The sequence below is a fragment of the Colossoma macropomum genome, unplaced genomic scaffold, assembly GCF_904425465.1.
Source record: "Colossoma macropomum unplaced genomic scaffold, Colossoma_macropomum, whole genome shotgun sequence".
NCBI classification, from domain to species: domain Eukaryota; kingdom Metazoa; phylum Chordata; class Actinopteri; order Characiformes; family Serrasalmidae; genus Colossoma; species Colossoma macropomum.
Window position 1 is genome coordinate 10,037,831 of NW_023494789.1, and position 144,179 is coordinate 10,182,009.

At 38.8% G+C, this 144,179-nt stretch overlaps 5 protein-coding genes across 8 annotated transcripts; 2 read left to right on the forward strand and 3 right to left on the reverse strand.

Moving 5' to 3' along the window:
- Window positions 1–22,438: 22,438 nt before the first annotated feature.
- Window positions 22,439–38,548, reverse strand: kynu (kynureninase). 4 transcript variants are annotated; one of them, XM_036570025.1, is made up of 14 exons: window positions 38,331–38,548; window positions 36,007–36,177; window positions 33,978–34,098; window positions 33,664–33,746; window positions 33,388–33,449; window positions 33,209–33,280; window positions 31,591–31,665; window positions 31,128–31,274; window positions 29,584–29,682; window positions 29,125–29,198; window positions 28,963–29,015; window positions 28,585–28,670; window positions 27,132–27,362; window positions 22,439–26,862 (listed from the first exon to the last, which is right to left on the reverse strand). In XM_036570025.1, exons 2-14 carry the CDS (start codon window positions 36,173–36,175, stop codon window positions 26,734–26,736), a joined length of 1,401 nt encoding a protein of 466 aa, XP_036425918.1. In that variant the 5' UTR covers window positions 36,176–36,177; window positions 38,331–38,548; the 3' UTR covers window positions 22,439–26,733. The 4 variants fall into 4 exon arrangements, with proteins under 4 accessions (XP_036425918.1, XP_036425917.1, XP_036425915.1 ...); XM_036570024.1 differs by having other exon boundaries at window positions 38,324–38,548; XM_036570022.1 differs by lacking the exon at window positions 38,331–38,548 and adding an exon at window positions 36,671–36,773.
- Window positions 38,549–41,433: 2,885 nt separating this feature from the next.
- On the forward strand, window positions 41,434–47,787 carry LOC118807871 (beta-galactoside-binding lectin-like). Its single transcript, XM_036570026.1, has 4 exons — window positions 41,434–41,558; window positions 43,272–43,351; window positions 44,607–44,778; window positions 47,314–47,787. Exons 1-4 carry the CDS (start codon window positions 41,556–41,558, stop codon window positions 47,458–47,460), a joined length of 402 nt encoding a protein of 133 aa, XP_036425919.1. The 5' UTR covers window positions 41,434–41,555; the 3' UTR covers window positions 47,461–47,787.
- Window positions 47,788–49,354: 1,567 nt separating this feature from the next.
- On the forward strand, window positions 49,355–58,166 carry LOC118807872 (congerin-2-like). Its single transcript, XM_036570027.1, has 4 exons — window positions 49,355–49,410; window positions 51,859–51,938; window positions 52,695–52,863; window positions 57,826–58,166. Exons 1-4 carry the CDS (start codon window positions 49,408–49,410, stop codon window positions 57,970–57,972), a joined length of 399 nt encoding a protein of 132 aa, XP_036425920.1. The 5' UTR covers window positions 49,355–49,407; the 3' UTR covers window positions 57,973–58,166.
- A 5,214-nt stretch (window positions 58,167–63,380) lies between these two features.
- Window positions 63,381–64,433, reverse strand: LOC118807492 (urotensin-2 receptor). Its single transcript, XM_036569513.1, has one exon. The coding sequence runs from the start codon at window positions 64,431–64,433 to the stop codon at window positions 63,381–63,383; it is 1,053 nt and encodes a 350-aa protein (XP_036425406.1).
- A 3,213-nt stretch (window positions 64,434–67,646) lies between these two features.
- zgc:92360 (uncharacterized protein LOC436988 homolog) lies at window positions 67,647–100,655 on the reverse strand. The gene is made up of 11 exons (XM_036570028.1): window positions 100,568–100,655; window positions 91,429–91,559; window positions 89,758–89,849; window positions 87,383–87,471; window positions 87,088–87,200; window positions 80,098–80,244; window positions 78,349–78,432; window positions 78,009–78,071; window positions 70,413–70,484; window positions 69,028–69,259; window positions 67,647–68,213 (listed from the first exon to the last, which is right to left on the reverse strand). Exons 1-11 carry the CDS (start codon window positions 100,653–100,655, stop codon window positions 68,185–68,187), a joined length of 1,140 nt encoding a protein of 379 aa, XP_036425921.1. The 3' UTR covers window positions 67,647–68,184.
- Window positions 100,656–144,179: the final 43,524 nt, after the last annotated feature.

The following is a 144,179-nucleotide window of genomic DNA, read 5'->3' on the forward strand; positions in this document are numbered from 1 at the left end:
CCAATGGTTGAGCCAGTACTAAATGTAAAGAGTGAAAATGAGACACACAAATGTGAAAACATCATTTGAAAATACTCAGAAAAATCTATCAAACTACTTGAATACATATATCTGATCTTTAGGTAGCAGCTACTGCCGACCTCTGTAGAACACAAAGATCGCAGTGTGTGGGACGAGCAAAGATCAATTGAACTCTCTATCCAAAGATAATCTGAACATTACGGTCCGTTCAGAAACTGAAACTGGGGCTGCGAGTTTTTATCTGCTCAATATCACAAGCTCAGCACCGTTTGTTTGACATCCACCTTGATTGGACCATCTGTAAGGCCACACTTGCGTCCAAGAGAAACGTGATGTATAAATAAATAAAATCAGCCATAGATGTACTGTATCTATCTGCATAAACATTTATAAACAATTCGGGCGTGGTTAGCCAAAGGCTATGGCTCCAGTAAGTCTGAATACTGGAAGTAAACTGTAATATGATTGTAATGCAATAGTTCAAAATGGCAAACAGTGGGAGCAAATAACCTGACATAAGGACTTTCAGGGGGCTCCCCTTGAGTTTAACCTCAGGACTTTAAGACAGTATGTCAGCACTGCTGTAACAAAACCTCATGTTCAAAACAACGACTTTATAGGAGAAATCATTTCATTTAATTAGTTGGCTTGTTTTAAGAAATATGTCTGAAAGAAGCAAAATGATCTGCCAATACAGTGAGATAATTTGGTACAGAGTAACCAGTAAAGTAATGTAATCTCATTACAGTTTAAGAGAATTAATAGGTAATTTCTAATAAATTACTTTTTCTGAGTAATTACCACAACATTAACACTAGCATTATATACAGTCTGCTGAGCCGGTGATGCTCTCTTTTCTGACTGAGAAAAAAAAAAAAAAAGTTTTGTAAGTGTAGCAGCAAACTTGTTGCTTTCCTCCCTCTTTTTGTGTTTCTCAGCTGCACTTGATGTTTTCATTTGACTTCCACCCCTAAAGATGGAGCAGATGATTTTAGTGAAACTAGGTAGTGTAAGCTTATGTTAAGTTTATGAAAAAATCAAAATCAGCCCTCCTTCCAAAGCCATTCTCCCAAAACACATGAATGTGCACGGCCTACGAACATATGCACATACACAGTAGAGGTCTGCACTATACAATACCTTGCGGTGCGGGACTATTTTTCAGTGTTGCGTGCGAGAGTGGGTGGGAAATCAGAGCGGGACTAAGCATGCATGAAGAGAAATCCTGCAAATTAATGAATAGCCTAAATAAGGTAGAATACCACTAAATCACATGTATAAACAACATAAATGAAAACAGTAAAACAATTAAAATTAAGTCATTCTAAAGAGAGATCTTGTGAACAACTTGTAGCTAAAAGAGACAGTAGAGCCTTCAGGCCACAACTGCCCAGCCCAGCAAAATGCCAAAAATAATCATTCTGTGATTTGATTCCTGCTTTGTGTTTACTGGAAATAAATGGCGTTTGGAGAAGTTACATCACAGTGAGCCTGATGACCGTGACTGCCTATGTCAGAAATTGGATGTCAGTTCGCCTTAACGGGACCTCAGGGGCGGAAGTGGGCCAAAGCGCTTCGGTTGCAGGTGGGAGCGGGACAAATGATTTCGATTTTCTGCGGGAAGAAATGTTTCTTTAGCAGTGCAAGGTGGGTAATTTTCTGTACCATTTTTGTGAACCTAGCTTACTACCTTTCAGCTGTGTGTGTATGTGTGTGCGCGCACATGCGCAAATGAGTATACATGCAGAGCATGCAATGTTTGCAGGTTGTGACGTAGGTAGACAGAAAGGCAGGCATCCAATCATTTAGTTTAGTCCAAAGGAAATGAATAGATAGGCTTTGCACAATCCTGTGGTCTCCACAGATATATTTTTTTGCTTTTATTGTCAGAGCATTTGATTTATGGATTGTTATTGGGAATGTGAAAGTATTTTAAGAAATATAAAAACTCCAATAGATCACAAGAATCTGCTGTCCATACTATAGATTTGCCTTGTAATGTGTGTTCAAACCTGTCCATCTTACAATCATATGAGTTTGTGTCATCACGTAGTTTATTAGCATGACTGGACGGTCTGCATTGATATTACTCAACATGATCACTACAATCACAAATTACAGCTATTTTTAAATTGTTTATATGTATTCAGGGATTGATAATTTGACATTACATGTACATTTCATTTTCATAGGGGCCCTAGGCTCATGGGGGCCATACCCGTTCCTAGTTCAAAGGCTCCCCTGTGTAATGTTAAATGTTTTTGTTTTTCGCATTCTTTTTTTGTTTCTAACACTCTGCATGTACCTCTCCACTATGAATGAATGTATGTGTCACAATATGTTATAAATAATGTTTCAGGCATCTGGCAGCATATTCTTAACTATTTTATGTCAGATTCTTTTCAGGGAGTTTAGGAGGTATTAAATGCTTCTGATATTTGGCTCCTTTCACCACTTGTGAACAATTCTTAGCAAGTATTTAAGAGAAAAAAACATTTAAAATGAAAAACGACTCTCAGTGACTTCATTACGCCTTATAAAGAAAATAAGAGGAATTCGCCTGTAATACAGCTTACTTAACCACTAACAATCCCAGGCTTATTACACATCAAGGCTTATTGTTCAGTAACCACAGGAACTTCAATACAAACTGGTTGAGCTATTCTTAGGTGGTAGAAGCGTGTATTAAAACTTTGGCCCTGCCAGCGGGCCCTGGCTTTTTAGGGAGTTAACCTAAAATTTACATGAACATAAAGAGATTTTATTTCAAATGATATTGGTCTATTGTTTTGGTCCATTTTTATAAATGTTGTAAAAAATTTAAACCTCAAAAATGGCACTGGGCATAACTTAATCATTGGTCATATTTCTGAATTTGAATGCCCTAACCATTAAAAATCAGTTTTAGCAAATGTGACCTTTTTGACCTTCATTTTTGCAGTGTCTGACCAACTTTCCTACCTCACTGCCCTTAAGCGCCATCATCTTCCCACCTTCATTTATTCAACTGCGTTAAATCATTATCATATAATAAATCAAGCTGCAGCTACTGTAAATGCCTCGCATAGAGTAAGACCAGAGCCACGGCCATTCGCAACAGAGGCATTAACTGGAGCCATGCAAATCAAGGCAGGAAAATGAATATTAATCTGTGATTGTGATGCAGATGTGCTTTGGATATGCAGATGATGATACACCGGAGCCTCTGGGACACGGGCGTGCGTTTATTATTTTAACTGGAGGTACTGGCTGTGACCCGCGCGTGAACCCCGGGCTCAGAAAACAAGGACAAACACAGTTTTTCACTCGCAGCTTTCAGACCCAACACACAGACCAAACAAAGGCACAAATGCCAGCCCCAAACAACTGGAAGAGCACCAAGAATATCATTACGCTCCAGCTCGGATTTGAGTAAACAAATAGCAGAAGAAGAAGAAGTGAATTCTTGAACGAGAGAGACAAAATCTAGCAAACATTATGGCTTCCAGCAGCCAGAGTCAGAGGGTTTTAGGGGAGGGAAAAAAAAAAAAGAGTGGGGAAAAAAAAATCTACCTAACCTAATACCATCAGGGTGCAGATGGATCCGCACCACAATGCAAATGGAGGCTCCTCACAGCGTGAGAAAGAATAGAGCAAATCAAGATGAAACAGACAGAAGGAAAATGCGGGCAAACACTTATCAGGAGAGGCTAATGTGCTCTTTTAGAGCGCTAATACACTCATGCATTCATCTAAATATCATTCCACCCCAACGTCCTGGCTCTAAACATTAGCCGTCTCTGACTTTATGTCACATACCAGCAGGCCCCGAGCACTCTGTAGTGGCGCGTATGTGCGTGTGTGGAAGTGCAAGTGTGCTCGGTTGGAGGTTCGTAACCTGAATAATGTGCGCTTCTCCATGCCATCCACGTCTTCCTCCCCAGACTTTGAAAAGACGCTTAATTTCATACTTGTTTACGCCTCTTTGCCGAGATGAGAGGGAAGGGAAAGCGCATGTATTTTTAATTCCAAATTAAGCCAGGAGAAAAGGCATGTGCGCTCGCGTTTCGTCTTGACAGTCGTGACCTCTTCTGGCGGAGAGCACGGATTATGATGAACAAAAAGTTAACGCACTCCAGATACTCGGCTTACGCCCATTCATCACAGCTTAGGCCATCTTAACCTCCTGCTTCACATTAAATTCAGCATCCTACCGCCGCAAAATAGCCACTCGCTAGCTAATGGGCTCTTTCAACCCATAGGAGGAAAAAGACATTTGGAATATTTACAGCTCCTTCTCTTAAAAGTTTAATTGCAAGATACATAGATTCTTTAAGATGATGATGATGATGATGTTGGTGGCCAAATTAGAGGTGTAAAACGACACCACTACATGTCTCTGCATCTTGTGCTCACAAAATCTGCATCTGTATTGGTATTTCAGATGGAGGTGGGCAAGGTTTATCTCTAGGTAAACAAATTAACCTCTTAAAATCCCACAAACCAACAAAACCTTCGGGCCTGCCGGTAGACCCTGGCCAATTAATGGGTTAAATAGTGCTGGACAACAATATTGTCCATTCCAAATATGCTATTCCATAAAATATCCATACATAATACGGACCTGATACTCTCTGTACTAAGAGAGTTAGATGCTTCCTTTTCACAAGTTATATGCTTAGTAAAAATGTCCTCTTCCACATGCATTTGGCTGTGAAATGAAGCTTTTTAAGAAAGTTTCATTTATTGACTCGGCTATATCTTCATCACTGAACATTCTCAAGCTTGTTGACGGCTCCGTTATTTCACTGCACCTCACGAGTGAGCAGTTTGTGGGAGGACCTACACACAATTTGCATCATAAGCTGAGGTCTTAGTGAATAAACCAGGAAATTCAGGTGCATTATGGGTGCATATTGTGCTCTTACGTACATACAATTGTATATATATATGTCGAAACACAGGTGCTCAACTGTGTACAAACAGCTAGTATAATCTCCATAATAAAGAAGATTGAGACTCTGGATAGGCCAAATATGAATTCACCATGCCCAATGCATTGGCTACAGGGTCCCATTCCCAAAAGCTCTATCCTCTGGAGTCAAGGAGCTCCATCCAATACTTGTAGCATGAGTTGGAGTGATAGAGAACTAATCCTGCAACATCAGTACCTGACCTCACTAAGGCTCTTGTGGCTGAATTCAGTCAAATCCCCACAGCAATGTTCCAACATCTAGTGTAAAGCCTCCCCAAAAGAGTAGAGGCTGTTACTGCAACCGATTTCCTATTGATACCCTTAACTTCAGAATGAACTTTGGATAAGAAAGTGTCTGCAAACATATGGTGTATGTTTCTACATTGTAGTGGTGAATTATATCAATGCAAATGCTGCTTTTTTCTGCTGAGCTGAGACCCCACAGGGATCTGCTGCCCTATCCACAGTGCATGTTCTGCTGCATAGAGCCCTGCCCTGCCAGGAAGAGCAACGACAGTTTCCTTGGACAAAGAAATGATAGACTAAAATTGTATCGCAGTCAATACATCTGCAAATAAAAACAGTTCTTTAAGCCAGTAGCTCATTCAATCAGATCAATCACATCAATTTATCTACACTTTGCACATGTATGTGCATGTATGCACATGCTAAATCAATGTGATGCATAACATACTATTTTGCATTCTGTTGACTTTTAGTCGAGTTGGTTTAGGACTGAATATATTTTAGAGATTAATAATGTTTAGATCTGGTGAGCAAGACAAAAAAAAACTTTTTGAAACATTTGAAGCTTGTGAGAGACATTCTATGTTTAATTTGAAGCTCGTAACAGATATATTAACAAATATGTTCCCCAGTTTTACAATGAATCCTTCGGAGGAATTTTCCTTCACAGGAAAATTCACATACCTAGGACTTCCTGAAGGCCTGAAGTGACTTTTTTTTCTCGCAAAATTCTATTTATTGGACAACAGAATGTGACTGGTTGACTCTACTGTCAGTTTCTAATTATGTTGGTGGTTAATCTGACACGTTAGGACTTCAGTTCACCTCCTGAAGTCCTGACCAATGGGAGAGCTTAATTGGCAGTATTTACCAGATTCCACAAAGAAAATAAAGCTTCCATTGCGTATTTAATCCAAAATTTAAATACAACAAGCATGAATATTATACTATTCTCTGAAGGTCCAAAGGGCCTTAAAGGTTCTCTACTGGACAGACACACAAGAAGAAGTTTGTGGTGTATCTTCTATTATTTTCTGTGTCGTGGGACTGAAAAACCTTACTGGGTCTAAAGTGATTTTTATATTGTTTCCTAACAGAGATGAGAGTTTAAGTGAAATTTCAACATGGAGAAAATAATAAAGTATTATTTTTAGTCATTAATAATATTAATATTAATAATTATGTTTGAATTTCTTCCAACTTTACACATTTCTTTATGTGTCATTACTGGGATGCTATTCTCCTTCACCTCATGAGCCTTTTATTCTAGAAAAACATGCATGCAATAGATGCTGTGTTTAAAGTAGAGAGGCAATTTGAAATGATAGCCTAGCATGAAATTTGGATAGAATGTATGCCATATAGCACAATAGCTACAACCTATGTAACCTATGTAAATAGCATTCTCCAAATAATGCTTTTATATTCAGTTAAATGCCTGGTCCAAGAGAAAATTATGCAAATTTGCAGTAAACAAACAGTGTTTGGGCCAATGTGTGGAGGCAATGGATATTAATGTGCATAAACTGATATGTTAAGCTGGCGTCCACCTCTATATCATCTAAAAAGCAAAATACAGTCCCCACCATCTATCTTTCATTTTATCAGATGGGAGCGTTATTAGCCAATAAGCGGAGCGCTATGCGGAGAGCGATACGGGGTGGCAGGGACAGGGAGGTTTCGGGCCGGTGGCAGGATGATGCATGGGGCTGGAGCCGGCCTGAATTGGGTCGGTGTGGGTGGGTGGAAGAGAAGTGCTGATGATAGGGGAAGTGTGAGCTTGGAAAGAGAGAGCTGAGGGTGTAATGGGGTTTAAAAGGCCAAGCGCAGGCTTATCTCCTGACTGACACGGTGGGCCAGAAATGAATCCACTAATCCAGGGCCCTCTTTTTATAAACTTACCCACAATTCCACAGCAAGGGTGCTTTCTTTCTTTTTCTCTTTCTATCGCTCTCTTTCTTTTTTCTGTCTCCCTGTGCAGTTTATGGAAACAGCGATGCTGGTTTGCACTTGTCCAGGTTTGATTTGTGGCAGAACTGCGATGATCTTCACTTTTAACTGCAGTGAATTGTTGGTATGTATTATTAGTTATTATTATATCAAAACAATAAGTGAAAGTTATTTTAGCATTTTGAGCTTGTTAACAATGTCTTTGCTAATGTAGTTAATCCTTAGAGTCATTACGGTCTGTTTGCTTTATTATTTTAATGTAACTGTGTAATTACACAGGTAATCACATAGTTACTTATACAGTCAATTACATTTACACTCTGTACAAACAGGTTCAAGTTTTTGATTTGGACCTGTTTTCTATGTATGAACACAAATTGCAATATGCAATTAATGATGTTCTACCACTTTTAAAGAAAAGTGATGTGACGCTTGACATTTTCTTCACAATGTACTAAAGGAAGCAGAATATAAATTCATTAAAAATCTAATCTAATAAAAAATATTTATGTGATTCTGCTTATTTACTATTCTTAAATATTATTTTGGGAGATTTGTACTTGAGTACTTCAGTATACACACACACACACACACACACACACACACACACACACACACACACACACACACACATCATCTAAACCGCGTATCCTTCTGGGTCACGGTGGAGTGCTGAAGCCTATCCCAGCTGTCATTAAGGCGGAAGGCAGGATACATCCTGGACGGGTCGCCAGTCCATCGCAGGGCTACTTCAGTATAGTTGGAATTAAATACTCTTCTTACTCAATTACAAAGTACAGCACTAAGTACTTACTACTAAAGGCCTCAGGACTTCACTCTATTTATTTATTTTTCTCTTCTAAGCTGTGCTTATTCAGAACTAGTTCATAACTGTGCTTACTATGCTAATTAATCTTTGTGCAGCAATCGGTACAATAAACATTTCAGACGTCTGGTTCCCTTCACCACCACTATGAACTTGGACTTGGTGAGCATCTGCATGACTTTGTTTACGCCTAAAGATGTGCATTATGCAGAAATAAAAGTGGAATTTGGTGGAACTCCCCTTTAAGATGAGGCAGATTAATCAGTCTGGACTGTGACCAGGTCATGCCTAGCATTTTCACTTTTTTATATATACTTGAGTATATAAAACACAGTATCTGTACTTTCACTCTTTGTGAACTTTTTTCATCTCTGTTAAAAAAAAAATAATCATTATAGTTTCTGTGTTTTGGTTCAACTCATTTGAGAACATAATAGGCACATTAACAAACCCGTGTCTCGCGTAAACATGACCCCAATTTCTGATCTAGTGTATCTAGTCAACAGGAAAGGCCCTGACCTTGGACAAATTAGGCTCCAGATCCTCTGACCACCACCTACTTCTGGGTCACTGACTTGCCAGCACGTGCTGAAGCAGAGCGGTTCTAGAGTCAGTGAGGCAGAAGAGGCCACGTAACACTACACGGAGGCACCGGCTTTGCTCATTTTACCTGCCCGAATAAATAAATAAATAAATAAATAAACAAATAAATAAATAAATATCGTGCAAACCATACAATTATCTGAACTGTCTAAGTGGGCAGTTGCTGTTCTGTTGTTTGTTCTTGCGATTCAGAAATGCGTTATTCTTATGGGGTACATTTTCTTCCATAAACCCCTTAAACTGCTGCATGTGAACCCAGACTTGCTCTATTAAAGGAACACTTTAGTGTTTTTCAATTTCATCTCTATCTGCCACATTAGTAGCATTCAGTCGATTACCATGGACAATCATCTCAGCATGTTTTCCTGTACTTAGAATGAAACAGAATGCATATTGACTCAAAACGCTTGTAATAGTAACCAGTGGCCAGTTGCTTCAGATAATAAGCCATATGCCATATATATATATATATATATATATATATATATATATATACATATGTATATATATATATATATATATATATATATATATATATATATATATATGTGAAAAATGTTGGAGTATTACTTTAACTTACAGTCAAGTCCATAAATATTTAGACATCCACAAAGCTATTGTTATTCTAGTTGTCTACCAGAATTGGAGTTGAAATTAAATAATGAATATGAGCTCAAAGTGCAGATTGACATCCAAGTCAGCCGAATAATGAAGTAATTGCAGCCATTTTTAATAGTTCCCTATTTCTAGTTTCTAAGGGCTCAAAAGTAACTGGACAAACTAGCATACTAATTATTAAAATGTCATTGCCTATGCCATAACACTACCTCCACCATGCTTCACACATGAGGTGATCACAAGCAGTTCCTTCCTTCGTTGTCATTTTGTGCATAAAATGTTTTTTCCAGCTGTATAGGTACTGTATTGTACCTTTTTAGACTTTTTTTGGCAAACTCTAATCTGGTCTTCCTGTTTTTGAGGCTTACCAATGGCTTACACCTTGTAGCAAACCCTCTGCAATTAATCTAATGAAGGCTACTCTTGATTGTTGACTTTGACACAGATACACCTTCTTTTTGGATGTTTTTGCTACTTTTCTTCTATTCTGAGTAAATAGCTTTCAATTATTTGTATTATTTTAATTTGCTACTACCGTTTTTAGAATATGTCAGGTTGAAAATGACATAACAATGGCCTATTATGAAGTTCCACCATGAAATAGAGATTTCACAAGAACAATCGCCTAAAAATTATATATTCACATTTCTGATGTATTTTCTTGGCTGTAGAGACCAAAGAGCTCATCTATTGGCCAGACGTTCTGAGCGTTGGTGTTGGGTTGGTTAGACGACCTCAGGGCCTGCCATGTTTTTTTTTCGGCACCAGCCATCGCCTACAGACCTCTCCTCTTTCTCTCCCTCTTCCCTCTCTCTCTCTTTCTCTCCTCCTCCTCTCTGACTATCTCTTCTCCATCCCTGGCTCAGTGAGTAAGAGCATGTTTACAGAAGTGTTTAAGGCAAGGTGACAGAATCATACACAAGAAAAATTTAGTAATTTCCAACAGAGCTTTAGGTGGAATTCTTCTGGACGGCAGCCCGCTCTACCTCAGCGCATGTGTATGTGTGTGCGGGGGCAGGCTGGGTGGGTGTCTCTCCTGGGGAAGCGCTCGGGAGGAGGGGAAAAATGCACTCTGACAATCTTGCCTTCCCTTAAGGAGCCCATGCCAAAAAGTACAATATTTCTTGTGAAAGCTCTTTTACAGCAGATAGTGGGGGGATTAGGAAGGAGAAAGCACTGCAGGATACTGCTCTGTCACCTACTATTAAACAGACTTAATACTTCTGTTAAGAGATACTTCCACAAAATAGGTCAGAGGATAAGAAGCTGGGGAGGAGAAATGAGTTTGTTTGTGTGTCCGGGTGCACACTCATGGACTGTATGTGTGCACGTACGGTTGAGCGGAAAGGGTTGTGGGGTCACCGATTGGCTGCCAGGCTTGGCCATGTGACAGGACGGAGGCTGTTGTCGTGGATACGGCCGAGCAGGCCGAGTGAGTTTGGCCACCTGTCCTGGGAGGAGAGAGGAGGAGAGGGGAGGAGAAGAGGGGCTAGCAGGCTAGAAGCCTAGGAGGCATTCAGCAGAAACTGAAACTGAAGGCCAGTTTGTTCCCATAGAGAAAAGGGAACAACGTGGAGTAAAGCTCTGTTTGAATAGGATTAGGGATTTTTGTACTGTCTTATTTCACTTAGTTCTCACGAAATCCTTGATTGTGAACCAGATTCTAAAATCTGATTGGCTGAGCCACATTTGAAACCATTATAAAGTAAAACAATAAGCTACAATAGGCTTGTGATTTTTACCATAGGACCCAAAACCAATACAAATTGGCGTTTTTGTGTTTTACAGAAATAATTCCAGAGTAAATGACCTTTTCCATTTGGCAAAAACTCAGAGATCCTTTAGTGAGAGTAGTCTTATTTCAATCCGCCTCACACTAAAAGAATTACAAAACCTGCCATGCTCTGTGTTGTTATTGTTATTGAATGTGGTTTCTGTAATACTGACATGACAATCTTGGTCTTCGTATCAAGAGGTGATCATTCCAAAAAATACTCAGGATACTCAAAAATACTCATGATTTCAAACCACCAGCCTAAGACTAGTTTGTGTTCTTGGAGAATAGAAGAGAAGAGAAGAGAAGAGAAGAGTAGAGAAGAGAAGAGAAGAGAAGAGAAGAGAAGAGAAGAGAAGAGAAGAGAAGAGAAGAGAGCTGAAAAGAGGAAAGAAAAGATGTAAAGAGAAAAAGAGAAGACAAAACATGTGAAGGGATGAAAAGATAAAAGAGGAGAAGAGAAAAAGCAGAAAAGTAGAAAGAAGAAGTGAAGAGAAGTTGAGGGGAACATAAAATAGTGGAAGAGAAGAGAAGAGAAGAGAAGAGAAGAGAAGAGAAGAGAAGAGAAGAGAAGAGAAGAAAGTGGTTCACCCTACAATCCTTTTTTTATCTCATACCTACGAAACATGTTATTGTAGTTACTGATTAATAACTAGATTTAAGAGTAATAACTAAATAATAATCTCACAGGGTCAAAAGCACAATACAAAAACTGAGGACTGTACTGTGTTAATATGTAGTGGAGAAATACACATAAAAACAAAATGATCAACAAAGCACAAATCATTTTAAACTGTAGCCCCAGAAGATAATTCCTAGTTTAATTTGAATAATTTTGCAGATTTTATGTGACGCCAATTGAATATTGCAAAAATTCTACATTTGTAAATGAGTTGTAATTATATTCATGTCTCAGTGGACACAAGTTGTGTATTCTTTATGTGCTCTCTCTCTCTCTCTCTCCCTCTCTCTCTCTCTCTCTCTCTCTCTCTCTCTCTCTCTCTCTCTCTCTCTCTCTGTTTCCAGAGATATCAGATCATTCTCTGTTCTACAAAGTGTTCACCATGCGTTCCGTCTCTCCATCCAAAAAAAGAAAAGAAGAAAAAAACAGCAGTGGGGAGAGAAGAACAATAGCGCTGTTTTTCAGAAGCCGCAAATTCCACTTGGCCGCTGCAAACTCACCCCTGTTCATTATTTATGAGCTTCTTCTCCAAAATGCGCTCCGGTCTCTCAGCTCGTGTAAAAATATTAGAGTCCGTAAAGAGCTGAGGAGCGAACAAAAGATCAGATCTCCCTCAATTCTATTACCACAGTGGAGAAAAAGCAGCAGGAACACATTCGCTCTTCCCAATGCTTTCAGAATAGAAGGAAAAGTCTCTCAGAATTTGTATAGAAAAAACATGGTATTTTTTACTGTTGAGAGTCCACTATAGATATTTTGTAGATGCTTTGCTTGTATTGAAAAAGCATTTAACTAAATATCTTAACTAAATATGGCTTGTCTTGAGATATCTAAAATATCTCAAGACAAGCCATTCATAAAGTTATGTATCATTGATGTTGTTGGACAAATGTGTAATTTAGAAATGGTACATTTATAGTTGGGTAAAAACTTCTCAACTTTAATATATATTGATTTAGCAATATTTCATTTTCAGTCATTTCAGACCATTTCTATTGGCCCATTCATCACAAATTATTCACATTATAATATATAATAACTACTAATTGTTCACAATTTCTGCAAAATTCATTATTATTATTCAGTAGCCATGGTGAATTGAGAACAAACTATCCGGTAGTTTGTTCTCAATTCACCATGGCTACTGAATAATAAGTCTTAAAGTTTCTGAATTTCTGCATAATTCATCATTCAGTCGTTGAGATGTAAGCAAAGTCATTCAGAGAGATTTGATGTGAAATTGTTCATTGTTTGTAAACTTACCGACTCTGATTTCTTTACGATGGTGGTAATAGGAACCAGGGATCACAACGCCTGGTATGCAAATGTAGCCATTTTATTTACTGTCCAAAATGTCCAAAATGACCAGTGAACCTACACTTGTCTTCCACATGTGATTTTTAAAATATTTTTGCTGATATTGCATAAATAGTGCTAAATCTGGAAAATAAAATAGTTTTAGAGTTCTATTTTTCCTTACAATATAAAAAAAAAAGTTTTCGGCTGAAACCTTTTCTAAAGCAATCATCATCAGTGTGTCAGGAATTAGGCAGTATATTCATGAACACTTTGTTGGACAACTTTCTGTGAGATTAAACACTTCAGCCGTCTGGTTCCTATCACCACCACTGTGAGTGATTCTGACTAGTTTCTCTAGAACGTCACATTTTATATCAAACTACTCTGAATGATTTTGCTCACATATTTAAAAAAGTTTTTTTTTCCAAAACTCGGTGAAGAATCTGTTTTCTTTAGCCTGAAAATGATTGGTTAGTATGTTCTTCTTAAAGTGGAAATGATCTTGAAGTGCATAGCAGTGCAGTCTGTTGATGCAGTCTGATAGTCTGATACTATGTCTCAGTGTTGTCCATCTAACAGTGAAACTGAACTGTTTTAACTCTTTTAACTGTTTTTCTCTTTTCCACAGTGCTGGCCTGCCCTCTACTGTCCTACAGCTGCAATGACCTCCTGTCCCTTCATATATATATATATATATATATATATATATATATATATATATGTGTGTGTGTGTGTGTGTGTGTGTGGTTGATGTGTGTGTGTGTGGCCCTGTCAGTCGGCTTGTCTCCGGTGTGAACTCAAGGTCAGGGTTGGGTTTATTTCCAGCATGTCTGGTTTTTGATCCGTGTTGCAGGATGACAAGGTAACGCTCGCCGCGGCCATCTGGATTACGGGAACACACGCACACGCACACGTACACACACACACACACACACACACACAAGCGCACAGACACACACAAGCGCACAGACACTTAAACACACATCAGCACTGAGGAAATCAATCCAGCATGACAGTCACTTCAGGACAGACAGACCTGAGTCTGCACCGGCTGTCAACTGTCTCTCTCACACACACGCGCACACACACACAAATCAAAGTAACACACACATACAGTACAGTGCAAAAAAGCGAGGCCGCCATTCATTTATTTAATTCATTTCCAGTCAAAACAAGAAGGAAAAAAGGAGATATTTCACTTGCAGAAATGAAGGGAAGCGGTTTAGAAAAATGTGTGTGTGAAATGAAGGGAAATGTCAAAAGAAAAAGAAGTGAAAAAACAGGAGCTTTCAAAACTAGAGTTCTAAGAAATTGGTGCTTTTAACAGCTCGTCATCGTCTGGTAGACCACCAAACCCATCACTGTCACAGAAACAGCACTTAAAGCCTTCGTCTTTGAGAGAGAGGAGAAAATCAAGCTGATGCAGATCTGAAAGCGTCCACAAGTGTTTCTGTCCATCCTGCCATTGTCAGAAGACATGGATGTGTAGCTGCCAAGAAGAACATTTTTGGCTGGTGGTGTTCTCAGAACAATGGACTGACCAGCCCAGAGTCCAGACCTCAACATCACTGAGACTGAACTTTGGAGTTGTGGAAAAGCTAGTCTTCCAAAAAGAATGGTGAACACACTAAATATTGAAAAAATAACACAAACAAACTTGTATGTCTACACGTCTTCTATGTTTTATATATAATGATAGCATTTAGCTACACTCTCAGAAAACTGGTATGAGGCTGTCACTGGGGCAGTACCCCTCTTGTCACTGGGGTGGTACTCTCAAGAGCCAGGCAACATAATTGTACCATAATCCATAGAAATTATATTTTCTAAGGGGTATTAACTCCACACACCCCGTCTCGTCTTCAGGCTTTTTATTTTATTGTTCTGTTTTAAATCATTAGGTTATGAAAAGTATAAATATGCACTGTTCATCTGGAAACACTTATTTAAGGTACAAAAGTGGACCTTAAATCCACTGTAGTACCTTTGAGGTACATTTACATAGTTTGTACTTTGATGAGAAAAAAATGTGCCTGCACAGAACCTTTATTTCTAACAGTGTACGGTTGTAGAAGTGTGTAATAAAGCTTTGGGCCAACTGGTGAACTCTGGCCATTTAAAGGCTTAAAGAACTATTAAACAGCTTTTCATTAACTATTATTTACAAACAACTATTTTGCATTACAACACCCATCTCACATAATAGCTTTCTGTGATACAGCTTTTAGATGCATTGGACGCTCAGATGTCTGGTTCCTTTCACCACCACAGTGAACAATTCTGACCCATTCTAACTTCTCTGCAGTGACACATTTTTAATCGATCCACCCAGAACGACTGTTTACCAACAATGTTATGATTTCATTATGTAGAAATTTAAATCTGCCTTCAAGTATATGTTCACTTTTCAGTTTCAGCAGAAAAGCAGAAAATATATGTATCAGGAAACTACACAGAAGCTTTGACAACTATATATCGCTGCTTTAGGAACAAAACCTCGTATCTCCAAAATGATAACTTTACAGGAGAAGGAAAAAACATGCTTTAGTTTTAATGTAAGTCAATAGAACCAGACTTTTTTCCAAGTAATTCTGGGCTGTTCCTTTTGGTGCTTTCATTGTGAAATTCACACACAATGTAAAGGGCAACAGCCTTTTTCAAATTATGTAAAAAACTGAAAAACGTCAAAAATGGAGATGCAAGGTTTTGCAACATAATTTTTCTTTTATTATTACAGCTTCTAGTCTTTTCAGACGACTTGCTTTCAGTCTTTCAAAGAAACCTGCAGGGATATTTTTCCACACTTCCAAAAGTTCAGGCTTAGAAGTTGGTTGCATTTTGTGTTTCTCTCAATCCATATAATCCCAAACACATTCAGTGATGTTGAGGTCTGGACTGTTGTGGTCAGTACACTGTTCTGAGATCAGCAGTAGCTTATTTGTTTGATTTCTTCTCTTTTTTGTCTCTTTCCATTTCTCAGTAAGGGCTTCTTGGCAGCTACACTTCCCTTCAGACTCATAGTGCTGAGTTGTCTTCTCACAGTGGAAGGATGGACAGAATCACCTGTGGATTATTTTCGGATCTGAAGCAGCTTGATTTTCTCCCATTTTCTTAGGAATATCTCCTGAAAAATGAATAACTTGTCCTTAATGGCTGTTTTGACTGTACGGTAAATAAATGAAGGGTGGTCTCTGACTTTTGCTTGATGCTGCACATGAGGAAACAAATATATAAATAAATACACACTCACACGCTGAGGTTTTGACACCCAGACACACACACACACACACACACACACACCTTCGGCCCAGCAGGAGTGCTAAGGACGGCTGCTGTTGCTTCATATCAGTCAGTCTCCAGTCCCTGCAAGGTAAAAGAATAAACAGATAAAAATAAATCTGCGTCTAGTCGATGTCAGTGTCAGATGTTCTGTCAGCGTGTCAGAGCGCTGTGTACCTGAGTGTGATCGCCATCAAAAAGCATAATTACAGCTCAGACAGTGTCTGCGAGCACAGCTACAGGAGGGAAGACCAGACCTCCTCATCGTCATTACTAGACGTCAAGGGGACAGGCTCTTTTCCTTTCTCCATCCCTCTTTCTTTCTCTCTTTGTTAAATTTCACTCCATCTCTCTCTTTCTCTCTCCTTTTTTTTTTTGTAAACAGCATCTTTCATTCTGTCTATCCTTTCTATCCTTTCTGTTTTTCTCTTTTCCCTATTTCTTTCCCTTTCCATCTACTTCTTTAATCACTCAATTTAACTCTCTCTCTCTCTTCCATTTTCTTTCACCCCATAACTTTCTCGTTCTTTGACTCCATCTCTTCCTCTTTCGCTGTACCTTTCTTCTTTTCTTTCTTTCTCTCTATGTCTCTCTTTTTTCTTTCTTTTCACTTTTCTATCGACCAATCTGTCTTTCTTTATTCCTCTCCATTTTTCAGTCACCCCATATGTCTGCATCTTTCTCTCTCTCCGTCTCTGTTTTTTATCTTCGTTTGTTCTCTCTGTCTACTTTTTAATCACTTCGATTCTCTCTCTCTCTCTTGTTCTCTCTCTCTCTCTTTCTATGTCAGTCTTTTTTTAGAGACTCTCTCCAACTCTTTCTCTCATATTTTTGTAAACCATATCTTTTATTCTGACTGTGTCTTTCTCTCTTTTATATCTTTCTCTTTTCCTCTTTCCCTTTTTCTTCCTCTCTCTATCTACTTTTCAGTCACTCCATCTCTCACTCTCTCCATTTTTCTCTCACCTCATAACTCTTTCATTCTTTGACTCCATCTCTCTCTTGCTGTATCTCTGTCTTTCTTTCTTTCTTTCTTTCTTTCTCTCTTTCTTTCTTTTTTTTTCTTTCTTTCCCTCTTTTTGTTCTGTTTGTCCACTTTTCTATTACTCCATCTGTCTTTCCTTATTCTTCTCCATTTTTTAATCACTCCATATGTGTGCATCCCTCTCTCTCTCTCTCTCTCTCTCTCTCTCTCTCTCTCTCTCTCTCTCTCTCCCTCTCTCTGTTTTCCTCTCCATTTTATCTCTCCACATGTCTTGTTCTTTGACTCCATCTCATTCTCTCTCTCCTGTCTACTTTTTAATCATTTTATATCTCTCTCAATCTCTGTCTCTCATTCGCTCTTTTTCTATCTCCTTTTCTCCTCTCCTATTCTCCCTTTTCTCCATTATCTCTGTCTTCCTCTTTGCTGTTCTCTATCCCTCTTTCTTTTTTTCTCTTTTTCTCTCTCCAGTTTCCTATCATTCATATCCCTCATTCTTTGTTTTTGTCAATCCCCCTCCTTTTTGCTCTCTTTATTTCTCTCTGTCCTCCCTGTGTGTCTTGTTATTATCATTATCAGACATGTTGTGGTCAGACAAAAACAGCCCCTTTCATACGCACACACACGCGACCTGCTCGGTGTCGTTGGTGGGCTCTGGCTGTGGTTCATCTTGCCTCAGGTTAAGCCCACCCACAGAGACACAATAACACCACTGTTGACAATAACAACATCAACAACAACAACAACAACAAGTAAAAAGTCACTGAAGCTGCTGCAGCAGTTCAGTGCTCCTTTCTGGCCTTCAGTCTCTCTGAGATTCACGCTGTGGAGGTTTCTGAACTGAACACTCTGAGTCTTCATCAGCGGTCAGATTCCTGCAAGCCTGGACAGACAGTGACCCAGCATTCTGTTCACCCACATCACTGAGCTTCAACACACGCTTCATCACTGACCTCTCTACATTCTGCCTCTCTCTCTCTCTCTCTCTCTCTCTCTCACCTATCTCCATTTCTTTCTCTCATACTATTTTTCCTCTCTCTGTCTACTTTTTATCACTCCATCTGTCTCTCTTTTATTCTCTGTCCATTTTTCTATCCTTCCATCTGCTTCTCTCGCTCTCGCTCTCCATTTTCCTTTTGATCTCTCTATTTCTCTCTCTTGCTATTTGTCTTTTTCTTCCTTTCTCCACTATCCACTTTTTTTATCACTCCATCTGCCTCTCTCTCTCTGACAACTTTTCTGTCACTCTGTCACACTCTGTCCATTTTTCTGTCCTTCCATCTGCTTCTTTCACTTTCATCTTTCCTTTCACTTGGTCTTTCTCTCTTTTCTCTCTCTCTCCATGTCTCTTTTTCTCCCTCTCTCTCTCTTTCTCTCTTTGTGTCCACTTTTCTATCACTCGGTCTGTCTCTCTATTCGTTCTCTGTCCAACTGCTTCTTTCATTCTCCACTTTTCTTTTGATCTCTCTCTGTCCCTGCTTTCTATGTCATTTTCTCTTGCTATGTGTCTCTTCCTCTTTCTTCCTCTCTCTGTCCACTTTTCCATCACTTCATCTGTCTCTCTGTCATTCTCTGTCCATTTTTTATTACTTTCATCTGCTTCTCTCTCTCTCTCTCTCTCTCTCTCTCTCTCTCTCTCTCTCTCTCTCTCTCTCTCTCTCTCGCTCTCTCTCTCTCTCTCCCCATACCTCTGGATACACACACCCCAGCCCAGGACACACACTCTGCGAGTACGCGTCGTCTGCACAATTAGCCAGGAAGCAACGTATAAAACATTAAACATGCTTTGTGCCGACGACAATCAAAACATTTCATTTGTTGTCAATTATTCATTACTTTGAAGGTTCAGAAGGGGTCATTAATATGGAAATCAGCGCAGATGCTAACAAGGTTAGAGTATCTGATTTGGGAGAGAGATCATTGAAGCACATTAAAAGCTGTTTCTGTTCTGACGCACTTCTTTCTTTCTTTTTTCTTTTTTTATTTCTTATTTTTCTCTCGTTTTTCCACTCACTGTTCCATCTCACAATAGTGCTTTTTCGCTCTTTCTTCTTCGCTCTCTGGTATTCATGAAGCGTTTAATAAGTGTTTAATAAATGGTTGAAAACAGCTCTTTCATCCTCTGCTCTGTGAATGTCAAAAGGCTTTGATGGAATTCTTTGATAAGTGGAAGCTGCAGTCTATTGTCCATTCAGGCCAGTGTGAAAGAGGACCTGAGAGACACACAGGAGGGACGCGGGGCTGTTTTTCTGACCATGCTGTGGATGTAAAGGACTTATATAGCTTGTACAAGATGCAGCTTAGGCTTTAAGTACTTATTGAGAGTTAGTCAACAATGTCAATGATTTAAGAACAAACATGTTTTATAACAACTACAATGTTCAGATGATACAATATGGTACACATGGTCATACATCAGTGCACTACGGCTAATGGCTATGTCTATGGCTAATGTATTATCACTGTCCAAAAGAATGAGTATCCTCATATTATTCGATTTTTATTTCTCACCTACACTGGAGCACAGAGGCTGTCCTTGATGTTGTGTGAAAATTTCCTGATGAATAGACTAACAGAAATGCAGCAAACTTGCCAGGAAAAAGATGTCTTTACATTAGCTCTCATTAAAGGTAAGACTCGCCTCACAGCAAGAAGGGCCTGGGTTTGATTCCCCAGCTGGGCGACCAGGGTCCTTTCTGTGTGGAGTCTGCATGTCCTCCTTGTGTCTGCATGGGTTTCCTCCAGGTTCTCCAGTTTCCTTCCACTCCAAAGTGGAATGCAGTCAGGCCAACTGGACACGCTAAATTGCCCCTAGGTGTGAGTATATATGTCTGTCTGTATGCCCTGCAATGGACTGGTGACCTGTCCAGGGTGTATCCTTCCTTCCACCCAATGACTGCTCCAGCTCCCCCATGACCCGGAAGGATAAGCGGCTTAGAAGGGATGTGTGTGTGATACTGGGACCTAATTTCTTCTTTTGAATACACAAACAGTGATGCTTTGTTGTTTAATCTAAAATAAAATTGATTTTAATTTGTTTTTAATTTCCTTTTTACAGTTACAGTGATTGATTTTTTTTTTTAACCACAACCATTTTTTCACAACTTTTATTTTTACAACATTTATACCATTGTCAGCCTAATATTAACATTTTATTTTGACAAATGAAAAAAATCTTATGAAAATATTTACAGAGACATAAGTTTAGCTAGTTTTAGGTAGTGTTTTTTTTTTTTTAAACAAAAAGTTCTGCCCCACCACTTTTGAAGGTGTTCGTGAAGCTTGCTTGCTTCTTTAGCTTTGCACTGGAGCTATGAAGCTAATGTAGCTAACAAGTAATGGAAGCATATAGCCATCGGTTTAGCGCTGCGAGAAACTGCCTAACTATATCATCAACTACTTGCTTTAAACTGCATTGAACATTTAAGTAATCTCAAATAAAACGTATGCCCTCCCTGCCAAAACACTATGATTATTCACCATCATTGTTATTATGCTGATGGTTACATGCAGTGTAAAAGCAGCTTAAGTTGTGAGGTGGAGCCACTGAGGTTCAGACTTGTTGTTCCAGCACATCCCACAGATGCTTGCTCGGATTGAGATCTAGGGAGTTTGAAAGCCAAGGGAATACCTTGAACTCTGGATCATGTTCCTCAAAACCTTCCCGAACAGTGTGTGCAGTGTGGCAGGACACATTATCCTAATGAAAGAGGCCACTGCCATCATGGAATACCTTTGCCATGAAGCGGTGTATGGTCCGCAACCATGTGTGGGTAGGAGGCATGTGCCAAAGCACTGCCCAGAATGCCTGGACCCAAGGCCCTTGTGCACCCATTGTAGGCACTTCTGATGGTGAACAGGGGTTAGCATGGGCACTCTGATTGGTCTGTAGCTACACAGGTCCAAACACAGCAGAGTGTGATGCACCTCCTGTAAACATCATTAAAAATTTCTGTGACTTGTGCTACAGTAGCCCTTCTATAGGTTGGGACTGGACGGGATAACATTTGTTGCCCAACACCCTGTCGCCGGTTTGTGGTTTGTCCCTCCTCGGACCACTGTCTGTAGGTACTCACCACTGCTGACCAGTAGCACCCTACCATCCTTTTCTGAGATGCTCTGACCCAGTCGTTTGCCCGTAGAATTTGACCCTTGTTAAAGTCACTCGGGTCTCCACGCCTGCCTATTTCTCCTACACTCAACACGCTGACTGTGAGAACTGACTGTCCGCTTAATGTGTAGTATATTCCAGAACTTGACACATGCTGTTGTTAGAAGATAATCAATGTTATTCACTTCGTCTGTGAGTAGTCACAATGTTTTGGGTCATCAGTGAACTTTTCTCTAAAAAAATGGACAAAGTTCAGGCACCCAGATGGCTACTACTGTATCAATACACTACCTTATCAATGCATTTTATCATATGTAATACCAAAATGTTCCTTTAAGGTGGTTCTTTGTGTCGGTTTAAATTACTACAGAGTAATGAACTATGAACAAAAACACAATCCCTCCTGATACCTTATGGACAAATCTACTAGTCTCCCTTCATATCTTATTGACATAGCAAAGTCTCTCACCATTAGATATCAGTTTGTTTGACATTCTTAAATTCGGCAGCAAAAATGTTCAGGGAGCATGAATTCCATCTCTCATTTATTTAAAGTAAATTATTTATTTCTGTACACCACCCCACCTTCCCCTCCATAAAAAAGATGAATGTAAATTTTCCTCCCCAGCTGAGGCAAGAGGTCCTCATTACTTTTAAAGAAGGTTAATCCATTTAGCTTCTGCATATTGATATGCCAATTATATCTAATTGTAGAGAAGGCATCAGTCAAGGTAATAGTGCATAAACAGTGAGGGCCGCATTAAGAGCGGGGCATCGTGGGTAACGCCGGCGGTGTTAATTGGGGGAGAGGCACTCGGGGCAGTGAGGTGTGCAGTACCGACGGCGAGACATCACTCATCAGCGCTACCCACAATGCCGTTCATCACCCCATGCTGGGCCGTCTCCGAGGCAGCCAAGAAATGAGAGGAGGGGACAGTGTGACTGATTTATGATGACACCCTGATATCAGTGCTCTTCAATACTGACCTGTCCCTATGAGAATAAAGAACACAAGTGTTATACTGGACACCTACCATTTTCCTTAACTGGTCAGAGAATGGACCAGGTGATGTTTTAGTATGAGTCACTTTTGTTAGACAGTAAGAAGTTTAATAATGATGACAGTTTAATAGAATAAGAACTGATTCAAAAAATAGACTAAATTTCTTGCTGATAGTTCATTGTTGTCCCAAATATCTAAATATCTCAAATAGTCAGCTCATTTTAGCAATAGTGCATCAGTTGTCCTTTTGGGAGATGTTGTCATTTTGTAGTTCTTCTACACAAAGTGTGAAAATCACCTGTAAGTACTAAAGTTTATACATTTATACATTTTATACATTTTCCATCAAGGAAAACTGTCACTAAAACAAAAAAGCACTGAAAAAATGTATTTGTTAACTGAAAAAAACAGCTAAATCATATCTAGAATGTTCAGTGCCATCTATCGTCTACTGTTGTGCTAATGAAGCATTGCCAGTCCCTTCAGAAGGAAACATCAGGGTCCAGTTTGAAATTACATCCTGGTTTCTGACCAAATATTCACCATAATACTAAAAATCCACCAGAGAAAAAGTTGATGAAATAGAAAAATTGATACATATACAGTCATTAAATATGCTTTCATTACATTCTGCTATCACCCATCCACTGTGGTGTTTGCTTCATTGTTAATTAAATTAATCAAGCGCTCTGTGTTGATAGAATCTGTGCCTAAAGGTCTCATTTCAACACCCTCATCATATCTAATGTGCTTATGTTTCACATGAAAATTTGTTCTACAAAAAGAAGATTTCAGATCTGACAGTGTTGTACAATATTAGGCGCTACATCCATGAAATAAAGAGCATACTGTTACTGTCGGACCAAAACCGTGTATCTCTGAAATGGTAACTTCACAGGAGAAGGAAAAATGTTCTTACCCTTCAATGTAAGTTAAGATAAAAATACCTCATTCCAAGTCATTCTGGACTGTTTCTACTGGCCCGTTCATCATGTAATTTTGACACAATGTAAACAGCAGCATTAAAAAAAATAATAATACAAATAATTAAGATACAAGGTTTTGTTCTGACAGTGATGATAGTTATTCTCTTCAGGCTAATAACCTTCATATACCCAGTGAATATTTTTGAAATTCAGTACTTACCATATGAATGCACACTGTAATTTCTCATCATTAATTATACTTTATTGTGATTAGCTTACTTTTCTAACAGGTGTACATCAACCTTATTCCATCATTAATGATATTGTGGAGTTCTTGTAACTTGCTTATGATGAATACCTTCATAGATATGGATGGAAATCCCATATGTAGTTGTAGGCAAAAGTTTGAACACTCCTAGTGAAATACACGTTTGTTCCCTTTTGTAAGTTACAATAAGTTAACACATCCTCTGCAGAGAACACACTTCAATATGCCATTTTTCTGCAAATTTTAGTGCACAAATTCCTAAATTTGATTTATTTGCCTAGTATAACATAAAATACTGCCTTTTGCACAGGATATATTTTATAGTCTTTTTTTTTTGTTTTTGTTAATTTCTGGAAATAAACTGCAACTATGCGTTAAAGTTTGCAGAAGCTCCCTGTTGAGGATGTGTTAACTAATTTGACCAGGGATCGACAAACTTTTGCATACAACGGTATGACATGTAAACTGGACTGTCTGGAGGTATTGTAGGGATACAGTAGCTTAACTGAAATACACAAAGTCTAATATATTGTATATATTAATAATATAATATACTGTGTATAAAATTACACAGTGTAACCAATCCATTGTCATTCATAATTTGCCCTGTACTCCATTAATCGTTGGTCAGTTTCTCTCCACAGGACCAGTGTTGACCGGATATTATTTGAGTAGAGGACAAAGTGTGTGATGCTAATACTGGTGTATGAGTGTTTCTGGGGGCTTTGCACACATCAGTGTCACTACTAGGTTGGTCCACCACCCAAAAAAGTCCAGCAATGAGTGCCTCTGTGGTCAGAAACATACTATTGATAAAGAGCTAAAGAATAGAGAATTAGTGCATCAAAAAAATGGGCTAAAGCTTCTAACTGTACACCAGCATGATGGAGCAACTTGTTACATTCATCACTATCTGAACTTCAGTAGGTCAATCTACAAACAGTGGACAGTTTGCACCCCCACACATTTTGGAATTGTCAACTATTATTTTGCCTATTGGTTGGCATTAAGGCTGATGGTAATAAGGTTGAGGTCTGCAGCTTAAATCAGCCATATGGTGCCCATGTGGTCATGAACAAAGAATATCCCATCATTGTGCATAAATTAATACTTCATCCATGGCTTCCTTTTAAGCTTGGCATTCAATACAAGGCCTTCGTTATGACATTTAAAGCCCTTAATGGCCTGGCTCCCACATATTTTAATGATCTTGTGAGATGTTTAGCCCGTCCAGACTACTTTGCTGAGCTGAGGCAGGCTTACTGCAAGCTAGGATCTCTCACAGCTGAGTTGGTGGAGGCTCATTTTCTTAATGGCACCTAAAACTCTGAAAATGCATGCCATTTTAAAATCCAGATTCAAAACGTATAGCCAGAACTGTAACTATTTGGGCAGTTACTGTTATTTTACCTGTCAACCACAGCATATTGAAGATGAAGTTCTGGAACAACATCTCATGGACAGATGAGACAAAGATCAGCTTGTATCAGAATAATGGGAATTGAAGAGCAGGGAGAAGGGAAACAACTGCTTATGATCCAATGCCTGTCACCTCTTCTTTCAAGCATTCTGGAGGCAGTGTTATGATGTGGGCATGTATATCTGCCAATAGAACTGTTTCCCTTGTATTTGATGATAATGTAGCTGCTGACAAAGGTCAGCAAAATGAATTCTGACGTGTATGGCTATGTTACTGGCTCAGATTCAGCCGAATTCTTCAAAACTCTGGACGGCACTTCACAGCGCAGATGGACAATGAACCAACGCATACTGCAAAAGCAACCCAAGACTTTCTAAGTGGAATATTCTGTAGCTGTCACTTGACCTCAATCCAATCAAACTGAAGGCAAAACTGAAGGTAAAACACCCCAAGAACAAGGAGGAGCTGAAGACAGCTGCAGTAAAGGCCTGGCAGAGCATCACCAGGGAGGCGTCTGGGCGTCTGGTGAGCACCTAAAATGGGGATGATGTAAAAAGTATTATATCAGCAAATATTTAATAAAGCTACAGGGCTCCAGTTTTATGGACATGCCTATCTATAACGAAGAAAAAATTAAAATGGACAAAAAATCTTACAAACTTCTTATTTTACATTCTGCCATGTTCTTTAGCAGATCAACCATTGTTGTTTCCTGAGTCAATCTAATTTTATTATTGTGTGGATTTTATAAATATGCTGACATATTTACTGTAACAAGGCTGACCTAGGGTCTGGGGATGCAAAGAAAGTTTTTTTTACATAAAAAATTTACTCAGTTATTACTGTTGAGTTAAACTTTTCATGGCAAGGAAACTTTAGTGCACTTAAACAGCGCTAATAGGTTTTGAATTTGAAATTTTTCAACAGCAGCATAAACAGACCTGAGGGCCAAAACAATGAGTGTGTTCACATGCACTTAATAATCCGATCACTGCAGAAAATCAGATTTTGTCAGTAATTCGATTAGTGTGTCTATGTGCACTTAATAATCCGATCACTGCAGAAAATCAGATTTTGTCAGTAATTCGATTAGTGTGTTTACATGCATTTGAGTAATCAGATAATGTGAAACTCCAGGTCTACATGAGTCAGGCAGTAATTAGATTTCTGCTTTGCAACCAGCCAATTAACTCACAGAAGACTATTTAAATCCGTTATTTTCTCAAGCATGTATTTGGTTTCAGCGCCGCTCCAAAAGTGTTTTGTTGCGTCTCGCGGCAACACTGCTGGCTTATTTTCGGTACCGCCGTCTGTTTTCGCACATGCGCAGACTGAGAAATCAGAAAGAAATCAGAGTAAGAGTTTACATGCACTGAGAAATCTGATAACTGAGCTAAAATCCGACTCTTCTTATCGGATTTCTTGATCGGATTTCTAGACCTTACTCCAATCTAAGAAATTGGACCATGCTGTTTACACGACCATGTGATTGATCAGATAACTGCAGAAATGTGATTATGATCAGATTATTGACTGCCTGTAAACGCACTCAGTGATCATCAATGTAAATGATCCCTAAATGTATTTATAAAGAAAAAGTTTCTCAGATCTGTAATGATTTTACTATTTAAAATATATGTAAGGGATGCAAATTGTCCTGTTTCCGTTGAATGACTGTAGTGTTATTATGTTTTTGTAAAAATCCTTCAACCAATGCCCAGTGCAGGTCAGTGTGTTACTGGACAGCTCCTTGGTCAGTGGATTGCAGAGTTCAGCCGTGCTGGACATTGTTTGCAGCCAGGGCAGATTCCAGCACAGTGATAAAACGGTGGACGTCGGTGAAGGAGTTGTAGAGAGGAACAGGAGCTACACGCAGCACGCTGGGCTCCCTCATATCACACTGCAACAGGCAACAGATAAACAATCTCATTTCAGTATTTCAGCACAGATATAGTGTTAGTTTGGTTTAGTCTGATTCTAACTATACATTTTGTTTCAAATAACAGCTGATTATTGTCCTTTAGGATAACTTACACGTGGTTCCATGATGCCCTGATTGCTATTCAATCCTGAGTCATGTATAATCACAGGAAACACTATGCAAGTATGTGTGAATGTAAGTGTTTGCGACAGACAGTCAGACAGAGAGTTTGCCGTAAAAGCACTCACAGTGACTCCTCTCTTCTCCAGCTCCTTAAAGACAGCTCGGATGGGCAGGGAGAAAGAGAGGGACAGCTGGCAGCCTCTCTCAGCTGGGTTACTGGGAGTGATGATATGGACGTGGGGCTTATGAGGGTCTGACTTATCCCTGCTGTAGTAGTGCTTGAGAAGGTATTCCAGATAGCCAGTCAATAGGATGGACTTCTTCCTCAGATCCTTCATGGAGGTCTGGTTAAAGATCTAGTGAAGTAAAAGAATGATGCTGTTATTTTTTCAAAATAAATAAAAAAGTCTATAGGAAACATTATAATATAAGTATTGCTATTACTGTTATTAAGTTGGCTGACGTGGGGCCTGTACAGGAATAGTGCGCATGTGCAGGCCTGTAGGAAATTAATGGCAGAAAAGGCAAAACTCTGAAATTCAAAACCAAGAAACACATTAGCAACTGCTTAGGATTGTAAAGCTGTGGCCTATCAACACCTTAGCAACCACCTCAGATTCCATAGCAATAGCCTAGCAACACTTTAGCAACCACTGGGGATTCCATAAGAATGACCTAGCAATACCTTAGCAACCGCCTCATATACCATAGCAGTGGCCTAGCAACACCTTGGCAACCACCTTTAGATAACATAGCAATGACCTAGCAACACTTTAGCAACCACCTGGGATTTCATAGGAATGACCTAGCAATGACCTAGCAACACCTTAACAACAGCCTGGGATTCCAGAGCAGTGGCCTAGCAACACTTTAGCAACCACCTCAGATACCATAGCAATGACCTAGCAACACTTTAGCAACCACCTGGGATTCCATAGGAATGACTTAGCAAAGATCTAGCAACACCTTAACAACAGCCTGGGATTCCAGAGCAGTGGCCTATCAACACCTTAGCAACCACCTGAGACTCCATAGCAATGGCTTAGCAACACCTTAGCAACCACCGGGGATTCCATAGGAATGATCTAGCAATACCTTAGCAATCACCTTGGACACCATAGCAGTGGCCTAGCAACACCTTGGCAACCATCTCAGATACCATAGCAATGACCTAGCAACACCTACGCAACCACCTGGAATTCCTTTGGAATGACCTAGCAACTCCTTAGCAACCACCTCAGATACTGTAATAATAATAATAATAATAAGAAGAAGAAGAAGAAGAAGAAGAAGAAGAAGAGAATAATAATAATAATAATAATTATTATTATTATTATTATTATTATTATTATTATTATTATTGTTGTTGTTGTTGTTGTTATTATAATACTCAAGGTAATATAATAATAATAATAATAATAATAATAATAAGAAAAAGAAGAAGAAGAAGAAGAAGAAGAATTTTAACCAATATTACAGCTGTTTAAAAATTGATTTATTGTCTGTCTTATTAATCTTATTCATCTATGGTTTGGTAAATACATTGAGTAATGTGCATGCATTATACAATTTCCTCACCTCTAGACTGGCCTGTAGGGGGCACACCAGCAAAATGGGTTGATTAGAAAGTCTGTATCCATTCACTCCAGGCTGCAGGTCCATTTCTGTAGAAACATGTGTGCCATCGCAGCCTGCATTAGCAAGGTACTCAGCCAAATGAAGAATATTACTTTGTAATACCATGTTTAACCACATGAGGCCAGCACTACACAAGTTATGTTCCCTGTTGATATGGAGTCTCAGTAGACACTGCCATGAAAACTCAGCTGATGCTTGAAAACTCATTAAGAAGCTGCTCTTGTTATTCAGACTCAATGAAATAAGATTTTGAACAGTAAGCAGCAGAATGCAGAAACATGGAGGTGAACAGAGATAGTGTGTAATGTGTTGTTGTACCATTGGTCATTTGGAATCTAGTGCTCAGTTTGTGCCCCCACCAACCCAACAGACTGAAAGACATAGAGAGAGAGAGAGAGGTTGAATAATTTGTCTCTTTAACACAATGTAGAGCCTTTGAACCATAAGCAGTCTATGAAATTGGCTGTGATTACCACTCACATGGGTTTGACCGTGTCCGTATGTTTCTCATGTACAAACGCTCCTGCCAAACCACCAGCTCCAGAGTTCACATACTGACCACAACACAGAGAAATGACCATACTGAACAGGGATATTAATGAACTGCAGGTAAAACAGCACTGAAAACAATAACAAGATATGATCATACTGAACACATTATGATCTATGCATGTGGGTTCTTGTTACTGTTGTGTTGTTGGACAAGATTTACAGAATGTTTTCTCAGAAATCTTATTGAACATAATGAGAAGCTGAAGTGCACAGTTCAGTTTTTTGTCAAAATACCGGCATGTAAATCAAGATAAATTTCAAATTATATGCAGTGTGTATGTGAGCTGCATTGATTAGCAGTCTTATTATTTGTTTAATGTCCTGTAAGGCTTGCCCAACCTCTACAGTTGACAGAGGAGCACCCTGAAGCATAGCTAGTATACTGACCTTATATGTGCACCAGCAAGCGAAGTCTACTCCCCAGTCATGCAGTCGCAGTTCAGCATTACCCACTGCATGCGCACAATCAAATCCCACATAACAGCCCTAAACACACACACACACGCACACACACACACACACACACACACACACACACACACACACACACACACGCACATGTTAAGGAATAGAAAACACAAAGAGGAAATAAAACACTTCCTAAAAATCATGTTTCCATTGCATTTTTATAGTATTTATAGTGATACAGTCTGCCAGCTCAGCCACTAGAGGGAAACGCTCAAAGGGAAAGTCCACTGATTTTTCAACATTTCTGTATAATTAACTGTATAATTAACTGCTTGAGAGGTAAACAGTCATTCAGAGTGATTCGATGTGAAATAGTTCACTGTAGAGGAACTTTAACCACCCAGGTTTCTTTACAGTGGTGGTGAGTCATGATGTCTACAATGAAAATACAGCCATTTTATTTACTATCCAAAAAAATCAGTGACAAGTAGTTTTATAAATAATATTAATAATAGTAAAATTGTTGTAAATCTGGGAATTTCTTTGACGATGAATGTACATTAAATTAGGACATAAAACATTAACCTCTTTAGATGTCTGGTTCCTGTCACCACCACTGTGCACAATTCTGACTTCTCTATATTGAAGCATTTCACACCAAACCACTCTGAATGACTGTTTAGAATTTAACCATTTAATTATGCAGAAGTAAAAAAATCAGGTGGAGTTCCCCTTTAATGAACTTCATTATCATAGATCGTTATCAGTCAGATAGTATCTCACTATTAGATAAATTAGTATTAGTTGCATTCAGTCAGTTAGGAAAGTTACTCATTTCCGTTTTGATCCTTCCCATTTAGTTACTGGATCCTTTTTAAGGTTTAGTTTCATTCTGTTTTGTTGGCTCAGCTCCTGGCTTTCTGATCTGTTCTTCACATCTGTCACTTTGGAGCTTTAGCATTTTATTTTAGACCAAAAAGATCCCAAAAAGAGAAAACAAACTTCCTGATGCTGATAGATGCTGTATGTATTAGGAGGTTCCTCTGCAGTTTTTTATTCGGGTTGTTTTTTGGTCACTACCTTTACTTTAACTTCAATCATTACTGAGGTAACAACACTTAGACCCCCGCCACCCACCCATTCACCTGCAATCATGTGCAAATGTTTGGGAGACTCCGGTCAAATGGCATGTTCTTTCAAGTTTCTACAGAAAACACACTTTGGCACATTTTAATGCACAAATATTCTTTACACTTTGAAAAAGTAATAGCACATTTCATATTTGATTATATATATATATATATATATGTTATATATATATATATATGTTAAATTCAGCAAATAAATAAAAGATTGTGTTGCTATGGAAAAATGTGATGTTTATTCTCACTCACAAAATCAACAAATCATGTAGCGCTAGGGATCATCAGACTTTTGCATGCAACTGAAAGTCCATATGAGGAAACAGATGGGAGAAACATCAACCTGTCAAGTGTCCAGCGCAGTATTGTGTATGATCTAACCTGGGCCTGGCCTGCTTTGGTGATGACCTCCATATTGAAGAGCTGCCCAGTATAGTACTGGACTCCGCTGAGCATCACCAGAGCGATGGAGTGTCCTTCTCGCTCTATCGTAGACACAATGTCCTCTGTCCTCAGGGTGTCCTCTCCCTAACGTGGACCACAACATATCTCAGTGCAGCATAACAATGTTACAAAGTAAGTGTAGGAGAAAGAGTGGAAAACATCTCTCTTTTTCATCCAGAAACCTGGTGCATTTACTTCAAACTTATACATTTATTTATACTTTTTTCTGGTATGACTATGGAAATATTATGTTATGTAGTTATGAGAATGAAAAAGTGAAGTGTGGCCCCATATACAGGCCCCCACAGTTTCAGTGGTTGAAAATGAAGGTATAAAAACTACATATGTTTACTAAAAGGAAACTAAAGAAGTCAGTGTTTGTAAGATGGTGAAGAGTTACCTCTCTGGGTTTAAGGAGGAGCATGCTTTTGCTGGGGTCAAACCCCCGTAGCCGTATCTGAGATTCCACAGCATACTGTAAAACACAAAGATGTACTTACTTATTATATTTATGAGGGCACATTTTTCATCAAGGGGCTTCTTGACAGCTGCACATCCTTTCGGGCCCAATCCCATTTCACCTCTCACCCCTACCACTCAGCCCTTAGCCCTCCGTTTGCCTAGTTCACGTCTAGTAGTATTGTGTCCCAATTTCTGTAGAGGGGTAGGATGAAGTGTTAGGGCTTCATGGCCCTCCGAACAGAGGTTTTTTTAGAGGCACACTCCAAACAGAGTGTTATGAGAAAAAAAAGAGAAACTGGTGATCGATGCGCGAGTGACCAAAGTTACAACTTACGATAACGATTGTATTATCTTAGTTTAATGTCGTTTCAGTGTATTTTGGTCCTTTTCTTCATAACAAGCAGAGAAATCGCTAGTAGTATGCTAATGTCTCGGTAGCTAGCTATCTAATTTTCCCATTCCACCTTAAATAGTCCAGCAGTACTCACGCTTGAGGCGCCAGAATGTAACAGCTGCTCCATTTAAGGTGGAACAGGAAAATTCAAACAAGAATCTGGTGAATATCTAACTTCAGCTTCATATCACTGAAGAGTTAGGGGTGAGTGATAGTAAATAATATCACCCCCCCACCTTCTTTACAAGCATATGATGCCATAATGTAACTAAAGCCCAGCAGTGATATTGCTGAACTTTACCCTCCTCTGCTGTCACTGCAGACTGGCAGGGTCACCTACAGAGCACCGCTAGTAGCCTGTTAATGAAGTAATGTTCTTCTTTATTTGAGGGTTGTTCTATTTTTTAGGGCAAGGTGACACTTGAAAACAAGGGGTAGGGGTGAAAATAAGAAAAATTGGATTGGGCCATAGTGCTGAGTTGTCTTCTCACAGTGGAAGGATGGAGAGAAACACCTGTGGATTTTTTTTCAGATAATTTTTAGATCATTTGTATGCAAGTGGATTATTATTGATTGTGCATTGCTGAAGAATAAGAAAAAGAAAAAAATGTGTTTCCTGTAGAAAATGCAGTGATTACACAGCTTAAGCTTGCTAAGATGTTGCTATGGTATCCCAAGCAATTGCTATAGTGTTGTTAAGTGGTTGCTATAGTATCCCAGGTGGTTGCTAAATGTTGCTAAGCGGTTGGTACAGTGTCCCAGATGGTTGCTATGGTGTTGCTTGCTGAATAATGTCCTCAATGGCCATTTTGACAGAACACTAATTAAATGAAAGCCAGTTTCTCACTTTTGCACAGTACTGCATATCCATTTTGCATTTATACACTGTGCATTTAGGCTTGTGGTCCAGTTTCCTATGTAACACGTGGGTAGAATGTGTCCAATTTGCACCTGAAACTGATGCAAAAGTCTTAGAACACTGAGCCCACAGTCTTTAACATGTTACCAAACCAGTCCCTGAAATACCAGCATAGGTTTTACTTTGATGCAAGCCTGCCAGCTGAGCTCTTGGTTGCATTTACCACCTAAAACAACAATATCTAACTAGGATATTTGGAGTGCTGGGTGTTAAGACAAAGTGAGAGTTCACAGTTTCACCTACATGGTCAGACGGAAAGGCTTTGTCCTCCAGGAGGATTTTGTGGCGTTTTGCGGTGGGCTGGTAAAAAGCAAGCTGTGGGAGAAAAAAAAAACAAACAGACATAAGTACATACATCATAAGTACATGCCTGACAGCATGTTGTTCACAGATTTACATCTGTAATCTGAACAAATATTTACCATCAGAAGGTGTAGGTTAACTGTCAGGCCATTCATCAAAGCAACTTCCTCTGCTTTAGCACCTTTACATACATACACACACAAAGGCACATGTCTGTGAAAACAGACGTTGCGTTGCTGTGTACAGTAATAGTAAGTGAAGGCTTAAGGTCCACTCTTGTCCACTAGCATGTCTACTGAGTTTCCCTGTAATTCATTAACATTTTGTTTTTGCGATCTTTTACGAAGAAGAGAAGAAGTGATGCCAGTGTACAATGCCAAAATTTCAGCAATTACCCACAAGCTTTGCCATGAGATCCTCTAGATTGTTCTCAGCCCAGGCCCAAGGTCGTGACCCCATTATATGACCATGGGCTCCTCTGTAAACAACCAAGCATTTCAGTTTGAGTTGAGAGGTCCAAGGACATGGACATACTGGCTTACGAACAATGTATAGATAAGACAAATCAATGACTTGTTTTTTGTTTTAATAGTTGCATAGTTACATGAAAGTTGTTAAATAATAAATAATGCAATTATATTAGCCTAAAAATAAATAATACATTTACAAAAGAGCCAAAAACAATGCAGAGTGCATAAAGACTGCTCACGTTTTGGCCCATTTCTCCAACTCCTCGTCAATATACTTTTTCACATTTTTGGGCTGTAGTCCAAGAGAGTTACCCGCAAAGTAAATGCAGTCTTCCGAACCATCCACGAGTGACAGATCAGCTGTAGGAAAGAAAAACAGAAAAAAAAAATGTTAAGTAATGTGCAAAGATCAGAGAACACCCTTCATTTATTAGACTTTCGGCCAAAACAAGCTATTTACAAACCTAAACAAGTTTCTTATTTTTCAGCACAGAAAACTTATTCAATAGAAAATTACACAGAAGCCTCAACAAGTAAATATTATATCACATTTTTCAGTATTTAGTGTATCTAAAGTTTGACTTTTTTACAGCTTCTTTTCTTTTCTGGAGACTCGTTTTCAGTTTTACAAAGAAATCTGCAGGAATGTTCTTCCACACCTCCACAGTTCAGTCTTCGATTATGAAAAGAAGAAAATGCAGTCAACTTATAAGTAGCCCCAAACACATTCAGTGATGTTGAGGTCTAGATGTCTATGGTGGTCAATCCAACTCTCTGTTGTTTCTTCTATTTTGTCTATTTCCTACACTCATAGCAAAAAGCATTCTATATAGTAGTGAAAAATGATTTTTCTTTTCTTCATTACACACTGTTAGAAATAAAGGTTCTGTGGAGGTACATTTTTCCTTTATCAAGGTACAAGCAACGTAAATGTTCCCTCAAAGGTACTACAGTGGTTTTAATGTCCAATTGTTAACTTAAATACATTTTTCCAGGTGAAAAATACATATTTGTACCTTTTCATAACCTAATATTTTAAAACAGAACAATAAAATAAAAAGCCTGGAGATGAGACAAGGTGTGTGGAGTCAACTTAGATTTTTTTTTTTTTTTTTATATATATATAATTTCAATGGATTATGGTACAATTATGTTCCCTGACTAAAGGTGCTGAGATGTACCCTTGAGGGGACCACTCCAGTGACAAGAGGGGTACTGCCCCAGTGACAGTTGACTACCTTTTTTTCTGAGTGTGTGCATTATCAAACAGAACACTAAGCTAGAAAGTGGGCAAAATTCAAACGTAAAATTCAAAAAAGAAACAGAGCCTCTCTTCCTTGCAATTACATATTCTCCTCTACTGCTCATTCTGTGGCAAAATGCCTTTGACCCCAATTGCATTTTCATTTTTATGGTCTTCTCTGCCTGTCAATCATCCCATCAGGGTGGGGCCAACAGCGTGCCTTCTTGAAAAGGCTTTGTTTAATTTATGTTTGAATTTTGGTGTTCTTTTGTTTTTTGTTAAAGCAATTCAAATGCATTCTTAGAGAGTGACAGTGCATATAGGATAAATTACGTATGAATTATCATTTTGACACAATACAAAAAATCCCATCAAGCATGAATATGCAGTTCTGGAAGTTCATTTTGATTGAATTAAAGCTGCTCATAAAGCATATAAATCTTAATGGAAATGAAATGCGAACATACAAAACCATTGCCATTTTACATATTGTGTTTTCATTATAACGCTGATACTGATATGCTTCTATACAATTTCACCACACATTCATTAAATGGTTCTTTGAGTGCTCCTGGTTCTATATAGAACAACTGCTTTAAGAACCCTTAAATAACTATTTTTAGGAGGGTATTTTTTTCAGATCTGAAAGAAAATGGAGCTTAATCTCTCAAAGATGAAAGCTTTTAGTGCTGGTTATCTGATGGGGACAGTTTTGGTGTCTACCAGGTCTTGTTTGGTTGTTAGAAGTCTCATTTTCTCTACATGTTTTCTTTTTTATGTTTTTTTTTTTCTTATTTACAAAATATAACCATTTATGAATTCTAAAAATTTGGATTGTTGTATTATATTATATCCGATCCCCTCCTGAACGTCTCCTAACTTATTGACCATCTTGACAGAAACAATAAATGAATGAAGGGTGGTCTCTGACTTTTGCAAAGTACTGTACCACTTCCACACTGTACACAATGCATCGTAATATAAATGTTAAGTGGTATTAAACGATTGCCTATTGGTACACTTACATGGTGGAAGCCCAGCAACCTTCGGGACAAGGAATTCCTGACGCAGATGTCTCAGCTCGTCATGCTCGTCAAAATATTCAGCCACTTCACGTGATGTAGGGCTGCAGCCCAGGTGTTTAGACACCTTCTCAATGACTTCTCGTGGTGAGCCGACAGCCAGAAGATCCATGTCTAGATTGTAGAGAGAAATGATCAAGATCTTGAGTAACCAGAAAATAAAAGTTTATTAGCAAAGAAGGTAGTGGGAGCTGTAGTCAGTTAGCTTGACCTAAATTTACATAATGCTGACTCGCCTCTTCTAGTGCTTGATTGTTAGTAGCCACATTAGCGAACTGCAAATAATCTCATTGAAACATCGTTTAGCATTTAAAAGTCATTAAGCAATCCACAAAGCAGGTTTAGAGGAATAGAGAAACAGTCTTAGCAAAGCAGCCTTACAACAACAGAGTAGCAGGTATAAAGTTTGAAGGTGAAGGCCTCTTGCAGTGCATAAAGTACTTTAAAATGCACTAGAAAACAACCGCTTTAAAAACATGATATCATTTTGCAGCAGCGTTAAACTCTATATGCTCATCTTCTATTGGCACTGTAATTAGCCTTGTACTTCTCTCTAGAAGGCACTCCACCCTTTTGTCATATTACTTACCTAAGAGAGTATGCTCACCTAGTTTAGGCTAGAAATTGTTCTCAGTCTGGGACGGTGCTCGATTCAGGATCAGTTCCAGACTAAAAAGACTTCATTACACCCCTTGGAAAGTGGCCTTTCACCTCATGTGTCAACAGTGAAGTTAAGCTAATGATTGCCAGACAGATTCATTCAGAAAGCCATAGTAAAGTTGAATAGTCTTTTTGCAGATTTTAATTACAGTTAATGCCTGTATTTTCTTAATTTTATCATAAGCTGTAAAAACATACTGCAGTTTCTACACTAGTATACAAGACAGTGTGGCACTTTAAGTGTGTTTTAGAGTTTTATACAGCATCTCATGTTGTGTTCTGGAAACACATTTACAGCACAGAAATATTTTACTGTATCAAACAACTTATAATAAAACTACTGTAATATAATTGTACCAATATCAAAATACTGCATTTTACAGTAAAACAAGACATTAAAATACTTTTCTACAGCCGCAAAGGATCATTGTCTTTACTGGAAATGTATTTTTGTTTTCCGTTATTTAAATCATATCCAATTTGAAGTGTAAACTTACAGAGTGTTAACATTAGTTAACATTGGCCTTGTTGGCTAGTTAGCTAACACTAGTTAGCTATCTAACACTATGCTAGCTTACCTGGCACAACCTGTATCAATAATTAACAAAAAAGCATGGGGTATTCAATGTGTCCATGCACTTTTTGCCTTTTTTTCTTATGTTGTTATTTAGGAAATGTAGAAGCTTTCACTTTTTTAAAGTATTCTTTTTCTTTGAAAGTATGTACCACTGCTACAATAATGCTAATTTCAGCTAGCTATGAGCTTTAGGTTGTATAGGATTTGCATTGTCATATTAGTGCCACTCTAACGGTGGTGTACATTCACTTTCCCACATTTTTTTTTTTTGTAGTTTAATATTGCAGCTTTAGCTGAAACACTGATTTTGGGGCTTGTAAGACATGCATGTAAAATATTTTTGCTTTGTACATTGCAGTTTTTAGTGAATCATTTAGAATATAATTCTCACTGTACTATTCCAAGAGCTTACCTTACTTTCACACACAAAGAGGTGGAAAGAGGTGATGGCTTATTGGCAACCAACAACATCACATTTAACATGCCTTTTTTTACATATGTTCTGTCATTGTTAGACAAACAAGCCAGCAGGTTGTAGTGGTCATGCACATCTATTTCAGACAGAGATATGCAAACAGCAGTTTATAAACGATAATGTCAATAATGTAATAGATTTCAATTGTAGTAATGTGCTGACATGAGTCAAACATGTAATACAACCCAGGAATGTATTAGCTCCCCCAATAATGTAAAAATTTTGTTATTACTAATGAAATATACCTTATTGGGAATTTTATAATAGCTATTATATTATAGTGACTGTATCCCAAGTACTATAGTGAATTCTGAGACAGGTGTCATAATACATACATACATACAAATCTAGCTATATATGTAGTTTTTTGACTAGTTACCCAATAACACCACTTATTAAAAAACATCTGTTCATCTGGCAGACAAATATTAATACTCAAGTTTATGTACACTAGTGTATCTTCTAGTGCTGTGCAAGAGGTGGCTGCACGAATTAGATTAACCACAGCAACACTTGTTTAAATTATACTACACAATAAACATGCCTACCTCATACCTCACCATGGGTCCTCACCAGGAGTACAATATTTGAAGAAGCTGTAAGAATTCTCCTGTTTTGAGGCTGGAGTTTTAGTCTGTCCTCTTTGAGCTGATAGTGTTGTGTGGATGTGAGCAGCATAGAACGTTCAGCTAATTGACCCTTTCCTAGCAAACAGTAACTGCACAACTAAGAGACTGTATGCACAACAATATTCAATTTTATAGTTTTCTCCAAAGAGGAACTTGATCATGCGACTTGGTCACATGTGGTCTATGAAGAAGTATACCCTGTTAGCATTCAGCTGGAATCTATTGTATGTATGTAGTGTGATGTAATATGTTTAACAGACAATGTCCTTGTTTACCCAAAGGTTAAAGAAATACAAAACAAGCAGCATTAGATTAAATATTACACAGTACAGTTACAAAAAGTACACAGGTCAGAAAATTACCTTTGAAAAAGGAGTCATGGAGTTGATGTTTAGAAGCAACATGTTATAACCAACATGTTATAAGCATATATATATATATATATATATATATATATATATATATATATATATATATACATATATATATATATATATATATATATATATATATATATATATATATATATACATAATATTATAATGTGTGAACATTAGTTAAAATGTTAAAATGTTTCTATTTTAAATTCTTTTCTTTCTAGCAATGAGTACATCAAATCCAATCAAAGGTCATCTGAACATGAGCTTCAATGGAAAAGACTTTTAAATTCTAACCTTTTGTACAATGGCTTTGAGATGGTCTCAAACTTGCTTCCATTTGAATAATGACCTATAAACAACACAGAATTTTGAGCGTTTCTTTTGCACATTCCTTCTTTCTTTCTTAAGTAAAAAAAACAGATTTTCAAAGTATGATGAGGCAGGGAGATTAAAATCAGTTTGAAAGTCTTGGCATGAAAACAGACACAGATATCTCCTGAGAGGACCAAAAAGGAATCAATAAATCATTTGCCCCCAGTAGAAGTTAAAAACATTATGCCATAGCGTTTATAATCTAGTTTATATGCGAGCTGGAAATGATTCCAAGTGTTGAATTCATTTGGTAGCTGTTCATGGGAACTCTCAATATGCCATCCGAAGAGGTGACAATGCAAATGGGGCCATGCTTAGTTCAAGGTTTAGTTTACCAGGTTGATGGTGCAACACAGGAACACAAAGTGCAAAACAATACAATATACTATATAAGATATTAGTGTGTGTCGTGCTGGTACAAGTGGATCAGACACAGCAGTGCTGCTGGAATTTTTAAACACTGTGTCCACTTACTGTCCACTCTATTAGACACTCCTACCTTGTCAGTCCACCTTGTAGATGTAAAGTCAGAGACGATAGCTCATCTGCTGCTGCACAGTTTGTGTTGGTCATCCTCTAGTCCTTCATCAGTGGTCACAGGACACTGCCCACAGGACGCTGTTGGCTGGATATTTTTGGTTGGTGGACTATTCTCAGTCCAGCAGTGACACTGAGATGTTTAAAAACTCCAGCAGCACTGCTGTGTCTGATCCACTCAGACCAGCGCAACAATGGTGATCCACCACCCAAATAGTACATGCTCTGTGTGGGTCCATGGGGGTCCTGACCGCTGAAGAACAGGGTAAAAGGGGGCTAACAAAGTATGCAGAGAAACAGATGGACTACAGTCTGTAATTGTAGAACTACAAAGTGCACCTATATAGTAAGTGGAGCTGATAAAATGGACAATGAGTGCAGAGAGGAAAACATGTGGGAAAGAGTTTTAAATGAATTAATGAGGTGATGGAGTGTGAATGGAGTGATTCTGCACATTGGGGATGAGGGGGCTCAGAGCAGGAAAGGGCAAACAAAGGGGACGCTGAAAACAGGATGCTCAAACAAAGGCTGAGATAGAAAAGTAAAATAAAAGATAATCAGAAAACAAATGACAATATCAGTTTTATGTTTCACCTGTTTGCTCTGTTGTAGATCAATCACTTTTTGTTTGGTTGGGGCTGTTTCTTGTTTAAGCCTTTATTTTGTCTTTTAAATAGTTTTTAGGCAATTTATTCTTTTTTAGGCCTCTTTTTCTTCTTTCTGTGGTTTTGGGCGATGTCTGTTTTCTGCCCTCTTTTCTTTTCTTTTCTTTTCTTTTCTTGAATCACACTGAGTACCATACTGGTCATCCCTCTGCCGTCGCTCCTTGGGAGATCATGTGACCAATGAACTTCAACCAATTGTCGCTCTAAGTCCCCTGAGTACTAATCATCTCACACACGTTTTCTATGCTATGTGACCTGTTTAGTTTATAAGCCCAGGCTTTAGCTTAGCCAAATTGTGAGGTATTGTTTCTCCTGCAGAATTACTGAGCGTTTCCATTGTACTTTTAGTTGTCCTTTTGGTTTATTGGACTCTTTTCTGGATTTCTCGTTATTGTCTTTTGTCTTTGCCATACTGGTTATGATTGCTCTGTTTTGCATTTTTGCTATTTTGCATAGTAGATTCTTGCCAATCCCTTTTTTATTAATGCCTCATCTCTTGGATTTTAGCATGAGCGTCTGACTGGGTCTGTTATGTTACACAAACAGTGATTTAAAAGCAGCGCAACATGTACGATTCATGAAAAAACATAAACTCTAAAATAGTTACTTAGATTGTAGCATTGTGAGGAAATTCATCTTTTTCTTGCATTTATGATGCCCCATGTGAGGTAATATGGTGAATACATCACCTATATAATTAGTTCTACCCATCTTCACCTTACAAGTGCATGGAAACTATTACTTTCTTATACATGAGCAGTATTTCTGCTTCAGGAGTTTCAGTGAAGGAGCTTAGCCTACTTCTTTTGGACAGTAACTGCCTGTGTTATAGCACCGTCTACTGTCTGTGTATAGTGTGGTTGCAATTATTGCCTGAAAAGTGACCACATTTTATATTTTATTTGTATTGTGTAAATCAAAGTCATATAATTATCATAATCAAATGGTCTATTAATGCATTTACTGTGCAGTGACCCATGGTTTCATGGCTATGTATGATTTATAAGATGTAGGAGATCTGAATGTTTATGATGTCTTCTATCCAACTGCAAATGTCCATAAAGTTACTGATTCACTGACTTTCCCTTTATGGCCATTGGCTTGAGGGAAAGCTGGTCACACCCTGAATTTCAGATATATAGGAAAGTTAGATCACAAATGATTTTTGCCTGAAATCTCCACCACAACAGGGACAAGATGGTGAGTAACCTGTCCTACAGTTATTTTTAACTCTCTGTTTTATCATTTTCTCCAGTATTATTAAGTGGTCACCTGTCAGTGTTCACATCTTATATCTTATTTTCTGGTGAAGTTTGTAGCAAAATTGGCAAATTCAGTTAGAACCTAAAACCATACATTGATTTAGGCTTAAAATACAATATATTTGAATGGATAACTGTTTAAATGCTTAAACAATGCTAATGTGAAGACGATTTCTAGCTTTGTTAATTAATATTAAGAGCCATCATCTCCAAAGTCTTTAAAATTCATAGTAAATAAACATCCAAGGCCACAAAATTGCCAGTTTATTTATTGATGTACCAAATCTACATTGGTATTAACCAAACAAATGTGCTCATCGTACTAAATAGTTCACCAGGTAATGGTTAAGCTACAGGTGTATCTCTCAGGATGAGCTAGACTGACCATGGTCAGGGTGATAGGACCAGGTCCAATGTTTCTCAGGTCTGAAGATGGTGGTTTGCATTTCATAAAGAAGCATATGTTCTGTTGAATATGGCTTATCGTCTTTATGTGCTAGTTGGACCTGAGTTGTTCACATAGCACCTAAGCAATATTCAAATGACATTCCACCAATATTTGCACAGTGTTCCCCCTCAGTCTTACTGGCACCTAGCTTGATGCTGTAAACCTTTGCGGTTGATCATTAACATTGGGCTTGGCAGGATAGAGGTGAAATAGTCTACTTTTAAACCGCTGTCAACTCAACTCAGCTCTCAACAATGCCAAGAATTCCATGTCAAAGTCTCAGCCTCCAGTAAAAAGTGATGAAATTTATGGTCTGACAAATAAACTCATTCTCTACTGTCTGTTTGTTAATCAAACAATGTAAATGTACCTTCAAAGGTACAACAATGGTGCTAAGGTCCAACTGAGTATCTAAAGTAGGGTTTTCTTAAGAGAAAGGTATGTTTTTGTACTCTTTCATAATCTAATGTTTTAAAACAGACGAGACAGACGAGACAGGATGGATGGAGTTAATACAGCTTAGAAAATTTAATTGCAAAGGAATTTGGTACAAATGTGCTTTAGTTCATGCTAAATATATTGAGAAATGTATCATCACATACTTCTTTAAATTTTTTATACCATTTCAGAACATCAATTGCTCTTATATATGCTTCATATACATTTGTATGAAGGTTTTGCACAAAGGTTCTTCTCACTCACACACCTCAAGTGTTTCTTTTATAGCATCAGACAACCAACTTAAATAGGGCAAATTTTATTTCTTAATTTCTGCTTATTTGCTGTGTTTAACATATTACATAAAATATAATAAGTACCATAACTTTTGCACAGGCCACATTTTATGTTTATTTTTTTTCCCCAATGTGTTACATTCAGCAAATAAACAGTAATTGTGTATTAAAGTGTGCAGAAGTGTGTTCCCTGTACAGGTTGTGTTCACTCTTTTTCACTTACAAAACATTGAATGTGACCAGGGGAGGCTAACTTTTTTCTCTGTATATTAAAGTTAATAATATATTTTTAATTCTCTAAAGAAGATATGATTTTAGATATTTTATCACAGCAGATTTGTGTCTCCTCATGTCATGTTGGGATTTATTATATGATGATATGAACTACACAGTGTTAAATTACAGTAAATTATGATTTACAACACTGATGCTACACATGATGTAATTTCCTATCTTTCCAAATGGACAGGTGTTTACCATTAAGGACTTGAACTTTGTTGCTGGGCAGGAGCTGGCAGTTGCTGGCAAAGTCAAATCTGGCTGCGATGTGTAAGTATTCACAACTACAGCAGGCCTGATATTAAACTCTTACACTGTGCCAGCAAAACATTCAGCAAAATGTGTAAATACTTTTTGGTAGTAGCCAGTTGTATTTTAGAATTACTACATGCTTCAGTCTTTGAGAGTGGTTTGATGAGAAATGATTCATTGTAGAAAACCTTGTGATGATCATAGCAACCATGGGTTATAATGTCTACAACACAAAGATAGCCATTCTATTTACTATCCAACCCTACATGTATATCTACATGAATGTATGAATGAATGTATATATGTGAATATCCATGAATGTATATATGAATGTACTTTAAAATTAATTTCAGGCCAAGATCATATCACAAAACATATCCTGAAACTGTGCCTGAATCATCAAGCAACCTATAAATTCTATGTAGTAACTTTCAGTAATGTAGCTTTCAAAGCAAGTCAGGTTCGGTTCCTATCACCACCATTTTTAAAAGTTCTGATTCAGCAAGTTTCATCAGAATGACACATTTCACATTAAATCACTCTGAATGACTTTACATTTTTACATTTTTATTTTATAGAAGTTTAAAAAAATAGTTAGAATTTCCATTTAAAGGTGCTGTAAAAATAAATGGACAGGCTGACCATAATGCCATCTAAAAATGGTGGCTCAGATCAGATCTTTGGAATTAATTATTTGTAGACTATTTCTGACAATTTGGAATGTTGACATTAGGAGCCAAATATAACTATGTAAATGTAGTTAAATCACCAATTGCTACTTTACATACTTTTCACTGTAAATGTTCAGTCATATAACACATGCCAGCTCTGCAACATTGGAAGTCTTTTCTAGTAGGACTGTTATCGAAGAGTTCCATACAAATGCATTATAGATTAATTAAAATACATTATATATACTTTCTTTTTTCTGATAAACATTGCTGGGTGTGGGCTTTACGCATACATGAAATATCAGTGCTACATAATGATTAATACCACCTTTATTAGAGAAACAAAAATGTGTTTCTCTTATGCAAGAACTTTTCTTTACAAAAACCTGGGATATTCAAAATTGTTACAGATAGACATACAACAATTTGGAATTGAACTCTTCAGTTATACGTTAGCCATCCTTCATTTGATGTACAGTACCCCAGATTAGCAGTGCAGCATGAACTCTATTCAAATGCTCTTTTGTAATATTCACTCAGTATTTCTCTCTGCACCACTCCTGCATTCTAAATAATATGTACATCTATCTGTCTGTCTCCAGCTTCTCCATCAACATCGGCCATGATTTTACCTCCTTAGCACTGCACTTTAATCCCCGCTTTAAATACAATAAGGACAAGAAAGTCATCGTGTGTAACTCTACTCAGGGAGGCAACTGGGGAAGTGAACAAAAAGAAAGCAACTTCCCCTTCCAGCGTGACGGGGAGTTCAAGGTGACACCATATCATTCACATATCTTTCCTTCCTTCATGATTTATTTGAATGGTGCCTTCTTGTCTATTTACTCTTAATGTTAATGAATTTTCTTTGATTATTTTATATACTTGCTGACATTTCATGTCATACTTTGGCCAAAAATCGGATGAACACAGTTTTCAGACAAATTAACTCAAGTTTGCTTTTTTAGTTAGCATGCTGCTACGAGCCAAATATAGTAACAAGTAATAAAATGTTATGTTACAGGAGTTAGGACCAAACAGCAGGCCAAAATCACACCCCCAAAAAAGACCCCAAACTGCTTTGAGATCTCAAACAGACTTGCATATGTGTTTTCTGACATTGTATAACATACTTTTATTCTTACAAATGGACAAACATGGACCAAAGTCAAGCTTAATGATGGCTACTACTAATAATTTTAGTTTAGCAAGTATGGGGAAACCAGAGAGGGTTGTGTACTCTTTCAAAAAATGGTTAAAGGTAATGGTTCTATTTAGAACCATGAGTTCTATATAGAACTATTTTGTGCTTAATTGGTTCTTTGCATGGTAAAATTATTTTTCAGATTGATCAAGAATGTGTTGTATATGGTTTTATATAGAACCTATTTGAAAATGGTTCTATATAGCAACAAAAAGAGTTCTGCTATTGTTGTGATGTGAAGATTGTAACACACTTTGCTGCTATTTAGAAGCCTTTTTTCAAAAGGTCCTATATAGAACCATATACAACACATTCTTGATGAATCTGAATTTAAACACTCTCAGGGGTGGGGTTACTGGACTTGAATCGTACTACAAGGTGATAAACATACAATCTGATTTGTACAGGCATACAATCTGTTTTAACACTACCATGCAATCTACAAATAGTACTTAGGGTGTGTTTAGGGTCTGGCTATTGGGCTGTAGCCTCTGGGTCTTTTTTTCTGTAGCCATGGGTCTCTTTTTTCTGCCAAAATATTTGATCTGAATATGAATTATGGGCTCATATCACTACTGAATCTTTTGTAAACGTATCCCTGCCTAAGCCGCTAGACTTAGTGATTGTTGAGACCCTTTTTCTTAGTGACTTTACTACTAAAAAACAACAAGCGACAAATTACAAGAGGGAAAGCAAGAAATATAAATATACTGTTTGCTGTGAATAAGTACTCTGTATTCATCACACCAGCAGAAAGGCACATACAGAGCACTAAACTGCAGGGTAGGTCACCATTAGCCACTGGGCTCACCCTGACGGTGACCAACCCCCAAAACAAATACCAACATAATAACCCCACTCCCCAATACAGAACAACACAACGAGCACATATTCACAACATAAACTAACAACGACCAACACCAAATAGCACAATAAGTCCCTTTGTTGGATGGCATGTGCATACCATGAGCCTTTGTGCGTGGCCATCTCCATAGTGACACCTCTAGGAGACAACGCCCGTATGTGTTGGGTCACTACAACATCAGAGTTTGAAAGATATAGCACAAACAAGTTATTGAGTTGTGACAATTTCTGAATATTTTTATAGATAGCCTAACGATAGGCTGAAGTGTCATAAAACACAAAAGCCAATCTAACTGAGATTACCTTACAACTTAATACAGTTCAAAACAATTATGCAATGGTTCTGACATGCACAATGTTATAAACTTCCATTACTTGTTAGCTTTATTAGCCTCGTAGCTTCAAAACTAAAGAGGCAGACACCAAACAAGTCTTGGCTGATCGATTACAAAATAGTCTAAATTCACCAAACTATTCCTTTAAGACAAGACTTTCTCATTAATACTGACGTCTTGACTTTCTGTAACCAGAAATCCACGCCATTCTACAGAAGTATTTGCAGTAGCACACAGCATTGTCTTATAGTGTGACAGTGCAGGTTTTTTCAGATACTAACATGTGCACATGTCTCATTAATCACATTTAACTGTTTGTAATATGTGTCATTTGTCAAGATTTGATTCATGAATTGCTGTCTGCTAAACTGGCTCCTGTGAATCAGTCATGTATATAGAAAGTTCTTGGGCAGCGTCATTAGACATGTTAATCTTTACAGTAGATTGTTGACTATAGAGGGTGTTTCTGTGTGTCTAAGTCTGTTGCCTGGTTTTAGTTATCTGAGATGTTCTTAGCAAACCTCAGAAAGACAGTATGACCTTTTTAGTGAATGCATTTCTGTTGTCCTTTGGCCTTTGCTGACTACTCAAGCGTGGGCTATGAGGCGATAATTACTTTTATGACTCTCAACCACGTAACTTCCCTAGGCAGCTCAAAAAGAGTCCTGTCTAGAGTGCCCTCTAGTGGTTATGGTGAATTCATTGCAAAAAAGCAGAAAAGCACAAATTGCAACCAACTTCTAAGACTGAAATTTGGAGGTGTGAAAAAAATCCCCACAGATTTCTTTGAAAAATGGAAAGTGAGTCTCTTGGAAAGAATGGAAGCTTCTTTTGGGAATGTAGATGCTGTTGATTGTACACTTCTTCACAGTATCTCTCTCTCGTTCTCTCTCTCTTCTCTAACAGGTGGTGTTCAACTTCAACAACGATCAGTTTTACATTAGACTCCCTGATGGCACCATGATGGGCTTCCCTAACCGCTTCGGCGACGACCGGTTCGACCACCTTCACGTGGATGGCGATGTCAAGATTCACAGCGTCAAAATACTCTAATAACAATAACAATAATAATAAAATAAAATAACCCAGAATGATAGCGATTCCAAATAAACTTGTCTTGTGCATGGTTTGAAATGCAGCCGAATCATCTGACGACAGTATGTTCTGCCTTTGAATGTGTGACGTGACCATTTATTCCATTCATATTTAATAGAGGACACCAAATAAAAACATGCTTAAAAATTTGATTTATTAAAAAGACAAAAGCTTTCATTGTAGGTTCCTTTGTTATTTCACCTAATGTAGCCAAATGCCTGTCTGTGAATTCTAACCATCCTAAAAAGTGCAGTGAAGTGATTAAAAAGTGTTGAAAAAATAAAACAGATTTCCTTATTTCTTCATTATTACTTTGTAATTTTTACCATACTTATTTTAACAATTCACAATATCTAAATAATCCTTTTAGGCTTACATTAGTGGATGCAAAGCTTGAATTTGTATCAGTCCTAAGTTATGTCCATAATATGCTAACAACAGGGCCGCCATAAGAGCCTGTAATAACAAATATTAAACGCCAGATGGAGACAGCTTCATATCTTTACTGAAAACATAAAGATGCATGCAAAATGTTTTCTTGACTGAAAATGAGTGAACACATCCTTACAGAGAACAGACTTCTGCACATTCAAAATGACTGTTACTTTGCTGAATTAATATATTGGAGAAAAAGTAAGAACTGAAAAAAAAATAATGAATAGAAACTGAAATTTGCAGACATATACAATATTTTTTTTGTTTTGTTTTGTTTTTTTTCCTGTAGAATATTTGCTATTAGCTTATTTTCTCTGAGAAAACTATGAAATTTGATCAAATATACTGAATACACTGTCCTTTATGTATTCAGTAACATATTCTGTTACAATACATAAAAAATAGCATATTCAGAAAACATTTTGCCTGCTATCTTAATAAGGCACTGCTTAATAAGCTGCTGTTATCATTTTTACTCAATTCACCCTCCTCTCTGTTACTTGTTGGCAGTTTTATTCATACAATTCTTCTGTTAATATGTTTCATAAAAAAGTCAATTAGTTATTACTGGGTTTATCAGTTTGATCATCTCTTAAAGGTGAGATAAACAATTAACTCAGCATATTGATTTATCAGTGTACTCAGGCTTTAGCAGGAACTTCAAGCTGTTTGCTGAGTTTCTCTTTAGAGTCTGTCTAAAGAGTGTGGGCTGATTTTACAATAGGCAACAGTCATGAATGGTATGATAGCTTTTCGTTTTGTTTTATTTTTGTAAATATTCTTGAAGTATTCTCCTGAATAAGTACCTGTATTCTGAATACTACCTTTTTAAAATGTAACATGGAACACAGGTACTTTATTTCTGTATTCTGAATATATAATCAACCCAACCCTGAGCCTATAGCAGTGGTTCTTAATCCAGGTCCTGGGGTCAGTCCCCTGCCCTGATGAAGTGAAGTAATGAACAATCTTCCTGAGCTGAAGTGAGTATCTTAGAGTGTGGAGAACAGACCCAGTGTTGAGAACCACTGGCCCAGAGATCACTGATTAAACTATAATTTTGAATACATGTATTAACGTCAATTAACATCAAAGGAACCTTGTTTTACAAAGACATGGTTTTGAGGAACTTTGTGATTAGTAGTTACACTGATTGCCTACATTTATTTCCTTTTTCCTCTTAAAAAAGGAAAAAATAAACCAAAACCGCTGAGGAGGACAAAGCAGTTGCATAAAATTCAACCACTCATTTCATGACACATAGGTTACTAATTCCTCTGCTGTCTATCTGCCATCTGTATCAGCACTTCCCCAACCCACACCTCAATGTGACTGGTTTTACTCACTCACTCTGCGCTCCCATTGGACCGAGGATGAGTAGTTCACACCTCCAGAATTCTCTCATCATTATAAAGGATAGTTGGAAGTTCAGGATTTTTCTGCTGGGACCTCCGCCACATCAGCGACAAGATGGTGAGTGCTGCAACATGCTCCTCTCTCTTATCATTTATGGATTTATAGAATGCAAAGTCAATGCTTTAGATCTCTCATACGTTTCATTAGAATAGAAGTGGCAGAGTAGCCTACGATAATGACCGCACACCTTGAGTCACTGTACGGCTTTAACAGGCTTGCATTGCCCAGGTTTATTGCACTGTTTGGTCAACATGAGATTTAGATGCTATCTTTGTGCAGTTCCCACTATGGAGCCCAGACAGGTTCATGCATTTAGAACAAGGCTCCAAACAAGCTTTTTGAAAAGTACAGTAATAAAAGTGTGGATATGAATTAAAGCCAGCTACTGGTATTTATCTACTATCAAGACCAAATGGTGCTTCATAATAAATGATCATCAATTTTGCATTTTAAGTTCAAATATAGCAAGGAACTAAAGGCTGACAGTAAGCAAGGAATCATTTCAGATAGTTGACATTCCCTTTGCAAGTCGAAGAGATATCTCAGATAGGACTATGACCTGAGTACATGGTCAGCAAGAGTCCAGAATGTGACCCAGCAAAAGAGAAAAGAGTACGGAGAGAGTTACACCGACTGACACACAATGATAAAATCTAACTAGCTGACCGATTTTACAAGCAATTTGTACACTTCATGAATTAGGTGTAAGATATGGTTGAATTGGAAGTAGGGTAACAATAAACTGATAAATACACGTAGCAATTCCGCAAAGTTAAAGTGTTATCAGGTCAGTGTTTAAACAGTACGTCTTCCTGTTCTCTGTTAATGGTACCTGCTGGGATGCAGTAATCCATGTTGATCATTAACACTGGGCTTGGCAGGATGCAGATAACCTCATCTCCTTTAACACCACTGACACAAAGCCTCAAGCTCAATAAACCTCAATAAACCATTCCAGAACTTTCCAATGATCCATTCATGGATGTGAAATATGCTGCTCCATAATGCAAAACAGACCATAGGCTTATATCAGTATCAGTGTGATCTCAGGGTGATCTCGGACTTTTGGGCCCCAATGTATTATATATATATATATATATATATATATATATATATATATATATATATATAATACAAAAATCTATATATAAACTACTCTCAGTACTATGTTCAAAAATTACACTGCAAAATTACAATACATTAATGGTTACTAGTTGCATTACTTTCACAATAGTTTACTGTAATATATTCACAGTAAATAACAATAAAATAGCAACTTTATACTGTGACTTCACATTGACCTGCATTACTTTTCAATTACAGTAGAAGCCAGTGACTTACTGTATGAATCTGTATGAATGCACATATGAGAAAACTGACTCTATAAATGTGTATTTTTTTTTTTTTTCTTTTTTGTAAATTTAAAGAAACATACAATTTTCTACTGTATACCACCACTTGGGAAAGATACTTATATATGGCAATTTTCTTGAAAAAATCAAACAAAATATAAAATGTGACAAGATTTTTGCACAGATTACATTTTATGTTTTAGTTTTTCTCAATATGTTAATTTCAGAAAATAATAAAAAAAAATAGTGTATTCAAATGTTCAGAAGTGTGCTGTCAGTGGACGATGTGCATTTTCACAAAAAAATCAACAGAAGGTATTTTCCCTAGGGGTGTCTAAACTTTTGCATACAACTGTGTGCACAGAATAAATTCCAGTGTAAAACTTTAGAAATTCTTTGAAACACTAAAACCTGAATCATTACAACAAACAAACACGGGATATATTTTATTAAAATGTTTATTCCTTTTTAACTTGCAGTTGCTTTCATATCCCATAATACTGTGTGGTACATTTGAAAGTCAACCACAATCATTTGCTGTGTTATTACCAAGAATATCTCAGGATGAGTTGATTTCATGAATACAGTATTTTACTGTAAAAAGTTTGTGTTAAACATTGTGTAATCCTGGCAATTATTAACAGTGTAGGTTTGATCTACTCATCAGGGGCTTTTGCACAATCTTATGGAGTCACACTGTCATGATCTTATGTGGGTGCACACTGTCATGAACGCAAAAGGTGGACATACCAAATACTGAAATTCTAAAATGTGTGCAAATATTTTAGAGATTCTGCTTTTCACTTAAAGTGGTGTGCTGATTATATAGTTTGTAATAGAAATATAATTGTATTGAATCAAGAAATATTTCAATGGCAGATAGTTTTGCTTATTTATGAAGTAATGATGTTGATGTTGGATGTAAAGAAAAACCTTATAATATTTTTCACAATCATATAATGATTGTACATAATTTTATGTTTTCTCTTGCCAGTATGCATTCTGCAGAGTAGTTACAGTCTAGTAAATTAATTATCTATTATCTATAATCAAACAATGAGAGAATCTTACTGTGTAAACGATACGTGCTTGGCTGTGGGTTGTGTTTGCTAATGTTTCTAAAATGCTGCACTTTTTGTTTCCAATTATACAGGTGTTCACTGTTAAAGACATGACTGTCAAGGCTGGCCAGGAGCTGACCATCTCTGGCAAAGTCAAATCTGGCTGTGAACTGTAAGTGCACACCATAAGACTGAAGCTAGAAAAAGAAGTCTAAAGACAAATTTCAAGTAAAATTCTGCTAAAACCTTAAAAATATTTCGATGACAAGAAGTTACAAAGGTAGATTTTGACGGAGAGCCGAGGATGAGTTTTCAGTTGTTTGGTTCCTAAGCCGTTTGAAACCTGAGGGTGTGGCGTGTTGCATTGATCACATTACAATGATCAATAACTGACAAACTGCACTGATGACATCATAACAGCCCATAAATGACTGGCTGCACTGATGACATCAGAATGGCCCTTAAGTAAAGGGCTACGTTAATGACATCAAAATGACCTATGAATGACAGGTTGCATGGATGACATTACAATGGCCCATAAGTAATGGGCTGCACTGATGACATCATAACAGCGCATAAGTATCAGGCTGCACTAATGACATCATAACAGCACATAAGTAACAGGCTGCACTGATGAAATCAGAACAGCCCATAAGAACCAGGCTGCACTGATGGCATCTCAGAAGCCCATAGGTGGCAGCTGGCACTAATGACATCACAGTGGCCCAAAAGTGACAGGCTGCACTAATGACATCACAATAGCCAATGACATTGCACATTAAAATTTGCTGAAAGATGTGTGCATTCTCTGTAGTTGTTTTCACTTCTTTAACAAAACATGCAATGATACTGATAGAGTCATATTATCATTATAATTGTGATTATAATAATGAATAAATAAGAAATGTTGTCTCCTGTTCCTCTGTAGATTTTCAATCAACCTCGGTCATGACTCTGACACCATAGTACTTCACTTCAACCCCCGTTTCTGCTACGGCAGCGACAACAACGTCATCGTGTGTAACTCTAACGTTGGTGGCTGGGGTGAAGAACAGAAGGAGTACAGCTTCCCCTTCCAACAAGGCGGAGAGTTCAAGGTGATAAAATGTGTCTTATCTGAAGTACAAATAAGCTGTAATAAAAAAAAAAAAATCCCACTGGAATGAGCTGGAATAAAAAAAGTTCCCACTAAAACATGATTGAACATTTAAACATTATAATAGTTTCAGTAGTAGAAAATAAATGTTACTTGTTATATAAAGAGAAGTTTAAATTAATATTCACAGTTCAGGAGCTGGGACACATAAGAAAGGCTGGGCCTTTCTTATGTTATCTACATGTACTTTAGTTTATGATTTATTTGAAGGGATCCTTATTTCGGTGTTCTTTCAAAGACAAATATGGCACTGTTTAGATATTTATCTTTAAGTCATGCATGAAGTCAAAAACTGGCGGTCCACATGTTTTATTGTCTCCATATCAGCCTGCCATTGTGTCCATAAGCCTTTATGACTGCTCATAAATCACATAAGTGATATGTAAAAGTTCATGTAACCATGGCCAAACTATACATTCAGTTAAGTTAAACTAGTCAAAACCATGTAACCACAATCATTCAGTAGCACTACATTATAGAGATACTTTTAATTGAAGATGAAAACATCCTCTACAGCAAACTTGAATGATGCATTTTCTGCTAATTTTATTACACTGTTTCTATTTAATTATTGTCTTTAACATATTCAAAAAGAAGCAAAAAACATAAAATATAAAATGTGCCACAACTTGTGCACTATCCACATTTTATCTCTTATTATTTTATTTTTTTTTACAAATATGTTAAATTGACATGTTAAATTTCACTTTTCATTTGATGGGTGCCCAAACCTTTGCATATGACTGCATATACACTAGCGTTCACAAGTTTGAAATCAATGTTTTTAATAATATAAAACTAATCATGTCTTATAAAAGCATAACATAAGGAATTAAGCTATGATAAAATTAATATCCAGAATGCATCATATTTTAAAAAGGTGGTCAAATCTCAAGGAAGAAAACCTAAATACATACTTACAGTAGATTATTTGTCATTTAATAAACTGTCATTCACAAAATTCTTAAAAAATTTAATAAAATGTGTAAAATATATTTTGGTAACTTTTACATTCTGTTTGGTGACAGAATGTAAATTTAAATCCACTTTGTAAAAGTTATTATTGTGTACAAAGTAACAATATTAATCTGGCAAGTTATTCCAACGCTAGTGTATTTTATATTTTTCTCTATATTGACATAATGGTCTATATGTTTTATAGTCTTTGTGAAAAGCAGCCCCATAACTACGATTGTCTCCTTGGGACTTTATAAGGGCTAAAATATCACTTACGGTATGTGTGTGTATTATTTTGTCCCAAAACATAGAATTAATCTCTCATTTCAAAATGGAATGTTCTTTTTCTAATCAGAAGATATGGGAATCAGAAATATGTTGAAATTGAATTACAAATATGAGCTCATCCTGCTCGTATATACACTAATAACGGAGCGGCAATGGCTAATATCAGCCTGCAATGACTCAGATCAAACACTAGATGGAGACATCTTTATACCTCCAGTTAACCCCAATGTCTAACACATCTGATTATGCAAGACTATGGCACTCAGAGGTCTACTACAGCAGTGTTTCTCCACCCCGGCCCTGGAGGCCCACGTCTTGGACCTCTTAGACTTTATAGTGTTTTCCCTGCTCCCAAAACACCTAATCCAACTAATCAGCTCATTAACAGCCCATTACTGAGTTAAAGTGGCTGTGTTGATGCAGGGAAAGTACTAAAATGTGCTGGGCAGTGAGCCTCCTGGACCAGGGTTGAGAAACTCTGTAGTATAGCACTAAGAGGGCCATGATTTGCAGTCAATGATGCTAGCACTTGTTGTAGTGCACCATAGTGATGCTGTGCATAAGTTTGCATGTTTGCAATTAGATCCTCTGGGTGATATGTGGACACCTGACCATCACACCTATATGAGTTTGTTGGTCATGCCATCCCAAAACCATGGGCATTAATATAGAGTTGACAGACAAGACGGCCTGGCTCGCAATCGACATTCTAATTCAACTGAAAGGTGTTCAGTGGGTTTGAGGTCAGGCCTTCACACCAAACAGTGGAAACAGATTTCTACTTGGCCCTACAACTTTTTCTGATGAACTCCCACCACGCCAGTGATAAAATGGTGAGTACTACTACACTCTTCTTTCTTTTATGAATTATTGATTTACAGAATGTCAAAACAGTCAATGCAAAAGCAATAGAGCAATAATAATAGGACAAAGAAGATTAAACTAAGGACTAGATGTATGTGCGTGAGAAGACACAGCACAATATGTGACGTATACAATATATACACATTCTGTGTTAGTTTCACACTTTCAACTGTATTTTCTTAGCTGAAAAAAACACCCCAGTGTACCTTTTTGGTAGGAAAGAATATTTATCTGTCAGATTATACCTATCATTGTGCTAAGGCAAACTTCATTAACATGTCATCAGTTTTGGATGATAATACATATTAATGAGGTCTCATGCACTCTTTTCTTCCTGCCACCTAAGACCTCATACAACAGACATTTATTAGGTGCTACGCACATGATAGCATTAAGCTGAGAGCTTACTTTGACTAACAGTCACCAAAGAGCACCTAAATAGTGGTGAAGCAGTAGAAGGGCAGCATGTGTCTGACCTAGTTGTGGTTAACACCTATAGCAGACTGGGTGTGGGCTGTCAAAGGCAGTGATCCTAGATGTGCCCAGTAACAGAGATCAAATGAAACATAGTATTTAAAAGATATGAAGATACAAAATGATTCATACTTATGATAATTTTTGCACTTTCTCTCCCTCCAACAGGTCTACGTCATTGGGCAGTTTCATATTAACTCTCCAAAAGCACTGTGTTGAAGCACTGAAGACATAAAAGCTTCAAGCACACTGAAGTGAAGGGTGAAGCCAGGGTTTGAGCATAAGATCACATAAGATGACCCATAGTAATCTCACTCAGACACACCGATTCCCAGTCAAAACAATGAGCCGGACCAAGTAAAATACACACATCCAGAAGTTTGTAGACGCTTCCTGAAATCTTCTGAAATCAAAGGTTTTAATAATAAGCTTGTCCCCTTGTGCTGCAGTAACAGCCTCTACTCTTCTGGGGAGGCTTTACACTGGATGTTGGAACATTACTGTGAGGTTTTGATTGCATTCAGCCATAAGAGCATGAGTGAGGTCAGATACTGATATTGGATGATCAATTGTGGATCACTCCAACTCCTCCCAAAGGCTTCAGAGGATGCAGTTCTACAGCCCAAAGCTAGAGGGCTTTGTACTCCTCTTGCTGATGCTTAGCACTGGGCATGGAGACTTTAGGCTTGTGATTGGGGCTGCTACAGAGCATCCTGTTCTATTCACAGTGCTTTAGTAAATTAGAAAGGGGTGCCTGGATCTGTCTGGATACACATGGACTTGGACTAAACTACTGTATTTCTATGGAATTAAAAAGTCAGGGCTTAGTTTGGGCTTACCCTTGGTCTGGAAATTATGTTTCTCTAGAAAAGCTCTGATGTGTACAAGATCTTCTTTTCTAGACCAGAATGTAATGTTTCTCAATGCGTGAAAAGAAACAACTAAAATGTTGTAAATAAAACATTTGTTCAAAATCAAAACTGCAGTTTGACTCAATAGAAAAATTCTACTGTATGTTTTGTGTTCTTTAAAAGCGCTATTGACAAGCCTTGTTAGCTGACCCTAATAGCCTTTCATTTATACACTGAGTTGCCACCTATACTTGTTGTCCATTATGCCCCTACCAACCAAAGTGGACACACAGTCTGTTTCTGGTCCATACTGTACAACCATTGATGGAGGGCTAGAGGATAACAAACTAAAATTATTCATGGAAAAAAGCTCTAGTCTCTGTATAAGTCTGCATATAGTCTCTTACTGTACACCTACACAGTGTACCAACAAGGTAGGAGTATCTAATAATGCTTTTCCACCATATGGTATTATGGTGAAGCACAATGTGATTACTAATCTGAACCCAGAACCATCTGTACCTGCTTTAGATTGTGCTTCCTTCAACAGAACAATGAAAGTAGGCGAGGCTCTCTATAGGTTGTGTGGTGGTCACATGGTTTCTTATGCAAAAGATTAAACAGTATCAACATTGGACCAGCCTCAAGCTATGATTTACCATTAACTCTGCATTTAGTTTTATTTGAGCGTGATGGGCAGTTCTAGTGTCTATAAATGGTAGTCATCTGACTCTGATGACGCCAAGTGATGATTCTGTGATGACTGAGTTTGTCCAGTCAGTGGTCTGTACTATTTATACCTTTGGCTCAACACGTTTGGTACCCTGAGGGCAAAGAGGTTAACCACATTTACCAGATTCTTTTTCAGCTTTGTTGCCTTGGTTTTCATTAGTGATAATGGCCTTCTGCTGTTGTGCACAGGATTTGAAATGAAAGGGGTGGGGGATTCCAGACTTTCCATATGAGTAAATGGACTTTCCCATAAGAGGGAAAATATTGAACTTGGGGGTCAAGTATTACCTTGAACAAAATGTGAATTTGCTGACAAAATTAATGCCCTCACAGATAGTGACCATCGAGGTGACCATCTTATTTTTCTACATTTTCATCAACTGTAAATTCACCCAGTCCAAATTCATAGTATAACAGTACAATCTAAGGCACCAAGCCACGTCACTCTGGTCTAAAAATGAAGAAGCTTAAAGCTTGAGCATGCCTCAAACTGCTGAGAAACCTTGTGGTCAGCAAAAGCCATGAAGACACAGAAAAAATGCTGTTAGCTGCCACGCCATTAGCCAACAAACAATGGACTCACTTTATGGCCTTGTGGACCTTGCATGCACATGCAATTGACTACAAGCGCTCCATATGGGACAGATCTTTAATATGTACTTTGATGGTCAGGAGAAACGGTAATATTCAGTGTTGCCTCTAGACATTAATGTCTGTATCTGCTCTCTTTCTAACAGGTGACCATCAGCTTCAACAATGAACAGTTTTACATCAAACTCCCCAACGGCACAATGATGAGCTTTCCTAACCGTAGCGGTGATGACAGCTTCAAGCACATTGACGTGCAGGGAGATGTGAAGGTCCAGGGCATCAAGCTGAAATAAAGAGGCTCCACACCTTTAGGCCTAAACCACAACTATCTTAGTGTATGTAAGCTGAAGGTCACTGTGAAAGCCCGCCCATCTGATGTGTTCAAGAATGTTCTGTTCTAGAACTAAATGGTGCTTAATGTCTGAAAGGAAACCACCACAGTTTGCTAATAAAATAAAAAAGGAATGTAAATCTTCAATACAAGCTCGAATGACTTTTGTTCTTTCATTTTTTTTTGTGTGTGTTCTAGTTATAGTAATGACATCTATCTGAGTTTTACAAATTGGAAAGAAATAAAACATAAAATATAAAATAAATACATTTGGCACAAGACATATTTTATTTAATTTTATTTTTTTCCCAGTATGTTAAATTCAGAGGAGGACCCTCAGGACAATGATTGCTAGGAACTAAAAGTTGTCTTTCATTTTTAGTTAATTTTTATTCAATTAAATCATGTTTGCATATAAACTCTGCAGGTATTACAGTATTGCTCTTGTTTCATTGTACCATATAGGATGAAAACAAAAGACTTAAATTTTTGAAATGCAGAGCAGAAAATTGCCCAGGTTAGCTTAGCGAGCTCTCCTTTTGGTTAGGACTTCAAGAGCTGAAGAGAAGGCCAAACACATTAGATTAGCCATGTAAGCTTTAGATATTCTTGCTAGTTCTCTTATTTATCTTATGTTATTAGTTAGCATAAAAAGACAATACACAGACTATCAAATACACACACTCACCAAATTATTAATAATTGTTGTCTTTTTTAATGTCAGCCAGGTTGAATTAAATCAGACAGTTTTCTTTAAAAACTTGGAGTAGAAATAAGAGATTTAGATTTACCCAGTGCTCATATTCATTAGGAGCACATGTTTACATCACCACAACATGTCATTTGACCAGGGGCACTTAAACGTTTGCATTTGACTGCTATAGTGTTTCAGCTTAAATCCTAGATGCTACATGTGAGCAAGCTTAAGACATAGATAACTATCTGAGAAGCAGCCTGTGACTCTAGCCTGCTACATAGAGAACTGGCGGCTAGACTCGCCACTGAGCAGGAAATGTGTTTTCTTACACAATTGCACACATCCCCCACCCTCCTACTGACAATTTTTTCTGTTGAATTCACACCATCATAGGATAAAAAAAGGAGAGCAGAAGCAAACAACAGCAGCCATGTTACCACAGAGGCCAAATAATGTTCGACTCAGAAAAGAACAAACTACTTTACTGTCATCGTTAACTGGGTCTTGGCAACACTGACCATTTCATTCATTATTTTTTTCCTTAAAAACTTTTGTACATGATTTGATCTGATCTAAAGGTGAAAATCTGATCAGATATGTCGCTTCAAAAACACACCTCAGGAAACAGCACAGTGCTGAGGTGTCTCTCAGGTCAACTGAGCTGAGCCTTGGCCTTATAGGACAGTTAAAGGGGAATTTCACCAAATGTTTCAGAATTTCTACACAATTAAATGGTTAAGATATGAACAAAGTCATTCAGAACGATTTGATGTGAAATGCTCCTTTAAGGAAAACTTACAGGGTCAGATATCCACCTCTAAAAGCTCCCTCATGGAAAGTTATTACTAAAATGGTTATGGTTATGCCTATTTTAGGGTAGTTTTGACCTAAAAAACCCTAGACAGGCCGCCAATCCATCGCAGGCAGACATACACACCTAGGGGCAACATAGCGTGTCCAATTGGCCTGGCTGCATGTCTTTGGACTGTGGGAGGAAACCCACACAGACATGGGGAGAACATGCAAATTCCACACAGAAAGGACCCTGGTCACACAGCCGGAATCAAACCCAGGTCCTTCTTGTTGTGAGGCAACAGCGCTACCCACTGCACCGCCATGCCACCCTGGCCTAAAACATATTTTTGTAATTCATTCACAGTTGAGAGGTCCATGCAGTGTGCTTAGGCATGCTAAGGCAAACTAGTCCCCCAAAATATTATGATTTCAGATTTTTTCACTATTTCAGCATTATCAGCATTACATATGAAAAGTGAGAAGACACATGTAGGTTCATAGGTTGTTTGAGATATGTTTGCACTGTAGACATTACGACCCCTGGTTCCTATCACTGCCGCTGTAAAGAATTCAACGTCAGTAAGTTTCTCTACAATGCCCAATTGCAGATTAAACAAATCTGAATGACACTGTGTACATCTGAAAGGCTGAATTATGCAGGTATATAAAAGTGGTCAAAGTCCTCTTTAAAAATGCAATGATATGTTGAATTAAAAGAACAGCCAAAAACATAAATAAATAAAAACAAATCTAATTTACACAATTTTCTATGAACCCCTAATGTAGTCGATCGACTAAGACATGTTTGGTGTCTAAACTTTATTTCTTTAGTTTTAAACTCACAGGTGCACTGGTGGAGATGTGGCAGGCAGGAGGGCCAGCAGTAAGTAGCAAACCCTTGTATGTTTTACTAAACTGGAGCTGTGATGCTAATAAACACTAGAAGTCAATAGTCACCCAAATCTTTTCCATAAACACACACTTCTTTGAACCTGCTTAAACAGCTTCCAGGCCCTCTTTACTTTTGTGCAGACTTCTTGATGTGGTTTTGGAGACCGTATGTGACCATATAATGTAACTATACAACTGAACAAAACTTCACCATGTTTTTTAATCAACACCTGTCCTAAACCACAATGACACCTCCATGTAACCTTATTTCAGACCTCAGTGAGTGCAGTTTATGGAAAAGATTTTGGGTGACTCTTGACGTCTACTGTTTGTTAGCAACGTTAGCCTTGCTGCTTCAGTGCTTAATTAAAGAAGTAAAATTTGGACACTACACAACTTGGCTGATCAGCTAATTTAGGGTACATAAAAAGGGTGTAAATTTGACTTTTTAAAAACAACAATGAAACCCATCAGTTTCTAGCGTTTGATATGTCCCCAAATCCATTTCTTTGTTTATTAATCTTCCATCTTAAATTTTGTATCTGTACCACATGAGTGCACAAGGAGGGAGTGTGTGGCCTGGTAAGTTTGAAAATGAAACAGACTATTCATCTTCAACACTTGATAATAGCCAAGCTTCACTTAGCTAACAAGCAGGCTGTTGTGCTAGCAGGGCAGGCTAAGTTTAACAACAGTTAATGTTAGCAAGCGTTTTGAGAGATTATGGTACTGAAATGATTTGTGATCAGTTTGTTCAGAAAACAATAAAATCGTGTATGGCTATCGAACGTCAGCTGACAATATTTATAGTCATGGGCAAAGGTTAGGGTGCCCCTGGTCAGATTATGTTTTGTTGATTTGTGGAAATAAGTACACATCCTCTACACAGAATACACATCTGCAAGTTAATGCGCACATCATTTATTTGATGAATTTAACATATTGAGAGAAAAAAAAAAACACACAAAATGTAGCCTGTGTAAATACAATGGTACATTTTTTTGTTTTTTTTTTTTCTTTTCCAATATGTTAAATTCAGGACATGAATGAAATTGCACTAAAATTTGCAGACAAAATGGCAGATCATGACTATCATGGCTAGAGTTAGGACAAAGTCTTCAGCATAGATTTCAAGAGCCACCAACAAGTGGAGGTGGATGGTAGAATGGTGGAAGGCATGGAATGGGGTAACCACAGCACAGTAGTGCTCCAGGCTCATAGCAGCCAGTGCGAAAATTCTAGCATGCATGGTGAGCAGGTCCAGGCTTAAGAGCACATGACAGCCCATCTCACCAAAACACTGTGGTGAGCAAAGTAGGTGCACACCACGAATGGAATGGTGGCTAGATAGAGCAGGTCAGCTGCCGCCAGATTCACGATAAAGGCATGCATGGAGCTTGCAAGGCGCAGCGCAGCTGAAGGCATTATAGCACCCAAGAGAGGTGTTACCCATATTACACAGCCACTTTCTGCACTGCTGCTGCCTGAACCTGAACCGACAGAGATCCTGCTGTTGGGTGCCAGGCTCAGCTGAAAAAAGTTGCTCAAACTTTTGCACACAAGTCATTAACTGTTATTAGTATTTGCCAATTTTATATACACTTATACATAAAGAACTTGCCTTTTCAGGTTCAACACTTCTTTAAAGTCTAAGGCAACATCAGATCTAATCAGTTGGAAAATTCTAAGTCTCAGCATGACAGGTACAATATTAGAGACCCAAATCAACCATATACATCCACAACCATTATATGTATCAGCTCCAGATTGAGTCAGGAGGCTGCATTCACTCTGTTTTCAATCACTGCATTTAAAAGATTCAGATTCTTTGAGTCTCAGACTCAAATTCGAATTCATCAGAGTCACAGTGAGCATTGTTCAGGTAATGAGATTTGTATTAGTCCTTTTCTGCTGGCCTAGGAAGATCCACAGTCCCAGGAGTAATTTGCATAGCTACTCGAAAAAGTCTGGGGCTGGGAGTGAGGAATTTAGTGGCCAAGAGAAACATTCCACAGAGAGGGGGGGCAGTACAGACATGTACAACCAGGAAATATCCATTCTCAGATACATACACACATCCATACAGTTTACTATGTGTGGTAACAGCATGAGGACATTTATTTTATGAGTCTTAGAGTATTGCTAAAGAATTGTCACAGCACCCTACAAATGTTTAGGTGAGCTTATCTCTATCAGGATCTGATCTGCAATAGATGTGCTACAATTACTACAGGACTTCAAGCATTACAAAACCACAAAAAATATAAATGCTCAGAAAGACTAGCTCAAAGAGGACATAAAGCCCTGAATTCTGGGTACATTGTCTCTATGGAAATACAGATGAATCCATGGCAACCTGACAGCGAGTTGAGAGGTCTGTAATAAGTTCCAGTTCTTACTTGAATCATCATCAAACTGAAAATCCATAATATGCCATTATTTTAGACGTCCATCACATTTGACATGACATCTCAACTGCAGTCCACTGAAGCACCATTTATGAAGAAAACTAGATACAGGCCCACTGACATTTAAAAAAAGGTCAGATCCATTCAAAGTGCTCTGAAAGAAGCTCAAGTCGTCCCAAACTTTTTATCTCCCTGCATAAATCTACAGTGCATCCGTTGTAATCTTAACAAGATCTTTGCACTAAGTTGAAACCAGGACCACTGTGCGGTCTGTGAATGCCTGGACAGCATCAAAACCCCTGCAAATGGAACCTAAGGACTTTCCCTTGTGGGTCAGTTTCGGATGAGTGTAGAGGATGACGTTGATAACCAAGAAAAGTTTGGCCATGTGCCAGCACCATGATGATAAACTACTATGTTTAAAAAGTGAACAGTCATATGGTTGAGAACTTACAGTAACTCTTCCCAAGCACCAGTCACACTACATCTACTGGGAATGTTAAAACCTCAGTATTACATGGTTCAGGTAGATGTCAAGGTCCAGGTCATCAAGTTCAAATAAGATGGCTCATAGTTGTTTCATGCATTGACCACTGCAGCTGACCCCTGATCGGCTCGACTGGAGCCTGAGGGCTGACCCCTTTGGGCCAAATAGTCTTTGTAATTGCGAGTAAGTAGAGTGTATAGGAGCGGGTTCACACAGCTGTTCCCGTAGGTCAGGCAGGTGACAAAGAAGTTGACGTAAGTGTGGGCAGCAGGCGAGAGCGACCGCAGCGACTCCGATGAAAAGAGCTTGGCCATCTGCCAGCCCCAGAAAGGTAGGAAGCAGGCCCAGTAGGCCACCACGATGCTGAAGATCATGGCCACCACTTTGTGTTTGAGCCTTGTCCTGCGTCCAGCTCCTGCTCCTCCTCTTTGGGTCAGGTTAGCCTGTGCTGTCCAGTAGCGTCTTGCTAACCCGGCATATAGCCCTACCATGACCAATCCAGGCACCAGCATGCTAGTGAAGAAGAGCACGGTCAGGTAAGCTTTGAAGGCCTCCAGCTTCCATGTGGGGAAACAGATGCGCTTGACCAGGCCGCCCGGTCCAGCACGGCCCTCTCGCAGCCTGATCATTACCATCATGGGTAGCGTCAGGACAAAGGCTGCAGCCCAGATTCCCAGAGCCACCAACCAGTGGCGGCGGATGGTTGAATGGCGGCGGGCACGGAATGGGGTAGCCACAGCACGGTAGCGCTCCAGGCTCATAGCAACTAGTGCGAAAACACTAGCGTGCATGGTGAGCAGGTCCAGGCTCAAGAGCACCCGGCAGCCGGTCTCACCAAAGAACCAGTTGTGGGCGAAGTAGGTGCACACCACGAATGGAATGGTGGCCAGGTAGAGCAGGTCAGCTGCCGCCAGATTAATGATAAAGACATGCATGGAGCCTGCACGGCGCAGCGCAGCTGAACGCATTATGGCCAAGGTGTACAGGTTGCCCGACACACCGAGGATGCACATGATGATGAGGGTGGCACCCAAAAGAGGGGTTACCCATATTACACTCCCTCCACCTGAGCCACTTCCTGCACCGCTGCTGCCTGAGTTTGAACCTGAAGGGCCAGAGATGCTGCTGTTGGTTGCCAGGCTCATGATACACAAAAATGGAGATCAGCTGAAAAAACCAAATAGATTCAGGAGATTTACAACAGGTCCATAGTTGCACCTCTTCAACTCTAGACTGCAGCTACTGCTCAGGTGAAACCTCACAAGTCACAAGAGCAAAGAATAGAAGTCCTTGGAATGGATGGAGAGCCCCAACAGATGGCATCTGAGATGCTGACCTGAAGATTCCTGTTTTTCAATCAAACGTGAAAATGACAGTGACAGAACTTTGAGAATGGTTGACAAGTTCTTAGAATTGTTGAGAAACAAGTCTTAAACAAAGCCATGATCTGGTTCTGTGCTGTAGAAAGCTTGCAATGTCCCGCTGGCGTGTCCAAGCTCAGTGGCCTATGAACTGAGTGGGAATATCTAGAAATCCAAACATGGCTTTTCTTGTTCTGCATTCCCTTCTCGCCCTCTTCCGTAATACGGATGGCCATTAATGTTTCCATCCAGGGTTTAAACTTTTGTGTCCTTCAGGCACAATCCTGTGAATGAGTATCAGAGTTGGTGTTGCGTTCTCCTGCACAATTATCTTTCTCCTCTCCTCCTTCACTCCTCTCCTGTTCTCTCCTCTGTCCTTTTCTTTGCCTCTCTCTCTCCGCTTAACTTGCTCACTCACACATAGGTGCAAATGCACATGACGTGTAGGATTTATGAGATGTTCACTTTAGGCTGTCTGACCCAGCTTTGAACACCAGGGTGCCATTTCAGACATCAGTGATACAAGCACACATACATTTTCACTCAACTGTATGATATGCACACGCTGTAGGTACTGTACATGCACAGATTGTTTTCTATAAAACGCACCATTTACATTTTATTTACATATTTGAAAACTTACAATTTTAATCACTGGGAGCTGAAAGCAGCGTTAGGAGTCTTGCCCAAGGAGTAGTGTGACATTCTTGCCAGAGCAGGAATCAAACCCTAGTGTGCCGCATCAAACTTTCAACTCAGGCTACATGATAGATTACTCAACACTTGAGCTAAAGAAAAATTAGCACAAAGGAAAATTTACAATCACACAAAGTAGCGCATGTGAAATATTTTTCATTCTAAAATGAACTGGCAAGATTTTTAGAGCAGACATGCATGTTTGAGATCCAACGAAATGAATCGAACAAGGCAAATTATTTAATCACTCATTAAAGCTTTAACGTCTTATTGACCAGGGTATATTTAGCTTTTTCCACCTGAATTTACATGATCAAATCATAAGGCAAATTATTCAGTAACTGCATGAAGTAAATGTCAATTTTTATTTTATTTATTATTATTATTATTATTATTTTTTTTTTTTTGTAATAGCTCCCCTCAAATTAACAGTTGTGTTTTACAATCATACACATATTGCTATATGCTTACAATTTCCTGCTGAAAGCCAAAAATCTTAGACGCTCTTTGTATTATTTTATAAAAATAATTTTTACAGAGCAGATCACTGAAGAGACGCCATCTGTTTATAGTTTATAGCCCAGATGTGTGGAAAAACGGGTCGACTTTCAGTAGACAAAAAAAAAAGTGAGTTCAGCTTCTTCAATCATAAGGGTTTAAAATTACATTACCCATCTATTTGACTGGAAAGCTCTCATATGACCTCCACTTTTTGAATGCAGCTTATGAAATATGAAAGTTATGAAGAATATATCGAAGTGCGTTTTGGAACCACTGGTGGTCTCAAGGAGTTGAAGTGGTTCAAGTGGTGTTGCACGACTCCAGGTTTCCTGAAATCTGACTTTTGACTCCTGACACTGGAGGAACTCATCAGCTCAACTTAATTTTAAACAGGACAGCACCAGAGCCATTGATAAAGGCATGTAGTGGATAGTAAACCATTGTTTACTCAAAAGGTACTCCTTCAAATAAGCTAATGCTAAAGATAGCCCTTGAGCTAGTCAGAGCAATGTTAGATGCTAAATATGTTGTTGTATTTTTGTTTTTTTGAGCAACTTTAATGAATTATATAACGGGTAGCAAGTGTATAAGTGCATTAATACATTTTAATCACAAATGTGAGCGCTCTATCATCCCGTTTAATCCGACCGATTTATCAAACTGTCAGCAGCGAAGTTAAGAAATGCTAACTAGTTAGTTAACTTTTTTAGGTAATGTTGATAGACATCATATGAAAAATGATTAAGCAAATACAGTAACTCAGAAAACGTTTAGCTTAAATTAGAGCCAGATTATGACCACCTCCTTGTTTCTACACTCATTGTCCATATTATCAGCTCCATATAGATGCACTTTGTAGTTCTACAATTACAGACTGTAGTCCATCTGTTTCTCTGTTAGCCCCCTTTTACCCTGTTCTTCAGTGGTCCGGAACCCCATGGACCCTCACAGCGCAGGTACTATTTGGGTGGTGGATCATTCTTAGCACTACACTAACACTGACGTGGTGGTGGTGTGTTAGTGTGTGTTGTGCTGGTCTGAGTGGATCAGACACAGCAGTACTGCTGGAGTTTTTAAACACCTCAGTGTCACTGCTGGACTGAGAATAGTCCACCAACCAAAAATATCCAGCCAACAGCGTCCTGTGGACAGCATCCTGTGACCACTGATGAAGGACTAGAGGATGACCAACACAAACTGTGCAGCAGCAGATGAGCTATCATCTCTGACTTTACATCTACAAGGTGGACTGACAAGGTAGGTGTGTCTAATAGAGTGGACGGTGAGTGGACACAGTGTTTAAAAACTCCAGCAGCACTGCTGTGTCTGATCCACTCAGACCAGCGCAACACACACTAACACACCACCACCACATCAGTGTTACTGCAGTGCTGAGAATGATCCACCACCCAAATAGTACCTGCTCTGTGAGGGTCCATGGGGGTCCTGACCACTGATGAACAGGGTAAAAGGGGGCTAACAAAGTATGCAGAGAAACAGATGGACTACAGTCTGTAACTGTAGAACTACAAAGTGCACCTATATAGTAAGTGGAGCTGATAAAATGGACAATGAACGTAGAAACAAGGAGGTGGTCATAATGTTATGCCTGACCGGTGTGCACCAAGATACTAAGACTGTCTTCTTCGCAAAAACATAAATGAACAGAAAGACACATTAATGGGCTTCATATTTATTACAAATATTGATTTTGGTTGTGTTTAATTCTTGCATTTAATGTCACAAGTACTATAGGCACTATTATTCCATATTACTAAAGTGAGCAATGATATTGTATCATTAATGGTCAAGAAACAAACTTGGGTCGGCATGATGCCTAAATCAAAAAAACAAGCCGAGTTTAAGGCTTAATATTACATTATTACAGGTACAAAAATCACCACTTGGATGCACCTCAATAAATCAAAACAAACAATTAAAACACTATTCAAAATCTGCAGGAGAGGCTACAACCAAACAATCAAAACTATAAAGATGTGCCACTTGTAGAACAAGAGATCAAAAACCAACAGTTTGGTAGTTTAAACTAATACATAACCATATTACAGTAAACAACAGTAAGATACAAACTAAGTGTGATCCAGTGAAAAGGCTGAACACATTTTACATTAACTATTACTTTTTTCTACCTTTTCTAATTGTGACTTGTGTTTGCCCTACATAATTGCAGTTTTAGCTCTAAAAGTACTTACTGAAATTTAAAATATTCAGATATGGATTAAAATAACCATAAACGAGTAGTGTTCTGTCCCTTAGACTTGTCAAGCCTTTAGCTGCAGAGACTGAGATGAAAGGGAAGGTGGGGTCACTGACTCCATCAGTGTCTGTGCTTGAAGAGGGCCTCCACTGGAAAAAGAAAATACATAATTATTTCACACACTGAAATTTACAAACACACAGTGCTGTATAAACAGCAACAGTGAACAGTGAACCTACAAGCAAGGTGGAGAAGTGTGAAGGACGTGTTTCTAATAAAGTGGCCACTGAGTGGAAGTATGAACTAGGTGTTTCTAATAAAGTGGTCAGTGAGTGGAAGTATGAAGGAGGTGTTTCTAATAAAGTGGCCACTGAGTGGAAGTATAAAGGAGGTGTTTCTAATAAAGTGGCCACTGAATGGAAGTATGAAGGAGGTGTTTCTAATAAAGTGGCCACTGAGTGAAAGTATGGAAGTGTTTCTAATAATGTAGCCAGTGAGTCAAAGTATAACGGAGGTGTTTCTAATAGAGTAGCCAGTGAGTGGAAGCATAAAGGAGGTGTTTCTAATAACGTGGCCTCTGAATGGAAGTATAACGGAAGTGTTTCTATTAAAGTGGCCACTGAGAAGAAGTACAAAGTAGCTGTTTTTAATAAAATGGCCAGTGAGTGGAAGTATAAAGGAGGTGTTTCTAATAAAGTGACCACTGAGTGGAAGTATGAAGGAGGTGTTTCTAATAAAGTGGCCACTGAGTGGAAGTATGAAGGAGGTGTTTCTAATCAAGTGGCCAGAGAGTGGAAGTCCAAGGTAGGTCTTTCTATTATAGTGGCCAGTCAGTAGAAGTACAAGGGAGGTGTTTCTATTAAATACATATATGTGATAAAAATATAGTATTATTAATGTGCATTTTAAACAGATGATGAAATCTTGCAATCTGATGCAGAAGATGTCAGCTTTTCCACTCACTGCTGTACTCCTGCGGTGACATCGGTGTGTTGATGACCTCATTAAAGTGATTGAACCAATCTAATTGCTCCGTCTCCGTCTCACAGGTAAACAGGAAGCTGCGATCTGGTGTTTTTATGGTGATGCCGTTTTGCCAGGCACCGTTACAGTGGGCGCCAGGGCTTAAGCCCAGGCTGGCGCTGTAGCCCAAATCTTTGTGCCCCAGGAACACCTCACCCTTAGCAAACGCATCCTGCCATACAAACACACAGCACAACAAGGAGTTACAGTCGTATGCAAAATTTTAGGCACCCCTCGTCACATGACGTTGATTTTCTAAGTGAAAATAAATAAACGTCCTCTACAGAGAACATACTTCTGCACAGTTTACCGCACAATTACTGTTTACTTGCTGAATTTAACATATTGAAAAAATATAAAATAAAATGTGGCCTGTGCAGAAGTTATAGCACATTCTATACTTTATGTTTTATCTTTCTAGTGTGTTAAACTTTGAATTCGTAAACTACAAACTGGGCAGTGAAACTCTGAGTAAATGTCATATTTACATGTTTTCTCTGTAGAGGCTGTTACACTTTATTTTCACTTAGAAAATCAACAAAACATATAATTTGACTTTATATGTCTAACTTTTGCAAACAAAATTGAATTTAACCTACATGAAGACCTGGTATTTAGGCACCATTTATGAATTTCATGATTTTATATATATATATTTTTATAAAGCTTTTCAAAGGATCTGCAGGAACCCTGTGTTTTTGAGGAAAAGATAACTGCCCCTTGTAGAAGACATTCAAATAACATGTAGCTAGGTTAAGAGTGGTCCACCACTCAAAAATATTCAGCCAAGATCAGCTCTGTGGACAGAAGGGCTAGAGTATTACTAACTCAAACAGTCTCTAACTGTACACCAGCAAAGTAGCACTCAGTCAGTGTATGTATATTATTACAACATTTGGCTATAGTTTTATAATGAATATTTTTTTTCTTTAATCTTAGCGATAGCATGGCAGTAACGATACAGTTTTCACCATCGTCGCCACATGGGGCCAGTTAAACTGGTTAGGCATGAGGGCACTGATTTACCATACGGACTTGGACAGGCTCCAATAACAGCCTGCTAATAGGAAATTCACACACTGACTGGCACTGCTGTAATAGATACTAATAGCTGCCCATGGGTGCTGATCTGTGGTCAGTTTTATCAGTCCAAATGTACTTGTCCTGTAAGCACTGGAGCATCAAGCTGCTCTAAGATCAGTGGCTACATGCCACAGCATTCCGAGAGATACTTCCGTCTCAACAGGAAACATCTGAAAAAAAGGAATTCAACTGAGTGTATATCTGCATGTAATTCTGAGAATAGGAAAATAAACAGATACTACCAGAGGATCTTTGAAGTACATTAGCTTCCTGTGGTCCAAGGTGAACCAACGCTTCTTGAAACCCTCGGTTTGCTGCGAAAGGAGAGAGAGGGAGAAACAGAGTGAAAAATTCATGATTGTACAGACACTGCAGCTCAGTACTGTAAATCAGATCTTCACCTAGCACTTTATCTCAGACTTCTAGCACAAGCAAGCATGAGTGAGTTCCACTGCTCATTTCTAGACTCTGGTGAATTAACCTCTTAATGCTGGGGCAAAAAGTGGCTACTGTGGTGTGCACATGTTTGGGCACCCCTGGTCAAATGGCATGTTTGTTATGTTGACACATCCTCTACAGAGAACCTGCTTCCAGACATTTTAATTACTATTTATTCAGTTATTTAACATACTGAGGAAATATAAAACATAAAAAGTTACAGCACATTTCATGTTTAATGTTTTATTTTCCAATGTATTAAACTCGGCAGATAAATAGAAATTGTGCACTACAATTTGCAGAAAATGGCTTATTTAAAGCTGCAGAGGAAGAATTTGAAGCACAACCAATGTAACAGAAAATGTTCTGTATGTTGTGTTTCCATCAGTGAGGTTTCCAAATCTACAATTCTACAATTACAGACTGTAGTCCATCTGTTTCTCTGTATACTTTGTTAGCCCCCTTTTACCCTGTTCTTCAGTGGTCAGGACCCTCACAGAGCAGGTACTATTTGGGCAGTGTCCTGTGACCACTGATGAGGGACTAGAGGATGACCAACACAAACTGTGCAGCAGCAGATGACCTATCGTCTCTGACTTTACATCTACAGGGTGGACTGACAAGGTAGGACTGTCTAATAGAGTGGACAGTGAGTGGACACAGTGTTTAAAAACTCCAGCAGCACTGCTGTGTCTGATCCACTCGTACCAGTGCAACACACACTAACACACCACCACCAAATCAGTGTTACTGCAGTGCTGAGAATGATCCACCACCCAAATAGTACCTGCTCTGTGAGGGTCCATGGGGGTCCTGACCACTGAAGAACAGGGTAAAAGTGGGCTAACAAAGTATGCAGAGAAACAGATGGACTACAGTCTGTAATTGTAGAACTACAAAGTGCACCTATATAGTAAGTGGTGCTGATAAAATGGACAATGAGCGTAGAAACACAGATGTTTATGCCTGATCGGTGTATGTTTTATTATATTTAGTATTGTGTGTTGTATCATGCATGTGATGTGAACCTAGAACATTCTGTTCTGCCTATTTCTGTCTATCCCTACATGATCACATCTGTCACACCTGTCACTTGTCAATTACAGGCTGGGCCTAATCTTGACCTCAGTCCAGCCTATATGATTGTGACCATTCACTGTTTAATAGGCTGGTTAATTGTCTGGTACCTGCGCAAGAAATTAAGATTCGATTTCCCAGACATAAGGCTGCACCCTGGTTTGGCAGGTTTGGATTCTTTTTTTCTCACTTAGAACTGTAAGTCTGCCTACTGTTTCCCCTTAGTAACAAGATTTCCCAATGCTATTGTTGTATTTATTATAATAAGTAATATAAAAAAAATAAGCAAATAAAGCTGAAAATTCAGAGGCTTTCATTTTGTTGGTTGTGTCTCAGTGTAGTAAACTCAGTGTAACAAACTTCAAGCTAACACTCATAAATCCTTAAATGTAAGACAAGGGGAACGGTGGTTTATTACACCCGGAACTGATATATACTGTAAGATAACAAATTTACTCTGCACAAAGTCCAATCACCAGTACTACACTGTTGCATTCGTTACACACTTTAACCCTTTGAAGGGACACTCCAGCCAAAATGTCTACTCACATCTTACAGCAGTAAGAGTAGTTTTAGTTTAAAATAGACCTGGGCAATACGACAATATCATTATCATATTAAATTACATCACAATGTGTCACAATCTACTTTTCTGAGCATATCACGGATATTGTCAGTACTTAAAAATCCAGCTTTCCAACTGCATTAAAAAGAGAGCAGAATTAGTTCTGTTTAACTGGATTTAATGCAGCACAGTGTGTGAAATGTTGAACACAATTACTTGGTTTTATAGTTTTTGAAAATGTTTTTAAAATGTGGCACTACTCTGTCTGTTCTAACTTACTGGATGTCAGAAAAAATAAATATTGTGGCACACTGTGTATCATAAAAATTTACATTTTACCATTTTGCCCAGCTCTAGTTTAACGACTGGTAAAAACGCCGTTGTGATGATGTACCTTGAATAAACTTAAGAGGAACGTTTAGAAAACTACAACTGTTTTGAGTGGATTTTGGGGGGAGGACTGTTTTTTTTTTTTAGCTGGTGAATGCAGAAGGAAGCCAGATAGCTAATGTTACTGCTATCTTATTGTATCCATATAACTGTAATAACTGCCCTCAAATTATTCTCAAAATAGAGAGAAGGTGTTTCTCATATGACAGAAATGACTCACCAGATCAGGAGCATGATAAGATGAAAAGATAGCAAGGTTAACCTCACCTCAGTTTAGCTCATCTTTCTCTGACTGAGAAGGTAAAAAGCGAATCTCTGCTGCTACTCAGTGCTGACCAGAGACAGAATTGCTGGTTTCCTTACAATGTACTTCAGCAACTGAGGTGAGTTACAGTAATGTTACTATTGTTGTATTTATTAGCCTATACATTAGTGGCTAGGTTAGCAGGCATGATTGGTTGACACCACAGGGATAATCAATGACTGTATAATGTATTTCCATAATGGAAATATGCAAAGTGACCATGACCATTAATGAATGAAAACTTGAAAAAGACATAAAAGCATGATCTCTGTCAAACTGTTGACATCAAGGCAAGATTTGAAAGACCAAGAAAATTCTCTGACAGAACTACTGACTGACCAGGAATGCAAAGCAAAACCCCCACATCACTGATGAAACTGATCTGATGAAATTAGAACATAAATAAATGAAAACATGAAATAGATCATGAACTGTCAACTTGATGAGGCTGAGGAATACAATGCTGCCCAACAGAATACTACATAAAAACATATTGCATATTATTATTATTACTCTGATCAAACACATCAATAGTAAGCGCTTACCAATCAAATTGTGCTATGAATGAGCAATGTATTCAAAAACAAATCCTTGTGTATTGTTTAGACAATGATAGGAAACACTATAGCATGTTTTACTGTGGCTAACATAAACAAACACACACTATAACTCCTTTGGCAGCAGATTTTAACAAGTTACATGGGACATCATTAAAGTATCAGAATGTATCGCTGGCAAAATGCTAGGTGTGGTAGGGTTAAAGCCTGCAAATAACAGGCTAGTTACAGGCAAATAACAAGCTAGCTGCCTTGAACACTCTTCAGCTATCTTAAGGCCTATTATTCTGTAGTCATTGTGAATTATTTGGTAACAAAGGAGTGTGAAACTCATATGTCTTGTGGCAAACATCACACAGTTTCTAGAATTCCTTTGGCTTTTGAATCTGGCTCTGCCTTTGTGCTTATTTATACAAGCTGCTACAGTAATGCTTCAGCCTGGCCTATCTCCAGTGGATAAGACCACATTCTTATGCAGATCAAGGACCTATCTGACAACTCTCTGTCTTGCAGAGTTCAGTCGGTTCTGCTTTGTGAGTGGCAGTCATTAGTCTATAAGAGGACTTAAATGCCCCAGTGAGATTTAGCATTACTGCAATGCAGCACTACTCTACTGTACTGTATTAGTATGCTAATAGAGTGCTACTATTGTGCTGTTCTGACAGCTGCAAGCTGATCAGTTTTAGGTTTTAGCCATTGTTGATGCATGTTCATCTTTCTTTGGCACATTTTTTTTTTTAAGATCTCAGAGCTTATTTGGCTCATTAGGCCCTAATCATAAGTGAGATGAAGACAATTCCAGAGCATAATAAGTTCAGTAAGCTAATAAATTCTGTAAAACCTCTCTAGACGTTATACTTGCACTCACCAGCCATGGGCTCATCAAGTGGCTGACTGGGGATCCGAAACTGAAGATAGACTGACTCTTATAAAGCAAAGGAAGACTATAAAAAGATATTTATAAACGCTTCCTGCTTACAGTTCTCACTGTCTGAAATGCCTTTAATAAACAGGAGAACTGTTGAAGTCAAGACAAGATTTGAAAGACCAAGAAAATTCTCTGATAGAACTGCTCATAGACTGGGCAGGTGTGCAAAGTAAAACCCCCACATCACTGCCTAAGACCTACAGGAAGATTTGGCTGGTACGGAGATAGTGATGTACTTGCTTACTGTGCAGTGTTATTGTATAAACTTTGGCTACATGTAAATGAGTCATCAGAAAGAAAAATTCAAAGTCAACATCTGAAGTATGCAAAACATCTAGATAATCCAGAAGCATTTTGGAATAAAGTTCTATGATTTGAAGAACTTAAATATTCTTTGGCTACAATCATCAAAGGGCTGTTTGGAGAAAAACAAGAGCAGCATTTGATGAAAAGAACACCTTGCCAACTGTTAAGCTTGAGGGTGGATCTGTTATGCTTAGGGGCTGTTTGGCTTTTAATGTTACTGAAAATAGTAGTAGTTGGATCCTAAAAATGCTGTGCATGCAAAACGACCTAAGAGTATTTCTGAATGACAAGCGTTCTGCAAGGAAAACAATCAAGTACAAGATGAAGTAAATACTGTAAGCTGGCTACAAGCAAGGGGATCTCACTAAAAGGGTAAAGTACTGAATGAAACAGTATGTAAATTTATATACACTGCTCAAAAAAATAAAGGGAACACTTAAACAACACAATATAACTCCAAGTAGATCAAACTTCTGTGAAATCAAACTGTCCACTTAGGAAGCAACACTGATTGACAATCAATTTCACGTGCTGTTGTGCAAATGGAATAGACAACAGGTGGAAATCATTGGCGATTAGCAAGACACACTCAATAAAGGAGTGGTTCTGCAGGTGGGGACCACAGACCACTTCTCAGTACCTATGCTTTCTGGCTGATGTTTTGGTCACTTTTGAATGTTGGTGGTGCTTTCACACTCGTGGTAGCATGAGACGGACTCTACAACCCACACAAGTGGCTCAGGTAGTGCAGCTCATCCAGGATGGCACATCAATGCGAGCTGTGGCAAGAAGGTTTGCTGTGTCTGTCAGCGTAGTGTCCAGGCGCTACCAGTAGACAGGCCAGTACACCAGGAGATGTGGAGGAGGCCGTAGGAGGGCAACAACCCAGCAGCAGGACCGCTACCTCCGCCTTCGTGCAAGGAGGAACAGGAGGAGCACTGCCAGAGCCCTGCAAAATGATCTCCAGCAGGCCACAAATGTGCATGTGTCTGCACAAACAGTTAGAAACCGACTCCATGAGGATGGTACGAGGGCCTGACGTCCACAGATGGGGGTTGTGCTCACAGCCCAACACCGTGCAGGACGCTTGGCATTTGCCAGAGAACACCAGGATTGGCAAATTCGCCACTGGCGCCCTGTGCTCTTCACAGATGAAAGCAGGTTCACACTGAGCACATGTGACAGACGTGACAGAGTCTGGAGACGCCGTGGAGAGCGATCTGCTGCCTGCAACATCCTTCAGCATGACCGGTTTGGCAGTGGGTCAGTAATGGTGTGGGGTGGCATTTCTTTGGAGGGCCGCACAGCCCTCCATGTGCTCGCCAGAGGTAGCCTGACTGCCATTAGGTACCGAGATGAGATCCTTAGACCCCTTGTGAGACCATATGCTGGTGTGGTTGGCCCTGGGTTCCTCCTAATGCAGGACAATGCTAGACCTCATGTGGCTGGAGTGTGTCAGCAGTTACTGCAAGATGAAGGCATTGAAGCTATGGACTGGCCCGCCCGTTCCCCAGACCTGAATCCGATTGAGCACATCTGGGAAATCATGTCTCGCTCCATCCACCAACGTCACATTGCACCACAGACTGTCCAGGAGTTGGCGAATGCTTTAGTCCAGGTCTGGGAGGAGATCCCTCAGGAGACCATCCACCACCTCATCAGGAGCATGCCCAGGCGTTGTAGGGAGGTCATACAGGCATGTGGAGGCCACACACAATACTGAGCCTCATTTTGACTTGTTTTAAGGACATTACATCAAAGTTGGATCAGCCTGTAGTGTGTTTTTCCACTTTAATTTTGTGTGTGACTCCAAATCCAGGCCTCCATTGGTTAATAAATTTGATTTCCATTGATGATTTTTGTGTGATTTTGTTGTCAGTACATTCAACTTTGTACAGAACAAAGTATTCAATGAGAATATTTCATTCATTCAGATCTAGGATGTGTTATTTGAGTGTTCCCTTTATTTTTTTGAGCAGTGTATTTTATGTTTTCTTTTTTTCTCAGAATGTTAAATTCAGCAAATAAATCATAATTGCCTACAGAAATATATTATTATATAAGTTTGTTCCATGTAATAATATATTATTATATATAAGTTTGTTCCATGCAGAGGTGTCAACATTACATGACAAAATTTGTCATTTGTATGTAAAAAAGTTTGTCTACTACTACTTTCTCTGTTTTTCTCTGTTTATTATTTTTCTTTTAATGTTGTCCTTCTATACACATATAACATATGAATAATATATAGAATTTTTAGACCTTCTATTTATATGCTATTTTTTTCTACTTTTTTATGTTTCCTCAACAGCATTCTTTTAAAGCATGGGTTCCTAACTTTTTCATGCCAGGACCCACATGTACATTCGTATGCAAAAATTTGAACATTCATGGTGAAATTACATGTTTTGTTTATTTCAAAGTGAAAATAAGTCAACACATCCTGTACAGAGAATACACAAATATGACATTTTCCTGCAAATCTTAGTGCACAATTTCTATGTATTTGCTTAGTTTAACATATTGTAAAGAAAAAAAATATACATAAATAAATAAAATGTGCTGTAAGCCATGTTTTATGTTTTTTCTCCCAATATATTAAATTCAATAACTAAACAGTAATTGTGCATTAAAATCTGCAAAGGTGTGTTCACAGCAGAGGACATGTTAAATTATTTTCTCAACAAAACGTGTAATTTGACCAGGGGTGGCGTGGACGGTATTTAGAGACCTTACTTTTGCATGCGGTGCAGGTTTTGTATGCTGTTCAATAAACCTGACCTTTACTCTCAAACTGAGAATGAAGAAACAAGGTAAAAACATTGTTCCAGATTCCACAAATTCAGTGATCATGTACAAGGTTTGCTCTCTGAATGATGTTCTCATAGTACAACACTGCTTACTAAAGCCCCCCACACACTGAGTATTATTTAAATAGTAAATGCATTTGAACACATGTTTTGCACAGTGTATGCAATATTTCTGGATGGTGAAAATGCATCATTTTATTACTCGCACTCTGATTTCTGCAGGTGACATGAGCCCACTCCACCAATATCAAACTGGGCTATAACATTCAAGTTATATGTGAAAGCACACAAAATATTATCTTGACCACAGAATCAAAAATTGTATGGAACCTAAAAATATGTGGACCGTTAAACCCCTAATGCTCACATATTCAGCTATGTGGACTGGAGGTTTCTGAGTTGGACCTCAGAACAGAGGCTCATTTAGGAGTGATTAGTAAGTAGATTTGGAGTGTCCTACCCTCGGCCCCGTCTTCTCCATGTATCCCTCTTTCAGGAAGTTGCGTGTCAGTTTGGGTTTTAGCTGAAAGAGGAAAGAAGACATGAAGGCTTTTGCTAACTCTGGGTTTGCGTGAGCAGTTGCAGTGAGTAGGTGTTTTGGCTATTTCAGCTGAAAAGAATATGACTAGCATCTGTGGTATTTAAAACAATAGCACATCAGGGGGAGTAAAGAGTCCATTCAGGGTATTAAAAGGAAGTAAAAAGGAGAAGAGGGGTAGTCTTAAAATATAAACGACTGCATGGGTGAAGGCATGTGTGTATGTGGTGTCAGTGTGCATGAGAACTCTGCATTACCTCACCTCAATGTCAGAAGCTCCAGGAAAAGCTACTTTAAGGTAGTGAAACTGAACCGCTCGGATAGAATTAAACCAGTCCACTATTTCCTGAGAGAGAGAGAGAGAGAGAGAGAGAGAGAGAGAGAGAGAGAAATGAAGAGAGACTGAAAACAGCTGGACATATATAATATCAAAAGTCAAAGTGGCCATTAAGTACAAATTGTTCTTATTTCAGGTGACATTTTTGAGGAGATAAGATATAAAATAACTAACTTGCATAACGGAGGAGAAATTATAAGGAAAATATGTGAAAAAACAGCAAGAAAAATCCTGGTAGACCACCCAAACTGTCCCCATCAGAAAAACTGTACTTCAAGTTTCCATCTTTTTTTGGAATTCTGAGAACAATGGAATCTCAACATCATTAAATGTGAGATTGTTTGGAACACGAGAAGCAGGAAATGCGAACGACCTCTAAGACTGAACTTTAGAGGTGTGGAGTTGAAACCCTGCAGACTTCTTTGAAAGTCTGCTGAACAGAATGGAAGCTGTAATAAAGGCAAAAAGTGGACACACTAAATAATGAAAAAAGATACTGTATTCAGTTGCTGAGGCTTCTCAATCTGTAATTTTCTGTTAATAATTTTTAATACATTTCTTTTTTTCTGACACTGAAAAATTAATAACTTCTATTTAATGGCTGTTTTGACTGGAAATTAAATAAATGAACGGTGGTCTTTGACTTTAGCACAGCACTATAGATGTAGAGTAGGACTTTATGATATAGCCAAAACACCAGCATTGCGATTTGACTGCAACATATTGAAATGGCTTGAATTATTTTGGCCAAAATAATTTGCTTTTGCTGGATAACACAAACATTTCTGATCCATCAAAACACCCACAGAAACACTTATCAGGAATAGGGATGTGCGTGGGTAGTCCCGCACTAAAGTCATTATTCGGGTATTTGGGAATTGATATGTGTCGTTATGGGACGATAACACAGGCTAACAATTTAGTAAAACACCAATTTTATGTTTTACCAGGGCTGTAAACTGTAAGTAAGCCTACAGCCCTACATTAAAAGATAACTCCACTGATTTTTCAAAATTTCTCTCTGATTAAATTGTTAAAATGTAAACAAAGATATTCAAATTGGTTTGGTGTGAAATAGGGAAACTTAACAAGTCAGAGTCGTTCACAGTGGTGGTGATAGGAACCAGACGTCTGAAGTGTTTAATGCCTCTAAAAGCTAATACGCAGAAAGTTATTATATGAAACGGTTTTTAATATGCTGCCTGATGAAGACGTTGTATGATAGTTTTGAGACAAAATTTTCATCTAAAAAGATCTTATATACTGATTCAGGGTGGAGAAGTACATGCAAGGAGTTTTTTTTCTTTTTTCAGATGTACCACTATTATGCCATCACCAACATTACCTATAATAACTCAAAAGACACATATAGGTTCACTAGTCAGTCACCACCATTGTGAAGAAATCTGTAAGCTTCTTTACAGTGCAACCACATCAAAACACACCAAATTATTTCTTAATCTGAAGATTTATCATTCAGTATCCACAATAAATTATTCTGTAAGTACTATAAATATGAGGTGTAAGTTCAGTCGTTATGATGCTCCTTTAGGGTTCAAGGGGTTAACAGTGGACACTTCTGCTGTGAACTATTTAGACAGAAATAGATACTAGATTAATATATCACTCGTCTCTTAAACTACTCTGTCAGCAGTTCTCTGGGCAGTGTCAAACCTTGCTGCTTTCATGGTAGAGGAAGATGTTGCGTGTGCTGAAGTCTTTCAGGTACGTGATCTGGAGGCCATTAGGGTGGCTAATTTTCTCCGGCTGGAAGGACGCATTGATGGTATCCACCTTAATTATGGCTTTAGGCTCCTTAGCCTGTAAGAGCACAGAGACATGAAGAGGTTCAGAAATATACAATCACACATGCAGGACATCAGGAAACAACACACGAGCATTCATAAACAGGCGTGCACACATATTCCAGCACGATAGATATTTGTTTAGACAGATGAGCTTATCTGATTTTTGATCCATTGAACTGATGCCTTTCTTTCACTAGAAGCCTGAGACATACAATATAATCTAATCAATTAACATCTTGAACACACGTTTAGTCACAGTCAAAACTAAACACTAAAAAAACAGATACCATTTCTGCATTAGTGACCTCTGAAAACACACATATCCAGAATCATTGACATCCTTTAGGAAAATTAGCTAAAATCACTAGTAAGTAACCCACATATGCAATGACTGATATTCTAGGCTTAAGCATTTAAGCTGCACATTTTTGGTTCTGGACTTAAAAAAGCACTTAAAAAATCATAGGTTTCAAAAATATTGACACCCCACTATTAATATTTGGTGAAGCCTCAACTGGGAAGAATAACAGCACTTTCTGTAATACTCAGCAAGATTTTGGCCCTCTACTCAGAATATTTCGACTTTCTTGATTTTCTTGGGTCTTTGCTTGTGGACAGCTCTCTCTAACACACTACAGGTCAAATCTGGAGAATGAGAGGGCCAAAACTGATTTTGTGTTTCTGTCACCATTTCTGCATGGATTGTAATGTGTGTTTAGGGTCATTATCTTGCAGTCTATCAATGTCCAATTTTCAGCCCTTTGGCAGAGGCAAACTGATTTTAGCCGAATTCATTATGCCTATGACTTTCACAAAAGCCCCTGGACCACTAGCAGCAAAAAAAGCCCCAAAGCATCAGTGATCCACCTCCATATTTGACAGCAGATATCAGGCTCTTTTCACTGTATGCAGTCCCTTTTCCCACCGAAACTGACGATGATGTGCAAGACCAAAAAGTTCAAGTTCATCTGACCACATCACAGTACTCCATTTGTAGTTCCGATAACATTTTGCATAATTCACACACTGCATTTTGTGGCTTGCTCTTAGCAAAGGCTTCTTTCATGAAGCTCTTCCATCAAGCTTCTAGTCATGGAGGTGGAAATTTGAAAACCCCAAGATTCAACTAAACTCCAGTTTTCACTGCCAGTTTTCCTGGCAAATTTTCAACTGTTCTTTGCTTCTCAAACTCTTTTCTATTGCTCTGATTGTGTTAAATGGTAATCTCAACTGACAAAACCTTTTATAACCATTTCCTTATCTGTGCAGATCCACAACCAACTGTCTCATTTGAGTTGAGTGTTTGGTTTTACTCATGAATAGATGACTGACCACAGTAACATTAACCACAGTAACCAATAAAAAAACACGGATTTCCCCTTTAAGTTGTAACAAAATAAAACATGGTGCTTTTGTAAAATTGCTTGAAATTTTCAGAACCATTTTGCTCATCCTGACATTGTAGGTTTGTTTTTCTCTGATTTTCTCACAATGTCAGGACAATTTTATCTTCAAAAACTATAAAAACAAACACGCACACATACATTAGTATTTCCGCCCTATTGGAGTATTTCCATTTTCTTATTTTCGCTATACCTACTGTTAAACCTAACCCTAACTATAATCTCAGTGACTTAAATATTACAACACACTATAAGCGTTTTGGGAACTGAGGAGGCACTGCTGTATTTCTGCAAGTGATACGTTTTCCCATTCTTATTTAACATAGGATTTCAGCTGCTCATCAGTTCAGGGTCTCCTTTGTCATATTTTTCATTTCATAATGGGACAAATGTTATCTTTGGGTGACAGATCTGGACTGCAGGCAGGCCAGTTTAGCACCCGGACTCTTTTTATACGGAGCAATGCTGTTGTAATACATGCAGAATGTTGTTTTACATTGTCTTGCTGAAATAATCAAGGCCCTGAAAAAGACATCATCTGGATGGCAGCATATGTTGCAAAAACATGTACATCATTCAGCATTAATGATGCCTTCACAGATGTGCACGTCACTCATGCCATGTGCACTAATGCACTCCTACACCACCATGAATACTGGCTTTTGAACTGTGCACTGATAACAAGCTGAGTGGTCTTTAGCCCAGAGGACGCAGTGTCCATAATTTCCAAAAAGAATTTCAAATGTTGATTTGTCAGACTACAGGACACTTTTCCACTTCCTCTCAGTCCATTTTAAATGAGCTCAGGCCCAGAGAAGCTGCCAGCATTTCTGGATCCTGTTTATATATGGTTTCTTCTTTGCATTTTAGGGTTTTTACTTGCATTTGTGGATGCAGCGACAAACTGTTTTCACAGACACTGGTTTTCAGAAGTGTTTCTGAGCCCATGCAGTGATTTTCCTCTAGAGAATCATGTCTGTTTTTAATGCAGTGCTGCCTGAGGGCTCAAAGAACACGGCCAGCAAATACTGGTTTATGACCTTGTTCCTCGCATACAGAGATTTTCCCAGATTCTCTGAATCTTTTAATGATATTATATACTGTAGATGATGAAAAGCAGAGGTTCTTTGGTATTTTACATTTACATTATTACAGGAACATTATTATTGAATTGCTGCGCTATTTGCCTGCATAGTCTATCACAGAGTGGTGAACACCTCCTTATCTTTACTCCTGAAAGACTCAGCCTCTCTGGGATGCTCTTTTTATACCCAGTGATGTTACTGACCTGTTGCCAATTAACCACCAGGTGTTTTTTTAGCATTACACAACTTTGCCAGCCTTTTGTTGCCCCGTCCTAACTTTTTGGAAAGTGTTGTTGGCATCAAATTCAAAATAGGCAAATATTTTTCAATAAAACAATAAAATTTCTCAGTTTCAAAATTTGATAAGTTGTCCTTGTTTGCGCATCATTTAATTTTGTTTTTATTTACATTTTGCACAGCGTCCCAACTTTTTTGGGGTTGTATATTGTAGCTGCATTTTATGTGTGTGTGTGTGTGTGTGTGTCTGTGTGCGCGCATGTGTGTGTGTGTGCGTGTGTGTTTTCCATGTCGGAAACAGCCACATGTCAAAATTTCATCGCCCTAGGGTGCATTTGGTCACGACAAAGAGCTAAATATGTGTCTACACACACACACACATATTCTAGCCACACCCAATTTAGAACCAGGAGAACCTGCTGATAATATAAACAGACATGATCTACAGGTCCAGCAGTGCTGACCCAGTGGAGAGGCTGTGTAAGCAGACTGAAGGGCAGAAATTGGCTCTCAGCATCCACACATCCTCTCCGCCAGCAGCAACACCTGAATATTTCAAACACTATTACAGCAGGGCACTCAGGCCAGTTCACCCCAATCTATACGCTCAGTGCTCACAGCTGGAGGTAGAGAGAAAAATCTAAACAGCTCTGAGTGCACAGTCAGGATTTGCCCAGCTAAGCGACTTGACTGCTAGCAAATACTGCTCACACAGTTTGCTCTGCTCCAACAGCATTTGACACAATTACCCAGAAGAACAGGAAGTCAGTTGCTAGACCTGTCAGAACAGGTCTAGCAGCAACATGCCATATATGACTCTCTAGGAAACCCCATTTAACCCATAACTGGGATGTTTACTGTTTCTATAGCATTTGGGCTCATAATCATCTGTATAAAAATGTCACATTTTGATGATCCTAAGCTGTAATAAAAGCAATCGTTCTACCATTTTTCCCCTTACTTAAAGGCATGTTTGATGTCCAGTGTTTTTGGACTGGAGCTGCAAGGCTAAACACAGCTAAAATAAGGCAATAGATACAGTGGTCAGGTAACTATAAGTTAGCTTTACAAGACCAACTTACTGGTCTTTATCATCATCATCATCATCATCATCATCATCTTTTTCATTTTCCTCTTCTTTTTATTTTCATTCTAAGCTTTTTTTGTGCCCTTTTCATGGGCCTCAGTTTTAAAGAGGAACCACGAAACTTTGCACGATCTTAAAGCCTGTATGGGAATAGCACTCCAGGCACCAATCGTATGTACCGTTTTCATACAGTGTCCATTCAAATATGATTTTTCCCCAAAGGAATGAATGCTGGACTGTTGAGAAAACTAAAATCTAACTGCCACAAAAGATGCCACAAAGGACATCCCAAGCACTGACCCAGACATTACATACAGACCACTTTGGACACCATAGCAACACCTTAGCAACCAGCTAGAACAACTCAGTAATGGTCTAGAAAGATGTTTACAACCACAATGAATGCCATAGCAATGGTCTAGCAACACCTTAGCAACCACCTGGGGTAACATAACAACAGCCTAGCAACACTTTAGCAACCACTTGAGGTGACATAACCAAGGCTTAGCAGCACCTCAGCAACCACTTGAGGTAACATAACCAGGGCCTAGCTGCACCTTAGCAACCACCTGGGATACCATAGCAATGGTCTAGTACACACTTAGGTATGTACTGTGGTATAGTACATGTATCGTGACTAGCATATTAGCTTGTGGCTAAAGCGTTAGATCAGAACACTATTTATAGATTGTTTCATCTTTTGTTCTGAATATTGTACTTTTATAATGCTGAATGCTCTAATACACTGAAAATGGCAACATCTGTCACTGAAAACGAACACATCAGATCAAATAATGACTTTTGGGAATCATTACACCCCTATATGTGGCTGAATTAGCTTACTACCTCTGGCTAGCTACAAAGTCTTTTTTGCCATCTCATTAGATTTAGTACTTTAGTTTAAACGCATTAAGTAAATCCAGTGAGCTTTAGAGTGAAATGCAGAGTGACGACAGCCTGTTGGCTGCTAACTAAGCTAACAGTGGAAGTATTCCCACAACGGCCACACACGTCAAATGCAAATAATCATACATTTAGCCAAGGAAGTACAGGAACAATGATGTTTTTTTATTTCCATATCATCTACATGGGTCGCTTGAAGCTTCTCTTTTTGGCTTTGATGTGAGTGACCTGTGGGCTTTAGTCTCTGTTGATTCTTTTAGTGCTATTGGCTGCAGAGAGATCGCAATGTAATGTCTTTAAATGCACACTCAAGACCTTTTTGTCCACTCTTAGGGTGCATTTAGTAGGTTTGGTTTGATTAAAACCAACTCCGGTGCGATTGCTTGTTTACTGTTCATTAGAGCAAGTGAGACCTCGGGCGTGCATCAAATAAGTGGTCCGAGACCCCCAGAGCAGGTCTGTCTCAGTCTGCCCCAAAAAAGAACTCTGGTGCGGTTCATTTGGTGTGAGAATGTAATACATACCAAAGATGCTCAAACGGACCAAAGACAGAATGAATTACTGTCTTTCACCATGCATAACTTTAATGATACATGGATAAGACGAGTTTTTGAAGCTGTTTTGACACGTGTGTTTTATCTTCTCTTCAAAAGCTCTGAATTGGTAATTATAGAATGGATAGTCTCACCTTTAAAGTGATGTGAGGCACATTTCAAGCCATTATAAAATACTCTATATACACATTTGAATGCCCACATAACTTAAAATATGTATTCAAGTGCCATGTTCTCTTCGGTTTGTGAAAGCAGTGAGCCACTCAAGGCTGTTACAGGGATTTCACCCTGTTTTGTGTCGTGCAAAACCACAGTAACGCAGGAAGTCTTGTGGCTTATAGCTCTAATATCACAAGACAGATAAAGCAAGACATAAATAAAACCAGTGAGCCCAGGCAGACCAGAGAAAAGCATGATTGAAAAAGTTTGGTAGACATTATTATTATTATCATTATTACATCATCAGTTGTGACTTTTCATCCGTATGACTTTTATTTACATCTCTTGGTTCCATGTTAAATTTGTCAGCGTGGGTTCTAAAATGTACTAGAACTAAAATGCAACAGTGCATCATTTCCTGCTTTGGTTCAGGTGAAGAGAACTGAACTACAAGTATAAACACAGCCTTACTTTCTGAAATTTCTGAAAACATTACTCCAAAAAAAATATTAACCATGGGGTTTGGCCTTAGCTGTTAGTGGTTTTTGTTATCGTTACGCTTTTGATGAATGCCTCTGTCTTGAATAAGTTCATTTGGGTTGCCAGGGTAGCTGCAAAATATGTTTCACTCAAATTATCACTGTCCAATCTTTCTCCTCCCCCATTCAGGCCTGGCAATAGGAAGCTCATACCCACCCATTAGCATTGAGCAACCTGCATGCCTAAATCATTGCACACTTGCCTCAAACCACACTGAGTTATTAAGTAATCTCAACAGACTTGTGCACTCTGACAATGTGTAATATACTGTGAACTAAAAAAGTACATCACACAGCTAAAAACATCCCCCAAAACTGCCCATACTCGTCCATTTTAGACAGATACTCATCTGAACATGTGCAGAAAAGAACTCAGAAAGATACGGAAGTATGTCTGGACATGTTTTTACCCCTTAAACTCTAGGCTTATTACACAGCTCTTTACCAAAATGTATTTTTCAATAACTACTTTTGAATATTTGTTGATTACTACGTAAATTCTGTAGTTTAATTGGTTAAACAGATTTGTATTTTTTTACATACACCAGATGTTAACTGTCATTAATTCAAATAGAACGTGTTACATGTAAATTCACTGTCTTTAGCAATAAGCCAGGAGAGGCTGTGCATTATAGTGACCCCTCCTTGCAATGAGGCCCCCTAAACTGCGGTAAAATCACTGTAACATACAGGCCAGAGAGGCTTAGTTTTATGAAATTTTGATAAAATCTAATATGATATAATATACGTACTTTTCAATAAAACACTAAACAATAATAATAATAATAATAATATCCACAATTCCTTTGCTAAGTAAGCTCACATGTCATTTGACCAGGGGCGCACAGACTTTTGCCTTCGACTGTATATACAGCATTCTGTGACTCACATCAAACTTAGTGAAGTACTTCAGCGTCCCCTCCCTCTCTGACAGGACAAATCGTCTGCTGAAGAACTGACCGTTGTCCCGTCCTCTCTTCATTAGCATTCCATCTCTGGTGCCTGTGATTAGTGAAAAACTTTTTCATGAGGAAAAGTAAGAACCCAGATGAAAATGAAAGCCTCGTCACAGCATCATAAAGGCTTCTACTGGTAAAACGTTATATCCAGCCGCTGATCTGAGACCAATTATGTTTTCCATTATAACGGTTAAAAGAACTGATTCCATATCAGTCTTCACTCACCCTCTTCATATACCAGCGGTGACGGCTTCTGACCCTGAATAAACTCCAACCTCTCATACTTAGCTCTGATCCACTGCTCCTTCAGGACTCTGAGAACACACACACACATTAAACAGGGTGCCATGTACAGAGCTCACACGTCAGACTCTCATAGACTTAGATTTTTGTATTATATCCTTCGTTTTCCTTGAGGTCTACTTATATGATGCTTGCATGATTTTATAGGCCAAAAACAGTTTGTTTTTACACGACCAACTCCAACCTCGCTTTATCCCATAGGATTAGGCATCCTGCTTTTGTTACTGTCCTTTTTCTATGTAAATGATCTCTGTTCTGATTGGCTGTGGCTTGTTCAAAGCGCAGTCTGGGCTCAAACACTCCAAACACTCATGACATCTCGGAAACTATTTATTCTAAACAAGCTGTTTTTGCAGCATGTGGGCTGTATTGACTGGGGAGTGCATGGTACTTTTTGATACTTCAACAGTGTTTAAATATTATTCCAAACTCCTTTATTTAAATAAAAATGCAGACAAAAAAAAATAATTGCCTATTAACCAATTTGGCAGTAAAGATATCAGAATCAGTTGTAAAAATTCATGACCGGTGCTCCTCTAGTATAAGGTATATGCAGATCAGGCTGGTTTGGGTTAAGGGGTTAAAGAGGTGTGCAGTAAGACCAGCTGCTGTGAGCTAACATGTCACTAGAAGAAAGAGACATCTAATACATTACAGTAAAGCCAGTCCTGTGCCATTCTGGTATAATAATTTTAGTCACAAGACCCTTTTTGGTCTCAACTGTGTATCTGGTCAAGGCCATCATTCATTATGAGTTGAAATAGTAATATGCCTATTTTATTTTGGGGTTTTTATTGGTTGAAAGTCTTGAAATACCCTCAAGAAAACTGTCCAGTGAGGATTGTTCTCTGTGGTATGTGCCCAGATACAGCCAAACAAGTTCTCCCATTGGTTAGGACTTCAGGAGCTGGACAGAAGATCTTCCATGTTAGATTAGCTAACATACTTAGAAACTCACAGTAGAATCAACCAGTTACATTTTGACTTACAACGGGTGGGATGGAACGTCTTTTCCATGTTTTTTCCAAGCTTCAAATATAATATATATCTAGACTAATCTAGAATGGCAAAAAATGTTCATCTGCACCAGCATTAGCTTTGCCCTGATGTACTATCAGAACTCTCATATGAGTGCTAGCAGAAGTTAGCATTATTGTACACTCTTATAAAAGATGGTTCTTCAAGGGTTCTTTGGTAAAGACAATAGTTCTATCTAGAACCATGAACAATCAAAGAACCCTTTGTATGATTAAAGGGCTTATAGCACCATGACAGGGTTCTTCAGATGGATGTAGATGTAAATGGATCTATATAGAAACAATCTGAAAAGTGTTCCATATGGCATCAAAAAGGGTTCTTCAACTGTAACAAGACTGACATCATAACAATAGCAGAACCCTTTTTAGTGCTGTATAGAACCCTTTTCAAAAAAGTTTTAATATAAAATGTATCTGTCCATCTACAGCACATTCTCCACCAATCTGAAGAGCCCTTTCACGATGCAAAGAACGTTTTAATCATGCAAAGCGTTCTTTAATTGTTCATGGTTCTATATAGAACCACTGTCTTTACTAAAGAACCCTTGAAGAACCGTTTTTTTAAAGGGTAGAGGTGGGTTTTGGCTTGTATTTTTGAGCAAGTATTGACATTTAAGGTTCAAACTGAAGGCCTAGCTGTAACAGTCATGGTTCAACACTACTTTTATACTCACTTATAGACTGAAAGTGCAGATTCAAGGCTGTCAATCAATACCACAATAAGGGGAGATATTTTACGTAACACTGTAGAAAGTAGAGCAAATGGGCAATGGCAATTCTAGACTTCAAAGGATTTTAACGGGGCAAAATAGGGCTGATAACAGGGATTCAGAGAAAGGCAGAACATATGAAAATGTAGCTTAGGGCAGCTGCTTATTCAGCAGTAAAAAGGGGCCTAATGACTCCCATTCATATTACAGTTTTCCCTTTCATTTCCAATTACAGCTTTAATGAATTTTGCACCAGTTCTAGTTACACTTGCTGTAACTCCAATCTCAGCTGAGCACCAGCAGATGGCCACCTTAACCCCCAACCTAACCCCCCAACCTGGCACTTCACAAACACTTAAAGCACCTGTTTCAATGCTGGCAACAAAGAGCATTTCAATCTGTCTGCTCGGAGAACTGCCTCGATTTGAGGGTCGAGGGTGGATATTATTCTGTAGACCGGCGCAGCCTTCTGCTGCGTCTGGAGCTGAAGCATGAGCTGTCACACAACTAAGGCTTTCTGCAGGCTGGCAGTGTTGCTATGGCGACTTACTGGCAGTCCTTGTGAGTGGGTTTGTAGTAGTACACTGGCACCTGAGCCTCATATTTACTCCTGGCCACCTCGTTCCCATTCTCTGCCATGAACTGAGACACAGAGAAGAAATCACTCAGAACATATGGCTACATGGCAAATGAAGGCTGAAGAGGCAGGAACACACAGAAATACATAAACACTCGCATCAGTGCATCATGATAAGAAGGTAGCGAATCAATATAACTGATTTTGGAATGGTAGCATGAGTTATAATGTATTATAACATAACAATATTTCATAATATTCCATGTGGGAACATTTTGGCCAAAAGAAAGTTTTCAGGCAATTTTAAAAAATGCTTAGTGTTTTTTTTATTAGTCTTTTTAGTGTATTTTTAAAAGCAATTCTGAATTGCAGGAAGACAATGGAAAAATATCTTTATTATCATTATCATTATCATCACTACTTAATTGATTAATTGCGTGATATTATGTCACAATATTCTTTTCTGAGCATATTATGGATACTGTTAGTGACCAATTGCCTGTTTCATTACAAAGAGAGTATAAAGTCCTCTGTAAGGACTTTAATTGGACGGAAGTATCATGAATTGTACAGTATATGAAACACTGTACACCGATGTTGGAATCATATCAGTATCTGCAGATAATTATGTAAAAATATTAACATCAAACAGATGTTTAGATTTGATGAAAAGTGTGTTTTTCACATTTAAATTTGAAATATTTATTGTACACAGAGCATTTAGACAATTACAAAACCCAATATTATAATATTTTTTTCCCAATAATGTACATTATTAACAAAAACAAACATAATATACAATATTATAATATTATTATAAAATAATTTTGTAATGTAAGAAACATAATAAAAAATTGCACTTGGTGAAAAATGTACTATTTTGCCCAATAATATAATATGTCTTCAAAGATAATGTACTAATACTTTTACCAATAATGTAATACATTATTGGGGATTTATTACATTTTGAGGCTGACCATTTGTAATGTCTTGAAATGCATTATATATGATGCAAGTTATTTTTCAGTTTGTTTTTAAAATGGACGATGTAATACTTTTAAGAGCGGTTACCAAAAGTCTTGCCTAGCTTTCCTAGTCTGGAAAAAGTAATAAAGTCTAATGAAAATCAAATGAAAGAAATAATGTTTATGAGAAAAGCAGTAAATCAGACAAATTTGACCAGAACACAACTGCAGCGCCAACAGTGGTGCCATCTGTTCTTCTCAATAATGTAATAAGACATTAAGGTATTAAATTTTCAGTAAAAATCTTATAACATTATCAGTTAAGACATATGTATTGGGCAAGTTATTACACTATTGGGTAAGTTATTAGATTTTAATACATTTTTGACCAAGTTATGTGCAAAATGTTATACCATTTCTGAACGTTAATAGATTATTGAGTCATTATTAAATTAATGCATGATGCTGAGTTAAGTATCTGCATTTTATTCATTTCACTGCATCTGTATCCCTACAGAAATAAATGTATGGGTGTGTATTGTATATGCACCTCTATCAGTAGTGCATGCATATGTAAACTGTCACTGTCCAAAAAAATAAATAAATAAAAATAACTCTATGTGTGTGTGTGTGTGTGTGTGTGTGTGTGTGTGTGTGTGTGTGTGTGTGTGTTACTTACCTGCACCTCTGAGTCCTCCCATCGGGACAGTCGGAGAGATTTCACTTTCGCATGATCTGGAAGGTTCCGGTGGATTCCAGAACAAGTCAGACAAATGAACACTCCCAAAGAACAGGACCCCCACTCAGGATCTAATCAGAAAGAGAAAAAGATACATATTTATGACTCAGTAATGTATCAAACTCTGTCTCCTCATAAAACAGAAACACAGCTCCATGTTAGAAACCCCCAATGCTAATAAAGTACATGAGAAATGGCCTTTGGAAACATGTAATCATGTCATGTTAAAATCAAGTTGTTATATAAACCCTTTAAATCTTGATCTGTATGTGGATCCACAGTTTAGTTCCAAATAATTCATTCTGATTTATTATTATTTCTGCATAGATCAATGGTCAAAAGGCAAACAACGTCATTCATCGTGGTTTGATCTAAAATGGTGCAACTTCATGATTTAAGATAAGATAAGATAAGCTAATCCTTTATTAGTCCCACAACAGGGAAATTCTCAGTGCTACAGCAGCAAAGGGAGAGCAAGGCACTCAAGAAAAAGAAAAGAAGCATTAACAAGCAAGTAATTAACCTTGTTACTATATAGACAAGTTATATAATACTAAAAGTAAAAAACAAAGATAAATATATAAACTCTGTCTTTCACAAAAATTAACAATATAATGAATTATAAATAAATAAAAGCAAAAATATTTACACTGTAAGGATTTTTTACCCGAATTTCACATACAATATTGCACATGAGGTACTGGTTTATATTACATGTGGGATGGTGAGGAATATAAACATTCTAAATAGAAAAGCAAAAAATCTTTATACTATAAAAATTATTGCACATGGAGTATTGATTATATTGCACACAGGAAATAGTGATGAATTCCACAGTTAATGTTCTGTAGGTGTTTGAGGTCTAATGAGAGGTGGGAGGTTCTACTGGGAGCAGTGCTGGTTGTACAGTCTAACAGCAGCAGGAAGGAAGGACCTGCGATGGCGCTCCTTCACACACTTGGGGTGAAGCAGTCTGTCACTGAAGGAGCTGCCCAGTGCTGTCAGAGTCTCATGCACGGGGTGAGAGCTGTTCTCCAGCGTGGATGCTAGGCCGGCTAACACCCTCCTGTCTCCCACCGTCCGCACTGGGTCTGTTCTTCCCAGAACAGAGCCAGCCATCTTAATGAGTCTGTCAAGTCTCTTCCTGTCTGCAGGTGAGATGCTGCTGCCCCAGCAGAGCACTCCGTAAAAGATGGCTGATGCCACAATGGTCAAAGAGTGTCCTCGGGAGTGCCCCCAACACTCCAGACGACCTCCTTAGCAGGTAGAGTCTGCTCTGGCCTTCCCTATAATTCCTATAATTTCCTATAATATATTTATTTATAGTGGTGGTGATGGGAACCAGGCGTCACAATGTTCACGACACATATATGACTATTTTATTTGCTAACCAAAAAAACTACATGTGAGGTTTTATATGAAATGTTGATGATGGTAAAACAGTGGTCCACATGTTTTCTTTAAGGACTATTTTGCCGCACAAGAGCGCCACAAACGACATTTTGGCCCAAAAATGTATCTCAGAACTATTATTAAACATGTTTCAGGCATCAGGCAACACATCTGTAACCAGCAACAATGTGTGATACCTGTTTGTGATGTAGCTCTTGAAGACATTAAATATTTCAGATGTCTGGTTCCTATGACCACCACCACTCTAGTTTATCTAGAATGGAGTATTTCACATCAAACCACTCTGACTTCTGTCTTAACAACTGAATTTTGAACATTCAGTGGAATTATAAGCATCAATCTGCAGGGTTAATCATATATTAGTGTTATGTATACTAAGTTATTACTGTAACCTTATATCAGCTTATTGTGTTATAATTTAAATGCACAGTTGCAGTGGGTGCCTTTCACGATTTCATACATTCACTAATTTCGCTTTCCCACACTGTTTACCTGAGAATGCAGTCATTTTGTTCTTTATGAGTGAAACTGATGTTCAACTACAGTGTTCAGTTTTAATTAGGTGTGAAGCTGCAGGCTTTTATGAGATCTAATGCCTGTCTTACTGCTCTGCACCTCCCAGCCAGCCTGGCCTGAAAACACTGCAGAGTGCCAGAGGTGTTGCAGAAAAATCTGACTCAGCCAAAATGTGACACGTCACACAGTAAGAGTCACAAAACAGGGAAGAGAAACGAGTATCTAATACAGTCAGTGCTATTAAGCAATAATTACTTTCTGTAAGCCTGTAAAGCCCCATTCAGAGAGCCTGCAAGCCTGTAAAGCCCCTAAACCTTGAAATGCACCAAGGCTGAAAAGCTTGAAACTGTGTGTGTGTGTGTGTGTGTGTGTGTGTGTGTGTGTGTGTGTGTGTGTTTGTGTAGAACAGAAGGGAACCCTCATGGCCATCTAGACCAAATGATTTCTGTAATATTTAGTTCCTTTAATTCAATAGAATCATGTCTGTATTTAAACTCTGTATTTAAACTCTGTATTTACTACTCTTATTTTGTTGTTAAGTTGGATGGAAACAAAAGGGTTAACCCTTGTGTGGTGTTGATGTTTTTGTTACTCAGTGGTCTGGTGGACCCACCGCATTATTGGTTTTTTAAATCAATAATGATCCACCACCCAAATAGTACCTGCTCTGTGAGGGTCCATGGGGGTCCTGACCACTGAAGAACAGGTTAAAAGGAGGCTAACAAAGTATGCAGAGAAACAGATGGACTACAATCTGTAATTGTAGAACTACAAAGTGCACCTATATAGTAAGTGGAGCTGATAAAATGGACAATGAGCGTAGAAACAAGGAGGTGGCCACAATGTTATGCCTGATCGGTGTATGCTGCAGTTCAGGGTCTTACACAAAGCAAAAAAATCCCCCAAAACTACGGAAACACTTCACTGCAACATCATTAACAAAAAGCCAGGTGGGCATGGCGTGCAGTGCCAGCGTCATGTGAGAGACTATACATTGCTTCCACAGCAGAACCTCGGCATGGTGAGATACCGCAGTCTAAAGTGAAAAACAGCTCTTCATTGTCTGCTTTTCAGCTGATCTTGTTTAGTTTAGCAAAGCAGTGCTGGCTGAAGGGATGAGCTACATTTAAAAAACTTTGTCAAAACTGTCCGAAACTGCTTCGCTAAACAACGCCGTCATCAGGGCCGCAGTGCACACGGACTAGCTCGGAGGTTTTAGCTTTTTCTCCGCACTTTAGCCTCTCGTCCACATGAAAACAGCTTTAGCTCAGTGAGATGTGTGATATGTGATACATGATATGTGTTTTATAAATTAAAGAAGAATAATTATTGTATCTTTAATTTGTTGAATGAAACATTATTGCCAGTATCTGCAAGATTTTGGTTCCCAACTCATCAGTTAATCAAGTCATCTTTAGGATTTCTGTTCCCAACTAATCGATTAATCAAAGTCATAATGAGCCAACTAATCAGTTATGAATTATAGCAGGTAGTTGCAGCCCTAATAAATATTGTAGCGCAGGGGTGCACAGCTCTGGTCCTAGACTCTGGTACCTACTCAGACACACCTGATTGCATTTATCTGTAAATTGGCAGGGAAACCTTTGTAGGGAAACCTCCAAACTGTGCTGGGCACCGGCCCTCCAGGACCGGGTTGTGCACCCCTGTTGTAGCGTCAGCGCAGGAGAAGACTGCGCATTCAAAAAAGATTCTGAATCGATTCACAACATGTGATAATCAGGTTCGCTGATGTTTCCGACTTCATAAAGGAGGATACTTTGGTCCAGCCTAGCTTGGAGGGGGAAAGTGCAGGATGTTACTAATATACACACAGTTCTAAAATTTCCTGAAAACATTGTAAACGTTCCCTACATAAGAACCAGCTTACAGGCTACTCTCGTAGTATTCAAACTTAGGTTTTAAACAAGGGTTTCCCAGAGTGTGACCACCTGAGGAAAATTCTCAGCACTTTCCTTACAGCAAGTGTTCAGATGAGTTGTAAAGTCATAAAAATATAACACGTCATGGTCTCCCACAGACGTCTATGACTGAATTCCAGAATTCACTATAACAACGGAAAACACCTCGGTTTCTTTTCTGTGAAGCACACGGACTGGACATGGCTTGGAACCTCATTTGAAGGGGTTGTGTTGCAGTCTGAAGTTTCCCCAGTAGGAGAATCTATTAGCACTCAAGTCACTTTACTGTGCATGATTTAAAGAGAAGAAACAGCCACGAATGTACAGGTTGCAGTCACAAAACATGTTTAAAATCACATCTTGGCACCCTGAAGCAAAATCGAATCAAATTTTGAGGATCCTACAGAGTTTTTTGCTTCTATTATCTACTGTACTGTGCAAAATTCAGAGACCGTCCTTTTCCAGTCAAAATTATTTAATTCATCCACTCTTTTATGCATCCACTTTAAATCTTTCATCCTTCCAGTCTTAAAAGCATTTACAGCTGAGTCCTCTCAACAAAAGCTCTTCCCAAAGCAGGCAGTGACATCATGCTCCCCTTTAAAGACACACTCATATTCACACAAGCAACTACGCAAACTCACCTTAGCTGCCTGACAAATGTTTTTCTTGTGTTCTACTAAAATGGCTAAAAGAGATATTTACGAGATTAGAGGTAAGACAGTCCACTTGTATTAGGAAGGAGAAAGTTAAAGGCCTTGTTCAGACTGCCAGCCCAAACCCAAGTGTTGGCATATCCAGATTGTATCCAGATTGATTTTGATAGTCTGCACAGCAAAAAAAACCACATGGAATATACGATTTTTGCCAATTTGAAGGTGGTTTGAAATGCGATTTGAATATGATTGTTTACAGATGCGTCTCAATCTGGATGCTCTGGCTGCTCAAATTGGATTTCAAATTGCCTTTTGTGTCACTTGCAATGCGACAAACAATGAAAATATCAGATCCAGAGTGACAAAACAGTGCCAAAGATTCAAGCTTATGCCAACAATGTGCAAGATCTGGTAGACCACCAAAACATTCCCCACCAGATAAACAGCACTTAAAGCTTTCATCTTTGAGAGAGAGGAGAAAATCAAGCTGCTTCAGATCTGAAAACATCCACAGGTGTTTCTGTCTATCGTTCCACTGTGAGAAGACAACTCAGCGCTATGGGTCTGAAAGGATGTGTAGCTGTCAAGAAGATTTATATCCTGAGAAGCAGAAAATGCAACCAAATTCTAAGACTAAACTTTGCAGTAGTAGAAAAATATTCCTCCATTTTTCTTCCAAAAAACTGAAAGCAAGTCTCCCAAAAAGAATTCAAGTTCTAATAAAGGCAAAGCGTGGAAACACTAAATACTAAAAAATATTATGTTTAGTTGTTAAGTTGAAATTTTCATTAAATATATGTTTCCTGCTTTTTCCCCCTGACACTAAAAGGTTAAATATTTAATTAAGAACATTTAAAGGCTGTTTTGACGGGCCTCTGACTTTTGCACATTACAGTCTGTGTGAAACGGTTTCCTGCTGTGTATGTTTATCTCACTGTGGCCACACCCATGAGTTTTATCTTGCAAACTCACCTGCGTCAGAGTGTTCAAAAGAGCCACTAAATCTCTCTCACACATGAACAAACACCCAGAAGTGCTTGTTTTCTCTTCATTCATAAAGTCTCCTTCAGGCTAAATATACTTAGATAACTCTCGAGTCTCTGTCGTACCTCTAGGGTTGGTTTACTTCATCACTGAAAACAGCATTCCACAGTCTGAATGTCTTCAGCTAGAGCGAGTTTAAAGAATCTCTGCGCCAGTAGGGATGCAGCTTTGAACCTGTCAGCTGTCTTCACGTTGACCAAGTTTAAAAGTGTCTAGCCAGCTTGACTGTTTCAAGTCCAACAATCACAATATGTAGGATAATCTTTCCCAAATGTTTAAAAACATGGAGAAATGTGTCCATTATAAACATGCCGAAATTAAGAGCAAATTTGATTTATTGGGCTTAGTTAAAACGGAACTCTGTGGAAAAAGAAAATGAGATGCACACAAAGTTATTCAGTGTTTTGATGTGAAATGCTTCAATATAGAGACACTTACCAACTCAAGGTTTCCTCATGGTGGTAGTGAAAAACCAGGGGTCACAACACAAATACAGTTTTATTTACCATCCAAAAACCACCAGTGAACCTGTATGTTTTATATGTAATGTTGATGATGATTAAATAGTGTTATATCTGAAAATTTTGGGACTATTTTGAGTTGCATGCCAAAATCATATCTATCATAGAGGAACATTTAAGCCTTCAGGCAGCATATTCATAATCATTTCATGTGATAACTTTCTATAAGGGAGTCTTTAGAGGCATTAAACTTTTCAGACATCTGGTTCCGCTGTTCACCACCGCTGTGAACAATGCTGACTCCATAAGTTTCTCCAGAACTAAGCATTTCACATCAAACCACTCTGACTTTACATCCTAAGGCCAATTAGATTATTCAGAAATGTTGAAAAATCAATGGAATTTCCCTTTATATCCAACAATTACGCTTAGTTAGGTGGTCTTCCCTGAATGCTCAAGAAATGTTTATAAATCCTACGAGAAATAAAAAGGTATACAGTGATTAGTTGATTTTATTGCAAATGTATGAGCTTTTTGTAGCTGTGCAGGTTAACAGATTGCATTTCTTCCCAGCCATATGTTGTTATTATATAGCTCACTAGTCTTTCAGCCCCTAGAAGCAATAAAGAGAACAGAACTCAACAAACGTGCATATTTCTGCAACATTTCTGGAACGTCTGAAATCTAGAAAGCCCTGGTCTTTGAGGAACTGTGGCTCCGCCTGTATGGCTCTATCAGAGTGGAGGTATTTTCTCCTTGGCATGTTGGTGCTTGCTGCAGGGAGCCGCCTCTGTCTGGCCTTGCAGCCATCACTGCTGTATTAAGCTAAACTCTGTGATCCATCTCAATCACTGCCATGGAGTGAATAACATGACCAAACTCATTTACTGGCAAAGACTAAACTGCATAATTCAGCTCACAGTTGCATAAGCTGGGCCCATGAAACTCTGACACTGCCAGAAAAGGAACTCCTCAATCAATCAATTCCATAAATTTAACCCAACTCGCCAATATGCTCTCCCTCTCAATCATTACCATAAACTCCATTCAGTGATCCAACTAATTCACTTTTGTAATCGAATCGAATTAGCCAATTAAAAATCAGTACTAACTCATACGCTACATAACCAAACTCAGTCACTATCATATGCTAAACTAAGTTATATGATCTACCGGACATCCACTGTATGCTAATTTACATCATCACTTTTATATGCTAAACTAAGTTGCTTAATCTAACTGTTGCTGCTCTAATCTACACCATGGGTGCCAAAACTTTTTGACTTGCAATGTCTGAGGTCGGTTTAGGGTCTAAAAGACAATACACAAATAAAGAAAGTAGGTTTTAAATTAAGTTTTTAAATAGATTTTAATGTATTGTATAACATTATACTTTATTTTGTTGCATTCTACGGCCCAACTCACAACTACTGCCTAAACGGAAAATTATTTGATGCGTAATCACTGCTATGACCAAACTCAGTCACTGAAATGTGCTAAACTAACTTCAACGACTCATCTCACAATCACTACTCTAAATTCTGTGGCCCAGCTCATAACTACTGCCTAAACTAATGACTCAACACATAATCATTGCTATAAAAAAACAGTCAATGAAACATGCTATACTATACTACACTGCATAATCCCCCTTACAGTCACTACTAGAGTGTGATCTATACTCCACGGCCCAACTCATAACTAAACTTATGACTCAACACATGATAACTGCTGTAGCCTAATCCAGACTCTATGGCCCAACTCATAACTACTGCTTAAACTAATGACTTAACTCATCATAACTGCTGTAACCAAACTGTCACTGAAACATGCTACATTCATTTGCATGACCCAGTTACAGTCTCTACTAGAGCCTAAACCAGACTCTATGCCCCAACTCATAACTACTGCTTGAACTAATGACTCAACACCTGATAACCGTTGTAGCCAAACCCAGTCACTGAAATATGCTATGCTAAGTTACAAACCCCAACTCATAATCACTACAAGAGTGCAATCTATACTTTTTGGCCCAACTCATAACTAAACTTATAACTCAACACATGGTAACTGCTGTAACCAAACTCAGTTACTGAAATATGCTATATTAAATTACATGAACCAACTCACAATCACTACAAAAGTGTGATCTATACTTTTTGGCCCAACTCATAATTAAACTTCTGACTCAACGCATGGTAACTGCTGCAACCAAACTCAGTCACTGAAATATGCTATACTAAATTCAATGACTCAACTCACAATCACTACTAGAGTGTAACCTATACTTTCTGGCCTGACTCATAACTAAACTTATGACTCGATGTATGATCATAGCTGTAACCAAACTCAGTCACTGACATATGCTATATTAATTTGGATGACCCAATTGCAATCACTTCTATAGTCTTATCCAGCCTCTGTGGCCCAACTCATAACTACTGCTTGAATTAATGACTTAACAATTATAACTGCCGTAACCAAACATAGTCACTTAAATATGCTAAAGTAAACTGCATGAACTCACAATCACTACTATAGTGTAATATACTCCATGGCCCAATTTATGGCTCGACATATGACTGCTATAAGCAAATATAGTCACTAAAATATACTAAACTAAACAACATGACCCAACTCACAATCACTACTATAGTGTAATCTATACTCTATGGCCCGATTCATAACTAAACGTATGATTTAACTGCTGCAACCAAACTCAGTCACTAAAATATGCTATGCTAAATTACATGACCCAACTCACAATTACTAGTATTGCGTAACCTTTACTCTATGGCCCAACTCATAACTAAATTTATGATTTAACACTTGATAACTGCTGTAACCAAACTCTTTCACTGAAATATGCGACACTAAATTACATGGATCAACTCACATTTACTACTATAGACCAGTCCAGACTCTTTGGCCCAACTCATAATCACTATTTTCACTATTTTTAAGTCCATCATGCTTCACATCACAATCACTGCTATCATCTAAACTCCATGACCAAACTCAGCATCAGTGCTATAATCTTAACCCGTAATCACTGCTCTGATCTCCTCACCTGGAGCTCCACAGTCGGCGCATGTATGGTTTCCGGGCCGTTTGAGGATTTCTTTCAGAGCCCTGGCAGCTCTCTCGTTCACAGCCATGCTCCAAAGTCTCCAAAGTGTCCTTACAGCACCTGGGAGGACACGCAGCTCCTGACCGCTCCTGACCACGCGTTTAGAGGTGAAGAGAACACCTTAAATCCCCTCAGCGTCCAAGAACGGGCTAATCCTAGCAGTTTAACTAAGTCTTCTAAGCACACCGCGTGAAAAGTCGCTCGGATAGGCAGGTCTGCAGGTAAGCGCAGGGGAGCGGAGAGAGGGAGGGGGATAGAGGAGGGTAGGGAGCGTATGGAGCGGCTCAAACACTCTCGGAAGTGTAGAGGGGAGTGTTTAGCGAGGCTCAAACACTCGGAAGTGAGAAGCGGGTTTTGTTCTGACTTGCTGTTCCTCATAAACGCGGCGCCATCAGGCCCGGCAGTAGCGCAGGAGCCCTTCTGTAGTATCATCACAGTGTGGGATTTAGCTGCTTACATGTAACACCGTGTATTGACATACTTGAGAAAGATGAACGACTAACTGCTTAAGAACTTCCACACTGTTACATCAGAATATATTAAAGTGAAAAAAAATAATAACTCATCCTTGTTAATTATTAATGATATTTAGTTTAGTTACGTGCTGGAGACCAAAATGTAACCAAAATATTTGGTTAATTCTGAGCGTTTTCTTAAAGGTACATAATGAGCGGTACTGTATTTGTCGCTATATGAACACTAGGGGGCAGCAAATTATCATGGGACTACTGATCACTGATTTCTGCGGTTTAACAGAGTTTTATATGAATAATATCAAAGATAGATAGATAGATAGATAGATAGATAAACTTTTACAGGGGAATTCCACCAATTTTTCAAAGTTTCTGAATAATTCAGTTCTTGGGTTGTAAACAAAATCATTCGGAGTGGTTTGACGTGAAATGGTTCATTTTAGAGAAACTTACAGACTCTGATTTCTTTACAGTGGTGCTGATAGGAACCAGAGTGATGTCTACTACACAAATATAGCCATTTTATTTACTATCCAGAACCACCAGCGAACCTACACGTGTCTTCTGAGTTTTGATATGGAATGTCGATGGTGGTAAAACAGTCATAAATCTGAAAAAAAAAAGTTTTCTTTGGGGACTATTTTGCCTTACAATGCCTTGCGTGTGCCCTTCCACCATTAAAATGAATATATTATAATATGTTTTAAGCCAAAACTTCATCACAAAACTATCGTAAAACGTTGTTTCATCAGACATCAGGCCACGTATTCATGACCATTTCATGTAATAACTCTCTGAGAGGAAACTTTTAGAGGCATTAAACTCTTCAGGTGTCTGGTTCCTATCACCACCACTGTGAAGAATTCCTCTAGAACAGAGCGTTTTACACCAAACCACTCCGAATGACTCTGTTCATATTCAACCATTTAATTATGTAGAATTTCCCCTGCAAGCCTAAAACAAAAAGTGATGAGATTAGCCCCTCATTCATGGTGGGCATGCCTATGAAGTCTCTTTATGGCAGGGGTGCCAAAACTTTTTGTTGTGGGGGGCCAAAATGAAATGTTTGTGGTGGTCTGAGGGCCAAAAAGGCAACACAATATACATATTTTATAACATTCAATTACCGCTTCCTCACAAGTACAATTTTGTGAGACAAATGACAAACTAATAAGCTGTAGAAATATTATTATAGGAATATGTTTTTTTCTTTCAGTTAGTGTTAGCGTGATGGTTATGGTAACTTTCTGGTGGCCTAAATCAAACATTCTCACAGGCCAGCATTGACCCATGTGCTACACTTTGGGCAGCCTTAGGCTGAAGGCAGGCCAGCTATACTATTGCTGGCCTCCTGAACTGAGGATATTCATGAGCTTGGTGAGCTCATCGTGTTACTGAAGGGTTGGATTGGTGAAATAATGTGATCTAAACAAATTTACCCTGGATTTATGTGTAAATATCTCTAGGCACAGTCTGGAACAACTCCCAAATTTTGGGCTACACGCACACACACACACAGAGGGAGGTAGCTGTTTATTGAAAATGTTAGGCAGCTGATGTCAGATAAATAAGATGAATCGCTCTTATTTAACACCTGAGCGGGCAAATGAGGCCTGACACCACTCAGCACATTTGTCGTTTCGACTGCAGCAGTGTTTCTCTTACTGCTTCATCTTTGAGGCCCCTGTAGGTCAAAACCAGACATTCATATGTAACTTGGGGGAAGAAGCCCCCCAGGGCAACACCATGCTCCATCTTATTTTCTGTCCTGATCAATCAAGTCTCAACACATTTACTGGGTGGCTGTGATCTAATTAATTCTGAAATTTCATCTGGATCACTGAGTTCCTGGGATTTATTGTCCACATTAACATAAAACATTGTTTTGGGGTCAGTGCTCTCATTTTTTGTCATTGGATAATAGTGAATAGTGTTTATATTACATCCCATGGAAATTGTTTTCTCAATTATATGATAATGGGGACGGTGGCTGGAGATAGCTGGACTGGCTTTAAGAGAAAGGGCAAATTACAGTACAGTAAACTTCTTTAGTGAGGGAAAAGTACAGTTAGATGTTTGGGGTTAGAAGTCTTCCCAGACATATCACCCCAAAATAGTGTTAAGTTCCATTTTCATTACAAAGACATAAAGACGTATTAAATGCTAGCAAATACAATCATTAGCTTAATCACTTTGAACCATCTTGCTGCAGGTGAGATTTTAGTTTTGCAGCTCAATAGACTTTCATTCATGGCACTGACTAATAAAAATTTCCACCAATTTTTCATAAAAATATCCATAAGACAATCGTTAAGATGTAAACAGTCACTCAGAGTGGTTTGGTGTGAAATGCTCTGGTTTAAACTTACCAAGTCAGAATTGTTCACAGTGGTGGTCATAGGAACCAGACGTCTGAAGAGTCTGCATCTCGGAATGCTAATACATGAAATGGTTACAGATACGCTGCCTGATGCTGGAGACATTGTGTTATGAAGGTTTCAGACTACGATGTATTTATTTAAAATCCATTCATGTCACAGGTTCAGGTATAGATGCATGCAAAAGTTTGGGTGCCCCAGATCAAATTACATATTTTGTTGATTTTCCAAGTGAAAATAAGTTAATGTTTTCTACACATTTGGTGCATAATTACTGTTTATTTGCTAAATTTAATGTACTAAAATGTACTGAAATGTGCAGAAAAATGCCATATTTAAGTGTGTTCTCTGTAGAAGATGTGCTATTTTTACATAGAAAATCAATAAAACATAATCTGGCTGAAAGTATTCACACTTCGCAGGTGTTGTGAGGCAAAATAGTCCTTTTTTTTATTTTATTTATTATTTTTTTTTTAAATCAGATTTACCGCTATTGCTATTATCATCATTACATGAAAAATGCCTGTAGGTTCACTGTTGGTTTGTAAGAGTTGATAAAATGTCTATATCTGTGCTGCAGACATTGTGACCCCTGGTTCCCATCACCACCACTGTAAAGAAATCAGAGTCTATAAGTTTCTCCACAGTGAACCACTTCACATCAAACCACTCTGGATGCCTGTTCACATCTCAGCCATTGAATTATGCATAAATTTTGAGAAATCTGTGAAATTCCCCTTTACATGTTGAATGCTATTGGTTTGTTTAAATTATAGCAACAACAACAATAACAACAACAAAGCAACGACAACAATAAAACAAACAATGACAATAATTTTCTTTGTCCATGCATAATTAAAATGATTATAATGACTGTTTAATTAATGAACAACACTGACATTTTAAATATTTCAGTTGTGCTGTCATTTTTTTTTTGTCATATCTTATTACAATTGTGTAATAACATATGCATTTATAGATGTTAACACAACTTAATCCTCCTTCGTACTGTATGCCTCTACAGTGGACTCTGTCCTTAAAGGAGCCATTTGCTCCCATTTCCTTCAACATCATTTTCCAGTGAGAAAAATACATCAACACAATTCTGTCTTGCAGTTTTACTTACTTACTGGCACTAATTGTGTGGCTGTAATATATTTTATTAATGTGGAAATTATGTTCTAGGACCTGCTGGAGGGATCATATCTCCAAGTATGCCTGGAAGCGGCTCGGGGTCCCCCAGAATGAGCTGGAGGAAGTTGCGGGGGACAGGGTCATCTAGAATACCCTGCTTTCCCTGCTGCTACTGCGATCCAAGCTGGACCAAGTGGTTTAAGATGATGATGATGATGATGATGAAATTTTGTACACATTTAAATAGCAAAAAGTAAATTCAATGCATTAAGATTGGTCATGAAGTCATTAATCTCTCCAGTCACTGTGCATCATCTGGTTCTCCTCAGAAGTGACCAAACCATGAGCCATATGCTAATTTGTATTACAGTAGACCGCATATAGACCAATCAGTGGCGTTTGGTCCTGTGGAGATCAGAACTACACCGGATGGATGCCGAAGACCCGGTTACTGTCTCCATAGCAACTCCTAGAGATGCAGCCTCCCTTCACACATCCAGCCACCCTCCACGAGGAAGCAAAACGAGAACAATTCTCTAGTGCAATTATTTGTGCCCCCTACCTATGTGATAAGCAACGAGGAGAACTGGGGGGATACGGCTCTTTCACTGCGTGTATGTGTGTGTGTGAGAGAGAGTGAGCGAGAGAGCCCAGTAATGCCACTGGCCATTGTTTAACGCCAGCCAAGAGGAGTTGATACTGAGTGACTGAAATGAAGTGAATGAACAAATAAATAATGAAATGCGCACGTAAGCTCCGCGCATCATTTATATGCAAATAGACGGTGACATTTTAAAGCTCAGTAGCCATGGCAGATATATAATAGCACTTAGGTTGGCCATTAGTGGAAATGGCCTTTTAAGATGCTTGTGCCACATCACATATGCTATCTTCTATGCTTGACTTCCATTCCGTTCTGGCAAAATTTGCAGAAAATTGTATTTAACACATTTCAAAATGGACAGTTACTCTTCTGTTATTCTTTCTGTCTTATATTTTGGCTGCAACTCCTTGTTTTTAAAGTTTTGATTGTAAACTAAAATGGAAATTTGATTGTAATGCTTTTGATTGTGGTGACATTCTGAGCGTTCAAGCAGCACAAGATGGTTTGAACAGTTATGTTATAACATAGCAATATGCAGTCCAATAAAGGAATGTTCTGGTGTCTTTCAACTTAGAAACTATCTGTTGTGTAATGTATGGTCAGTTATCACAGAAAGTAATTTCAACACATTTCTCTCTACTTGGAAAACAACAGAAAAGCCACTGACATGAAGCTTGTTTATAATAGAAGACGATGGGCAGTTTCTATCAGTAAAACATAGTTTTGAGACCTGAATAATGAAGTATTTGTAAATTAAGCTGGAAATCTGCCCTTTTTTCAGAGATAGGACTCATTTTCCAGGGAAACATTTGTGCTAATATGTTACCAGCATAGTAATGTGGGCAAAGTTTTCACAGGTTTTTGAGAGAAAGGGAAAGTAAGCTGAACTGCTTTATGTTCCAGTGTTTGAAAGTTTGATAAAACTTTATAAGTTATTTGATAATACATATTCTCCTGCATGGGGGCGAGAAGGCGTTTGCTGTGTAGTGCTGAAAGTTAGTTTTACTAAGTCAGTCAGTGGCCTGGTTGTCTTTTGTCAGTCACTCACTAGCATGTTTTTGTTTTTTCTGTCTTATTCATCTTAAGATCAGATTTGATCACCTTAGTGACATATGAACAACTCTGCGTCTCACTACTCTGCACAACTTTTGTACAATGTGGAAAGAAGCAGAGATTGGAGCACAAATAATGAACGATAATCCGTGCGTGAAATCAAGCGCCACCCTACCATCACCTTATTTACATATCATTTACATAAAGTGCACTCTAATTCATGCAGATGTTTTGGTATTGGAGGCGTGGTGCCACCCCGATTCTTCAAGTGTAACATGTAGCAGTTTCAAATGAATTTTATTTAGTCAAAAATTCCAAACTTTTATTCACAAAGTTCAGCAACTGCCCTTAGGCCTCTATTAGTGAGTGTCAAGCCTCAAGCGGCTTTCTGTTCTTTTCTAATGTACAGAAAAAAGTCTTTGTGGTCTGTGGTGATCAAGTGTGCAGTGTTAGAGGTCTGCACTTCCTTAGATTCCCGCAGGACCCGTGGGACCCACCACAATATCAGCATGGCACAAATTTTCAGTGTTGCGTGAGGGAGCGGGCAGGAAACCAGCCCACTGCAGGTGGGAGCAGGCCTAAGAATGCATGAAGAGAACCAGCCCACTAGAGGCGGGAGCAGGAGGGAGCACACATGAAGAGAAATCTCGCAAATGAATGAGTAGACTAAATAAAGCAGAATGATCACTAAATCATAAACAATATAGCAGAATAACAGCAAAACAATTAAAACGAATTATATACACACATGGACAAAAAAATTGATACCCTTCCATTAAAGAAAAGAAAAACCCACAATGGTCACTGAAATAACTTGAAACTGACAAAAGTAATAATAAATAAAATTTTACAGAAAACCAACTAATGAAAATCAGACATTGCTTTTGAATTGTGGTTCAACAGAATAATTAAAACAAGCTAATGAAACTGGCCTGGACAAAAATGATGGTACCCCTAGAAAAGACTGAAAATAATTTGACCATAGGGGGATGGTAAACTAAGGTGTGTCCTGTAATTAGCATCACAGGTGTCTTCAAACTTGTAATCAGCCTATTTAAAGGGTGAAAAGTAGTCACTGTGCTGTTTGGTATCATGGTGTGTACCACACTGAACATGGACCACAGAAAGCTAAGGAGAGAGTTGTCTCAGGAGATTAGAAAGAAAATTATAGACAAACATGCTAAAGGTAAAGGCTGTAAGACCATCTCCAAGCAGCTTGATGTTCCTGTTTCTACAGTTGCAAATATTATTCAGCAGTTTAAGGTCTACGGGACTGTAGCCAACCTCCCTGGACGACAAATTGAAGAGACGGATAATATAAATGGTAACCAAAGAGCCCAGAACAACTTCCAAAGAGATTAGAGGTGAACTCCAAGGTCAAGGTACATCAGTGTCAGATCGCATATATCCGTCGCTTTTTTTGCCAAAGTGGACTTAATGGAAGACGACCAAGGAGGAAAGCACTGTTGAAAGCAAATCATAAAAAAGCAAGACTGGAATTTGCCAAAATGCATATTGACAAGCCAAAAAGCTTCTGGGAGAATGTCCTTTGGATAGATGAGACAAAACTGGAGCTTTTTGGCAAGTCACATCAGCTCTATGTTCACAGACGCAAATATAAAGCATACAAAGAAAAGAACATTGTACCTACTGTGAAACATGGAGGAGGCTCGGTTGTGTTTTGGGGCTGCTTTGCTGCATCTGGCACAGGGTGTTTTGAATCTGTGCAGGGTACAATGAAATCTCAAGACTATCAAGGTATTCTGGAGTGAAATGTGCTGTCCAGTGTCAGAAAGCTTGGTCTCAGTCACAGGTCATGGGTCCTCCAACAGGATAATGACCCAAAACACACAGCTAAAAACATCCAAGAATGGCTAAGAGCAAAGCATTGGACTATTCTAAAGTGGCCTTCTATGAGCCCTGATCAAAATCCTATTGAACATCTGTGGAAGGAGCTGAAACATGCAGTCTGGAGAAGGCACCCTTCGATGCTGACACAGCTGGAGCAGTTTGCACACGAGGAGTGGGCCAAAATACCTGTGGACAGGTGCAGAAGTCTCATTGAGAGTTACAGAAATCACTTGATTGCAGTGATTGCCTCAAAAGGTTGTGCAACAAAATATTAAGTTAAGGGTACCATCATTTTTGTCCAGCCCTGTTTCATTAGTTTTAAACTATTCTGTTGAACCACAATTCAAAAGCAATGTCTGATTTTCATTAGTTGATTTTCAGTAAATTTTTATTTATCATTACTTTTATCAGTTTCAAGTTATTTCAGTGACCATTGTGGGTTTTTCTTTCTTTAACGGAAAGGTACCAACAATTTTGTCCACGTGTGTAATTCTAAAGAGTTGTGAAGCAACTGCTCACGTGAACAACATGCACATACTGCTTCTCCGTGGCGTGAGTGACGCAGAAAGTATTGCCTTTTATTTTGGCGCCCATGTTAAGTGGGCTTTCACACAGGCTGCACATGCAAAGCGGCAGGACATCCCAAACCCCAATTTTTTTTGCATGCGTCATGCAGCAAAATACACTGAAATAAACATAGAAGTTAATGAACATTAAACAAAAAACCATGTAAAAACCTAAAATGATATATTTTAATTGTATTTAATTCATAATGAAATACTAGTGAAACATTCCATGCTGCAAACAGATTTGCCAGTTGGTCTACCAGTCAGAATGATGTTGAGGATAAACAAACATACCGTGCATTTTTATAAATTATACAGGGTGCCCCAAAAAACTGACATCATTTCGTAGTCTAATAACATAGCCAATTCTCCCTCAAAGGATCTCAAATTTTAACAAAATGTGTAAAAACTAACCATTAATTATTAACCATTAATTCTTAATGGTTCTTTTTTTCAGGTTGAAGAATGGCATTCACTAGAAATGAAAAGGCATTTTGTGTGTTAGAATATGCTCGAACACAGTCAAGCAAGAGTGTGCAGTGTGCATTTTTGAGAAAATTCAATAAAAATGCACCAACTGGAAAGCAGATTTGGACATGGCACAAAAAATTCAAAGAGGAAGGCTGCCTGTGCAGGGCAAAGGGATCTGGACGACCACCAGTATCGGAAGATAGGTTCGAGAAACATTTATGCGAAGCCCCAGAAAGTCTGTAAGAAGAGCATCTCTGGAAACCCAGATTCCTCACACGACACTTTGGCATGTCGTAAAGAAACGCTTGCGAATGACACCCTATAAGCTGCAGCTCGTCCAAGCCTTAAAGAGAGATGCACATACTGAACATTTGTTGAACATTTCTTGTTTGAATTTTGAAAATTAAATCTTGTTTTGTTCAACATGAAGCCTATTTAGTTTCATTTGCCTAGGACTCCGATATTCACATCTCAAATGATGTACATTTTTTTGGGACACCCTGTATTTCTATTGAGCAGAGTGACTGATGTGAGCTATCAGTCTGGAAAAAGGAATGTATGTACAATTTTCTCGCTGTCCCGCTCAGCAGCACAAACAATATACGTATGAAAGGCCAGCAAGTTCTAGCTGTAGCGCTTACACTGCCACATCACTCATGCTAACAAAGGTAGCATGTGTGAATCAGGCGCTACAGAGATGGCAGAGCCTTCAGTCTGACAGCCACAGCTGCCCAGCAAAACACCAAAAATAACCGCTCTGAGGTTGAATTTCTGCTTTGTGTTTATTGGGAATAAGTGGCGTTTGGTGAAGTTACTTCATAGTAAACTTCATGAATAGAATAACGTATTTGTGAATAGACTGTCAGATATCGCATGTTAGTTTGGGCAGGAGGGGGCCCAATCATTTTGGTCGCGGATGGGAGCGGGACAAACGGTTCCGATTTTCTGCGGGAGCGGGCGGGTGTGGTATGAAATCTTGCAGGAGCGAGCAGCCTCTACAGTGATTAGGTTGAAAAAACAGTCAAGTATTCCTTTAACAGCTCCAACACCAGACTAGTCCATGATGCCATGCCTGACATTGAACGAAAAAAAAAAAAGAGAGCCATTGAGGAGTTGAGCATTAATCTCCGTCATGTGGCTCTACGGTGAGCATTCACAATGCGACTGAGCTGTGATTGACTCCTTGCCAGTGTTAATAGGTTTTTAGCCTGCTGCAGTTTGAACTGCGGCCTCTGAATACTGAACCATAATTAATCCTCTTCCCCTGCTTTGCCTGTGGGGTCCGGAGGTTCACACACCAAGACAATCAGACACCACCAGGTCGGACCATGGGGGCGAGCAGGCTGCAAGGTTGACAATGAAAAAGAGACAGAGAGATAAATAACAGACTTCTCTTAATGCCCCCCCTTTTTCAATATGCACAATTCAATATCCGATTGCGTTATGAGTCACCTCAATTATTCCATGTAATTTCAGGATAATCTGCGAGATTACGAGCGATAATGGAACGGTTGCTTAATTGCCTCATTAACTACCGAGAAGTAGAGTGGAACGATTAAAGTAGCCATGTGGATCGCTCACAAGGAATGAGAGAAATTTTAAAAAGCTGTGTCTTCGGATTTTGTGAATATTTGTAATACTTTGGATATTTTATTATGCTGAAATGGCTTTGAATATATAACTGTGAAAAGTGTCTCAGTCAGTGGTGAACCATGACTGTAAAGGTTAAAACTCAGTCAAAAATGAGAGGGAAAAAAAAAACCCTTCTACAATAATGCTTATTTCTGCTAGCTCTCCTATGGGATTTCTAACTGTATGTTAGCACTAAGTTAATGCTGGTGCATATTAACATTTTTTGGTCATTCTAGATTAAACACACACATTTAAAGCTTGTAAAATTAAGAAGATTAAGAAGCCTGTAATATTTACATAAGACATACGGTCTTATGCAAAAGTTTGGGTGCAACTGGTCAAATTGCATTCAAAGTAATAAAAGTATGCTTCTGTGGCCTGTGCGAAGGTGCACATTTTATATTTTGGGTTTTATTGCTCTCCCAGTATGTTAAATTCAGCAAATAAATGATTTTATTTTTCATTACATCACCTAAAGAGACATAGAACTGCCGCTGTTTTCCATTCCTAACAACTAACTGAAACTTGGTTAGATTACAGCTCATATTCACAGTCAGACTTCCAAAAGTCCTAACCAATAGGAGAGCTTGTTTGATTGTATTAAGTCTGACAGGACAGTTTTCCACTGGACATCTCAAAAATTAATCTTTTTGCTTCCAACCAAAACTAAGCAATGAAATAACAGTATTATTATGATACTTGCAGAATGGAGAGACAATATTGTGTCAGTACAGCTTTCTTAAATAAAAATGAGATAAAAACAACAGACATGTATTTTTTACTTCCCAGACATCAATGCTCAGAGCGTTCCCCACTGGTGATATTACAACATAACGCAAATCAATACATGCTTATAGTGCATACAGTATTTACATATTACAGAGCCAAACTATATTTTAAAGAGCAATTTTACATCACTGCCTACAATAACCCCCGCATCTTTCATAGGATGGATTCAAAAGGAGAGTGGGCAGAAGAGAGAGTGCACTCCTGTCCAACATGTTCAGCAGGCCTGCCAATTCATAGAGAGCGAGAGAGAAAGAGATATTCACTGCCTCAGGACACTTTGATCAGGTGATGAACACACTAAGCATGGGAAGTACAAAAAGCATTTAATGCAGATAAAAAATCCACAATATACTCACTGTCCATTTTACTGGAAACACCTTCCTTGTACCAGTCACTCACTGCTTTGTACTACATACATTCTTTTAAAAACAGGTGCCACAGGTTCTTTGAGTGATGCCATTGAGGAACCACTTTTGACCACTAAAATGTGATTTGTGAGTGTGAAGAACCTTTTATGTGATGGTTCTTTTAACCTCACACATTTACACGTCTCATTTGCAAAAACTCTTCTCCAACCATCCATTGAAATATTTTTAGGGAACATAAATTGGTTCTTCTGCCGCACCTTTATTTTTAAAAGTGTAGTTATATAAATACAGATTGTAGCTCATCTGTTGTCATACATAATTTGTCGAATAATAAGTAAAGCAGTTTCATTACAGTTTGAAAAAAGTAATCAGTAACTTGTAATGGATTCATGTTTTTGAGTACCCCAACACTACCCAACTACTTATTACTACCTGGGAAAAGTATCCTCACTACTTATAACTTTACTTTTGCATTACTTTATGATAAACCACATTAGCGAATCACAGAGATGGTCTAAATTGAGGTACAAAGGCTATAGGTTGCTGCCCTAGTAAGGGTCCAGCACAGCAGGAAACCGTTTGCAGCCATGGTGGGAATACATGTTGTCTAGCACCGTGTTATAGCCTGCTAGACAGCATGCTGTGAGTGAGCGGGATGTCAGGCGCCTGAGCTGAGGTGGTATGTATTTCCACATTTATCAGTCCAATTAAAAAGTATAAATATAGTACAAAAGTGTGCTGACAAAATGTCACCACGCCGTGTTGTAAGTAGTTCAGTTTTTAAAGAGATTTTTTAAAGACTTTTATGTTGAAGAACCTGAATATGGGTGGCGTGGTGGGTTTTCTGGAGTAGAGCAAAGGGATGTGGTTTTAGCTGTTAGCGCTGGAGAGGCTGTGTTTCTTCTCGCCATGTTTGGTGCTGTTTTCAGCAAATTAAATAAATTTATTAAATTAAATGTATTAAAAATAAAGCTGTGTTATGGACAGTCACCTTGAGTCGTCTGAGTTTCTCCCGAGAACCCCAAATGTTACAGTACTTTGCAGTTCAGCCTTACTGATCATAATAAATATCATTCACTAGGGCCAGGGTGAGTGTTAGGATGAGATCTTGGGTTGAGATTAAGGTTAGGGTTAGGATTAAGTTTTGGGTTGACGTTAAATTACGGTTAGGATTAGGGCTAGAGAGAGGATTAGGATTAGGTTTTGGGTTCAGGTTAAATTAGGGTTAGGATTAGGGCCAGGGTTAGGGTTAAGATTAGGGCCAGGGTTAGGGTTAGGATTAGGGCCAGAGTGAGGGTTAGGATTAGGTTTTGGGTTGAGGTTCAGGTTAGAGTATGGATTAGGGCCAGAGTGAGGGTTAGGATTAGGTTTTGGGTTGAAGTTAGGGCTAGGATTTGGGCCAGGATGCAGGTTAGGATTAGGTTTGCGCTGAGGTTTAGGTTAAGATTAGGATTAGGTTTTGGTTTGTGGTTAGATTTAAGATTAGGGCCAAGGTGATGGTTAGGATTAGGTTTTGGATTGAGGCTAAGGTTAGGGTTAGAATTAGGGCCAGGGTTAGGGTTAGGTTTTGAGTAACACTTTAAGTCTACTTTATGTAGCATATCAACAATACATCTACTTAATGTAAGTAATGTATCAGCAGTACATCTTCAAGATGTTTACTTCAGTGCGTTCAGATGTTTCACCACTACTGCTTCACTTACATGATGTTGGTATGTTACTCATAATCTGTTAAGAGTTTATCAATAATCTACAAAGGACCACTCTAAATAAAGTGTTACCGATCTTTCATATCAGAGTGATTAGATGCTTTGGCAGATTGTTCACTGAGTTTCCGTGCTCACATTCACAGATTCATGCAGTAAGCTAACACAGGTAGCCTGCATGCAAATTACATACATGGACATGAAGGGATACTAATATAGAGAAAATACATTATTATAATGAATTGCATGCAATTTATTTTGCTCTTAAAAAGCAAAAATGTAATTCTTGTGAGTGACTGTAATGTACATATAATAATTTACTTACATGATTTTCTTATAGGAAAAAGAGAGACATTACTGTTACAAGTTAATACCTCAAGCACTACCCATTCACTACCCAGTCAGTTTTAGACCATTGTTGACCAGATATTGTTGGGTTACATTATCATTCGAACTTTGTTGGAAAGATATTCTATGTGTAGATGACCATACTACCATTCGCTGGCCATTTTACGAGACTCCACTTACCTTATAGGTTCACTATATGGGTCTACAGTTACAGACTGTAGCCCATCTATTGCTGCACAATTTATCAGACTCCCTTTACACTGCTCATCATTGGTCAGTTTCTGACCACAGGACTACTGTACAGATAGTATTTGGGTGGGGGATCGTTCTGAGGACAGCAGTGACATTGACATGGTAGTATGTATATCAGTGGAGTTTATAAAGACCTCAGTGTCACTGCTGGACTGAGAATAGTCCACCAACCAAGAATATCTAGCCAACAGCGTCCTGTGGGCAGCATCCTGTGACCACTAATGAAGGACTAGAGGATGACCAACGCAAACTGTGCAGCAGCAGATGAGCTATCGTCTCTAAATTTACATCTACAAGGTGGACCAACAGGGTGCAAGTGTCTAATAGAGTGGGCAGTGAGTGGACACAGTGCTTAAAAACTCCAGCAGCACCGCTGTGTCTGATCCACTCGTACCAGCACAACACACACTAATATACCATCACGTCAGTGTCATGCAGTGCTGAGAATGATCCACCACCCAAATAATACCTGCTCTCTGGTGGTCCTGTGGGGGTCCTGACCACTGAAGAACAGAGTAAAAGGGAGCTAACAAAGTATGCAGAGAAACAGATGGACTACAGTAATAATCTGTAATTGTAGAATCTACAAAGTGCTCCTAAATGGTAAGTGGAGTTGATAAAGTGTACAATGAGGGTAAAAACAAGGAAGTGCACTTAATGAAGTGGCTGATCTATTAAAGATCAAATCTGTGGCAAAACTGTTGATGGTATCACTCTGCTCATTGCTCTGCATGGGCCTGAATTGTGATGTCCACTCAGTTTCCAGGGAGTGAGTGCGTCAGGGAGCGCACTTTGAACTGCAGAGGATTTTGGCTCTCCTCTGAGCTAACAGATGCCCTCAGTAGAGCCGGCCGCTGCCAGATCGAACTGTAATGCTGAAATGTCAAATGGAGGCTCGCAGGAACAGGCGCGTGGATTAGCCTCCAGAGCGCTGAGACAGGGCGGATTAGCTTTCGCACGATTACACCGAGAGCTAATTCTGACTGTCATATGCTTTTCTGCTACAATGACACACTGGGCTCTGAGAGAGAATGGGCAGCTGGAGTGCAGTGGGATAGCATCATGATTTAAATAATAGGTCTGAAAAAAAGCATTTTAAGCACATTAAATAACATTTCTTTGCCAACTCTCAGGTATTCATAACCCGCAGTAGGAATCGCAGCTAGCAGGCCGGTTATTAGCACCATGAAGAAAGCAGATTTTGAATAACAAAAGTGTGTTATACTGTAAATACATGTATGCATATATTTATGATTAAAAATAAAGGTGGCTGGTGGAACCAAAAAGAGCAGCGCCATTTTTGGTCCTCTAAAGATGCTTCACATGATTTTGCAAATAAGGCCCTGATCCTATTTTTTTTTTTTTTCCTCTCTGAATGTCCTCTATTTGCTTCATTTATTTCATTTTCAGTCAAGTTATTGATTTTTAGCATCAAGTAAAAAAACGAAAAGAAAATCAGTAAATATAATATCAGTTTTTCAGTATTTAGTGCCTCTTTGCCTTTATTACAGCTTCCATTCTTTTCAGGTAACTGGCTTTCAGTTTTCTAGTTAAACAGGGAAGTTTTTCACACTTTCAAAGTTTAGTCTCAGAAGTTGGTTGCATTTTCTTCTTCTCACCATCCAAGTAATCCCAAACTCATTCACTGATGACTTGCAGGTGGTTGTTAGGAGTCCTTTTCTTTGTATGGACTTATTTCATGATGAAAAAAAGTCAGTCTAGGCCTGGAGTTCTAGATATGTCACTGGTTGCGAACACAAGCTGTAGCCTGGCAAGGTTTCAGTCAGCTGAAATGGGAAACAGCAGTAACTCTATGCCAGGACTCATTACTCAAGAGTCACTGCAATACTGCTGCATGCAAGGTATAATAGATGTTAATGTCTGTTACAAGTTTCAAATAAGCCCAACGGGGAAATCAGCTTTATCTCAGAGGTTCTTTGTCTTGATTTTTGACAGAGATTTGACATTTATGGCCCAAAGTGACTGACAGCTCTAATAGTCACAGTTTTTACTGGATACCTGATGTCATTGCTTTTGTCTGGATGCTTTCCAGCCTAAACTGATCACCTAGTGAAACCAAAAGGCATAATTAAGGGATGTCCTTTCATGCAACCTATAAAAATCACCTGCCTGGGAGATTTACATCCAAATAATTGATAGGAAACTTCAGTGGACCTTTTTGGTTTATTGGTTTATCTATAATTAATCTATGTGTTTCTATTTGAACAAAGGTACTAGTGAGGGCTGACATATATTTTTATATACAGCATAAAGCATACAGACCTGAGGTTTCGGGAGGGGTGTAAATGAGAGGACTTCAGGTGTGTGTACTGTGTAGTGTTCTTTCCAAGGTCACCAGTAATTCTGCATGTGACAGAAAGACAGACAGGGAGAGAGGGAGGGAGGGCGTGTTACTGATGCAGATGATGAATAAGTATTTGTGCATAATGATGACCATTTATCATATTCCCTGTCCTGCCTCATTCCCCTCTCTTTATTCGCCTTCACTGAACATTTTAGCCACTTCAATTGTCTAGAAAAAAAATCCTATTATTATTATTATTGTAGAATAATTTTGCAGTACAGTGTGTGCCGAACTTCACAACCTGTCTAAATCCTAAATCTTCCAGTAGAGACTCTCTCTCTCTCTCGCTCTCTCTCTCTCTCTCTCTCTCTCTCTCTCTCTCTCTCTCTCTCTCTCTCTCTATATATATATATATATATATATAGCTATCTCTCTTGCTTTCTCTTAGTCTGTCCCTCTCAGTCTTTTTCTATCTATCTATCTATCTATCTATCTATCTATCTATCTATCTATCTATCTATCTATCTATCTCCCTTTTCTATTTCTCTCTCTGTCTCCCTCTTTCATCTCTCTCTTTCTCTCTTCCCTATCTCCCTTCTCTCTCTCTCTCTCTCTCTCTCTCTCTCTCTCTCTCTCTCTCTCTCTTTCTCCCTTTTATCTCTTTATATCTCTCTTTCTCTTTATCCTATCTCCATTTTCTCTATCTCTTTATCTCTCTCTTTTATCTCTCTCTATCTCTTTCTTTATGTCTATCTATCTATCTATCTATCTATCTATCTATCTATCTATCTATCTATCTATCTCCATACTCTTTTTGCCCCCCCCCCTCTTTTTAGTGAGATAGATCACTAAGTTGTACCACTCTATTATCCCATATTACTACAAAAGCAATTCATCACAAGGTAATAACAGATAATGCTAATAACAACAAATGAAAAGCGGTAATAAGAGATTCATAAAAAGCCATAAAAGCCATAAAACATCTTTCTTAATGTTGATAATGTCAGCCATTCCAATGCTAGGATAACCTGTACTCACATGCATAGATTCATATGTATTTAAGATGAGAACATATTATCCAGAGTCCACTTCATGCAATGTTTGTGATGAAGTTTGAGATGGTATGTCGTAATGGTGTCATTCTGCCTGCAGCTTCTTCAAACAGGGCCCCCTAGTGGTGTAGATGCTGGTGATGAAATCATTTTTTCATAACTAACATGCAAAATTAGAGTTTTCACAGCACTTCTGTTGGATAGTGTTTCATAACAGATGAGAACAATTTGAAGAAGGTTGACTAAAAATGAAAAAAAAAGAAAAAAATCTTCAGTCATAAATTTGCATGTAAAGGGCCCATATCATAGAAATCACTTATTTAAATAAAGAAGCTTGATGTCGTGTGTAAACGCTGTTAAAGTTTCAAAACATACCGTTCATTCCTCCGTCACACAGTTTATGCACGGAAACTAAGGCTGAAAACTGTTTTAAAGTCATCGTTTTTGTTATGTCACATTTCCATATAATCGTCCTATTCAGCCTACAGCGGTGTAGCCCTGCCCATTCATCCCTGGAGCTATAAGGAGTGTTTCACTGTGGACTGCTTTTTGAAGGAGGCACAGCAAAGGGCTCGTTTACATATGTTAGTCTTAAAGACACAGTAACAAATTCAAGTTTATTCGTCATTTGTACAACATGTCAGGACATTCATGCATTGAAATGAGGCTCAGGTAAATACTACAGAAAGTAAACAAAGTAAAAATACAAAAGAAAATGCTAAAACTGAAATATATATATATATATATATATATATATATATATATATATATATATATATATATATATATATATATATATATATCCCTTTTGTTGTTTTGTGTATATTTAATATATTTCAGTTTTAGTATTTTCTTTTGTATTTTCTCAAAATCGTCTTACACCAAAAAATCAAAGTCCTCTCAGCAGCTGTGTGAGCTGAAGGTGGCTGTACAGTGGGCCTCAGCATTTTGGACTAATTGAAAGCAAATGAAATGCTGCCACTTGGCACAAGAACCAAACATTATGCAACAGGCACAGATATTTCCGTGTTTACAGCGAATCCCCAGTGTTGAATGAACAACTACAGCTTTGAAGTATGACTAAAAATGTTCTTTTAATCCATCTGGATACAAAAGATGACTGTAAAAGTCATTTCAACACTGGGGATTTTGTTGTGTTGGAGACTGGCTTCAGCATTTTGGCTTCGTCCTCATCAGCTGCAGTAAAAGTGAAGGCACACTGAAGACAACCCAATGCTCAGCAGCAGGTAACCCACCACAGAGGTTCATTTAAAGCTGCAATCCGGCCTAAAACTGGACTTTTATATGTTATTTGTTGTGTTATGCTGTATTCTGCCTATTTTTAACAGTATTCACAATTTTGTATATTTTTCATGTTTTTGATTTGTTGTCTCACTACAATGCCCAGCATGCATTGTCAAATGGATGCCACTGATTAGGTTTTTTACCCTTTCAGCCTGAGAAAAAGAACACTACCTCACCTCACTCTCAGGTGGATAGCAACTTAGCTGCTTTGCTAATATTAGCTTTTACCTTGTTGCTCCAGATGAGTCATTTCTGTTGATTGTGTAACACCTCATTTGTAATGACAATTTGAAGACAGTTACCACAGTTACACTTAAGCAATAGAACACGAGAGGGAGTGTGTTATTGTGTTCTATTGCTTTTACACAATAGTTAAATAAGTAAGAAATTAATAAATTGGGCCGAGAACATGGCATTTAATATGTTTTATGTTAGCAATTCCTTCCGCCCAATTATAGTTCCTTAACAAGCAGCTTGTTGCTACGTCACAGTAACAAGCTTGGCTCACTTGCTGCACAGTCTGCTGTAAGCTTCGCCTTTTGAAGTTTGGACTGAGCCATAAAACTGCCGCAATATCAAGTTTAGCTCAGTGTTGTCAATTTTTGCCAGATCAATATTAATGTTGTTTTGTTCCAGCCAGTCTGTAAAGCATTTTACAGTCCATTTTATTCGGTTCATTTCTGGCTAATTCCGAGCTCCACTATTGGTTAGGACGCCATGAGCTGAAAAGGAAACCTGACACCTTGGATAAATTATCAGCAAAGTTATGTGACAGATGAATCAGGTTTTGATTCGCAATAGGGTGGAAAATGTTTGTGAGAAAAAACATCACTCTAAGTTCTAGATACATCACTGACTGTGACTACAAGCAACAGGTTTGTTAAAAACGTTCAAATGGCTTGAGCGTCTCCTACAGCTGTCAAAGTCATTGCTTAGCAACGGCGTCTCAGCGGAGTGATACAGTATTTGTGAAAAAAAATGGTTAGAACTTTTCTCAACCAATCAGCTTGCGTGGCCGGAACTAACTGTTGTATAATATTGCAATAAGATATTTGTATTCCTAGCAGTAGCGTTAAGTATCTTGCCTCCTTCTGCACTAACCAGCTAATGGGGGGGGGGGGCAGCCCTCTTACAAACATCCACCCCAAAGCAGATACAGTTTTTCAGAAGTTCCTCCAACCTTCAAGATACATCATTAGTTTTCCCAGTCTTTACACTGGAAGATCACTTTAGAGACTACTGCTGCACAACTGTAGGAGGTAAGCAGGCATGTTTACAGTAGTTGAAGCAATTATTACATTTTTCATTTTGGCCAGAGCGCCCCTTTAAGTCCAGCTTAGGGTGGAAAATGTTTGTGAGAAAAAAACATCACTCTAAGTTCTAGATACATCACTGACTGTGACTACAAGCAACAGCTTAATCTGTGGTTTGATGAAGATGTCGAACAGTGGCAGCAGCTCTATACAAGATACTCTGAAAGAGTCACTGTGGAACTGCTATAAGATAAATATGTCTGGCTAATAGGCTCATATGTCTGTCACAAGCTTCAACTGAAACAGAGAATAACTTTCAGAAGCTTCAAATGTCTATGTTTAACCCTCTCAGGTCAACGATGTTGTATGCGACATCATAGGCTGCCATAGATAAAAGAACCAATATTTTGTGAATGCTGCATACTAGAGATGTACTTTCATTTTGCCCAGAAGAGAAGCATTGTTCAGCCAACAAGTCGGGAACACAGCCTCTGATTGGTCGACAGACTCGACCCAATGTTGTAGTGGATGGCTAACAGCCCTGCTAACAACAACAGTACCTCTTTTCAACACGGAGAAACAAATAAAAAATCATGGAAGACATTCGTTGTTGGTTATTATATTTATGGATTTATTTTACAAAGTCTCCAAAAAGACAGTGCAGTTCAAAGCTGGTTTACAAAGCTTCTAAAAGAGATACAATTGCAACGGGGCCCTCATTCAAAAAGCTAGCCTTCTGGGGAAAAATGAACATAAGCCTGTAGCATACAGCACTATTCTTTTGTAGCACACAACATCATCAACCTGAGATGGTTAATCTAGAACGGCCAAAAAAGTGTTAATACAAATCGCTGAGGCTACTAGAATCCCGTGGAGATGCTAGCAGGAATCGGCAATATCATATTATCGTAGAGGCAGCTTTTTTCCTCATGCTTTTGTTCACATTTATGGCACAAACTGAGGGCCTATCTCTAATATTCACGGTTCACTGCGGGTAAAAGCACATCCTGAAGATTTCTCCTCAATTATGGGAGCAGATATCCCAGCATATAAGTTTGTTCCTTGGTGCAGGCTGGAGAAACTCAGGCCTGTGTGCCCGAAGCTTTAGCTGAGCAATTCCGCTCTCTGTTCCTGTAAGCGTAGATACGGTTCGGAAATGTCAACACATTAATCTACATGAAGGCAAACAGTCGTAGAACCATTTGTTCTGCTTCAGTGAATACCTGTAGTAGACTGTGCAGCCATTTCACTAAACGGCCCTGCCGAGACGCGCGCACACACGCACGGAGCGTCTCATCATCTCCTTCTGTAATGTCACATTCATCACTGGTGAAGAAGAGAGCGCATCGCTTTCAGCCCCAAAGACCAGAGAGAATGCCGAAACAGTGATCCGCGCTAAAAGTGTGACAAGGGAGAGAATGAGAAATGAGAGTGAAATGGTTCGTTCACAGATTGTAAGTGATGATAGAGCATATTCACTCATAGATTTCCTCTTCAGAACGAGGGAACAAATCTGGAGCTCAAGCAAACGCTGGATCTCCAAAGAGTCAGTTGGTGACCACTGAAATAGACCCATTTATCGAAGTTTTGACAGTTGAGTAAATCGGTCATCCCAGTCCGGCTCTTGGAGATTCATCACCCTGCAGTAAAGCCTGAAATATTTATCCAAACCCGACGGGACTCGACTGCTCATGTTGGGTTCAGATATCATTTCTCAAATACGTATATGGATTCAGATTTCACGTTCAGGTTCTCACAGCCTGCCTTCCACAGGTCCTCATTTCATCATGCTGTAGTTTTTCTCCTTAATTTATTCTTCACTAGTTTCACTACCTTACATCGTTTTTAATCTGGCACGTTAGAGTCACCCACTCAGCGCTTGAGAGAAAACAGGACATGAACAGTAAATCAATTCAGAAATGTACAATTTGGTGCCAGTTCGTGATTTTGGGGCCCTGGGCAAAAAAAGGCATGTCCCCCACCAAATTTCTGGGACTGTACTGACAAGCGTTTCATGTTCTTTCCACTTTCTGCATCTCTCTTAAAAAATGATTCTTCACGGAATCTCTTATAAAGACTGTGGTTCTGTGTAGAACCATGAACACTCAAAGAACCATTTGCGTGCTTAAAGTGTTCTTTGCATGGTGAAACGGTTCTAGAGATTGATGAAGAATGTGTTGTAAATGATTCTATATAAAACCTTTTTTAAAAAAAAGATGTCCATATAGCACCGAAAAGGGTTTTTCTATTGTAACAAGCTTGACATCGTAAGAAGAGCAGAACATTTTTTGGTGCTATATAGATCCATTGTAACAATAGCAGAACAATAGAATGGTAGCAGAACCCTTTTTGGAGCTATGCAGAACCATCAGAACAATATTAGAACAATAGAACATTAGCATTCTTTTTGGTGCTATATAGAACCATTTTTAAAAGGTTCTATGTAAACCATATATAACACATTCTTCATTAATCTGAAAAAAATAATTCACCATGCAGAGAAACCTTTGAGCATGCTAATGGTCATGTAAGGGTCATGGTAATTGTGTATAGAACCATTGTCTTTACTAAAGAACCTTTGAAGAACCATCCTCTTATAAGAGTGAGACAGCTTTGTTTCATTGTCCCCTCTCAGCATCCAGAAAACTAAACCGAAGAACCTCTTCCCCACACTCCTGTACCGCTCTGCCCTCACAAAGTTGCATCATCATGTAACACGATGGAATAATTTATTATAACTATGACTGGACGGTGGCTGCATTGAAATTTAGGAAAATAATTGCTATAATAGCAAATAACAGTCTTTTAAAAAAACGCATGTTTCAGAATTTGTATTTTCATGGAGACTCTAGAGGGCTGCCTGCCTTGGGGTAGTGCAAAAACCACTCCTGTTTAGTGCAGCTAATTATGATTTATTTGACCAAAAACATTTCCATATCGTCGCTGTCCAGTGAAAAACATGTATCTCCATTTTTTTGTGATTTTTACTTTTCTGCATCATTTGAGCTCAACAGCTGTCCTTTACATTGTGTGAAAATTTCATGATGATTGGACCAAAAGAAATGCTCCAAAACTGCTTAGAATAAAATCTCTTTCCATTGACTTACTTTGAAAGTAAAGAACGTTTTTGCCCTCTCCTGTAAAGTTAGTATTTTGGAGATATTTGTTTTTCTTTAGACAGCGACGATATTAAATGTTCTATGTAACATGTTCTGTGTGCATAAAGACAAATTCAGTGTTAAACAGGTGAAGACTAACTTGCTATATCAGCACCACATAGCACAAGAGCAACAGTATAGAAAGTTTATCCAGACCAAAAAAAGTTTAAAATGTTGCATAAAAACGTTATTTGATGAGTTAATTTGTTAAAGGAAAATTTAAACTTTTTGGCAGCTCATTTTCACCATATTATTTTACATTGTTTTATATTTTATTTGTCCACACTTCAATGATGGCTATTATTGTCACTGCACAGTAATCAGCATTATCCTGTTAGGGTTTATTTTGTGCTTTGGCTGATGGTGGGTTGGTTTGGGTCAGTTTCAGACAGAATTTTGTTATGCTTCGGTTAGTTTTGAACACAAAACATGATGATGTGGTTTGTTCGGGTTAGGTTCAGACAAATTTTGTCAGGGTTGGCTCAGATCAGGTCAAGCTAAATTTTAAGGCTTTAGCTGACGTGTTGTGATGCATCATTTGGATGGTCCACTGTAGATATTTTGTAAATGCTCTGTCTTTTAATAACATTCAGCTAAATTTCCAATAAATGCAACTGAACTTCATGTTCAGTGTGAAAAATTTTATTAAATCTATTTCTGAACCTAAACCTAACCTTAACCTCAAGGCAAAACCAATACCCACCTTTAACCCTAACCCCAACCATAATGTTGTTGATAATCAAATAAGAATTACCAGAAAGTTTGTTAATGATTTAAGTATCTGTAGAGCATCAATAGGGGACCATCCAAATAAAGTGTGACCCAAATTTGTATTCAGGTTCAGGCCAAAATTTTAGGCCTGATTAAAGCTCTACCTTGCAGGACGGGTGTAGCAATGCATTATGACATGGTGATATCACAGAGCACCTGTGGAAATGATCATGGAGTTGTGACATTCACTTTTTGGAGAGAGGACTTTTTTTCTTTAATTATGGCAGCTCATGCATATTTTACATTCTCTGTCTGTGTGTGTCTCTCTTTCTGTCATTTTATTAATTATGACAGCTCATGCAATCACATTGTTTGAACACCAAAGGTTGCAAATGATTAGCACCAATTAACATGTCACTCCAGCCCTCTTCCTGCCTCCAAGCTCTAGTGTTATTAGTAAGTTATGCATTTGGATTTTGTTCAGAAATCATTGTGGGAATATCAAATTGTGCACTCAGTGTTGTAAACCCAGAACTAAATAGTGGGCCGTGTGTATCATTGCACTCCTACCCTGCAGAGTGTAGTTACAGCCCTAATCCAATACATCTGGCTCCAACATTCTGAAGGCCATGATTAGCTAGGTTAACATCAATCTTCAAAGCCAAAATCAGGGAATCTCTGCAAGTGTCATGCCAGGTACTTTTAATACCAGAGATGGGCTGGGATCGGAAATTGTCTCTGGAAAATTATTAGCCCCACCTACTGCTGGACTGCTTTATTTGGTGGAACATTAGCCATTGTAACAAGCTGCTGTGCCAATTCCACACTCTACCATCTCAGAAATAAAGGTATGAAACTGTCACTTGGGCAGCACCCCTCTTGTCACTGGGGTGTCAGGGAACATAATTGTTCCATAATCCATTAAAATTATATTTTCTAAGTTGTTCGGACTCCACACACCCCGTCTCGTCTCCAGGCTTCTTAAATTATTGTTCTGTTTTAAAACATTAGGTTATGAAAAGGTACAAATCTGTACTTTTCACTTGGGAAAAACGTATTTAAGGTACACAATGGAACCTTAAAAGCACTGTAATACCTTTGAGGGAACACTTACATTGTTTGTACCTTGATGAACGAAAAATGTACCTGCACAGAACCTTTATTTATAACAGTGTACTGACCCCTCACTCTGAGCATGTCCACTCATGTCACACCTCTTTTTCACTCTTTGCGGCCCACTGGAAATTCTCCTGCTAGCTCAGTCCATCCCTGTTTATGTTGCTAGCCATGCTAGTTTTAAGGAAGACAGACCTCTCAATCAACAGAAGTAGTGAAACAATAATTTTACTTTGCAAGTAAATTGTGAAATATGATCACTATTATGCTCATTAGCTGTTTATCACGGTTTTAGCAGATTTTTGATTAGACATTTACATTATCAGTGCAGGTGTTGTACATAGTTTAGAGTTGATATTCAGAGATTGGTAAAGGTCTCTATGAGAAGGAGATGCCATGTAAAGCAGCTACAAGAAAGTGCAGTAATTTACTCACTACACTCCCTTCAGGTGTCCCACTGTTCTGCTGATCCGTGACCTGCAGTGACACATCAGTCTGCAGGATGAAGTTATTACATATCATTTAAAACAGGCAATTTATCGCTAATTATCACCTCTGGATAATTAGCACTCGTTCCACAGCTTTTGCACTGTAGCAGTTACTTACTGTGCTAATGCTCAGACTAACTTTAGGTGTTTTTATGCTAGTATTACAAATTGCAACCAATTCATTTCATAAAAAGTGTGGCAGGAGGCTCACGAGTGGCTCAACCGTCTAATTGTTGGCCCTGTTCGATGGGAAAAGATGAGTATGATTCCTTATGCCACAGCCATCCATGGCTTCACTCTGCATGGGTAGAATGGCCTTCCCTGTCCCCCACTTCTCAGTGTGATGCTAGCCAATGCTGGAATCTGTTAGCTGACATGACAAAATTTGCAGTTAGCGCTCTCGTTCAAGCATGTTGAGCCGTCCAATGATGTTGCATCAGTGGCACTTCATGTGACTCACATGCTAGCCATTCTCCTATCTGAGTGGCATCATGTGATAGAGGGAGACCTAGCTAGAGTGCTTGGAACTGAGCATCACTAAATCCAACAAAAAAGTCTTGGGAATAATATTAGTGATAAGCATTTGTAACATCTGCATCTTTCTCTCCTAACATGTTCAGCTACCCAATCACAGAGTTCATGTGTATTTCACAGTTTCATATCATTTAAGTGCTTTCCTTAGCAAAGAGGAAATAAAGTAATAGCAGAAAGTTGTGCTTGGCTGCCACTGCGCTGGCTGATACAGTGATATTCTGGGTGGTGTTATTAGAGAAAGCTGGAGTGAGCTTGTGTAATAGCCCTTGGGTATTTTCCTCTGAATGCTATGGTGATTAGGTTCCCTGTCACAGCGCTGGAGAGGGGCTGAAGCTGAAAAGAGGGCAAAACAAGGGGATTGTGGGTGTCAGCTTTAGATTAACCCCACAATTTCTACAGAGAGCTGAGGAAAGCAGAGAGGAGCTGCGTATGTGTGTGTGTATGTGCTACATGCAAACGAGAGGCACCACTGATTGGGAGAAGTCTTTAGCCGTGTTGTGGTCCATTTCATATTCATAGGAAAAACGAGATGAAGCGATTTGAGGAGCAAAGCATGGAAAAAGAGCACGGACCCCCAGCCACAACACGAGTGTTTTCTGTTTGATACTTGCGTGTGTGTGTATTTGTGCTTGTACATGTGAGAACAGAGTAGGTATCATTACACCTCTCTCTATCAATCTCTCTGTCTGTCCGCCCATCCGTCCACCTTCCTCCCATCCCCCCTCTCCCTCTCTCTCTCTCTCTCTCTCTCTCTCTCTCTCTCTCTCTCTCTCTATCTTTTTCCCTTTCTCTATCTATGGAGGCCCATTCCTGCCACCAAGGTAGAGGAGAAAAAAAAAGCAAAGTACATATTTAATTTAATTAGTCAATATTTCAAAAAAATCAAGTAATTATTTTGACACACGAACATATACAAAAGTTTGGGCACCCCTGGTCATACTACGATTGTGTGAAAATAAGTGAATACATCCTCTACAGAGAACGCACTTCTGCAAATTTTAATGCAAGATTATCGTTTATTTGCTGAATTTAACATATTGGGGAAAAAATGTGGCCTATGCAATTATGCTATATGTGTGTAAATTGTGCTAATACATCGTTGCTATCCAAAGAACAGTATCTCCATTTTTTTGCAATTTTTAATTTCTGCATATTTTCATCTGCTGTCCTTTACATTGTGTGAAAATTTCGCAATCATTGGGCCAATAGAAAAGCTTTAAATTTGCTTGGATTAAAATATACTTACATTAACTTACATTGAAAATAAATAATGTTGTTAATATCTTCTAAAAAGTTGCAATTTTGAAGAGACTTTGTAATGCTGTATTTAAGTTTGTTCACTGTAAAGCAGTGAACACAAAATCTCCTCCTGATCATCTACCTTCTTGCAGGTTTCACCTCCAATACAAATCTCACCTCCTTGGGCTAATTAAGGACTTCTGAAGGCAAAAATTAGATGGATCAGATTGGGTTGGTTAGGGTTGAAGTCTGGAAGAAGGTAGGGAGAATCTCTAGGGGCAGGGTTGGTGACCACTGCTGTAGAAGATGTGTACACTTGCAGTATTTTCAAATACTTATTACAAAACATTTGGAGTGATCAAATGTTTGCATACAACTATTTTGTAAGCAATTATTTTAACATGTCAAAATTTAGAAAATTTAGAAAATAATGTTTGATGTAGCAAATAAATTTTAGAGATAATATCATTGTTTTGAGGTACTGGACATGCTGCTAAAACAGAGAAGGAGAAAAATTTGAGGCCTGGTGGGGATGAGATTCCATATCAAACTGCTTGGAACAACATTTTCAGTTATTAAAGACCCCCAAAAACTTTTCCGAAATGTGTAATTTTTTACCTGAGATTATTTAATCATATTATTACTATGAACAGTTTACATGGGAAATGTTAAACAGGCACCGCAGTGAGTGTAGCAGTCAGAGATGGAGGAGGGTGGGAGAATTTTTTTTTCTGATCTCGCCACATCTACATAGTGACTCATCATTCCTACACTAGCTGCAGTTTGCTATGTTCACGCTCACTGTAAAATACAGTGAATACTTGTTATTCTCATTATTGCATGCATTTTAAAAGTAGGAAACAGTAGAGAGAAGCAATTAAGTAAACTGCTGATCATTTAGAGTACAAATAAATACTGCACACATATGAATACATACTAGGGATCATTTCTTTGATTATTGTATTCCTGGCAAGGTGAAGAATATCACTACAAACAAACAAACACATCTCCATTAACCGACTGGGATCTTGCTGCACTCATGGTACACCTTCACTTTTTCTCGTTACAATCCGCCTGCACCTGATCCCTCTGCTCGCCACTGGTGGGCATTTCTATGAAGTTTTTCTTACTGTAATGAAGGATTCTTGCCTGGGCCAGTTTCTTATTTGTTTTAATGTAACACAAAAGTTTAAGTTGATCTTAAGTTGAAAAGAAAATCAGTGAATGTGTTGCCTTTTTTTATAAATTATAATTGCTTTATTTCTTGGTTGGCCTGACTGGGGAACTAATGACCTCATGATTCCCAGCTTGTGAGGCAGTTAGACAATTGAACCACCAATTTTAATCCTTGTGCCCCATCAGCCCTCCATGGTCACGAGTCTGAGAGTAGGATGCACTAACCCCCCACTTAGAGGCTGGAAGCATCATGTAATAAGGGCAATCCTAACTTACAAATAGGAATATTCAAAGAACAATTTGAAAAGGAGGAGGAAATGCAGTCAAAATCCAACAAAAAATGAAGCACTTTCAGCTTCTAAAGAGGCAGTACGCTCGCTGTATTTTTGAGTAAGCTTTTTAGTGTTTTCTGCTCTCAGACTTCTGACCATGGAGGGCTGTGGCTGTGCAAGGATTTAAACTCAGCAGTGTGGCTGTTCAACTGCCTATCTAGAAACCATGTAGTTATTAGCTCAAATCCCACTGATGCACACCAATTTAAGCTTTTTCAGTTTCAAATTCCTTCTACTTTCTCAACTCTGGTCCTGGTGGCCCACTGCCCTGCACTTTTGCAAGGGTTTCCCCTCCTCCCAACACACCTGACACAATCAGTCAGCTTATTAACAGCCCATTATAGGGTTAAAGTGGCTATATTAAAGCAGCAAAAGCACTAAAATGTGCTTTTTATGAGCTCACTTAGATGCTGACTTGAAATTAAGTCAAAAATGAGTGATTTTACTTAACATGAAAACAAATGTGCAAATGTAAAGTGATACATTGAGTCTGCTAAAGGCTCAAGTTCTCACCTCTTTGTCAACCACAGGACTCACTTTGGGTTTTGATCCATTTTATTTACTGAACAGTGTAATACAGTCCCGCCGCACTTTTTTGATAGCATCTTTTGACTCTGTGAAGCTTTGGGAAGTGATTCAGATTTGTCAGAAAAGAAATCCATACGTGCCACCACCGTACTATTTCATTTCGACTGCAAGATAGTCAACAATGACCAAAGGACATGTGGATCAATGTTGTATTTGACAGACCTGAAGACACCCTTAAAACGAAGCTGAGCAGCAAAGCATGAAATTCGGTGAAGAAAGGGAAAAAAAGGATTCATATCTTTGCAGTAAAAATGATTTTCTTGGGAAAGGAAATCAAACTTGAGCTTGTTTTTTTTTAAATCAAATTATATGGAAAGCAAGCGGCCTGTCCACGCTGAATTAAGAGATCTGTTGTAAGTGGGCAGCCTGTGCTGTGTTTGTGCTTAGAAAACAGATGAAATGCAAGACCCAACCTGTCTGTAGTAATGCAACACTAATGCAAAGCCATGGGCCCTATTAACTGCACTGAAATTGGCTTTGAGAAATTGGATTTCAGCCTCCGCAACAAACTCTCTTCCTTGAACTTCCCGGCCTAATTCTATCCCCCGAACACAACACGCAATCAATACTCACCCAATCACCATTGTCCCATTGACTTTTAAGTAGGTACAAGAAATTCAGATGAGGAAAGGAGCATGATTAGAGACGAAGTGGGAGGTCTAGCGAGCTAACGAGTTAGCATGTGTCTTTCAACTAAAAGACAAACCTCAATTCACTGAATCACTTTGACGCTGAGGAGAAAGAGCTGGAAAAGAACAAACACACAAACGGCTGCCAGAAATAGATCACCGTCGCTCAGCGGAACGTAGAGCCGAGAGTCAACAAAAATAACCATCTTCTCTTTTTCTACCACTGTTAGCTAAACCACTGAGAATTCTTCCATAAAAGTACACAAACACCAAATGGATCAGTATAATTCTGTTTAACAAAGCTACCGGGCTGGTCAAGGGCATGGGTCAGTTCAATTTCACTCCAGCAAATTAAAAGAGATTGAATTAAGGGAAGGGAGTCATGCACTCCTTAACCTCTTAAACCCAGCTCTCACCCAGCATTGCTTCTTTTACAGACTTTGACAACATCCCCTTTAAAAAAGTGGCAGGTGATATTTCAGTGTCATTTAGTCCTTTTTTGAAAATATTTTTTTTTTGATTGGTCCTGAGCCTCAGTTTGGTGGTAAACTGCATCTTTTGTTTTAAGGAACAGAATGTTGAGCTCAAATGAATTCTCAGAGTTGGAGGACTACCTTTATTTTTTAGATAAATCAACTGAAGTACAGTTTTGATGGAGTTATACTGTTGGGAGTATTTTTAACTTCTGGACCTCTGTTCTGTTGCTCATACCTGTCTCCTTAGAACTTTTGCATTTAACTTTAGGTTTTACAATCCCAGAGTAGAAAAAAGCCGAATACATTGTAGTTGCTATTAGGGATACGCCACTACGAGAATTCTGGGCCACTGCCAACAACTGATATGTTTATGTCCATACCTGCTGATGCTGTTGCTTATATACACTTATTTGCTACCTTATTAAGAACACCATTCTAATACTGGGTCATACCATCCCACCCCATACCATACCACCCCACCCCATACTATACCGTCCCTCCCCATCTCATCTCATTCCACTCCATACCATCCCATCACATCACATCCCACCCCATCCCATCACACCCCATCCCATCCCATCCTATCCCATCAAACCCCACACCATCACATCCGACCCCATCCCATTGCATTTCATCGCATCCCTTCCCATCTTGCACCACCACACCCCATTCCACCCCGCCACATCCCACCCCATCCCATTGCATTGCATCGCATCCCATCCCATCTCGCACCACTCCACCCCACCACACCACACCCCATCCCATCCCACCCCATCCCATTGCATTGCATTGCATCCCATCTCACACCACCCCATCCCACCCCACCCCACTCATCCTACCACACCCCACACCACACATCCCAGCCCATCCCACCCCACCTAATCACGTCATATCCCATCCATTCTCACCCCATCCCACTCCACCTCACCTTACCCCACCCATCCTAACACACACCACCTCACTTATCCTACCACACACTACACCAGTCATCCCCACCCACGAGTGACTGGACAACAAAGAACCTTTGTTGCTCCTTGTGCTGATGTGAGGGAAATTTTTGTCAAGAAATATTTTACTAACTGTCACTCCAACTGGCCTGACTTTAGTAAATGAATCATCTCAAGGTGACTGACGGAGAAGCAGCCGGTGTGTCTGGCTGTTGGGTTGGAATTTGGTTGGAGGCTCTTCACGTCCTTGGTCGAGGCCGTCTGTCTGAGGTGCTCTCTCAGACGCACTCTGCCTCTCCCACGGCAGCTGGCGCTCGGGCTCATTACCAGCCAGGGCCGTGTCGTTCAGGCAGGGGACAGATGTTCTGGTCACGGCTGCAGGAAGGCACTCACATGGTGTAAACAGAGAGGAGAGAGGAGTGAAGGCTGAAACTTCCATGGGAATTTTCCTATTTGGAACTAATGGTACAGTTGGACTCAAACCGAGTTTCCCACAAGAACATTGCCCTTAAAAAGCTTATTAAAAGTTATAAAAACAAGCATGAAGCATCACCAGCCAGCACATTCTCTGATACCATGGAAGCCCAGCAGATCAAGGTAGCATTGGTCAATCCCAGTGGAAATACAGTCAAATGTCAGATTATATGTTTTGTGGATTTTCTAAGTGAAAATAAGTTCACACATCTTCTACAGGGAACACCCCAAAACATGTAATTTGAAAAAAATATATAATGCACAATTTTGATTTATTTGTGGAGTAACATATTGGAAGGAAATAAAACATAACATATTTACACTTAGAAAATCAACAGAATCAAGTTATCAATGCCCAGTGATGCTACAGCCATCTGTGGCCGGAAGTCCAAGAGAGCACAATTGGCCTCGCTGTCTCTGGGTGGGTAGGATGGCCTTCCTTCTCCTCCATCTCCCAGCGCGATGCTAGGCATCTTTTGGCCGACATAACAGAACTGGCAGTTAGTGTTCTCCTCCGAAGCGTTCAGCTGTCCAGCAATGTTGCATTAGCAGCAGTTCAAAAAGATGTGGTGGCTGGTTTCACATGACTTGAAGGAATGTTTGCCTTTGCCTTCCTAACGCTGGTGGTATTGTGTGATTGGGTGGAGTCCTAACTAGTGGAATTGAATATGACTAAACTGGGGAGAAAAAAGGAAAAAGAAAGAAAAAGAAAATCAACAGAACATCTTTTGACCACAGGCACCCAAACTTTTGCATACAACTGTATATATTGTTCCCAACCAAGGTGAGAGGACTACTGTAAAAATTAATTCTGGTACAAATGACTGATTACCTGATATGTAATCTGTAACTTAATCCACAGGATTATTATATTGAAGTAACATAATCTGTTTACTTTCTGTTACTTTTGGATCAGTGATTTTTTAAAGTAAAAAAATTAATTAATTAAAATAAATAAGTTAAAACACATTTAAGATGTTTTTAAATTAACACAACGAACAATGGTTTATGATAGAAAATGATATTTAAAATGAGATCAAACTTGAGGAGATATTCATAAGGAGATTAAATATAAAATAGCCCATCTACATAAGTAAAGAGAAAGTCAAAGAAAAATAAGTGAAAAAACAGGATTTTATAAAATTAGAGTTCAACAGAGATAATCGGACTAAAAACTGTGCAAGACCTGATAGACCCCATAGTGTCCCCATCAGATAAACAGCACTTAAAGCTTTTATCTTTGCGAGAAAGGAGAAAATCAAGCTTCACTCTGTGAGAAGAAAACTCAACACTAAAAGGGTGTGTAGATGTCAAGAAGCCCTCACTGAGAAAAGGAGACAGAACAACATTTGCAGGTTAAACAAAGAAGAACATTTGCAGGTCAAACAAAGAAGCTGCTGGTGTTCTCAGAAGAATGAACTGACCACCCCTAGAGTCCAGACCTGAAGTGTGTTTGGGATTGCACGGATTGCAAGAAGCAGAAAATGTAACCAACTTCTAAGACTGATCTTGTGCGCACATGAATTCCGATTTGAGTGTTTTCATTAAGGTCGCATGGCCACGAATCGGATACGTATCCGATCTAGGACCACATGTGAAAGTGGCTCAGGTCTGATCAGATTTGTGTGTCCACACAGCTCTGAAAACATCAGATCTGAGTCACATTAGGGCAAAACATCGGATTTGTGCCACTTCAACCTGGTTATGTGAACGTAGCCTTAGATAAAGAAAACTAATTTGTACTTAGTTCAGCAGGAAAAAGCCAGACAACTTGAAATTACTCTGGTTACAGTATTTGAATATGCTACGTTTAGAAAATCTCTACTTTTCACAACTTCCAAATTAAGGAAATGAACTAGGTATTTAGCTGCCAAACTACAAGTGTGACAGCTCATCATTAAACCTTAAGCGGTTGCTTATACAGTAGACTCTACTGCGAGTGCCTGTTAGCTAGCTAATTGGGGTAAAATAGGTCAACTTTCAAGGTAGGCTAATGGGTTAGCTTAGTTACTTCTATTCAGTCGAATTATCACTGGGCTGCTGTAGCAGTTCATTTACTTTCATTTACTTAAGTAGGAATTTTTCACTAGTTTTCCACCTCTGGAAGAAGGAATTGTTTGTCGGTGTTGACAAATCGTATCAACATGCATGAAACTTCATGGGTGAACCAATTCCCGAGGCTTTCTGAGTGCTTTGTGTTACAGTGTATAAACGAGCGCTGGGTCGCATGGCGAATAATCGGATAATGTGAAACAGCTTACTGTTGGATTGTGCAGCCGAACGGCTACACATAAACAGAGAAGCATAAGCGAGGAGAATCTGCTGATGTGTTGTAATGTCTCTCAGTGAGCGTGTGGAACATAAGAAACAAGCCTGCGGTGACCCGGGCCAACTGGCCTCGTAAAGAACGTGCAGCGCTCACCGGTTTGGCTCTGAGCTGCTGGTACCGAATTCACCCACGCATTGAAAATCACACAGAGAACAGAAACATGAAACGTGTTCACAGAAGAGAGAGAGAGAGTGAGAGAGAGAGAGAGAGAGAGAGAGAGAGAGAGAGAGAGAGGGAGAAAGAGAGACAGAGACTGACAGAAGGAGAAAGAGAAATACAGAAAGTGAAAGAGACAGAGAGACTGACAGAAAGAGAGAAATACAGAAAGCAAAAGAGAGAGAGAGAGAGAGAGAGAGAGAAAGAGAGAGAGAGACTGACAGAAAGAGAGAGAGATACAGAAAGTGAAAGAGAGAGAGACTGATAGGAAGAGAGAGAAATACAGAAAGTGAAAGAGAGATAGATAGATAGATAGATAGATAGATAGATAGATAGAGAGAAAGAGAGAGATACAGAATGCGAAAAAGAGAGACAGAGAAGGAGAGAGAGACATACAGAGAGAGAGAGATGCAGAGAGACAGAAAGAGAGAGACATACAGAGAGAGATACTGATCAAGGAACAGAGACAGAGAGATACAGAAAGAGAGAGAGAGAGAGAGAGAGAGAAAGAGAGAGAGAGAGAGAGAGAGAGAGAGAGAGAGAGAGAGAAACCAACAGAGAGAGGGACTGAGGAAAAGATATACAGAAAGAGGGAGTGATTCTGTGGGGCGCTGCCCCTCCAACCAATCATCATGCCCCACTAAACCCACTACTTTTTAATGCTTCTATAGCAGCAGGTGGCAAAACAAAGTGAAAATAAGGAGCGACTGCCCAACACAACACACTGAGAGGTTTGAAGGGTCACAGAATTGATTACGCTCTGGAATTGTCTACACCTGACTTACATTAAGGCCTAATGAGTCAAACAGACAAAAAAAAATAAAAAATAATACAACTAAAAACGTATTCCTTTAATAAGGGTGGCTTCAATGTACATCGTAAAAAAAGGGCCATCTGTTGAATCTCAAGCAAACAGAAAGACATTCTTTGCTGTACTAGAATGAATCTGTGTGTGAAGCCTTTCATGTGTGCTTTTGTGTGTGTGTGGACTGGCATGTGTGTTACGCACGTGTCAAGGGCTCATAGTGACAAGCTGGAAATCCAGATTGTGAAGAGGCTTGGCAGGTGAAGAGAAGAGGAGAGCGATGATCAAAGCGCCTCTGCCCCCCCCCACCTCTCTGCCTCTCTGCCTCTCTCTCTGTTTCTCTCTCGCTCAAACACAGACGCAAGACATTCCTCAGCCCACTCAACACCACTTTCACCTCATATCTGTCTATCACTAAACAAACCTGACACGCTTACAGCTACAAACAACACCCAGTCTGTCTTGTATAATTTAGCTCTGCTACGTGGTGAGGGTTCTTATCTCAGAGGCTTTTCAGGAAGGCATGGAGGAGAGTAATATACACACACACACTCGCCTGCCTTCACGGTGATGAGCGTAAAGCTAAATACTATCATTCATATTAAAACAATTTAGAACAAAAGTACCCAAATATGGACAGACTCACTGGTCACTTTATTAGAAACCCCTCCCTTGCAGTTAGGGACTGTAGCCCATCTGTTCATTCACAATTTGTATTAGTCATCCTCTAGCCCTTCACCAGTGGTCAGTTTCTGACCACAGGGCTGCTCTTGGATGGACAGTTTTTAGGTGGTGGACCACCCTCAACATAGCATTGACACTGACGTGTAAAATCCCAACAGAAACTCCTGATATGCTTGTAGTGCTACACACACTATTGTGTCAGGGTAAAATGAGTGTATAAAGCCACTCAAAATACCTGGTCAACAGCAGATATAAGCAGCTGTAATTGTAAACTTACAGTTGTGAATTACAGTGGTGATCTGTCACTATTAGATCTGGGCCTTCAGTTCAGGCCATAAATGTCAAAACTTTGCTAACATTTTTGACATTCAAACATTTTTGCTAACATCCTCTGGTTCTAGACTTCCAGGTGTATGTTGGTGCTAACCAGTGGTGAACAGACATTTTTTTGGCTGTTTTAAGTTAAACAAGGCCTTTTAAGGCTTGTCAAACACTTTCTATGTTGTATTTGAAGCTTGTAACAGCCATTACTATATATTTTACATGATGTTGTGATGTTGTCAGAGCCCAGGCACAGAACTGCAGCTATTGTCTATTTCTAAGAATTGACTCACTCCTAGTTTGATTACAGCTCGTATTCTCAATCAATGACGTATCTAGAACTTCCAGAAGGCCTAGAGTGACACAATATTGGTCCCATTCATTGTAAATCAAAGTGCAAGGACTTCAGTCCAGCTGCTGAAGGCCTAACCAATAGCTTGGCTGTAAACCACAGAACAAAAATCTGATTGGACAATTAACTCTTGTTTCCAACCAAAATATAACAATGAAATAACCTGCAGAGATTTAATACAACAATTCTATTACATGAAAATAACTAAAATTATAGACGTGTTATAGTTCCCAGAAATCATTAGATCTTTTCTAAAGTCCTAGAAGTTCCTGAGGGATCCTGACTTGTATACTGGACCTATAAGGTAGGTGGAGTTCAAGAAGTCGCCAGTAATTGAATGTACAATGAAGGAGTCTCTAATAGCGGATGTTCTTAATGCGGTATTCTTGTCTGAAGAAGACAAAAAGGACTTTTAACTTGTAGCGAACTGGCCATTTAACAGAGGGTAGGAATGTTTATGCGTAGAGAGAGAAACAAGAGAGACAAAGAGTAGAAAAAAAGAAAACTGACAGACTCAAGACAAAGACAAATAGAGAAGGAAAGAGAAAGTGAGGAACCTCTGGTGTTAATATGGTAAGAAATAAAGAGCAGATGTTCCTGACCTCATTTTCTTATTTAGCTCCAAACCTGGCCAGCGGCAGATTGATGCTTCTGTCCTTTAAGGAGCCAGTACATGCGGGTCATCAGGACCGACACACTCCCTCTAATCCTGACCTCACTTACCCAGTCTGGTAATTACACACGATGGCGGCGGCCAGAAAGTGAATTTAATTTTCTCTGACATGGTCTCCGCTCCCCACCACCTTACCTTCTTTACTGCCTTAAAGCACCTGGTGTTTGGAGTGCATGCCCAGCGCTGCTCAAGCCTTGGAGGATTAGCATGAAAAGACAAGGCTAGTAGCTCTGCTTCGTTCATCTGAATAAGTGAAACAATAGTGGCGGCAGGGGGTCAAGCCACAACAGCCAATTACAGCCATGGGTATCCTCTACAACCACAATCAAGCAAAGGATCCTAATGACTTTAATGAGATAGCGGTATGCTGGACGTATTTCCCTAGGCTCACAAACAGGTGCAGGCTGCTGGCACTATGGACAATGCTGCTGTCCACTGAATTACAGGTTAGTCTGTCAGAAAGTTGGAGGGCAGCATACTTCTTTTATCAGCTCCCATATCCCCACATGCTGAGTAACACTGGGTCAATGTTGGTTGTGCTTAGAAAATAAGATAAGCTCTATCTCTTCAAGGCCAGCCTCATGCACTTTAAATGAACTCAGTTCGATCAATATCCCATTGTCATTCTGCTTTACCTGAATATGTCAGTTCTGCAGGAAAGTCTGGGTGAAGAAAGTTGGCAAAACAAGAGTTTTTAGCTTGATATTGTAGAGTTATAGAAAGTTGCAAGTATCTGTACCAAAAAGGAGGACAAGCCTAAAAACATCTATCTATCTATCTATCTATCTATCTATCTATCTATCTATCTGTCTGTCTGTCTGTCTGTCTGTCTGTTTGTCTGTCTGTCTGTCTATCCATCCATCCATCCATCCATCCCTACAGAGAAAAGAACCTATTCAAGGCCCTTTCTCTCTCACTGCAGTTTATTGGTAAGGGTTCCTCGCCCTGTGGTCTACAGACACTGGAACACAGCAGGTGATGGAGATCAGGTGTTGGCTTTATAAGAAAAAAACAACCAGGCAATAGGAACATAATCCAGAAGTGGGAGCAGAATTTAGAAGTAGGCATAGGATCAACAAGTCGATCCAGAATCCAGAAGCAGGAGGAGAATGCTGAAGCAGGTGCAGAATCCAGAAGTAGGAGGACAGCCCAGAAGTAGGAGCAGAATTTAGAAGTAGGAGTAGGATCTACAAGTAGGAACAGAATCCAGAAGCAGGAGGGGAATGCAAAAGTAGGTGCAGAATCCAGAAGTAGGAGCAGAATTTAGAAGTGGGAGTAGGATCTACCAGTAGGAACAGAATCCAGAAACAAAACGGGAATGCAGAAGCAGGTGCAGAGAATCTAGAAGTAGGAGGATAATCCAGAAGTAGGAACAGAATATAGAAGTAGGAGTAGGATCTGGAGGACAGTCCAGAGGGGAACACAAAAGCAGGTGCAGAATCCAGAAGTAGGAGGACAGTCCAGAAGGAGAAGCTAAATCCACAAATAGGAGGACTCTCTAGAAGTACAAGTATAATCCAGAAGTAGAAGCAGCATCTAGAAGTAGGAGGACAGTCCAAAGGTAGGAGCAAAAGTAGAAGCAGTAGAAGTAGGTACAGAATCCAGAAGTAGAAGGACAGTCTAGAAGGAGGAGTAGTTTCTAAAAGTAGGAGGATAATCCGGAAGTAGAAGCAAAGTCCAGATGTAGGTGCAGAATCCAGAAGTAGGAAGACAGTCCTGAAGTAGGAGTAGGATCTACAAGTAGGAGGATAATCCAGAAGTAGGAGCAAAGTCCAGAAGTAGGAGGAGAATCCAGAAGTAGGAGGACAGTCCAGAAGTACGAGGATTGTCCAGAAGTAGAAAGAGAATCTAGAAGTAAGTACAGAATCCAGAAGGAAAGGAGAAATACAGAAGCAGGAGCAGAGTCCAGATGTATGAGCATAATAGGCCAATCCAGGAGTAGGAGCAGTTTTAGCGGTGATATTAAAGGTCAGACTTGGCCCTTGGTCAAATGGCAAACATGGCTGGTTATGGATTTGACCCATACAGTGGATACTTGAGATAATAAAAAATGACATAAACTTAAGCTCTTATTCAAGTTTGATGTCTAGTTGACACTTTTGTTGGGTTACCCATTATGTCACGTACCTGCTGTATCCTGTATGTTCCCGGGTTGTTGTCGGGTCAAAGTTCACTGCTATCAGTGTATGGCCTGTTTAACTGCCTTACGTTTAATTCATTTTGAAAAGGTGTGACTGATGAAGCTAAACAGAGGTGAGTGATAATCCCCTCTTTTGCGTACACAGGTGCACTGACCATCCCACAAAATCAAACCTCAGCTGAGCCGTTGGCATAGAGACGACATGCGCTGCCACTGAACCATAAATGCTTTAAAGGGTGCTCAACCATTAAGCATTGGGCGACGCTTGTCACCCAACACTTCCACACTTTTCCTGAAGCACAAATTAGCCTTTTAGAATCCATTCACCAGAGAATCAATGTCTACTCCGCTTCCATAATAATATAGGATGCTGACTGTTTTCCTGCACTTGTCTATGCATCTAGCAACTGTTGCGAGGTTGGACAAGCTTTACAGCGCATTGGTAGAAATCAACATTAACGTAATGAGAAATTTCCAACAACAACATCTGGGAAGACATTATGAGCAAAATCCTTCCAGTAGCTTCAGCCGTGCTACTTTAGCTAGTGCTGCAGGCTACAACACTAACATAGCTAGAACGCTACAGCAGCTGAAGCTGATTAACTTTCTGCCTAGCTTATCAATGTTGATTTCTAAAAGCCTTCATTACGCAGGTAAAATACTACCAATCTATTTTAACCATGTGATTATTCACACGCGTACAAAACGAAAAACTCATAATTACATATTTTGACAAAAACTATATTGTGTCTGACTGGATCAGACACAGCAGTGCTGCTGGAGTTTTTAAACACTGTGTCCACTCACTGTCCACTCTATTAGACACTCCTACCTTGTCAGTCCACCTTGTTGATGTAAAGTCAGAGACGATAGCTCATCTGCTGCTGCACCGTTTGCGTTGGCCATCCTCTAGTCCTTCATCAGTGGTCACAGGACACTGCCCACAGGACGCTGTTGGCTGGATGTTTTGGTTGGCGGACTATTCTCAGTCCAGCAGTGACACTGAGGTGTTTAAAGGCTCCAGCCTACTGTAGTGCTGAGAATGATCCACCACCCAAATAGTACCTGCTCTGTCAGGGTCCATGGGGGTCCTGACCACTGAAGAACAGGGTAAAAGGGGTCTAACAAAGTATGCAGAGAAACAGATGAACTACAGTCTGTAACTGTAGAACTACAAAGTGCACCTATATAGTAAGTGGAGCTGATAAAATGGAGAATGAGTGTGGAAACAAGGAGGTGGTCATAATGTTATGATCAGTGTATGACTGCTATATTTAAAGGATCTATATCATCATGAAACACCAAATTGTCTACATTGTTTTAACATAAAAGATCTTGATGTAGTCTGTCCATATTGTTAAAGTTTCAAAACATAAAGTTGAGTTATGGAAATTAAGCTGTAAAAACAGTCCAATTTGGATTCATAGTTTTTGTGATGTCATGAAAGCCAAAGCTTTACATATATTCAGCCCAGCCATTCAATTATAAGGACTGTTTCAGCCTGGACTGCTTTTTAAACACATATATCATTTACATATCGCATCTCTCGGAAGAAAACTTTGTATCTCCGTTTTTGTTGTTTTTCAGTTTTTGACATAATTTGAAAATACTTACTCTCCTTTATATTGTGTGTAAATTTCAAGATGAATGGAGCAAAAGAAATGGCCAAAAATGCCTTGGAAAAAAAGGCTGTTTCCATTGACTTACATTAAAAGTAAAGTTGTTTTTTTTTCTTTTTCCTGTAAAGTTACCATTTTGAAGATATGAGGTTTTCTTCTGACAACAGCGTTATATCAGTCTTAAAGCCACAGTAACAAAAACAGCATATTTAACTGTAAGGGATAAAGAGAGATTAGAAAATGTACATAAACATAAAGATAAATTATAACTATTTTTTGTGGACTTCATTAGTGGACCTTTAATGAAATTCATAACATTGATGATGACCATCCAAATGCAGCACATCTACCTAACTGGATGTTTTCTTAATAGTATTTCAAAAGCACGCGATGTCCCGTGGAGCACGTTCAAACATGCCTGAGCGGATTAGAGAAGTATTGTGATATGGCTCCTAGAAACAGCAGTGGGTGGCCCTCAGTGCTGTTTGTTGCCAGTGGCTTTCAGTAATTATGGTAATGATCAAAAGAATCTGCAAACGTAATATTTAATCTCATGCCCGCAAAGGCTCTGTGACACACTTACAAATACACACCCACCCACGCTTCAGTCCTCATGCATACAGCAGTCCGCATCACGTATAAATTTTAGAGGATCTAAGGAGAATAAAAAAGTGTTTGTAAATGATGATGGAAAAGACGTTTGAGCTCAGAATTTCACAAACATAATGAGTCTGAAAAGAGCAAAATACATTGAGGACAATCTGGACAGAGGTTAGTGACATTTAGAAGACTCCAAAATGGGGAGTAAAAGCGGGTGATAACTCCTCACCTCTCTTTCCCTCTCCCTCTCTCTCTTTATTGGTGAACCCTGAATGGCTGTATTGATTATAACTCTGGTCTGTGTTTACTGAGTCTTTGTTTAATATTTGCCCAAGTAACATATGGCTGAGTGGACTAATCAATACTCTCTCACACACACACAGACAGACACACACACACACACACCCATGTACATACAAACACACACACAGGTTTAGTTTTATGACACTGTCAGGATATGAGGTCATACACACACACACAAACATATCTATCTATCTATCTATCTATCTATCTATCTATCTATCTATCTGTATATTGCTGCTGTCGGAAGAAAACCCTGTATCTCCATTTTTCTCATTTTTCAGTTTTTGACATAATTTAACTTGTAAAGACGTCTGGTTCGATTGACTTGCATTAAAAGTAAGGTAGTTTTTTTTGTTCTCCTGTAAAGTTATAATTTTGAAGGAGGTTTTCTTCTGACATTATATATTTATATATTTTCTGAATCTGAAGGGATGCAAACCTGAACTGGACACTGAAAATATTCCTATTATAATTATAATATCCTAGTTTTCTGCTTCTTTTCGTGATACTGAAAAAAATGAATGACTAAATTAAATAAAGAAAAGAGAGGATGGTCTCTCACTTTTGCACAGTACAGTAGATGCTTTTGACCTGGTCCATGACTAATATAAGTAATTTGAGTGTAAATGATGATCTCTGTGCAAAAGTCTGTGCACCCCTGCTCAATTTACGTTTTTTCTGAATAAAAATAAAAAAAAAAGGAATCCATAAGTCTTTAAATCCAATGGTAAACTTAAACCCTTCAGTTTTTTAAAAAAAAATAAAGCCTGTAGATTATGCAAAAACAAACAAAAATTACAACAAAAAACAAACAGCTTTTGTAGGTCCCCACATTGCAGGTTTCCTCTCGTTTACCTGTCACATCAGGACATTTTTCTCCTGAAAAATATATGAAAACAAACACTCTCACACACATATGTGCAGACGTCCACACATGCCCAAAGACTGGCGCCGAACACGCACACGACCCTGAGGGAGGAGACACGTGTTCGTTGCATCCCAGACGAGCTCCGTTTTTCCATTTATGATTCTGAAATGCAAAACGTGAACTTTGGCTGCTGTAGGGCACCAGACCAACATGAATATGTATCAGTGTTTCTCCTTCAATCTCTCCCCCTCTCTCTGTCTCTGAAGAACTGTCTCATTACTCCATGGTTCAGTCAGGGCTGCTGTTTTGCTGCGCTTCAGCAATGCAGGACAGTTCTAAGTAAAGATATTACAAGCAACAACTATGATAATGGATTTCTTCAGCTGAGGAATGATTACCGTGGGCTGCCACTTTACACAAAAGTGGGTGACGGCAGAAGCGTGCAACAACTGGGGTCTCTAATTAACTGACTATCTTCGTGCGGCGGCCGCATTGTAATTATAGTTCTAAATTGGAATTCAAATTGAATTGAGAGTTCTTATCTTTCTTTTTATTATTATTATTATTATTATTATTATTGCGGTGAAACTTAATCAGTCAGAGACACTGCGTTGCCTCCTGCAAGGCCCCGTCACACCCTGCGCAATTACAAAGCTCCCTCCGTAGCGCAATTTATACCGAATCACGAGCGCGCGTCACGCTGAATGTACTTACAGTGACTGTCCTTGTCTGTCACATTTTATAAACTGTGTGAAGCCCATTAAAGTTTGCGCTTCTCGTCAGAGTGATTTCCGTCTCGGTGTGGAGATACGGAGTTTCTCGGTGGTGCTGGAGAGGGTGCGAGTGAGCGACTGAGTGGCTAAATTAATTGCTGAGTGTGATGCGATGGTTCGGGCCACGCTGCTAGCGCAGATGAATGTGTATAAATGAGGGCTAGATTGAGTGGTTGTGACAGAGCGGACTGTCTATCTAAGCTCAGTGGCTCGGCCATTACTGTCCTGTGTCAGAGCAAATTGGAGGAGATGGACTGAATCGAAGAGAGAGAGAATTGAGAAGGCAAAGAATCTGACATCAGTCAGTGACGAGGAAAACATCACCTAAAAGTGATCTTCCATTACAGTCAGACAGGCATACACATTTACAGAGTCGTACCAACAGGTGGTGGCTCCTTACCACACTTGTCCACTGGAATGTGTCCTTACTGACCATTGCTGCCTCCATGTGGTATTAAAATAAGTGTAAAGCCTATGAGTTCCCTACCGATTCATTAAAAGTGGGATCGTTTTTGGAAATA

Bases quoted from the DNA above. Each gene is read 5' to 3' on its own strand.
- kynu (XM_036570025.1), bottom strand. From the start codon at position 36,175: ATGGATCTTCTGGCTGTCGGCTCACCACGAGAAGTCATTGAGAAGGTG. The intron at 29,199-29,583 runs GTCAGTATACTA...TGTTGTGGTCAG, and splicing joins CTTGCTGGTGCACATATAAG to TATGTGAACTCTGGAGCTGG. The intron at 27,363-28,584 runs GTGAGGAAATTG...TTACTTCACTAG, and splicing joins CCCTACAGGCCAGTCTAGAG to ATCTTTAACCAGACCTCCAT.
- LOC118807871 (XM_036570026.1), top strand. The intron at 43,352-44,606 runs GTAAGTATTCAC...GTCTGTCTCCAG, and splicing joins GTCAAATCTGGCTGCGATGT to CTTCTCCATCAACATCGGCC. The intron at 44,779-47,313 runs GTGACACCATAT...CTTCTCTAACAG, and splicing joins AGCGTGACGGGGAGTTCAAG to GTGGTGTTCAACTTCAACAA.
- LOC118807872 (XM_036570027.1), top strand. The intron at 51,939-52,694 runs GTAAGTGCACAC...GTTCCTCTGTAG, and splicing joins GTCAAATCTGGCTGTGAACT to ATTTTCAATCAACCTCGGTC. The intron at 52,864-57,825 runs GTGATAAAATGT...TCTTTCTAACAG, and splicing joins AACAAGGCGGAGAGTTCAAG to GTGACCATCAGCTTCAACAA.
- LOC118807492 (XM_036569513.1), bottom strand. From the start codon at position 64,433: ATGAGCCTGGCAACCAACAGCAGCATCTCTGGCCCTTCAGGTTCAAAC.
- zgc:92360 (XM_036570028.1), bottom strand. From the start codon at position 100,655: ATGGCTGTGAACGAGAGAGCTGCCAGGGCTCTGAAAGAAATCCTCAAA. The intron at 87,201-87,382 runs GTGAGTGAAGAC...CACTAATCACAG, and splicing joins ACCGCTGGTATATGAAGAGG to GCACCAGAGATGGAATGCTA. The intron at 80,245-87,087 runs GTGAGTCACAGA...GTGCTCTTACAG, and splicing joins AGTACTTCACTAAGTTTGAT to GCTAAGGAGCCTAAAGCCAT.